The 123,204-nt window shown below is 44.3% G+C and overlaps 1 protein-coding gene across 1 annotated transcript; it reads left to right on the forward strand.

Moving 5' to 3' along the window:
- Window positions 1-27,718: 27,718 nt before the first annotated feature.
- On the forward strand, window positions 27,719-121,693 carry PHACTR2 (phosphatase and actin regulator 2). The gene is made up of 13 exons (XM_056852645.1): window positions 27,719-27,780; window positions 64,656-64,823; window positions 81,197-81,277; window positions 81,909-82,064; window positions 87,470-87,700; window positions 90,792-91,320; window positions 93,618-93,817; window positions 102,685-102,841; window positions 104,340-104,395; window positions 107,836-107,897; window positions 108,453-108,590; window positions 117,959-118,035; window positions 121,511-121,693. The coding sequence occupies exons 1-13, from the start codon at window positions 27,738-27,740 to the stop codon at window positions 121,524-121,526; spliced, it is 1,914 nt and encodes a 637-aa protein (XP_056708623.1). The 5' UTR covers window positions 27,719-27,737; the 3' UTR covers window positions 121,527-121,693.
- The last annotated feature ends 1,511 nt before the right edge of the window (window positions 121,694-123,204 follow it).

Raw genomic sequence — 123,204 nt, forward strand, 5'->3', positions numbered from 1 at the left:
GTAGTCATCATTGAAGCAAGTTGTGTTATCTGAGTTGACATCTGTTCAAACTGCTTGGTCGTCGCTTCTGACTGTTTGGTTAGCATTTCTTGCACTTTTTTCTCCATGTTAGAATCCTGTGAGGTTTCTTTCGCTTTTAAATATGCAGGACTATGTAAAGAGCCTGAGCGAGGACGAGTTCCAGACATTTACATTTGGGTTTGAAAATAATAGTCTTTCGGCAGGGTGCCCCTATATAGGTTTTAAAGAGAATAGTGTGCTGATCAATAATATATTTTTCCGGCATTTAAAAGTTCTTTTTTGGCTCGGAAATCACTTTTTAAAAATTTACAATACCAAGGAGTTGCTCGGAACTCTCTAGGTCGGCAGAACCAGGAAGTAAACCGGAAGTCACTTGGCTCGGACCTTCTATCGTCTCTTCTCTATGGTTGTTTCCTACCGGAACGTTTTCAATGTAACACGAGTGAGATGTTCATCGGTCCTACAGTCTCTTCCTTCCTTAAGCCGAGCAGTAAAGGGAGGGAATGAGTGTCTTCCGATGCCAGGACTCCATTCCCTTACAACGTGGCAGGAAGACTCCTTTTAAACCGGAAAGGAGTCCCGATTGTTGAGAGTTCCCTCCCCTCCAGAAATGCCGCATCTGATTGGTAAGTCCCTTGCCAGTCTACTTCGACTCGTTTGTTTATTTTTAGTCTGATCAGCTTGATAGGGCTCCTGCCGCTTTATCTGGTGGAGCTTAGATCTCAAACCAATTCAGTAATGTTCAGCGGGAGTTAGGGGTTCTAGGAAGGTAGGCATTGACCCCTTTTAATTATTTACTTCAGAGTAGAAGATGGTAGAATGCTGGTGACTTACTTGGGTTTTAAGAGGTGAAGTTTTGAGCTTGATGTTATTGCTTGATAAATCTTTTATGGGGAAGGGTTGAGCCTAATGCCAAGGCAGCGTTCTGGCGATTTCTTTTCCCTTCTTGCCTGCGGGACTGGCATCTAAACCTCCGGGGGACTTAAAGAAGCTCCCTCGGAGAATTCAGGAGGTCAGACCGCGTTGGTGGCTGCAGGAAATTTCCTGCTCCCCTAGTCCACTCTTTAGGACCAGGTTTGGGTGCAAAATTGTGCCCCAAATTCAGCACTGCCTGGATTTTCTCGGAGAAACGTGGCGCTCAGCCCAGCTGCCCACACCGGAAGTCTCTTTCTTATCCATTTTTAAATCCCATGTAAACACTAAAATAAGGTCCTAATGTCTAAACTGCTCAGCTTGACTGGAAACAAATGTTGCTACTATTGCTTTAAAACAGTGATTGACACCAGAGGCATGAAACTTTGTGTGTGAGGGTGAAGTTTGCTGCTAATATTAATCTAGGGAGCAATAGTTCAACATTCGTAAAGAGTGATGAAAGTCAGCAGCCCTGTATTGGTCTGCATTGGTCAATGGTTTCACCTCCACCCTGTTGATCACCTGTGCATGGCTGGAGCAGAAAGTTCCCAAAGCCAACGTGTTAGCTATGTTCAAAAGATAGCAATGTCATAGCTGCTTGGCATACATATTCAGGAGTGGCTCCTTGAATTCCACAAAAGCCTTGAACACCATACTGCAGTAGCACTTTCTGCTGTGGTACTCCTCACCATGAGAAAGCTCAGGTGCAAGAATATCAACATGAGTGGTATGTATGGAGACCCTGTGTAGGCAACCCCAAGTTCAGGAAGTCCACCATCCAGTCCTTCTCATGGATAGCCCCACTTTATTCACAGATGCCATAAATGCTCATTAATGAACTGTACTGCTTCCTGAAGATTTCATAGATGGTGGTGGTCCCTATGCTGAACTGGTGGTCAGCTCCAGGTATGAGGCAGTTTGCAAAGAGTGATAGCAAGTTTCTTCTTCCAATACATAAATACAAATCCAATACATAAATACATAAATACAAATGTGCATAAAAGCACATTAAACATATAGAGCATTCACTGCAAATAGATACTGATAAAAAACATTCTCAGGCTAGGAGCAGGCCATAAAATATATTTAAAAGAGGGAATCCCTTAGTTCAGTTCAGTTTCAGTCACCTTTATTGGCATGATATTAGTAATAATAGTAACAGAAATACATAAAACTTCATACTCGCTGAAAAGAGTCTCACGTACAACAATATAGCCAAGAAAGAGAACTTTAGAAGAATGACTTGAAGTAGCCAGAGGCAGTGGAGTGTGTGCTGCTACTCTTGGGATGATGGTATCCAATGACATCTTACTCAACTGAGGAAGGCATGGTCTTGAGGAAAAGCAAAGCACTGCAAATGCTGGGTGCTTGCAAAGTGGTACATTGCTACTTGGCAGTTTACAGTCACAGCAGTGCGTGGTACTCACTGCCAGCTTGTATCGGATGATATAAGCCAAAAAAAAAAACCCTTTGCTCTACAATATCAGGAGTTTGTTCCTAGTAGAATCGCCTCCTATACATTCTTGTCTTTCAGTCACCAGACTTGAAGAACTAGGGGTAGGGCCGCCGTGGGAAGGGCAGCCAGGACACAGATCATCCTCTCAGAGACATTCGTCAGACTAACACCATCTTCTCTTGATGTTCTTTGAATGTATGATCTGATGATCCAGTGGCCCCAACAAACTTATGAGCAGATGAGAAATTTGTATAGGAACAAAAATCGGTGTACTTTAAAACTGCGTTTATGTATCGTAATTACTTTTTATTTGATTTTAGCCAGTGTAGCAGGACTTTAGGATTGCATAGTAGAGCCATACTGATTTGCTTTGAAATGTGTAGGACTAAAATGCCATCCCCTGTGTAGCGCTTGTGTTAGGCAGAATTCTACAGCTGCTCTATGCTTGCTTGTTCTCAACTACCCACCTGAGGTGACGTTGTGCTGTATAATAGTTATATTATAATGAGCGATAAACAGCTATATTTTCCCCATGTTGAATTTCAGTCAGAAAGAAAAGGAAGAAAAATGAAAAACAGTTGTCATGAAAAGTCCTTGGATAATAATGAAACCACTTGATTTTTTGGAGACAATTCACTTATTACCTACCATGGTACTGTCCTGTTGTTCTCAAAAGGTCAATACTAGAGTAAGTGGTTACCAAATGTTTCCTTCTGTCTCTTGGACCCTCAGAATAACACATTTCTAAGCTGATGCAGCTTGTAGGCGCTTTATCCATTATGCGTTTCAGTTCCACATATACATTGCTTTTCATAACATTACAAATCAGTGTTCTGCAACTTCATCATTAACATTTCCTCCTGCAGTGCAAATAGAAACACACACATAAATAGAGCAGCGGTTCTTAATCTAGTAGAAGGGACAATAAAACAGAAAGGAACCAAAAGCACTGGGTACAGAAGAGGCGTTTTACAAAGGAAAAGCAAGTTTTTGGAAGGGGGAGGCAATATTTTATTGAACATAAAATACCACAGTACAACAGCTGAGTTGTTGTTCAGTAGGCATTGCACACTGTCTACAGATCATTATGCATTAAACACTCTGAATATATTTTAAAAATATATACCTAGAATCATCTTTAAAATGCAAATTGCTCAGCTTCCTCCTCAGGTACATGGGTGATTTCATTTTATACACATGGAAAGAAGGAAAATATGGGTAAAGGGAAATAAAATTAAGGAAATAAAGTGAATTGGATGTTTTTAAGACTTTGGAAACACCTGTTGGATGGGGCATCTAGCTCATTACTGTTCTCTCTTTACAATATATTATTGCATGTGTGATGTGTCTTAATGTATGGAGCAGATGTGTCATGCTGTGTGAAGGATCCTACCTTAGAACCAGGGTGTGGACTCATGTTTGTACAGTAAAAAGATACAATGGTAAAAAGATACAATCGGTAGGACCACTGATTGTTAAAAGAAATTAAATTAATACTACATTTTCTGTATTTAAAACCTGGTGATTTATTTTCCCCTGTGATGAATTTTGTTTGTTTTAGGATAGTGGTATGATTTGAGTGGCAATCTTTGATCAGTTTTGATGTGTGTGTGTGTGTGTGCGCACGCGCACACGTGCTTGTGTTTTTTCTTGCCTGATGATGAATCAGTCTAAATATATTTACAAGTCTTTTCCCTGATTATTAAAACTGGAAAATTGTCTGGACCTTGCGGTATATTATTTCTGAATGTTCAGTCCTACTAAGCCATTTTAGTGATAGCTGCACAAGGAGTTGCTTGAACTGTTCTAGAAACTATGGTATCGAATCCCTGCTAGGAATACTTTTCTTAAAAATCTTATGGACCCGTGCCTCACAAACCTGCCTTATCTTGAATCAGACCCTTTGTCCATCACAGTTAGTATGCCTATGTCAGGAGCAGGCCATGAGGATGGTATGCGGTAGTGCTGGTGTGCTGCTTCCAGGTGCTGTTGTGCTATTCTGTCCAAGGCCAGTCTATGCCCCGTGTTTAGTCTTCATAGATTCCCATAGTGTGGGAATCGCCGCTCTTTCCTGCCTGTTGGAGGGGGGTGTTGCCTGGGTAACCGGTTATCTCCTTTGCTCTCCCATATATGTGCCTTGCCTTGCCTTTGACCCTTACTAGTATCCTTTTGAATATGGCTTCTGAAACCTGTCGATTCTTCCCAATAAAACTGATTTCGTGGATTTGCTGTCTGCTGAAGTCTGTTTATGGGTTTGCCGCAGGGCTAGAGCTTACATTAGGATACTAGTCTATCCTTACTCGCTAACCTTGGCTGGAACCCTGGAGGGTTCGCCTGGATACCCGTCTCCTCGGCTTGGAGCGCAAGACGAGCTCCCCAAGGACCCCAACCTTCTGCGTGCTGTCTTGGAGGAGGCGCAGCGGACTTACGCGGAGTCCACCCAGCTGGTTGGGCTGGTGATTAGTCAGTGGCATTGCCTGGCAGCGGCGACCCCCTGGAGGACTCAGGTCGCTGATCTACGTGCCCACAACGACCTTTTGGGACTGGATACTTTGCTGGAGGAGGCCCTGTTGGCACAAGAGGACTTTGCTCGCCTAATTCGGTTATTGGCTGAGCTTGCGCTCCGCGGGGCGCAACAGGAGTCGGCGGCCCCAATCCAGGGGCCCGAGTTCCATTTCCCGATGGCGGGGGCTCAGGGGGGAGACGTCCTGCAAACTGTTCCGGATCCCACCCTATGCCGCCGGGAAGCACAGAACGCTGCCGCCAGGACAGTCTTGGTTCTTATGGACTTTGTGCCAACCATGGCAACGGTGACCAACAGCGAGAAGGTACTAACTCCTGAATACGGTCCTTCCTCTATGGATCTTGCTCAGCAGATCCAACCGCTGTTGGGCCAGCACAAGGAAATACAAATGCTCTTGGAACAAGCGGCCGAACCAGTTGTGGTGGCTGCCGCGGTCGCCAAACTTGAGGCTGACCGAGCGCTCACTGACCGGAGGCGGGCAGAGGAGCAACTGTTGGTGGATGTGGCCGCTGGCAGGAACTGGAGCGCAGTTGAAATTTAGCGGGGGACTGGACTGGTCTTTCCCCTCGTTTTCTTTGGGCTCCCCGGAACCTGGCCTGCCCCAGGAGGTAGCGCTCCGGCAACGGCTCACCTTTGCTCCTGATGTGCAAGAATATCCAGAGGAGATGGACTTGTATGCAGAGGAGGGTGACTGGAATACGAACTACCGCGTCAGCCAAGCCCGACGGACTGGGGGGGCTGAGGAGGAGATCCATGCCTTGAGGTTTCAAAACCGAGAGCTGTTGGATCGTATGGCCCATAGGCAGGACCAAATGGACGTGTTGATATGTGAGTACGGTCGCCTACAGCGAGCTCAAGTGGCGCCTGCGCCGGCACCGATCCCAGGCCAACAACCCCCCGGCCAGCAGTATTTGATTTTAAAGTTTTTGGGTACCCTGTTAAGGCTGAAGCCTGTTTATGGGTTTGCTGAAGGGCTGGAGCTTACAGTCTAGTATGATGAGGCAAGGTCGCATAGTGGTGGTGAGGATTCCTCCATTGTTCTGAACTTTGGTTTGTGTCAAGAAGCTGAGGTCCCTCAGTTTCTTGGGGTTCATGATTTCCTTGGTTCAGGCCTGGAGGCCTATGATTTTGTGATATTGTGAACAGAAAAATAGTTTCCTTTTGAAAACTGCTTTTGTGGAGGGAGTAAGGTAAGCCCCAGCTGGTGCTTGTTAAAGCCTTCTCTCTCCTTTCTGGAATGCAAGGCCGTGCATTGCCATAGTAACTAATCAGTCAGCCATCATGATAATGTCCAGGTGCAGGTAGTTCTGTAGGCTTCCTCACCTGAAAACATCTCTTAGTGAGTCAGCATTCTGACCAAGCGATTAATTAACAGCTAATTGCTTTCGTTTTCTCAATTGGCCTCTATGAGCTCATGCCACTGAGAAAACGAATATAAGGACAGACCAGCCCTGAGCCTAACTATGCACGCTTTGGGGTACAGCAGGAGAGCTGTGCTGGCGGCATCAGAACCCATTTGATTTTGGCCCTTGAGGGGGAAACTCTGGTCTAGCTGACCTTTTGGAGAAACCTTTGGACAACCTTTTGAAACTTTTGAATGCTGGAAGCATCTTTGGAAGTTGGTAACTATAAATCTGATGCAAGAAACCTTTGCCAATTGTTTTGAACCAAAAAGGCTTTTGAATGTATTAGTTAGCTATGCTAAATGGTTTATTATTTTATTGCCTATCACTTCATGAAACCCTTTTTCTTTCTTGTAAACCGGCATAAATTTTATAAATAAATTGTTAGCCTTTAAATGGATTGTGTCTTTTGATTTTGGGATTCCAAGCCTAAATTCTAAGTGCCTTGTGTGAGTGTAAAAACCACCTACCAAAAACATAAGACATTTTTTGGAATGTAATCTTTTCCCCAGCAAGGCCTCTACCTTGCAGGGTAAGTGTTGCACTTAACTTTTGAAGTGAGTTGGGAGGGGATTGCCCTTATCCTTTCCCTGGAGCTCAACCTTTAGTAAAGGGCTGGTGGCAGCTACTCCTTGGACTTGGGGCGAAAGCCTGGAGTTCAAGGTTTTGTCTTTTTGGGAAACTTTTGACCAAACCATAGCAGCCTCCAACTGGTGGAGACTGGTTGGAGCTCTTTGACAGCTTGTTCCTTACTTTATTATACGTCCTGGTGTGTTCGGCTGGGTTTCCTGCCCCTGGCTCTCTTGGTCTGCTTCATGGTGTTTCTTGTCACCATGAAGTCAAGATTCTGATGGCTCTTCCTGTCACCTGTATCCAATGTGACATGACTCGGATATTACATGGTTACAGTTCACAGATGCCTGCAAGTGCTGGGTCTGTAGAGGTTAAAGATATCTGCTGTCCTGTTTTCCCTTTCTTGTAGAGGATGAAAGGTCAGTAGGATGCTGTGCAGAAAAAAGGGGGGGTGACAGCACCAGAGCATGAAAAACACACAACCAGTGAGCCTGAGACTGGTAATGAGTTTGTTTCTTTATTCTTGGAAAGTGCAGTGTAGTAACACTGGCTATGTAGCTAGAGCCCACAAGGTGGCAAGGGCCCACAACTAGAAGTCCTCTGGAGATGAAAGCCTCACATCCAATGCTGTATAATCATTTACTGATGCTCAGCACATACGATCAAGACATTAAATGTGTAAATATTATTCAGCTCATTATTGCTGTTCTTGTGTCAAAATGCCTTTAGTGGTATTGATTCTCTCCTATTCTGTTCTTTTTTTTTATTCCATTCTCTGCCTCTTCCCTGTTTTTTAAATATATTTTCTACCTGCTGTCACATGTGGCTCTCAAGTCCAGTGAGTGAGCTTCCATAGTCAAGTAGCGATTCAAACCCTGGCCCCTTCAGGCCTGACTGTTACACCACACTGTCTCTCAGTGTCTTGTTCACAAAAACATTTTATTACAAAGTAGGGCATTGGCTAGCTCCATATACGTCACTCACACAGCATGAGCAACCGTTCATAATCTAGGTGAAAGCTTCTTAGCTTTGGTAATAAGAGCAAATATTTTTTTGGCGAACAGTCCACCATAATGTTTATACTGCAGTTTAAGGTAAAAGGTAAAGGCAGTCCCCTGTGCAAGTACCAGGTCATTACTGACCCATGGGGTGACAGCAGATCTCAATATTTACTAGGCAAACTATATTTATGGGGCGGTTTGCATTTCATTCCCCAGTTGTCTACACTTTACTCCCAGCAAGCTGGGGACCCATTTTACTGACCTTGGAAGGATGGAAGTCAACCTTGAGCCGGCTACCTGAAACCAACTTCTGTTGGGAATCGAATTCAGGTTGTTAGCAGAGCTTTGACTGCAGTACTGCAGCTTACCACTCTGTGCCATGGGACTCCTTAAGTAAGAGCAAATATTTTGGGAGAACAGTCCACCATTATGTTTATATTGCAAGCTAACTGACACAAAATGACGTAAAACAGAAACTTTGAAATAACATTAGGCATTTGGTCCTGAGTATATGATACCATACTTCAATTATTCTACAAAGTCTTAGTTTAAGGTCAGATGGGACTTTTAAATAACCTGGCTTTTGTCAATTGAATTACATACTGCTTTAAATAGTCAGGGCTCTTCCTTTCTTTAACTTTAAACATGGCTGCTCACTTATTGCTTAATAAGGCAGAATGAATTGATTTGTATGATGACATTCTAAACACTACAATACTGAAGAAAGATATATCGATATTAAAAATGCATTGGAAAAACTCCCTAAAAATAACAGCATGATGCCTTATAACACTGATCTCAAAAAAAAAAAAAAAGATAGCCACTATTAGAGTATCCCATTCTAGACATGCTTACTAAAATTCACTTCTAAATTATTTTAGTACTGTTCCTATTATCCTTGCATGGTTGTTTAAAATAAGCGGGAAAACTAAGCAGCACAACAGTGAGTAATGCATTGACTCCAATTGCTACACATAAGAGCTTACAGATACTGACAAATTAAATAGCACAGATGTAAATAGAATCTCTTAAATCCAGCATCTCAATATGAAATAAAAGTGGTGAGGCATTCTTAACATGGTACAGGTTGAGTATCCCTTATCTGGACATCTGATATCCGGATTGATCTGAAAACCAGATGTTTTGAGCCAGCATGCAGGCGTTACTCACAGGCCTCAGCAGCACCATTGGCGGTTCATTGTAGACAGAATTATAAAAATATTGTTTAAAATTACATTCAGGCTATGTGCATAAAGTATATATAAAACATATATAAAACATAAATGAATTTCATTTTTAGACATGGGTCCCATCCCCAAGATGTACATTATGTACATGCAAAAAATCCAAAATATTCAAAATATGGAAAGATCCAAAATACAGACCACTTCTGGTCCTAAGCAGTCTGTTGTTTTTAAAATTCTGGCCTAGCAAAATCTCTGATGTGTGCTGTTTATAAATTCAAATAGCTCTACCCATATTCAGATTCAAAAACAATAACTTGGTTGCCATAAAAGTGAATGACGTTTTGAAAAAACTTTTATTTTTGATTAAAGCTTCAGCTACTTATAATACCAGTTTGATATTTTCAGAAGACCTTACTTGGAATTCTAACCTGTAAGTGTAGACTTCCTTTGTATTTAGAATTTTGTTTCCAGTGAGTTTATTGCTCAGCAAAACAGCAGACTTTGGTTGGAGGAAAATATGTGCTTGAATTTACCTTGCACCTAAATTTTGTATTGATTTCAAAAAAGTCTACAAAGCAATTGCACTTACGGTACTTCTAAAGCAAGTATGCTTAAACTTGAAACCCAAATGCAATAGGAATTATAATCTAGAGTATGTAGAGCCTGTTGTCTAGGCTGAATTTATAAATATATATATATAAAAAAATTGTATTCAGTCCTTTGCATCTATGGTTTTTTTCTATGGAGAGATGTTGTGAAAAATTGCAGTAGTTGTAGAATGGTTATTCATTTAAAACAGCACCTTCAAAACATCTGCAGATTGTAATATGAGAGCAATTTTAATGTGGACTACTGTATGGTCCTCTCAACTGCAGCAGCTATAGATAGACATTAATATTTCCATATATGTAACACCTTCTGAGCCTATACAAATATAGCTTTTCTTGCAAGCAGTTCACAGAAATTAGTGTTCCTGTGTGACTTCATAGCAGTCTTATACAATGATTTCTGCTAAAACTACTTGTTCCTACAGGGTTACTATAACTTCGTGAAAAAATATGGGGAGGGAAGGTAGAGGCTGAATATTTCTATTCTGTAATTTTCTCTACAGGTAAACTTTGAAACTACAGCAAAAGATTCTTAGCCTCTTGACAAAAAAGAATAGTACCATTTTTATGTTAATTGTTTTGAATTGAAATTTGGGAAGTTGAATTCATGCAGAGATGTATGGACACACTCTTTGTGTGTGCTTTTTAAAGAATATATTTTTTGTAAAAAAAGATACTCTTTGGCTATCAGAAATTGAGAGGCACTTTACCTTGCCTCATTTCTACTGCATGAAACTCAGCCACTGTTGTACAGAATGTGCCACAATAATTTGACCCCTGGGAAAGTATATTTTCCTTGAAACAGGAACACTGAAGGAAAACTTCTGGATCTCATACAACAAGTGCATCATTGATTTAAAATACACTTAAGGGCAGTGTAGCTGTGGATTGAGCTATAGGATTTCTTCTTCCTAAGAGCTTCAGAAAGAAGCTAAGCTTCCACTGTACCTGCTTGTACATTTTTGGAAACAAGATAAATATTACAAAGACACATCCCAGGTCTCACTGGAGCTATCTTATTCAAAGGAAATTAAACCTTGTGGCCATGACCCTTGGGGCTTCTCACCATTCAGAAGAGAAAACAAAAATGTTGTATGTACCTAAGCAGAAATTATCCAACTTTTTTTTAAAAACTAGGACTGGTTCTCATGCCATGCCATTAAGGAGAGCTGTACACACTCGTAATTTTTCTCAAATGTAGTATGTACACACTGCTTGTTTCAGCATTCATTTTCAACAGCATTTGCAATGTACTTTCAGAATAGCTGATAAAATAACAGTAATGTGCTCTTTTGTTCTTTTTATTGATTATACTGGGATTTTAAAAACCATTTTCCTAGTTATTCTTATATACTGTCAGTATGGATTAGTACAAGTTTTTTCCTCAACAATGAATGTTTTCATAGATCACGGATTTTTAAAAAGCCCCAGAAAGCCAACGTGCTCGAATGTAGTAATGGGTTCTGTGGTCTTATTAACTTCTATGTGGCTGTGACAGACGTGGTTTTGGCCCAGTGATACTTATTCAGTGGCTTGGGAGTCACATGTGGCTCTTTGACATGGCACCTGAGCACCATTCCCCAGTGTGGCGCCCCACCCCATGTTCCAGGGCAAGGCCATTGCCTGACAGGGCTTCTGGCTGTGAAACACCGCAGGTATCGGAAGACGGGTCAGAAACGAGCCTCTCTGAACTGTGGGCCAGAGGTGGAGGTAAAAGGCCCGTCCTCTTCAACAACACCCCTCCCCACATTCTCCATAGCCTTCACATTCGCATCTCAGTACACAGGCAGCTGTCTGGAAGACAGCAAGCTGGCCACAGGGAAAAGAGAGTAAAACCACTACCACTGCAGCCACGCAGGGGGGAAAAGGAAGCTGGCCATAATGGTGTGGTTTTACTCCCTTTCTCCTGAGCCAGCCTGCTTTCCTCTGGGTACCTGGGCATACTCTCACTTGAGTTGCTGTGCCTATGAGGAGAGAATGAGATGGCAAAGATAGAAGCCCTTCTCCTAACTCCAGATACAGGAGGGCTGGCTAAGGTTCAACAGTGGCAGAGAGAGACAACCCTACATGCTCAGAGGTACTCTGGTAATTAAAAAGGTTATAGTTATATATTTAATATTAATAATTATATCTTATATTATTGTGTGTATGTGTGTTTGGTGGCGTGGCACACAGGGTGTACCATAGTCACGTGGCTATTTGGGATGATGATAAATTTGTCTGGCTCTCTGCAAGTAGTGTGAGATTAATAACTGATGATTAGTGGACTGGCAGAAAATTGATTAAATAAAAGTAAAATACACAGGTGCAAAAAAGAAAAAAAGAAAGAAAGAAAGAAAGAAAGAAAGAAATCAGAAAGCCTGAATGGGTTATATGCTTAGAAAAACCTGACTTTATTAGAGCCCATATTGTGCCAAAGGGATTTTAATTTTCTTTTCTTATTCCCTCTTAGTGAAGACCTTTTTTTTTCTTTGTTGGCACAAGACATACAATGCTTTGTCTCCTGCTTGCTTTTGCAATTGAAAACAAAAAGGAATCTTGTGGAACCCAAAAGCACTAATGGGTTTATTATATCTCTTATATATGCGGGGTAATGCACAAGACCGAAGACGGAGCGCCAACACAACTGTTTATTAACACACTAGAAGGCTCTGACCTGCAACTGTATAGAACTAACTCAAACTGAACTATAAGGGCTCAACTCCCTGGCTTACATGCTCAACCCAACCACCCGGAGCCACACACCCCAAGTCTGCAATTGGCCAGTACCGTGTTTTCCCGAAAATAAGACACTGTGTTATATTTATTTTTCCTCAAGAAGACACACTATGGCTTATTTTCAGGAGATGTCTTATTCCGAGGGAATCAGAACTGCCTCCCTCTCGGCTCCCATTCTCTCCTTACCACCCCCTTCCGGTCCCGCCCCCAGAGGCCCAGGCGCGCTGGTTGCCGGGCCTTTGAAGTGGCCGCGGGAGACTGCATCTGCTCAGCTGGGCTCCTCCTGTCTTCCCCGCCCCCAGAGACCCGGGCACGCTGGTTGCAGAGCCTTTGAAGCGGCTGCGGGAGACCGCCTCTGCTGAGCTGGGCTCCTCCTAATCTTTTCCACCCCAGCCCCGGGCGCGCTGGTTGCCGGGCCTTTGAAGCAGCCGCGGGAGACTGCATCTGCTCAGCTGGGCTCCTCCTGGTCTTCTCCACACCAGCCCCGGGGTGCCTTATTTTCGGGGTATGGCTTATATTAAGCAAATGCTTAGAAATGCTGCTACGGCTTATTTTATGGGTATGTCTTATTTTCGGGGAAACACGGTAGTAGTCCATTGTCCAATGGGAACTCAGGATCAAGCCAGGTCCGTGATTGGGTGACTTTAGACCACTGCCCAATAGGAACACACAGGTGAAGGAGCCTGGAGCAGACTTCTAGCTCAACATGAGCCTTGCTTTCTGCTGCATACATAACAATATCTGTTAGTCTTTAAGGTGACACAAGACCACTTTCTGTTTTTGCTGCAACAGAGTAATATGGCTATCCCACTGGAAGGTATAAATGGAAGAAAATATAGAAAAATACTCCTGAGGAATATTGATCATATTGATGTTCAGGAAGATTACCCCTACAAAGACAGCAAAAGAGTTTCATATAATAGACTCTAAAATTGTTTCCCTTCTTGGTTGAATCTGTATGGACATGTTAAAAAGAAGCCTCACTCTAGTCAAACTCATTACATTTGATATAGTACCTGTACTAGCAGCTATTGTCAGCTGACTTTGAGTCTGTATCTTATATACACTACTATCATGTTTGAAAAGGCGTTTCCCCCCCTCCAAATGAATACATTTGAGGGCCTCTAGTTGCAACTACAAATTGCTCCATAATCACCATACAATTGCAGTTTATAGGTCATGCAGAAAACCAGTTGTATACTTTTAAATTTATTCAGGCTACATATGTACATCTTTGCAAATACATGAATAAGTTACGGGAGTCCTTTCATATCTAAGGAAATCACCCCTAGATTCAGAGGTGAAGACGGTCCCTAACAAAATAAGTTAAAAAGCCACATTTCTTCTCCTCATGAAATACTCCACAACTGTATGAACTGTTGGGAACTGAGGGGAAGGAGACTTTCCAGAAGAAGAGGCTGTAGCACGGTGGGGAAGCAGATTATTTGCACGCAGAAGGCCCCTTGTCACCTCCAGTACAAGCATGGCCAAATAGTTTAATTCATTTATACCCCGCCTTTCTCCCCAATGCGGACCCAAAGCGTCTCACATCGTTCTCCTTTCCTCCATTTTATCCTCACAACAACCCTGTGAAGTAGGGTTGCCAGGTCCCCCCTGGCCACTGATGGGGAGGGGAGGGTTACCGGCTCCAGGTTGGGATTGGGGGATGGAGCCTGGGGAGGAAAGGGACCTCAGTGGGGTATAATGCCATAGAGTCCACCCTCCAAAGCAGCCATTTTATCCAGGGGAATTGATGAACTGTAATTCCAGGGGATCCCCAGGTCTCACCTGGAGGCTGGCATACCTACTGTGAGGAAAGTTAGGCTGAGAGAGTATGGTCACTCAGTGAGCTTCCATGGCATGAGTGGAGATTCGAACCTAAGTCTCACAGATCCTAGTCCAACACTCTTAACCACTGTGCCACACTGGCTCTCCCTCTGCGCCCCCCCCCCCCACTGTTTCAGGTCAGGAAAATGGTGGGAGAGGAGGCTGAAGCATTGTAGTCACTATTGGAATCTGGTGTTACATGCTAGGGTTGCCAGCTCCAGGTTGGGAAACTCCTGGAGATTCGGGATGGAGGATGGGGAGGACAGGGACCTTGGTGGGGTACAATGGCATAGAGTCCACCCTCCAAGCATCCATTTTCTTCAGGGGAACTGATCTCTGTAGTCTGGAGATGACCTGTGATTCCAGGGGATCCCCAGGTCCCTCCTGGCGGCTGGCATCCCTACTACATGCAGAGGAATTGAAAAGAGCCTGCAAGCCATGTGTGACTATGAACACTGGGGACCCCAGACTAAACTTGTATATTCCGTAATGTGTGAATTGGTGAATTCATTAAGTAGCAGGAAAGGCCTTGCTCTGCCTCAGACACTGGACAGCCGCTGCCTGTCAGAGTAGGCAATACTGGACTAGATGAATCAACAATCTGACTCACTGTAAAACACTCCTGTGGCCATGAATATTGTTTTTAGAAAATATGAAATGTAAAAAAAGACAAAGTATAAAGTTGTCTTTGTTAATGCATTTTTAAGGTTAATTCATTCTTTTAAAAATATTCTGGCCCAGTAGCATAGCGGTTGGTGTCTAAGGGTGCCAGCTCCAGATTGGGAAATACCTGAAGATTTTGGAGGTGGAGTCTAAGGAGGGCGGGGTTCAGAGAGGGGAGGGACTTCAATGCCACAGAGTCTAATTTAAACTTAAACTTAAAAAACCTTTAATGGCATAAGTAATATTACAATTGTTACAGAAGGTTCATAAAATATGCAGTTATTAAGATAAAAACATAGGCCAATAAATTCCAATGGTCAAAATTACAAACTTTGGGCTTTTTGAACTTTCATCACATCCACTAGAAAATTGGCAACATCTACAGTAACCTCCGGATCGGAATCATTCAATAAAAATTGACGTTTTACTTGGGTAGGTAGGTGATATTTGGAAAGAAGCCAATTTTTTAACCATTTCCCACGGGGTGTTTCGTATAGAGGGCAGACAAACAGAATATGATCAATTGAGTCCAGGGAATAGGTATCACAGGGACAAATCTTTTCCTGGATTGGTATTTGTTGATACCTTCCATATAGCATCCTTGAAGGAAAGGCATTAACCCTAGCGAGAGAAGAAGGCTCTGTGGAGGGATGGGATGTCCAGAGTATGAAAATAATGAGGAATATTGTCGGTTATATTCTTGAGACCCAACATTGCAGACCGAGGGTTGAATGGGGAGTAACTTCTGACGCTCCATATCCAAGAAACGCTGTTTAACAATTTTAAAAATATGGGCCTCAGTAGTTAAAGCAAGGTCTTCCACAGAGACGCCAGATGATCTTATTTTGGGCAAAATTATACAATCCCAGGAGGTATTATGAAGTTCTTTTAACAGCAGTGACATCAGAGAACCATGCTCTGTTCTAAAAAAACAGTTTAAGCTAATAACGAATGGTTAGCAGCCATGCCTTGGTTTCACACAAGCTTTGACCAGGTTCAGAGGTAATAGCATAACAAGAGACACAGCGAGGGAGACCAAGAATTTTTCTATAAAAGTTAGCTTGAATGGATTCTAAGTTCTGATTGAACGCATTTTACCCAGATAGGTACACCATACAGAATCTGGGGTAAGATTTTGGAGTTGAATACCTTAACTGCGGCGGGGACATACTGGTTACCCTTATAAAGAAAGAAGGACATCAGTTGATTCGAAGAGATTGCTGACCCAGGGCTAATTGGGAGGGAATGCCGACGTGCTAACAAAGTTATAAGACATTTCTCTTAAATAACATTTTTATTACAACATAACTTTATTAAACATCAACTTTAATAATTAATTTTAAAGATTGGAATGAAAGTTGGATTAAATTAGGCCACAACTTGGAATTGGCAACAGCTGCAACCCCCGTAGCACAGCATGTACGATGTGTCGGTAACAGGGCTGGCCCGCAATGCGGCCCTGTGTAACCACCAGCCCGCAGCGAGCCTGCTGCGAGCAACCGGGGCGACGAACCAGCAAAGACACCAGGACGAACGCCACTGGGTGTTTTGCCTGTCACTTGGGAAGAGGCAGACAACCTACCCTACCTTTATGGCATGTCCTTGAGTCCTCTCCCAAAAAAACCCTTATTGGGATTCCCATAGCTGAGAAAGCGACCCCTCCCGGCCGCTTTCCCCCAAACTGACACATCTCCATGTCTATCCGCCCAAGTTGTGACTTGTGGCTAGCTCCATTGATGACCCATCTCTCTAGGGTGGGTGGGTGGTTCAAAAGAAATGACGGAGTGGGCTGGAGGCGGGACCTCCTCCCCGTTTTATACCTCCGGGGGAGGGCCCGCCCCGCCCTCCTTGAGCTCCCGCTCAAGGCCCCCATTGGTTCAATGCCCCTGGGTCCCAGCAATGGGAAAGCAGTTGCAGGGCAGACAGGAGCTGGCACGAGCCTCCGAGCACGAGCAAATGCACGTGTTGGCTGGCCGTTGCTCCTGCCTCCCCGAGCTCTGCGCTCCGGCTTCCCTCCAGCCGCAGGCAGCAAACATGGCTCCCGTTGAGGCGGGAACCAGAGCTTGCTGACCCAGGGCTAATTGGGAGGGAATGCCGATGTGCTAACAAAGTTATAAGACATTTCTCTTAAATAACATTTTTATTACAACATAACTTTATTAAACATCAACTTTAATAATTAATTGTAAAGATTGGAATTAAAGTTGGATTAAATTAGGCCACAACTTGGAATTGGCAACAGCTGTGACCCCCGTGGTGCAGCATGTACGATGTGTCAGGTAACAGGGCCGGCCCCCAATGCGGCCCTGTGTAACCACCAGCCCGCAGCGAGCTCGCAGCGAGCAACCGGGGCGACGAACCAGCAAAGACACCAGGACGAACGCCACTGGGTGTTTTGTCCGTCGCTTGGGAAGAGGCAGACAACCTACCCTACCTTTATGGCATGTCCTTGAATCCTCTCCCAAACCCCCCCTTATTGGGATTCCCATAGCTGAGAAAGCGACCCCTCCTGGCTGCTTTCCCCCAAACTGACACATCTCCATGCCTATCCGCCAAAAAGCTGCATTGGGCCCATTTCCCACACGGACCAGAGCAGCTTCTGCCACATCTCACAGCTGAAGCCAATTCCTCAGGCCCCACAAATGTTCTGAAGCCATAAATCCATGGCCCCAGCTGGAGAGGTGCATCCGCCCAACGGTAAATGCTGCCATACAGAAGGAAATGTCCCCTTGACGTATTACCGTTCCTCCCAATCTGCCCACAGTTGTGCCAACTGTGTTGGTGACTTTCCTCCGCGCCACCTTTATGCGCTTGACGTTGCGGGCACCTTTCCAAGGCCGCCTTTCCAGCAAAACCGACCAGCAGTTTACCATGCCCGGGCATGCCGCTGCCAAAGCCGCCAAGCCCTGGCAGGCTTCCTGTGCTGCAAAGGTCATCCTCCCCAACTGGAGAACCAAAGCGTGAAGGGCCCCATGCTCCTTTACCAGCTGCAGCCACACCGGCATTAACGAATGCCACCGCATGCCCCATTGACCCCGACAGTAACTCCAGACTGCACGTTCCAGGCCACGCATGCCCCGTTGACCGGCCAATAACTCCGGCCTGCACATTCCAGGCCATGTACGCCCCGTTGGCCCAGCCAATAATTCCGGACTGCATGTTCCAGGCCAACCTGCTGTCCCCATCTAGCTGGCATACCGTCCATTCAAAACAATGTTGTGGCCAACGAGCCACACCTTCCGACAGTATTCTGAAACTGATAAAACACAATTAAAAGAACCTGGTCAGGCCGAACATACTTATTTGGACGCCGCTGACCGCCAGCGACCACTGGTTTAAAACCATTGACAACATGGCATACGGACCGTTCCCACAAACCATGCTGCGTCTCACGATCCACCACGTCCGGCCATGTCCTGAAACTCATAAATGTAATTAAAAGAGAACCCCGTCAGGCCGGACAGAATCTTCGTATGCTGATGAATGACAAGGCCAAAGGCTTATATGCATTCTGTTGACAGACCGGTCCCAGCAGCCCAACGATCCATACCGTCCAGCAGTGTCCTTAAGTCATAACACCATTAAAAGGGGACCCCGGTCAGGCCGGATGTAATCCTTGCATGCCACTGAATGCTGATGCCCAATGGCTTGTAAGCGTCCTGTTGACAGGCCGTCCCACATCATTCGGCAGTGTCCTGAAACTAAAAACCCAATAAAAGAGAACCCAGTCAGGCCAGACGCAATAATTGTACACCAGGGGTGGGGAACCTTTTTCCTGCCAAGGGCCATTTGCATATTTATAACATCAATCGGGGGCCATACCGGACATTGATCTCCCCGCGGGGGGGGGGGCGGGGGGGCTAGGGTTGCCAAGTTCCTCTTTGCCATGATTGGGAGGTTTTTTGGGTGGCGCCTGAGGAGGACGGGGTTTGGGGAGGGACTTCAGTGCCATAGAGTCCAATTACCAAAGTGGCCATTTTATCCAGGGGAACTGACCTCTGTTGGCTGGAGATCACTTGTAATAGCAGATCTCCAGCTAGTACCTGGAGATTGGCAACCCTAGTTCCTTACTCTACATATCAAGACAAATGGAAAGGTGTTTGGAGGGTGACTGGTGGGCAGTTTAAAGGTGGAATAGGACTGCACGCTCCTCCACCCGAGGGTGCTGGAGAAGCCACTGGAAAGAGGGAAAGAAGGGAGAGAGGGAGAGAAAGAAATGGAGCAAGGGAGAAAAAGAGAAAAGTGGGGAAAGAAAAGGACGGAGGGAGACAGAAAGAGGCTGGGAGGGGGCAACTGTCAGCGGGGCAGGACGCCGAGCCTCCGCGGGAAGGGAAGGGTCTCCCCGCGCCCTTGCGCTGTGGGCTGTTTTGCGCCCCCCCACTACTCTGCTGAGGGGGGAGGAGGCGGGGGGCCGTGTGTGTGTGTGTTTGGAAAAAGTGGGAAGGCTTTTTCTGTCTCTGGCCATTCATGCACGGGAGGTTTTGCCTTGGATTTGCCACTCTTCAGATGCACATTCCCCCCCCCCCTCCAAATTCTCAGAACTCTGCATGGGGGCTTATTTTTGAGTTTTGAGCATTTGGATGGGGGAAACGTGCATCTGGAGAGCGGCAAATCCAAGGCAAAACCTCCCGTGCATCAGTGGCCAGAGACAGAAAAAGCCTTCCTGCTTTTTCCAAACACACACACACACAGCCCCCCGCCTCCTCCCCCCTCAGCAGAGAAGTGGGGGGGCATGCGCAAAACAGCCCGCAGCGAGACTCTTCCCTTCCTGCGGAGGCTCGGCGTCCTGCCCCGCTGACAGCTACCCCCTCCCAGCCGGGCCCACCGCCAGTGAGGGAGGGGGAGGTGCCCAAGCCTCTGCCTGCCCGATTTCCTGCCCCGCGGCTCGCCAGCCCGACCGCTGCACCCTTCACCTGTGGGCTGGGCCGAGCTGGGCCCCGCTGCCTCCCATGTGCCTGGAGCGAACAGCAGGAGGAGGATCCCCCGCCTGGCTGGGCCCCACCGCCACCTGCTCCACCCAACCCTTTCAGAGGAGGCCCGTCTGGTGCGGAGAGAGGGAGCCCAGCCCAGCTCCCCTCTCTGCCTGCCTGCCTGCCTGGCTTGCCCAGGCCCCTAAGCCCCCTGCCCGGGGGGGATCTCCCACCGGCCGGCCTGACCCGAGGGGGGGGCTCCTTTCTACCCACTTGCGAGGGGGGATGTGGCGGTGGGGCCCAGCCAGGCGGGGGATCCTCCTCCTGCTGCTCGCTCCAGGCACATGGGAGGCAGCGGGGCCCAGCCCGGCCCGGCCCACAGGCGAAGGGTGCGGCGGTTGGGCTGGCGAGCCGCGGGGCAGGAAGTCGGGCAGGCGGAGGCTCGGGCACCTCCCGCCCGCCCGCCTCCCCCTCCCCCCTTTCTCACTGGCAGTGGGCCCGGCTGGGAGGGGGCAGCTTCAGGCTTGTGAGAGGTGAGCAGGGTGGGGCAGAGCCTCCTTCGCGCCCACCCGCTAGCCATGCCCCTCCGCTCACACAGGCCCAGAGGGCGCCGGAGAAGCCGCCGGCCATGCCGAGTGTGGCTTCTGTTCCCCACTTGCCCGGCCATCTGCGCCCGCTCCAGCGGCGGCAATGGCGGCGGCTTCTGCAGGAGAGTCCGTGGGTCGCCGCCAATGATGTCGTGGGCCGGATCCGGCCCGCGGGCCGGAGGTTCCCCACCCCTGTTGTATACCGACAAACATCAATGCCCGGGCCCGTGCAGCCAGTTCTTCCACCCTGAGCGCCCAAAGAAGTTGATGGTCCTTGCTGCCTTAAACAAATCGGCCTAGAGAGTGGCCTGCATGCCCTGGGAGACAGGAAATGAACTCGGCCAGCATGGCTGAAGTAACCCGCCCTCTGCTATCTCTGACGGCTGGAGTGTTTCATAGCCAGTCCTTGACGGCCAGCCTTGCCCTGGATGACGTGCAGGCTGGCATGTTTCATAGCCAGCCCCTGGCGGCCTGCCTTGCCCTGAATGACGTGCTCGGGTCAGAGAACCCGTGTGCTCTTGCAAAGAACAATCCGTTCGCCGTGTGACTCTGATGGTCCCAGCGGCGTACCCTGATTCTTTTAGGTAGGATAAATATTGAAGTACATTATTTTTGTGATTGCCCAGTGCTGGCTCCACCGCACGGAACAGAAAGCCCTTGACTTGTGCAGCAGCTCAGTCATGTGACCAGCCCATGGCAAGGGAATTGGAGACCCGTATGCTGGCCATAATGATGTATCCTCGAGCGCACGCAGCGCTACCGACCTCAAAAGTGTGCTGCCAAAGGGCTGTAACCCACTTTTTGTATCTTTCTTAATGATTTTTTGACACTCTGATGCGATGGTGTGGAGCTTTGGCCCCTCTGGCGGAACGGTTTAACTGGGTGCCAAGTGCACTGCCCAAGTGAACTGCCCGGAGCCATGCCCCAGCAGGCAAAATTTAAGTAGGCAATGACGTGCTGCATAACCAATAATATGCATTTAAGTGGGCAATGATGTGCTGCATATACAATAATATGCATTTTGCAAATTACCCCTTTTTGCCAATCTTAATGTGCTCCTGATCGTGACCACGCATGACCAAGAAGTTGTTAAAATTGGAGAGGGCCCCTGTGTCTTTCTGGATGGTAATGGTACTCCCGGCTCCACGGCCACTTGCTCAAAGCGTGGTCAAAAGAGGCGCAACTCACAGTGGTGACCTCAGACAATATCCTATCATTGACGGAAGCCCCTTTCGGATAGGACAGCTGATGTAATCACCTGACTTCCCCAGGGGCCTTCTTTGGCCCGACCCACAATGGGGAAACCTTAACTTGATAGTAGGTGGTCTGGAGAATGGGCCAGCTACCCAGCCCCAATTCCAACTCCTTCTATATTGCAATGGCTACCACTTACAGCAATTCCGTGATCGATTACTGATTGCCTGCCTCACTGTTGGTCGAGGGGCAACTCTCGTTTTCTGTTATTGGAAGGGCCTGACCCCGCCCCTTGAATAACAAGGGGGGGCTGACTAGAATTGCCACGCGGGCAAGACTTGCGTGGGTGTAGGCCAAAGCAGGTGTCGCAGCAATGTTCAAAACCGTATGCCCTGCGTTGGCATTCCCCCAGGCCAAAGTCCCCGCATATGCGCAGCAGTGCTCAAATCTGTATGTCCAGCGCTGGCATTTTCCCCGACTAACGTCCCCACAAATGCTCTAATTGACGTTCCTATGGGGCATGTAGGCCCGGGCGTACCTCCTGTGGGCCCACCTTCATAAGCCAGAGCTCCTCATCTCTGAGGTCCCAGCGGGTTCTCCTGTTCCGAGAGGCCCACTTCCGAAAGGCCTCGTTGTATTCGATGGCGGCTCTATTGCCTGCCAAAGCTCTGGCTCTTAGAAGGTTGCCCAGATGATTGAGAAGGTGCCAACCCCGCTCGGGGTAGGCAGAGGCTACCACCCTCACGAGTCTATTGTAACCTGCTAACCATTTTTGAAAAGACCTGTCACCCATCCCCGGCTTGACTTCCTTTTTGTCCCTTGATGATATCCCAAGTCTGGTACCCTCTTCCAGTTCGGGTTTGGTAAGTGCAAATATGTCTACATAATGACCGTTGAGGAGGTCCCCCCTAATCGGGTCCTCCTCATCCTCAAATGGGGGAGGAAGAAAGTGGCCCCTGTTACTTCGCATGAGTTCACCTGCACCTTTTGCTTCCCCGCAGTCCAGATGACTCCTCCTGCGCCTGAGGGCCCAAGCAGGAAGGGCCGGAACTGAAGCTGCTGACAACCAATAGTCGTCCCCCTTTGCTAAGGCAGATTCCTTAGAGGAAGATGTCTCATCATCTGAGGTTGAGGACACAGGATCTGCCGCTATTCCCTCCCGCCTGGGACAGTGCCCTACTGAACTGGACTCTGATGATGTAGAGGAAGGGTATTCCTTTCTTCCCACTTTGCGATTGGGCTCCCAGCCTCTGGATGTTGCCAGGCCATTAGGGCCAGGAATGGCCTCTCTATCGGGCTGTTGGGCATTCGGCCTGTCAACCGTCTTGGAAAGCTGCTCTACGGCATATGAGATGTCCTGCCGAGTGGCAGCTTGTGGACTGCTCCCGGACCTGGGAAAAAACACCTGGTCGGCATCTGAGATGTCCTGCCAAGTGGGGGCCCATGGACTGTTCCCGAACCCGGGAAAAGACACCTGGTCGGCGGTGGAACCGAATTGCTGCCTCCCACCCCCATGGGCTGATTGGCCGGCTCTAGTTGCGACCGCGTTGGCCGCAATCGCGCGCCACTCCCCATTTATAGGAGCTGCGCCAAGACTGCCAGCGCCGGAGCCAGCGCCAGCTGCCATTGGCCTGCCAGCGGCCCTGACCCGGCTCGGACCGGTGGGACGCCCGGCTGAGGACAGGCTTGCCTGCTAACCCCTGGTTGTGCCTGCTCTCCCCCTATTATGGGGAGCAGCCCCGCCCCTCTTTTGGGTGTCCATGCGTTTTGGAGGCATGGTATGTCCTGTTCACTTTCCCATTATAAGAATCAGGCAGGCTGGGACTGGTGCAAATTGGGACTGGTGTGAAACTTGCTGTGTAAACTCAGTAAGGTTAGCGGTGCAGCAAGGCCTGTAATGTAGTGCAAGCATCCCTGAATAAGGCTTATTGGAGCCTTATTGGTGCCTGTTCAGTCCAAGACTTATTGGTGCCTGCGCAATACAGCCAGCAAGCTGTCCCTATATCGCCTCCAACAGGAGGAGTGGTATGCCGTAATATGCCCTTTGAGGGAGGGTTGGTCTGACCCCCCTCCCAGCTGCGGGGCAGAATATGCCGTATAGCAGAGTATAGGCTGCTGAAACGCGATGGGAATGGCAAGAGCCTGATTGCCCCCCCCCCCCCGTTACTGTGCCCTTGCAAACCGCAAGCCTGTGCAGTGCCCGGTACTGTGGCTCGGGCACAACTGAAAGCTCCTGTGGGGCTGCAAGCTGCGCTCGGGCAGAACTGAAAGCTCCGGTGGGTCTGCAAGCTGTGCCTGAAAGAGCCGCCGGGCAAGGCACGGCCCTGCCCCCGACAGTCAATCAGCCCCCCCTCACTTTTTTAGCGTCTCTCTGTGCTTGTCCGCTCTGTCTGTTTCTCTCTGGCTTGTCCGCTCGCTCTGTCTCTCTGTCTCTCTCGCTTGTCCGCTCCTTTCAATCGCTCTCTCTCTTTTCCAGCTCGCTTCCGTCTTCAAAAGAAAAGATGGAGTGGGCTGGAGGTGGGACCTCCTGCCCCGCCCTCCTTGAGCTCCCGCCCAAGGCCCCCATTGGTTCAATGCCCCTGGGTCCCAGCAATGGGAAAGCTGTTGCGGGGCAGACAGGAGCCCGCACGAGCCTCCGAGCACGAGCAAATGCACGGGTTGGCCGGCCATTGCTCCTGCCTCCCCGAGCTCTGCGCTCCGGCTTCCCTCCAGCCGCGGGCAGCAAACATGGCTCCCGTTAAGGTGGGAACCAGAGCTTCTCCCTAGTTTGGTAATCCTAGTTCTATGACACAGAGTCTAATTGCCAGACTGGCCATTTTCTCCAGGGGAACTGATTTCTATCGCCTGGAGATCAGTTGTAATAGTGGGAGATTTCCAGCCACCAACTGGAGGTTGGCAACCCTATTGATATCACATTAGACCTGAATAGGGTTTGGTCCAAATCTCCATTCATCGAAGCTCACTGGGTGACACAACCTTTCATTATCTCTGAGCCTGTCAGAATAAATCGGAAGAGGAAAGATTCATACCCACCACCAAAGCTCCGTGGAGGAAGGGTCAGATAAATCTGTAAAAAAGAAAAGAAAGAAAACTCCCTCCCAAATATTTCTGACCTTATGAGTTTTTGTTTTAGTGTGAATAGAGACTGTTAAACTGCCCATGAAACCTTAAAAGTCTTCTAGGAAGACCAACAGTAATTTCAATCAGAGTTTTAATGTATCACATACATAAGCATATGAACAATGAAGCTTTTCTTTCTTATATAAGACCTAAAACGCATTGGAGATTTTACATAAACAGAAAGAACATTTATGTTTATCTGCCTCAAAGGTATACATAGTTTGCATTTAGTTGTCTTACAAAATATTTGTAAAAGCATCATTAAGTGTGCAAGAACTCGGGGCAACTATTAGAATATAAGAAAGACCATGCTGGATCAGACCAAGGCCCATCAAGCCAAGCAGTCTGTCCCCACAGTGGCCAACCAGGTGCCTCTAGGAAGCCCCCAAACAAGACGACTGCAGCGGCATTGTCCTGCCTACATTCCAGAGCACCTAATATGATGAGCATGCTCCTCTGATCCTGTAGAGAAAGCATCTGCCCAAGTAAATGGGGATGCAATAAAACATGCGGGCTGTTTTATCTTGTAAACATCCAGGAAACAGGACCAATATGATCAGTCATACCACATGATTGTTGGAGCCTAGATACAGGCTTGTTTTAGACAACAATTCCAGTCTTGCAGTCTGCTGGCATTTATTCAGTTAGGGTATTTGCCTTTTGTTCAGGCAAACCATTCACAAAGTAGATATTGCATGAACACACTGCTTCTACCAAAAATGTTGTGGTCGGCCCCTTTCTCCCTCTGTAATCTCTAGTATAATTTATATGAGCCCTAATACCATCATGTTCCATTTCTCTTCATCTCTCCCCTGCTGATGATGTAGATGGTTGATGACAGAAAAACACTGACTTGTGCTAATAGGTATTGTGGAGAGAAAAGAGGGAATTAGATAAGTGGCTGCTATTTTCACTGGAAGTCATGTACTTGGCATAATATCTAGCTGGTCCTCACATACCAAAAACTGGAAATCATGGGACTGGGTGCAATAATATTTTGCAATGGAAATTAATTTCTAACTAATAATAGTTATAGAATATTTAATAAGGGAGCTCTACAAGTCTTCTGTGGCACTGTAATTTTCTAAAATGAAGGGCATCTCCTATAAAGAAGGGACATATAGCAACTCCAAATACAATCATTTTGGCTATTAAAATTATTTTCAGTAACATGTAAATATGTAGCTGTGGCTTAAAAAGCTTATGGACACTGTACATTTTTAACAACAACATGTTAAAAAAATAACTTGAAGAGGCAGAAACTTTTGTTTGCTCTCTTTGTCAGGAAAAAAATCTATCCTATTTCCTCTCTGACTTGGGTGACAAATTGTACTGGAAACTGTGAACTGATACTTTCCTTTGTTCACAGACCGCTGTCTAGTGGTAGTAAGCAAGGAAGTCCAGAAGTAACCTGTACACAAATAATTATTCACTTTTGATTTTGTTAAGAGACAAAACCCAGTCGGAGGTTGCCATCTGATTTTTCTTGTCTGCATCCCCGAAAATAGCTGCATGCTTAATTTCAGAGTTTGTCTGCTCATTTACTAATTCCTGTGAAAACAGGAATCTATATTCAATAAGGCCTCTCAAACAACATAAATTGGTACAATACAAATAATTAGTTTAGAGTTTTTAGTCTTGAAATCCAGCATTTCTGTCTACCAGCCTGTTAGCCAATTGAGGAAGAGATGTTTACCTCTTCAGGGGAAAGGCTTGGCAGACTTTAGGCTTAAAAATAGAACTGCCCTTTTTGCAAGTGTCTTCAGATGTTTTTTTTGAATAACAGCCATTCATAAAAAGGTGCACGGTCTAAGCAATGAAAATGCCCAAATATGTGGAGAGATTAGCAAGAACAAGTCGTGACGGTAGATGTATGCGGCCCTGTATGCCAGAGAGAGGGGGAAATAACTTCTCTGTGCGGCTGTGGCTAGCACCACCAGAAAAGGAGAGAGCTGAGCCCCTTGAGGTTGGGAAACGACATAAGGATAAGCACCTTAAAGAAAACAGGACCTTGGTTCTTGTAGGTTATCCGGGCTGTGTGACCGTGGTCTTGGTATTTTCTTTCCTGACGTTTCGCCAGCAGCTGTGGCAGGCATCTTCAGAGGAGTAACACTGAAGGACAGGGTCTCTCAGTGTCAAGGGTGTAGGAAGAGTAATATATAGTCAGAAAGGGGTTGGGTTTGAGCTGAGTATTGTCCTGCAAAAGTATTGTCCTGTAAGTATCAAGATAATGTGCTAATGAGGGTATGGTATGTTAATATGGAACCATTGTATCCTGAAGTGATCTGTTAATGTGTGTAATCCAAAGCTAATCTGTATGGCTATTGTTGAATGTTGCCTTTGTTAGTCTGGAGGTTTTTTAGAACAGGAAGCCAAGCCTTATTCATTCTTAAACTCTCCTCTTTTCTGTTAAAGTTGTGCTGATGTTTATGAATTTCAATGGCTTCTCTGTGCAATCTGACAAAATAGTTGGTAGAATTGTCCAGTCTTTCAGTGTCTTGGAATAAGACCCTGTGTCCTGTTTGTGTCAGTCCATGTTCAGCCACTGCTGATTTCTCAGGACCTTGTTCAGTTTAAACGCCACGGCTAAGTGCTTTATTCTTCCTCCTTCGAGCCCTACGGGGTCACTTAACACTGACTGCTTTGTGTGGGAGCGGAGAGGGGCCCCAACGCTACAAGCCGCTACTGTGGGGGGGGGGGGATGAGCGGCAGCTTTGGCGTGGCGGTGCCAGCGGGGGACTCCCTCCCCGTGACCTTTGTCCCCAGAAATCTGCATAGAGGGAGGACGGGGGCGCGCGGCCCAACAGGAACCGTCGGGGTTGGGCGGGGGGAGGAGGGAGGAGGGCTTTGCAACTAGCGCGCCAGAGGCAGAGGCGGAGGCCGGTCTCGCAACGGCAGGCGCGGGGGGAAAAGGTGCCATGAGCCCTCGGAAGCTCCGGCGGGAGAGGAGACGCCGCCGCTGTTGCCGGAGGGCCAGGCGAGCCGCCTGATTGCGGGGTCCGCCCCCCCCCCCGCCCTCGTCCGGGGCAAGGGATGGGCCAGACGTCCGTCTCCACTCTCTCCGAGCACGCGAGCGGTGAGCGGTGGTCCCGGGGATCTGCTTGGGCGACCCCCTGCCCGGAAGGCGTCTTGTGCGCGCGCGGCGGCGGCGGCGGCGGTTTTTGTCGCTTTCCGGGGATCCGCCGGCCTGCGGGTCACACAGAAAGTCTTGTTCCCAGACAGACTCCTCGGTGGGCGCGCGCGGGGCGGGGGGGGGGCCAGATTGGCCGCCAGGGTTATCTGCTGGGCTTTCTTGGTCAGAGAAGGAGCGGCGTCGCCTCCGGGGTGGTAGCGAGAGTTTCTCTGGCAGGAGCGGCTCCTCTCTCTCTCTCTCTCTCTCTCAGGGTGGCCTCCTGTCATTTGGGGCTCCGTTCCTGGTTTCTGAGGAGAGCTGAGGAGGAGCGGGAGCGCCAACGGCTCTTGAGGAGAGGCACAACTGCGCGGTCTTGGTAAAACCAAGGGCCGCTTGAGAAGTGGGAAAAAACCAAAACACCCCCATGCTTTGTTCCTGAGATTTGTTGCCTGTGTAGCGTCGCAGTCTACGCCCAACTTCTCCTTTTACAAGCTCTTATTTTGTTACTGAACACGAGCGTGTTTTCCTCTCCTGTGTTTGCGTTGCTGGTGCAGGCTTACTGAATGCACATCTGCTTTTCCACAAGTCCCCTTCCTCTGACGGCACAAAATGAGGCAGGCAGATTCTGGCTCTGAAATGATTTTGTTGAACGCGTCGCGCCTGTGAATTTTTTTTTTAAATGCCGTTGGTCACTAATAATCCTGCAATGCATTGTTTAACTCTTTCCCTTTCCTCTACAGTCAGGTATTCTAAAATGAAAATGGTAAAAACGAAAGGATTTGTTAGTTTATTTAATTTTGGGAATTTTTAAATAAATTGATTTTTGACATTTTTATTTTATTTAAAATGTATAATTACAATTACTGTACATTGTATGATATTTTGAAATGTTAAAGGTTCTTGTCTTGCATTAACACCAGGTTAGCTAATGCCTACTATGGAAAGTGCATATCCTATCCAAATACTAGAAAATCAAAATATCTATTAAAATCACAGTGCTCATTTTAACTCCTTTGCCCAGAACATATCTAGATAGCCCTTGTATCAACTCGGCCTCAGAGAGGATGATGGTGTGACGGTTAAGAGGGACAGCTATGTGACAGTATCATCCTAAGTAGAGTAAGTCAGCAAAGTCCTTCAGCGTCTGTAAACCTCTAGTGCCATTCTAAACAGTTGGGCTCCTCTGTTAATCTGCCACAACAGGAGTCCAGAAGCACCTTTAAAGTGTAACAAAAGTTACTCCACCATAAACCTTTGCAAGTCAGAGTTTACTTCATCAGATACATGAAATGTCCATCCTTAGCCAGTATATGGTGTATGTGTGTGTGTACTAAGGTATGGATGAACAGGAAGTGTAATACACTTGTGCTTCCTGTTTCCTCTGCTTTTGTCATGTCAAACAACTCCAAATGTTTGATTACACCACTCAAGATTTATATTACTCAATCTAGCTCCATATGCCTAGTGGTTCTTTACTTTTCTTCTTAGAACAGTATGCCCCTGAGCCACATGGCAAACTGCCTTTGAAACTAGGGATTGGTTTGTCTTGTGGCTTGGTTTGGGGAATTGCTATTTTAAACAAAAATTAAAATGCCTTTGGGTGTGCCTAAAGCAGAAGTCTGTTGTAACCACAGAAGACTAGAAACTATAAATAAAACTTTCTTGTGATGATGGGAATTTTGTGATGCTGTGTGGTGTTGGTCATTATACAATGCTTGGGGGCTTGAGGTGTGTTTATACATAATAATTATGTACTGTTTGTAGTTGTGACCAATTTGAGCAGTCTCTATTCCATCACTTTGGGCTTCCTAAGAGCCCCGTGGCGCAAAGTGGTAAACGGCAGTATTGCAGTCCAAAACTCTGCTCACGACCTGAGTTCGATCCCTATGGAAGTTGGTTTCAGGTAAACGGCTCAAGGTTGACTCAGCCTTCCATCCTTCCGAGGTCGGTAAAATGAGTACCCAGCTTGCTGGGGGTAAAGGGAAGATGACTGGGGAAGGCACTGGCAAACCACCCCGTAAACAAAGTCTGCCTAGAAAATATTGAGATGTGACGTCACCCAATGGGTCAAGATTGACCTGGTGCTTGCACAGGGGACCTTTACCTTTTTAAATGGGGAGCAGCAAGGGAATGACAGTAAGACCAGAACAAGAGGAGGATTTCTCCCCGCATTTGCCCACCCTACTGGTCCAACCTATCTGCACACCAGCTTCTCTGGAAGAAAGGTGGAGGGAATAGGATGGATACGCCACAGTGACAGAGATTCCTTCTTGTGCTGTCTGATCAGGATTTCTCTTCCTCCCCAAGTAGCTTCCAAGGAAACTAGGCAGGAAGGAGGGAAACTGGAGTGCTTCAGTGAGATGATGATTAGCAGTATACTCAGCTTTTGATCTTTGGTTCAAGAAACTCAGGGAGCAGGACCGGCAGTTGGCAGGTCGAGATTGAGGAGTACTCCTGAGGGTCTGTAGTTGATTCAGAAAGGCACCAGTTACCTACCTAGACTGCTTCCACCACAACGAAATGATTCTGGGGCTGTTACCGCACTTGTATTCCCAGCGATGTATTAAGAGTTTGAAAATGTTATAAAAAATACTGTTCGCACTTTGTTTGACCCCTTTAGCTGTGAAGACGTCTTCCAACCATTTATAAGCCGTGGTATCCAAAAACCCTTTTAAAGCGATGTTTTTTACAACATTTTCAAACTCTTAATACATCGCTGGGAATACAAAGTGCGGTATCCCCCTGGGTCTTGCAATGAAATATTCACATGGCAGTTTCCTCTGCACTTTCCTTGCCTCAGCCCTCTACAGTTCCCCCCCACACACACAATATGCCAGTTGCTAATTTTTTAAAAAAGCCTTCTAGTCATGGGGGGGAAGGGTGTGTTTAGTGGGTGATTAGGGGGCAATATTGTGTGGATGCTTTTTGAAAGCTTTCTCTTAAAAAAAAGCCTCCTCTGACCAAAACCTTCATGTAGATGTAGCCGTAATTTACAATTTTGCTTTTGTTACGAGCAGTTTCATCCTAAAAAACTAAATTTGGTGAAAATGATCAAGCTAACTGTTTACTTCCCAGCAACTGAAGTCCTAAGTCGAAGCTAATAAGCTTGCAGAAAATGTCTCTTCAAGTGAATTAAAGCTTCCGAAACTCACACCAGAGGAAGATTAGGTGCTAGACACCTTCTAGACTATTCAGATCTAAGGTCCTAAAAACATTCCTTAAGGATGGGTTCAGTTTCTGTTGGGGAAGCATGAATCTCTCTTTTCGAGACTTTCACAAACGTGGCAGATATATGGAAGGTAAAGAGGTGTTTTCAAGCATGTGCAGCGTGGCATCATTGCCCTTTGAAAAGGTGTATATTTTCAATATTCAGGGCCTTGTACTTAATACCTGGCATCCTTAGTTAAGAGAGAGAGACTGAAGACATCTTTTGCAGATTTGGTGGCCCATTGGCCTGCTCCACTTACCTTTCACAGAGTTCTGCCTGCAACCCATGCTGTTCACCCATCTAAAAAGGTACTTGTGACATACTGCTATCTCTCTAGCAAGTATATTTCAAATATTATCTAAATGGCAGCATTCGTTACACCATTAGGCTAACAAATTGTTCTTGGTTAAAGTCTGCTCCAGCAAACTTGAATTTGGTGTTCTAGCTGGCTAAAGTTTTTTGGTGTTTCTGATACCTACTGCAATTTAGATGGCTGAAGTTAACATTTATCTCTTGCAGCTGGGGGAGCAGATTTTTTTTTAAGGTGGAAGTGTCAATATTCGATTAAGATATTTAGAGATGGCCAAGCAAAAACAGCTTTCTGAGTGAACACAGAACTTGCTTGGTGATCCTTTTCCAAACATGCCAGTGGTTGAGGTTCTATAATTAGATCCTCCTGTGAAAATACCTGGGTTTCCGTGCAGAGCCACAAGGATCAGACATATGGGTGTAGAACTGTATTAATTGCAGATTACATTTCAGGGACCTAAGATCTGACTGTGAAGAGGAAACATGTTCATTGTTAAATGCAGTGACAGTTTTTAGGGAGAGGTGGGGCGATAGAGGTTTTTTTTTTTTTAAGGAGGTCTAACTATGGACACGCTAACTATGGACAAGCTCTTGCTTATGTTCACAAAATCTCTGTGAGGTAAGCTAGGCTGAGTAAGTGAGACTACCTGCAGGTCACCCATGACCTTCATGGCTGACTGGAGGTTAGAATGCAAGTCTCCCGGATCCTAGGGTGGCATTCTGTCCATTATGCTACATATATAAATCTGTGAGGATGTGGCTAGTCCAGCCAAATATAACTTTTACAACGCTTTCTTTCCTACGTTTACTCTTGTGTAGTCATACTGGACATACTCTCAACATGCACTCTCTCCTGTTTATGCAATCCCATGTTTTAAGATCATAAAGGGCCAAACTACGCAGCTGGGGGGGGGGGCGTTGATGCGGATTCAGTGCTGTAATCCAACTCCAGGTAAAATGGGGGTGCTGTTGGCTAGTAATGGTGCCAATTGAGGTATTAGCCTGTTCTGGGTAGGATTGTGTTTTCTCTGAAGGAGTAGCATCTTGAGAATCTTCAGATTTGGACACAGATTTCCTTTGTGGTACCAATGCTCTTAATCAGCTGCAGCTCTTTCCTAAGAGTCAGGATTTGGTCATGATTATCCATTTTTTGATCATATCCATATTGGATTGCTGTAATATGCTTTATGTGACATTGACTTTGAAACTGCAGTTGGTCCAGGGCTATGTCAACATTGTTGACTGGTTTCAACTACAGTGATCATGTCTGGCACAACTGCTGCGTTGGCTTCTTGTTTGTGTCCAGACCAAATTCAAAGTCCTTTTGTATCTTTAAAGCCATAATAGTTTGGAGTGATCCTCTTCCGTATAATCATCCCCACCCTTTGAGATCGGCATCTCCTTCCTTTTCCAGAGCGTAGCTAAGGACAGTAGCCTTTTGGTTGTGGTGCCCCAATGTTGGCTTCACCTTGTTCCATATTTGTTGTGTCTCCAGTGTCAGGCAAATGTTTATTCCCACAGGCTTTTGGGTGAGTATATTGTTTCTTATCCTAAGGAATGAAAAAATGAAACACAAAAGTACAAGAACATATATTGCTCCCAGGGAATTCAACTCAATACTTTTGTGTACCCTGTGACTGGGGGATCTTTTGAATTGAGGCATTTTCCCAATTATAGTTCTACTGTGGTCATTTGTATTTTGACCTGCTCATGGCCATGTTTTTTGTATGTGGGCAAAACTGTGCATTCTGATGAAGATTCACTTAAAATGGAGTTTGGCTGGCAATCTGCTTGTCATGTGCATTAACTCCTTTAGCATACTTGATGCGTTATACATTTATAGTCAATTTTCTCTTTTTTTAGTATAGTGAACATTATAATTGTAAGCTTGGTATACATTTTCCTCATATTATGGATTTAGATGTTTGTTTTCAATTTATAGTTTACAACACACCCCTATTTTGGATAGCCCTTCTTGTACTTTAGTATTTTGTTTTTGCAAAGTGATGATTTGAATCTGGATCTCCTCAATTGCAGTCCAATATTTGAACACTACACCATGCTGGTTCTTAAGGCAGGACTTCCCTAAATTCCCATAAAATGTTTAAGACACTGTGGAATTGTGTCTACGCAGCAATGATTTTTCACGTTCCTTATGAAGAGGCACAGTAGCAACAGAGCACTTTTCCTTGTATTTTTCTTGCCCGAGCCTCCTGCAGCTGCCACCCCCCATGGCAAAGGAAAGCTATATTGAGCTTTTAAAAATGAAAACAGACATACCATTAAGCTACATCAATATGTCAGTTATCAAGCTATAAATTTAATTTATAAACTAATTGACATATTGGTAAAGCTTAAAATTGGCAATTGTCATTTTAGAAAAGCCTGGGGAAAGCTCTCTGGTTGTACAGGGGACTGAGCCAAGAAAAATGGCACCAATATGGTTGGGGCTTGCAAAAAATGCGTCCACGCAGCATGCAAAGGCACTTGACTGCAGTGTTTTCCAAAAGTTTGTATCAGACCAGTTTGGGGAAAGCTTGCAGTGAAGCAGGAGAAAATATGGAAAGTGGGTGATTAGGAGCCAACATCGTGTGAATTCTCCAGCTAGATGCACAGCTGAAGCAAAAACATCCATGTCAAAGCAACCTGAATTGCATTTTTGTGTGATTTGGCAATGGTGATTCTCTGTAAGCTCTTTTGAGTTTCCAGTATAACGGGGGATACTAATTCAAGGTAAATCAAAAACAGAAAGCTGACTCGTCACATAACGTTTATTTCTTCTTTTGTCCAGCTGCCAATTACACGTAAAAGCTTTTCTCATTTACTTAGATCCAAAGCACCTTTTGTGGTCACAAAAAGAGCAAAGCTACATAGCAATTGTTGACACAGTAATGTTTGGGTTCATTGGTGTTTGTTATTTGGTAACCAATACTTTCTGTTTTGTTAGGGCATTTTCTAGCGTCAAGAAGATGGAACTAAAAATCTGTTTCCTCTCTGCTGCAGCCAAATGGTTATTACTCCATAGACTCCTGCTGTTTGTTTCATTTGGCAGTCAATGAAGGCATTATCTTAGGTCAAAAGTTAGTTTGCTTCTCAGCCAGTTCAGTTTTAGTTCTCCTAGGGTTGGGGACTTCCTGTTTATGAACACAGCAAAGGCATTTTTCCTATGTGCACACACAGGAAATCGGTCTTGTGCTGACCAGGCAACCGTGTCACTAGCAGCTACTTACAGATAAGCTGCAAAGGTAGCCTGTAAAAGAATAATATTTTTGGAGCAGCTAGAAAGTGTCTATTGAAATGGTTTAAGAATAAGTACCAGTGAACAAGTGGATATCTCATATATGACTTCTGTATGGATAATAGCATATCTTTTAGTGGTTCACAGATAAAAATGGTGACATTTCTGTGCACATCACAGAATGGGGTCAAGGAGAGTGTCTGGCAGCCCAGGAAGATGTCTTAGTGGATGACAGTGACACCCACACCCACACAGGGCACAAAAATCTGGAAAAAACTTGCCCATCAACCACTTCGCCAGAGCGTTCAGCATTGCAGACAAAGAGTGTTATGAGGCAACCTTGCCATAAAAAGTAAACTTGAATACACAAGCTGTGTGGGGTTACAGTCCATATTGCAAATCCTTTTATATTCCACTTCCTCCCAAATTTCAGTCATTCAGGATAGCTAGTAACGAGGATTGTAAAGGCTGGGTCGTAGAGGATTGAATCGGTTTATGGACAAAGGATTACGTGTACTTCTGAGCTGTTGGGACATGGGTCTGGTTCTGGTAAACAGCTCATTGTAACTGAAAACTGCACACTACTTTACCTACAGAAACTATTCCAGTGAAAAATCTTATCTATGTGGTGTTTACAAACCATGGGAGAATCCAGGATAGGTTGTTATCCTAAGAACACTTTCCTGGGAGTAAGTCCCATTGAATAATAGTAGACCTCCTCAGGATGGCTCCCTTTGACAAAGCACTCCAGCAGTTTACAGTACATATAATGACACAGACAGGAGTTTATGCCCATAAACACCACTAATGAACACATGCATAGGGTTGTTTGCTACTGATCTTGAGTCTCAGTGAGAAATGTGGGCTACAAATAAAGTCACTAAATGAATGAACATGAGCTATCTGACTGACCCTGCCACTTTAGCCAAGTCTTATCCTTCATTGGCCTTACTGCTGAGTTTGAAATCTTTCTTACCATTTCCACACAGGTTGTTTGCCCCGGGGGTGATATGTTGGGAAGCATGTTTTTTCTCCTGCTTTCCCATAGCGTCGTGGTACATTTATGCACCTCCCAGGGGTTCCCTGGCTTTTCTGCAAACTTTCCTTAACCTGCTTTGCTGTAAAGTTTTGGGAGAGATCACAGCACTGTTGTGTGAGTGGGGAAGTTAGGATTTTCCTGCGCCCACATACACAGCAGCCATTTTCTTTGCCCAAGTCGTCACAGTGGCCATTTCCTCCCCCTGCCACCAGGGGCTTTTTAAAATGGGCAGTTGATTATTATAACAGTATATGTAACAAGTTCTGTGAATTTCCAGCTTTCATTGAAAGTCCACCCCCTTTTGTTGCAGAGATATAAAGGGAAAGGCATCTTTCTGCAACTAATGGGGCTAGAGACTTTTTTTTTTTCTAAATGAAAGCTGGGAATACAGAGAACCGGATACACAGATTGTTACAATATTATAACAATATTGCCAATTTAACAAAATCTGAAGCAGCAGGGGGCCACTGCTGGGGGACTCGGGCAAGGAAAACTTGGGGAAACCCTGTTGCTGATGCACTTCATCGGCAACTACAGTAGCAACAGGGAGAACTATACACACCTATCCCTGTATGGAAAATTCCTCAGTATATGGAATGTGCCAGTAGTGAGCAACTATTTGCCAGAGTTCAGTTGCTTTGTAGGCTGTATGAACAGGACTCCAGGGTCCAGGCTGAAATGGAGGAGAATGAATACAATATACCCAAAGGCTTGAGATTAAAATGAAAAGGGACAGAGCTTTTGACCAAGCTTAGAAAGGAAAAAATACCAGTGCAAGATTGAATGCAAGGATCTCCTATAGAAGAAGAGGTTGGAGATGGGAAAGAGGTACTTGACTGGCTGGTTTGAATGAAAGGTAGTGTGAAGAAATCTTTGCTATGAAGGTAGCTGTTGCCAGCCTTGTAACTTTGATTACTTCAGTCAAAATATGCAATGTAACAGCCTTGTTGCCTCAGTGAACCAGACAGTTTCACAAGGCTCGGATTCAAGTCATGCCGAGTGGCTAGTTCCCAGCCTCGCATTCCTTTCACCAATCCACCTCTCATTTTTGCCTAGACATTTTTGTCCTGCAGACCATTTTGAGAGGTGAGAGTATGACTATCCCTGTGGTTGGTTAGCTGTTTCTAGACTGGTATAACCTAAGGTTTTTTTTTTTTTTTTACTGTCTCTTTCCTCTGCTTCCACAACCATCAATATTGCTGTGGTGGTGAGACCTGCTGTTTGTGGTTCAGTTCAGAGACATTTTTTATAACACTGGTTGAGAGAAGAGGGGCAGGTCTACTTGACAGCCTTTTAATGTAACATCTCCCAGCCCTTTGGGCCCTTTGGATAAGCAGAGAAACTGTTGGGACCACACGCACTGGCCTCTTCTCAGATAGAGCTACAGTTGGTAGCAAACATGGATATGGGAAGCCCAGCTGCTACTTTTTCCACTGTGACATAGTGAAAGAAGAGGGTTGTTTGCCTCAGAGAAGCAATGGACAGGACAGAAGCCTTAATTCATCTTTGTCCTACTGCTTTCCCCACAACCGAGATACATGTCTTTTCGTGTCAAGTGAGAAGAAGTGACTTAAGGGGATGTTACAGGGGGAAAGTTGCGGTGGAGAAAAGGGTTGAAAAATACCATCAGCAGCCCATTTCCCTTCAATGTGTAGTGGAGAAGCAGCGGCAGGGCTTCCTAGGTACGAGCTTTGTTCTCAGGCAGAACAATCCTGAAGAGGGGTGTGTGTGAAGGTGGTGGGGAGCCAGCATGACCCCTGCGCTGGCTAAGTGAACACTAACACTGGTTCCGGGGAGCAGTGTGAGACTTGGACGCCGGTGCAGGCTCCCCAGCAGTACTTCCCCAGGGTAAGGGCTCATGCTGGCACCAATTGGGGGGGGGGCTCCCTTTTACCTTGGGAACGTTCCCTTTTGCAGGCACCAATTTACACCTGCAAAAAGGGAGCCCCAGCCCTGTGTAACACAACGGGGCTGTTACATGGGGCTTTGGGGGGAAATGCATTTTCCCCTTTGGCTCCAGGCCTCCAAGCTGCTCAGGAGGCGGCACGACGGCACTGTTCCCGAGCCCAATATCTACACACACACCCTTCAGGATAGTCTAGAGCAACATTCTCTAACCTGTGGGTCACAAATTCCTTGCAAGTTGGTCCTAGGCTTTCACAGTTTTCTAGATTTGTACATGCTGTGTTTTTTAAGTGGGTCCCCATACTAAGTAAATGTGGATTTGTGGGTCTCTGTACCAAAAAAGGTGGGGTCACTGGTGTAGAGTTTCAGGTTGCCAATTTATACCCTGTTAAAGGTTTCTCATTATGAAAGGATACTCAAGTTGAGGCTCAAGTTGAGTTATAACATAAAAGACAAATCATGGTTTGCCACTACATGTATTGAGCCTAGGCAATCAAATTCAGTGTTTTGTCTCAGCAGGATTTATATTTTTCCCACTTACCCCATAGCCTGATCTATTAAACTTTACCCTCTGACCCACCAAAATATACTGGATTCCACTCCTTGCCCATACAAAATGGGTTCCACTCCTGACCTGTGAGAAAGATCCACTAATTCTGATCGGTTCTTCCTACTGGTTTTGACTATTCCCACTCACCAGATATTTCAAAGATCATGTGGGCAGCCCTCCTGCTTCTATAATCACTACCTCTTGAGATGGCAGGACTGAACAGGTAGGCATGCAGCCTTTGGCCCTTAAATATGTCCAAAGGGGAAAGGGATTTTTGGCAGTTTTATGGAGTCTCTATTTAAAAAAAAACAAAAACCGCTGTTGTGAATCTCTGAAAAAACATATACTCTTCTTAATGGGATGTGTTTTATTTTGGCTTTATAAAGATGCTAATGATCCCAGCCAAGGGATCAATGCTGGAGCTGCTGAAAACAATATTTTCTTAATGTGGGTGTACATGACTATAGAACAAAATACTCTTTCATGTATAAAGATTGTGCATGTTACTATTTTACTGTGTGTGCGAATATTGAGAACCTGCTGGCTGTCTTGGGTAGTTGAGAACAGGTGTATCTTCACAGATGGAATTTTTTCACCCTGTTTTTTCGTGTATGAAAATATAATGTGTTATAGTCCTATTATAGTACTATTTGTATCATGTAAAAAGCTAAGGGTTCCATCTTGAACTTTCTTTTGCTAATTGGTACCTACAAAACCTAGCACGTGTTCCTGAGTTTTCCCTATTATTCCCAGCAACTACATGTTGGTAATGCTGGCGAAGTTTTTGGTGTCTCTGTTTTAAACTATCCAAAATTCCAAAAAGTTTTCAGCCATGATGCAGACAGAGAAATTCTGTCTGTAATATAGACTCACTTAATTCAGAGGCTAAAAGTGGTTTTACCAGCAGTGCCAAGAACACCTTTTGAACCTTCATGCATCACTCATGAATGAGACAGGCCAAGGAAAAGGGTCCCTCTTCGTGGAGGGAATACTGGCTGGTGACGCACCCAGAGTCAGGATTGCTGCATGTGAGGCAAAACTCTCCTTTCCTTGTCTCAAGTGGGACCGTCCCTGCCATGAGCCCACCAGGACTTTTCCCAGTGGCTATAATGCCCAGTCTGCCCTGTTCTGACCCATGGTTTGTTCTGAAGAATCAGGAAATTATAATGTTCACTTATGAATATGGCTGCTTTAAATCATATTTTGAAACTGTAGTTACCCCTGAGTTTATATGGTTGTTAAAATCTGTAATTATGTAATTTTCAATCTGATTTTTCCTTTATATGTTTTAAATATTTTACTTCCTCTTATGTGTCTGAAAGTCAATGTGCTAAGATAAAAAGGTAAAGGTCGCAAGCACCGGGTCATTCCTGACCCATGGGGTGACGTCACATCCTGACGTTTTCTAGGCAGACTTAGTTTGCGGGGTGGTTTGCCAGTGCCTTCCCCAGTCATCTTCCCTTTACCCCCAGCGAGCTGGGTACTACTTTTACTTACCTCAGAAGGATGGAAGGCTGCGTCAACCTTGAGCCAGTTACCTGAAACCAACTTCCGTTGGGATCGAACTCAGGTTGGGAGCAGAGCTGTGCTAAAGAAATCCTTAAATAAAGAAAATGGCTGTATAGCTGTCTCCCGAACTCTGTATACCATGTTTATAATTGTTTGTGAAGGGAACTAAAAATTGCAGGAATAGGGAGGAGATACAAAATGTTGCTGTATATTTTGGTTTATCAAGTGAACAAATTCTAAAGTATCCTGAAAGATTTATGTGATAGATGCAATTTTTCCATGGTACCGAAGAATTCAGCTGCCAGGAATTCAATATAATTAATCTATAGGAGTTTCTGAAAGCATTTAGCATAAATGGTAACACAATTTAGCATTTCTATTAATGGTCTGTTATGTGTGGGAAGGTAATCCACTAAATGAGAACAAAGAGAATTATAGGTGCCTCTTCTTTTGCATCCATCTAGAAACCTATTAAATGCTTTTGGATTCTGTTAAATCTATCTATTTTATCTCATCAGCATGTAACTTGCCCGCTGAGTACTGGAAATGCTGAAGCAATTAAGCTAACATAGCCTAATAATATTTTAAGGGTCATCCTTATGTAGGACAAAAGGGAGGGCAGACAAGGATTTGTGGGGGAATCTAATTTTTCCTTCCCTGCTATTTCCTTTTTCCCTTTCGTGCAAGCCCCTATAGCAGTGATGGCGAACCTTTTAGAGACCGAGTGCCCAAACTGCAACCCAAAACCCACTTATTTATCGCAAAGTGCCAACACGGAGCAGTTGGGCGGCGGGGAGTCCAGGAAGGGGGGGGCTTTGAACTGCTCCAGCGCGGAGCGGTTCAAAGCCCCCAGAGTCCAGGAAAGGGGGGGCTTTGAACTGCTGCCAAGGGCCCCACAGCAATCCAGGCTCCCTGCAAACGCTGGTCTGAGCGGCTGTGGACCACTGCTGACTGCCCCCTCCCCGTGGGCGCCGGGTGGGGGCCTAAGCGGGTGGGCCTGGCCGAGGGCTTATCTTCACCAGCAGGAAGCAGGGGATGATGGAGCAGCTCCTCTTGAGCTCCTGCTGCCCACCAGCCATGGCCGAAGAGGGGGGAGCTGGCTCTCCACTGGTGTGTGTGGGGGGTGGGGGTCTCCCTGCAGAAGGAGAGTTGGGGAGGGCAGCGGTGTTGGAAAGGGCTCCAGGCCAGGCCAGAAGCACCTGCCAGGCCCACCAGCGTTTGGGGATAGGAGCTTCTACATCAGTGGTTCTCAACCTTTTTCGAGTCGCGACCCCCTTTTACAATTGCCAAGTAACCTGCGACCCTCGTCACATTTGCATAAATTTGCATAAATTTGCATAAATGACATTTTTAATAGGATAAAGAAAACACATTTGTTTTTTTGGCAGTCCAGGGTATAAGTTTAAAACAAACAAGCAAACGGTACTACCACCTGTTGCGCAGTGGCTGTGGCTGTGTGACGCGGCAACCTTTCCTGGCACGGAGGAAAGAGTGCCTCTGAGCATGCACTGCGTTCCTTGTCCTCCCCTCTCTCCCCAAAAACTCTTCCAAGCAAGCCAGGGCTCTCGCGTGGAAGCCCCCTCTCTTGTGACTGGGAAACTGCTTGTGCACAGAACTTCAGTTATCCCTCAAAGTGGAGCTCCGTTTAATCACCTCACGAGAGCAAAGGGCCAGGAAAGAGCCGAGGGCCGCTTATCCCGCTCAGACTTTTCGTGCCTTTTTCTCCCCTCCGCCAGTAACCGCTCCTTCTGCGCCTCACTGAACCTGCGTGCTCGAGGGGGAAATCCTGAATTGCGCATGCACCTCGACTCTCTCCTCCTTGGCCTTGCCAGAGCGGAACTGATGACTTCGCAGAAAAGCGAAGCCACACTACAGACATGCGCACTTGGATTCCAGGCTGAAGCTCCCGCCCCACCCGAGTGCGGCTAAAAGTAAAAACAACGTGGCTGTAGCGGCCTCAAGGGGGACCGCCCTCTTCTCCTCCGAGACCTGAACTGGCTGAGCCAGGGGAGCTTCCTCGGCCTCCCACACATCCTGCCGCATCATCCGCCCAGCGCAGGTGCGACCGCGCCCAGGGCTGGCCTGCCCGCCTCTCAGCTGGGAAGCGGGGCTACAGCTGGTGTGCGGTGGCACGCCGCCGCGTCTCTGCAGCCCGGCTCCTTCTGGCTGTTGGCCAGTTCCTCACCTCTCTGCTTGGGGTCTTCCCTGCCCTCGCGGACGGATCAGGGTTACAGGGTGTCTGGGTTAGTCCTGGACAGCCCGGGATGGGGACTGTCCCAGGACAGTGGCGGCGACCCCCCAGAAAACACTTCGTGACCCCCTTGGGGGTCCCGACCCCTAGGTTGAGAACCACTGTTCTACATGAACACACGAAGCAGCTTGCCACTGAATCAGACCCTTGGTCCATCCAGGTCGGTCTCGTCTCCTCTGACCGGCAGCGGCTCCCCAGGGTCTCCAGCAGGAAAGGGTCTTTCGCGTCCCCTCCTTGCCCGGTGCCTTTCAAGCGGAGATGCTGGCGGGGACTGCCTGCCCCAGGGCCCATCTGCCTGCCCAGCGGAGGCGCCGCCGTTGAGCCGTGCCTGGCCAGCCTGTGCGGTGCTGCTGGGCGCCCGTCTCCTGGCGGGAGGAGGAAGAGGCCCCAAAGCGGCGCCAGCCGGCCGGCCCCTTCTGCCATGCGCTCCTGGCCCCACCGGCTGGGCTCCTGGGGGGAGAGCGCTCCCAAGGCTCAGGGGGGGGCTCTGCCATCGGCCGCCCTGCAGGGAGGGAGGAGCGGGGCTGCCTCCTGCCTCCGCACCCGGGGGGCCCCGCCGGGAGGAGCCAGCAGGGCCACAGAGGCCACTCAGCAGCCGGCGCCAGGCGAGCGCTTCCACCCAGAGGAGGCGGCCTCAGGGGGGGTCCCGACCCCGCCTCTCTGGGCCAGGGCTGTGGCCACCGCCACGGGGCTGTGATTGCCCCCCACCAATTGCCCAGGAAGCCCCCCGCCGCCCCCGCCCGCGGGGGCTCACCTGGGCCGGCCTTCAGGTGCCTCTCTGGCCGGCACGCATCGCAGCCGCCCGCCGGGTCCCCCCTCCCTCCGCAGGAGTGGCCGGCCACTTGGATCCCGTGTGCTTTCCCACCAGGCGCCGGAGCCCGGGGAGAGGGGGGGAGGCGTGCGGGTTCAAAGCCCCCGCTTCCCAGCGGGGAGTCCAGGAAAGGGGGGGCTTTGAACTGCTCAGGCAGCGCGGAGCGGTTTAAAGCCCAGCTGGGCGGTGGCGAGTCCAGGGCGCGTGCCCACAGAGAGGGCTACGCGTGCCAAGTCTGGCACGCGTGCTATAGGTTCGCCAACACGGCCCTATAGCCTCTTCCCTTTTCCTGGTTCCTTCTGCCCTCCCCACCCATGTGCCCCCCCCCCGTCTTCAGCCTTCCCTCCTTCCCTCTCCCTGGCAGCTTATCCCCATGAAGAACTCTGGCTCAATTGCACAGAACCAGCTGCTGGCCACTGATCTGGGAACCCTCAGTGCTCAGTGGGGAACCCTCAAGGACTTCTAGGAGGCACCTCACTTTCCCCTATATACTCCTCCCTACACTATTTCCTCTTTTCCTCCGCCTGGCAGCCCGTATGTCTGTGCCTTTCTCAGCTTCCTTGTCTCCCTCCCACTCACCAATTGACCAACATTTTATCTGCCCCAGTCTTAGGCTGTATTTATAAGTTACTCTTTCATTTTATCCTCACAAGGTTAGGCTGAGAGTGTGTGTGTGGCCCAAGGTTGCCCAGCAAGCTTCCATGGTAGAGAGGACACTCTAACCACTGCACCTCACTGGCTTTTTTGAGGCGGCTACTGATGAACAACATGTGGTAGCAAGCAGTCCTGAAGTTGCTGGCAAGCCTGGCCCCAATGAGTCCTCCCTGAAAAACAAAATAGCCCTGAAAAGGGCTTTCCTCCACCACTTACTAACGGAAATCCAGGCTTGAAGGCTGGTAATACTGCTGTGGTTGCCTAGCAATGGCCACTGAGAGGGCATTCATTATTAAAGGTACAGGCACTGCTTCTGATTATTTTGGAGGGGTTAACCAGTGGTCTATCTAGTCCAGTATCCTCTCACACAGTGGCCAGCCAGTTCCTCTGAAAGCTAACAACAAGGCATAGAGGCCTTCACTTGATGTTGCTTCCTGGCACTGGGATTCAGAGGTTGACTGCCTCTGAACATGGAGGTTCCCTTTAATTCCCATGTCTAGTAGCCACTGATAGGCCTATTCTCCATGAATCTGTCTAATGCTCTTTTAAAGCTGTCTATGCTTGTGGCCATGACTACATTCTCTGAAACTGGTATCATGTCCATTCCTTAGTTGTCTCATTTCTAAAGTGAAAATCCCAAATTCTTCAGCCTTTCCTCATAGGGTAGGTGCTCCAACCTCCTAATCATCTTGGTTGCCCTCTTCTGTACTTTTCCCAGCTCTGCCATGTCCTTTTTGAGATAATGGTGACCAGAATTGTACTCAGTATTCCAAATGAGGCTTCACCATTGATCTATACAGGGGTGTTATAATATTGGTCATTTTATTTTCAGTCCCTTTCCTGATAATCCCAACACCGTGTTTGCCTTTTTCACCACTGCAGCACACTGGATTGACACTCCAGCTCCCCCATCATGGCTCAGGACCTTACAGCATTGGCATATAGACACCTAAATTGTGTTTCTGTCTCCAGCAACCCTCGCCTTTCTTGGTCCCTATGTCACCACACATGGCCCTCCTTTGCCATCCCTCAGTCCCAAATTCTATTATGCACCTATCAATATTACCTTGAGTGTTTACGCAATCATCCCTTTTGACTGACTTGCTCCAAACTGAAGGCTCCCCAGGTACTGTCAGCTTTCCCCCTGGGATTAGTTTAAAAGCTGCTCTGGCACCTTTTTAATATTAATCACCAGCAGCCCTTTTGGTTCAAGTGAAGCCTTTCTTTTTTGTACAGGTTTTGCTTTTCCCAGAAAGTTCCCCAGTGCCTAACAAATCTAAATATGGAGGATGGTGCCGAGTTGTTTTCTGTTGCCCCAAAAGGTCGGACCAGAACCATCGGGTTGAAATTAAATCAAGAGTTTCTGTCTAGATATTAGAAATAATTTTCTAACAGTTAGAGCGGTTCCTCAGTGGAACAGGCTTCCTTGCGAGGTGGGAAGCTCTCCTTCCCTGGAGGTTTTTAAGAAGAGGTTAGATGGCCATCTGTCAGCAATACTGATTCTATGACCTTAAGCAGATGATGAGAGGAAGGGCATCTTGGCCATCTTCTGGGCATGGAGTAGGGGTCACTGGGGGTGTGAGGGGGAGGTAGTTGTGAATTTCCTGCATTTTGCAGGGGGTTGGACTAGATGACCCTGGTGGTCCCTTCCAGCTCTAAGATTCTATGAACCTGCTCCCTGCGATCCAAGAGCTCCATGCATCAAGCACACGCCCACGATTTCCACCCAGTGGGTAGATACCGTATTTTTCGCTCCATAAGATGCACTTTTTTCCTCCTCAAAAGTGAGGGGAAATGTCTGTGCGTCTTATGAAGTGAATGTGCGTCTTATGGACCCTAGCCTGGTCCATTCGGGACTCCCAGAGCCTAGTGGAGGGACCCCCTCCCCTCCCGCCAGCCACTGGGCACGCCGAAACAACGCGAGCCGGCGTTCCCCGCCCCAACGGCCAGCTGGGAGGAGGGCGGGGCGCACAGAGCTGGCTGGGCTCGCTGGAACGACACGAGCTGGCGTTCCCTGCCCTGACGGCCAGCTGGGAGGCGGGCGGGGCGCACAGAGCTGGGTGCGTTGGGACGGCGCGCTGGGAGGCGGGCGGGGCGCACAGAGCTGGGCATGTCGGGAGGGCGTGAGCCGGCGTTCCCCGCCTCGACGGCCAGCTGGAAGGTGGGCGGGCCTGCACAGAGCCCGCTGGGTGCATCGGGACGGCACGAGCCGGTGTTCCCCGATCCGACAGCCAGCTGGGGGGGCGTCTTATGGTCAGGTGCGTCTTATGGAGCAAAAAATACGATAATCATACATGTTGCACTCCTTGCTGAACACTGGATAGCCCCTGCTGGCTTTCTGCCTTCATTACTGGTTAGTTGTTTAAAGGTATTTTAGAGTGAAATAGGGCGTTTACCTGAACTTGTGCAGATTTCCATAGCAGAAAGGATACAGCAACACATCACCCTCCTTACTGATGTGGAGCTTGTCTGTCTTTTCTCAGGAAACTCTGACTAGAGGGGTTCTCTTCTGCTCTCCCTTGACCTCCCACAGTGAACTTCTAACTCCCCTGTTATAAACCCTTTGCAAAGCATGGGTTGCAAGCCCCACAGGGATTCTGCGTGCCTCTTACAGGGTCTGTAATGAGCTCTGCTTTACAGCTGAGAGCTGGGGCTCTATCCTAGGAGTCAGACAATAGTAGGCAGCTGATGAATGGGGTCGGGGGGAGGCTGAAGCCCTTCTCACTGTACACTGTGGTCTCAATGCAAATTGGACCCCTGCATGTTTGGGAATGGAGTTTTGAGCATGAAACTCATAGTACGTGTTTGATTGAAAGTGCTTGTGGTAGATCTGGGGAGGACATGAGGAAACCATGCGCGCAGTTAGACCCTGACATATATAAAAGCATTAATAATTAATATTTCTTAGTTCAGTGAGAGGAAATTTAGTAGAATTTGTGTGTTTTGTTGATAAAGATGGGAGGAGGTGATTGAATTGCCAGTCTTATGCAGGGTAATTATGCATAGGGTGTGTCCCACAGCTACGATTCGAAGTTGATTTTCTTCAAGGCATGATTCAGCCAAAGCTAAACACACACATATCACCACTGAAACCAATGATATTACAAAGTGCTTAATTTGCTTATTGAAATCAGTAAGTGTTTAAAGTACTGTACTTTGGCACCCAAAGAAAAGGAGAGATATTGTTACAGCTTGAATTGTGCTCTTTCAGCAGTTGTAATCTTCACATGGGAGCCAGTGTGGTGTAGTGGTTAAGGTTTGGACTAGCACCTGGGAAACCCAGGTTCAAATCCCTACTTACGCCATGGAACCTTGCTGAGTAACCTTGGGACAGTCACACATGTTCAACCTCGACCCTGGCAAGTATTTGGATGGGCGACCTCCAGGGAATACCAGGGGCATGACATGGAGACAGGCAATGGCAAACCACCTCTGAATGTCTCTTGCCTTGAAACGCTTACAGGGTCGTGGTAAGTCAGTTGTGACTTGACAGGGTGGAGGGGGGAAACCTTCTCTTAATACTGTTCAGTGAGAGTTTTTGTGACTCATAAAAAAATGCACAATTGACTCACAAAAAAAATGCAAAATTTGTGACTCACAAAAAAAAATGCACAGTTTTGTCTGTGTTCCCAGCTTCCATTGCTCTGGTTAAATGGCAAATGTTATACATATTGAACTTAGGCCTGTTTCACAGCCTTACTCCTCCAGTGTGTCTTTAGACACCCCCCCCCAAATCTGACTCCAGATGCTCATGTATCCCAAATTAAACTTAGTGTGTAAAAGATTAATGCCAGAAAGTTACATTTTAATCAAATAAGGCGTGCCGTAGTGCTTGTCTGTCATCCCAGTGCTAAACATTCAGAGAAATGGCCTGCAGTTTTGCTTAGGGGCAGGGCCCTCTTTTTGCTGTGCTCTTTTTGTGTGCCTGAGTCACATAAAGCCAAGCTAGAGGTGCCGGCATCAGATCTGTGTGCTTAAGCCATCCTGAGCTTCCTCAGCCACATAGAAAGAGAATGGAGAGTGTCTGATTTTTGAGAACAATATGACCTTTCAGGTGAGAAGTGCAGCCCTAAGACAAGCAAGCGACAAGGTTAAACTATTGTTAACTAGCGATATTACTATTACCGTATATACCCATGTATAAGCCGACCCACGTATAAGCCGAGGTGCCTAATTTCTCCCCCAAAATGGGGAAAAATTAGGCACTTGCGTATAAGCCAAGGGTCGGCTTATAACCCCTCCCCCCCAGCAGGCTTACCTTCACTCCAGGCCCGGCGAAGGCGGCGGCGGGCCCCCCGCAGGAGACTCCCCCAGGCCGGTCCTGGGCGGAGGGAGCCGGGCGCACCCGGCAGCAGTGGCGGCGCGGCCTTCCGGCGGCCGCAGGAGGCTCCCCCAGGCCCATCCTGGGCGGAGGGAGCCGGGCGTGCCCGGCGGCGCAGCCTTCCCGTGGCTGCAGGAGGCCCCCCCGGCTCCTGGCCGGGGGAAGCCACGCGGGCCCGGCGGTGATGGCGGCGGTAAGTTCCCCCCTCCCTCCTCTCCCTCCTCCCCCCTCCCTCCTCTACCGTATTAACCCGCGTATAAGCCGAGGCCAGCTTTTTCAGCCCTTTTTTTGGGCTGAAAAATTCGGCTTATACGCGAGTATATACGGTATTGTAGTTACTTGTTATGCTTGTAAAGTAACTCAATTTTTGGTTATTGTGATTTTGATTTTAATGTCTTTCAAGCATTTTAAAAATTTAAAGTCACTTCAGTTGTAAATTTTAATAATTTATAATGTTAAAAGTATTTTATCCCATGCACATTGTGCTCAAGACCTCTGGTCAGATAAGCCTGAAATAAAAGGGAAAGGAAAGACAAGCAAGCACCAACCAGGGGAGGATTTCATATTCTTCACACATGTCCCTTTTGTTCTTTAAATATTTATCAAAACATTTATATATTGTCTTTCCTTGTGGTTCAAGGCTGCTTACAATAATAGTTAAAACTATTTTCTGTTAAAAACCAAAAATAAAGTAGCAAATCCCTAATCTCATCCCTCCTTAAAAGATGCCTGCCGTTTAAACCCCGGTTTAGATCACGACCACCACCTTGTTTTCTATGTGATTTGGGCAGATTTATGCTTGAATACATTGTTTTACCATGGCTAGTTTGATCATTTGCTTATCTGAACCACCCTTCATAAGGGAAACACTCTTCATTTATATGCGGCAGAATGGAAAGATAAGTAAGCTGAATTTGCACATTAAAACTCCATAACTTCAAAAATAGTGATATACGTGAAATCCTAATAAAGACAACAAATCTCTTATCTAGCAGTTTCTGCAATGGGGAGAAAGCTGAAAGGGACTGTGATGTGCTGACAGCTGGGGTGGGGGAGGGAAGGGAAGAGAGTTTGTGTAGTTGTTCCTTGGCTACATTCCCAAAAAAAAAATTAAAAGCACATCATATAAAATTAATGACCTTAAATTGGTATAAATTAAACCCTTTTATAATCTTGATTTTTGCAATTGCAGTTTCTGATGTCAGTGCTGGAATTATTGTTTCTATATGGCCCTGTTATTTTTAAGCATTTTAAATTAGGGCAGAATCTCTTTTACAACTTATGATACTGGTTTTTCTCTTTGCGATCAGTCTATGTGTTAGGTAAAGGAGTTAAAAGAAAAAGAAGCACCGAGTAGATTTTTCCCAAACTACTTGTCACTCCCCTTCCTTTGCAGTGGGCAGGAAACAGTAAATGAAACAGTCGTTTGCTCTGAAATGTAGGGCTGTCAATTTGGTTCGGTCCGAACTGAAAATCAACCGAATTTCCCCTGATTCAGTGATTTTCTGTTCGGACGGATCCGAACTCAAAACTGGCGGGCAACCGGGGGGGCCGAATTCAGCGAGTTCGGGAGTTCGCGAATAAATTCCGCAAATTCGGCCCACCTTCAGGGGAGCCCGCTGAAAGGCGCAGGCTGCCCTTTAAACTGATCTGAGCCTCCCAGCTGGGAGGCGCAGGTCAGTTTAAAGGGCAGCCCGCCCCCCTTCAGCGGGCTCCGCTGGAGAGGCGCGGGCTGCCCTTTAAACTGACCTGCGCCTCCCAGCTGGGAGGCTCAGATGAGTTTAAAGGGCAGCCCGAGCCTCTCCAGCGGAGCCCGCTGAAGGGGGGCGGGCTGCCCTTTAAACTCATTTGTGCCTCCCGGCCGGGAGGCACAGATGAGTTTAAATGACAGCCCGCCCTCCTTCAGCAGGCTCCGCTGTAGAGGCGCGGGCTGCCCTTTAAACTGACCTGCGCCTCCCAGCTGGGAGGCTCAGATCAGTTTAAAGGGCCCCCGCGCGCCTTCAGGGAATCCCTCTGAAGGCGCGCTGGGGCCGAATTTTCCCCCGAACTCCGGATCCCCCCGAATTACCGGGGATCCGAAGCGGGGGAGTTCGGACTTCGGCACGTACCGAACCCACAAGGGTCAAATTCGGCCGAATCCGAACTGTACTGAATTTTTTTTTTTTTGACAGCCCTACTGAAATGTGATAATAAAAGCTCTCTGCAACTGGTTTGGTTTTCTGTGCTGTATAGCAAAGAAGCCATCATTTGCTTTGACAAGGTCCCAATTGTTCTTAAACAGAAAACCTGAATGTATTATTCTGTTCATAATCAAATATAGTACAAAATGCAAAACTGGCAAACTAAAATGTATAGACAGGCCGACACATTTCCTATATTTAATAGTTTCAAAGGAGCAGTTATTGTGTTGACTGAGGATACTTACTTGATTGTACCTGTGGTTACACCAGCCCACCTTGCTGAGAACACAGGATCAGGCTGCATAGTGTTGATACAGAAATGGTATGTCTAAAATTAAGTTGCACCTATTTTATGAGGAGGAATCTATAATTGTTGATAATTTGGGATGGTATGAAGGGAATATGCTGCTATCTAACTCAGGTCCCTGATCTTTAAAAACTGTGCCTTTTTGGGAGGGAGTTTATGAATATTCAGCATACATTGACTTGCTTAAAACAATTTGCCACCTACAACTCTCTAAACTCACTTTAATGAAAATATACATGAATCAGAGAGCATTTTAAACATGGTTGCCATTGAAGAGCAAGCAAGGTTGGATTATATGGAGTAATCAAGCTGAATAATGTGTTAAGCTGATTTGAAGAAAAATCTGTGTGGTTTTTGTTCAGCAAACAACAATGTTAAGAAATGAAGCAGAGGTTATTTTAATTAATGCTGCTGTTATGTGACCTTTTTTCTGGATAGGAATGCTTTGGTGTCCCCTGAAATGTGTTATATTCCATAAACTATATGTGTTATATTCCATAAACTAGGCTGAGAATGAAGTAGAGAGTTCAGTGTGTGATATTGCAGACAGATTTGAAGAAGTAGTTCAGTAATCAAAACAAAAGAACATTGTGTATGTATTTATGTTACTAAACTGCCATACTGGATATGTGTTATTTATTAAGCAAGTATAAAGCACACACCAACTTAAGAACATTTATTCATTTACTTATTTTACATTATTTGCCACCTCTACAAAAATGACCAAGGCAGCTTACAAAAGAAATGAAATGTGTACATAAAAATAATATTACAGGTTGGGTATCCCTTAAACGGACATCCAAAAACCAGAATGATCCAAAAACCGGACGTTTTGAGCTGACATGCAGGCATTACCGGCCCTCAGCAGCACGGCAATTTGCTTTCTGATGGTTCAATGTACAAAAATTATTAAAAATATTGTATAAAATTACATTCAGGCGAACGTATAAAGTGTTTATAAAACATATCTAAAACATAAATGAATTTGGTGTTTAGACTTGGGTCCCATCCCGAAGATATCTTATTATGTACGTGCAAATATTCTAAAATACGACAGACCCAAAATACGGAACACTTCTGGTCCCAAGGGATACTCAACCTGTATCGGTAAAGCATCAGCAACAACAAGCTTAAAATAGAAGCAAAGACACAAGGATCAACTACAGCAAAATGTATTAAAACCAAAGTAAAATTAGTTGAGCAGTAAAATAATTTTAGCAAATTAAAAGGGCAATAAGATAGTTGCAGCCCTGAAACGTTTTTGGCAAGGCCACTGAATACCACAAAAGTTAATTTAAAAATTAACAAAATATTTTTGTATGGCATCTGAAGCTTAAAAGAGTAGCCACCAGATGAGTCTCTGTGGGGAGTGTTCCACAGCAGAGGAAATAATGCTTAAGAACAACTTGTCTGTCTGATTGCCTTCTACTTCAGTTCAGAGGGTGGGTAAACACAGAGCTGCATTTGAAGCCAGAGTGTCAGTTGTCTTCATGAGAGTGACTGGGCGCAAGACCCAATATCTATCTTGTACAGGGCTGCCATGGGGTTTAAAATTGCCTGTGGGCAATATCAGGTTGAAGATGTGAGGTTCTCCAGCCTACCTCGGCAATCCCAAAAAGTCACTCGCTCAGACAGGCAGGTCTAAAGCAGGTAAACGTTTATTCAGAAGCCGCAGATACAGCATAAGCAATCCACAGGTTCAAAGCTGCTAATGGCAAACCAAACTACAAAGCATAATATTGTCGAAGGCTTTCACGGTCAGAGTTCATTGGTTCTTGTAGGTTATCCGGGCTGTGTAACCGTGGTCTTGGTATTTTCTTTCCTGACGTTTCGCCAGCAGCTGTGGCAGGCATCTTCAGAGGAGTAACACTGAAGGACACTGTCCTCCAGTAATTCACAGTGGGTAGCCGTGTTAGTCTGTTTGCAGTACTCTTGCCCTTTTTGATACTGTCCTTCAGTGTTACTCCTCTGAAGATGCCTGCCACAGCTGCTGGCGAAACGTCAGGAAAGAAAATACCAAGACCATGGTTACACAGCCCGGATAACCTACAAGAACCTACAAAGCATAACTTTAAGCACAAAGTCATCCCAGGTGCAAAACCAAGCAGCCTGGGAATTAGGAGATAACGGTGCCTGGTAGGAAGTAGGGAGTGAGCAAGCCATAATACTGAAGTTGCCTGCTAGAGACTCAAGGTCAGAGCAGGGGGGAAAGGAAAGGAGTGGGGACAGCTTGAACAGTTCAGAGAAACACAACCAAAGGATAATACTTGAACAGAAATGGGCCTAACTCATGTCAAGAGCCTGCCAGGCCAGCATGACTCCTGACAGCTTGAACACCTCAGAGAAACAACACCACTAGATACACATGAACAGCAATAAGCATGTCTCTTGGCATGACTCTTGATACACATGATCAGCAAAACCAATAAATACACTTGAACAGAAATAAGCATGACTCTTACAGAAGAAGGATTTCAACAGTGGTTAGATACAGACAGGCCATTCGAGGGCATTTGGGGGGTGGAGATTGGGAAAATCGTGCTTTGTGATGTTCTGGGAATTCTCCCAATCGCTATGGTAAAAACATAAGAGATTAGAGGAATTCCTAGAGTGATGCATGATACCATGACATCACTTCTGGGTACTCGGAAGTGACATCATGACATTGTGCAATGGCTCCTGCTGCTCCAGTGAACAAAGGAGGGCAGAGAGGAAGCAGGAAAAAACCCTACATTTCAGCAGCATCGAACCCAGGGCAAATAACCCATGTGGACATGGAGATCTCATTGGTAGCTGGCTGTTAGTGATCTATCCTGTCCAAATATTTGAAAACTAGGAAAGGAGCTTGACTGAACCAGTGCAACTGTTCATTTCTCCATTTAGTGAGATCTGACTCTTTAGAAAGAAAACATAGAAAAATGGCTTTCACGTTCTATGTTTAAAACAAGAGTATAGCTCTATGTGAAAGCTGGACAGTGAAGAAAGGTGATAGGAAGAAAATAGATTCCTTTGAAATGTGGTGTTGGAGGAGAGTGTTACGGATTCTGTGGACTGCCAAAAAAACCAATCAGTGGGTTATAGATCAAATCAGGCCTGAACTGACCCTAGAAGCTAAAATGACTAAACTGAGGCTATCGTATTTTGGTCACGTCATGAGACGACAAGAGTCACTGGAAAAGACAGTCATGCTAGGAAAAGTTGAGGGCAGCAGGAAAAGAGGAAGACCCAACAAGAGAGGGATTGACTCAATAAAGGAAGCCACAGCCTTCAATTTGCAAGATCTGAGCAAGGCTGTCAAAGATAGGACATTTTGGAGGCTCATTCATAAGGGTCACCATGAGTCGGAAGCAACTTGACGGCACTTAACACACACACACATAGCTCTATGCCATTTCTGGATTCTTCCCTCTACTTCTTGAGTAATGTTATGCTGCTAGGAAAATGTATATGAAAAACATGCTGGTGGTGGAATGAAGTATAAATATTTATCCATTATAGATATGCATGGCATATGTATTATCGGTTAACATAGGGTGTTTTTCCTTTCCAAGCAAAAGGATAGGAGCTTAAAAACAATTTGTAAAAGGTGAGGCTGAAAGGAGTTAGACAGAGTACCATTCAACAAATCAAAATCTTCCTCCGCACAATGGGTCCCAACACAATATATATTTGCATAGTAAATGTTCTTTCTGTTCTAAGTACTCAATAGTTACTATTGCAGCTTCTATTCTGGAAAATATTTCTTTCTATAGTTTGAATTTCTACCATTGCAGTCATGAGAATTAAGGTCCGCATGCATTTTTGTTTCTGTTTTCTGTTTGCATTGTTTTTAGTTCTGTACTCCTAGTCCTATTTTATTGTTTACTGGGTATCATGTACTGTCTGGGCAGGGGAAACTTGGTTTTTAAAAAAACGTATTTCACTGTCAAACACTGAAATAATGAGGAGTGTGTGTGCCCTCTCTATCTTTGTCAAAATCTCAAGTAAGGTGAGACTTCTCAAGAGACTTCTCTACTCATTTCTCTGTTTTAAGGCAAAAGTCAGTATTCCTTTGCAAGCACCACTACCTACACTCTTAACCTCTTCTCTAGCAGGCGGTCTAATTAACATTTTGCCACATTGGCAGCCCCATCTGGAAACTACTATTCAACCACCCACGTTAATACCCAAGCTTTTCATTTTCCCTTAATTAAAATGCTGTCAGAACACTTTGCTCATGAAAGAACTTCCTGAAGTTAACGGTTTTATAGCGAGGTGAAGAAAAATGCATGGAAACCAGTTGTTCAGTTCTGCAGGGAAGTGGAGCTTTCTCTCCTTGTCAGTTTTAGTCAGTAGAGCTTAGTTATGGTTGGTGTTTTTTTCTGGTCTAAGAAGGAGAAAAAGTGGGCACAGAAGTGGGAGGTTGTTTTCTAAGAAAGTTTTATATTGGAGCAATTCTAATTTAACTGTTCAATTTGCTCCATTGAGTCTGATAGGGACCAGATACCTAGAGGTAGTTTGCTCCTGAAAATTCATCCCTTTATGTCTATAAATCAGGAAATTTATGTGGCACCCTTCTCCTTGCATACAACAAAAATGAAGATTTCATCTTTCTTCATGTTACCATAAATGCCAGGCTTTTAATAGAGTCAGTGCATGGATTCAGCAGAAGTCATCAAGGGCTAAATCCAGCCCAACTACATGCAGCGGATCTAGGGTTGCCAGGTCCCTCCTCTCCTCCGGCGGGAGGCTGTGGTCCTAAAGCGTGTGTGTGCCGGCGCAGGCTTGTCACTTCCAGTTTAGAACCAGAAGTGCCGCCTTGCAAGGGGCCTTGACCTCTTAGTTTGAGTGGTAAAGCGGCCCTTTACCACTCAAACTAAGAAGAATAAGGCCCCTCGCGTTTGCCCGCCGACCCTCAGGTGGTCGGTGGGCAGAGGGGTAAATTGCCTGGCAACCCTAAGCGGATCCCTATAGGGCATAGCCAAAAAAATTGTTTTCAGCTGTAGGGTTGGCAATTCCTGGTGGAGCCTGAGGAGCTTGGGGTTTGGAGAGGGGACTTAGCACACTATAATGCCCTCTAAAGCAGCAATTTTCTCCAGGGGAACTGATCTCTGGAGGTCAGTTGTAATTCTGGAAGATCTCCAGTCCCCACCTGGGGACCTTAAGCTGATGGGTACTTAGCATGTGTTGGGATATAATAAATTTAGCTTGTTCCCACCCTAACTGAAGTACTGCTAGGGGTGTAAAACCCAAGCTATTTAATTTGTCTTCTATGGCTATCACCTATTTTGACCTAAAGGTGTCACAAAGGATCAGTGGGAGAAGGCCCTTAGGGTTGAAGTTAATTTTTAGCCAGAAATAAATCGAGGACAGGACAGTCCTTGCCTCCACCTTCACCATGCCAGTTTCTAAACGGAAAGCATTTGGAACACATCTTGGCAATTGTAGGGCAGCTCTAAGGAACTTGGATTAGACACACTCAATGGGAGTAAGACAAGAGGGTGGAGAATCAAGTTGTGTTCCATATAGCATTTGTGCTAGGGTTTTCGCCTGATAAAGTTTAAGTGCTGCTGGAATATAATGTGCTCCTTTGGTCCGGAGGAAATTGATTATTAATCGAGCTGATCTTTCCCCCACATTGGCTACATGGGTATTATGGGCCAACTTGGAACCAGATGCCTGGATTGTCGTTCCGAGATATTTATATTGGGTTACCTGTTCCAGCATGTGGCCATTAATGCTCCACCTCCTATATTTAGGACGTCTACCAAAGGCCATGACTTTTGTTTTATTGTAGTTAATCAACAAGCGTTCCTTCTCGCAAAACGTTGCCACTCTCATAAGCGCCCTCCTTAGACCTACTGGGGTTCTTGAAAAAATTACCGCGTCATCGGCGTAGAGCAGTATATGAATATGCCTGTCCGCCAATTTAGGAGGATGCAAATCCAGTGCGTTCAACGAACTAACTAGATTGTTTATATAGTAGGCAAAAGCTGGGGGGCGAGAAGACAACCCTGCCTAACTTCTCTGTAGGTGTTTATGGGGGCAGTAAGATGTCCTCTTCTATTACACCTGACTCTCAGTGCTGTATGTTCGTGTAGGGCTCGCAGTAACATCAGGAGCCTTTTGTCAATGTTTGTGGCTTCAAGCTTGTCCCAAAGTAAAGGTCTGGAGATCGAATCAAATGCTGCCCTGAAATCAATGAATGCCGCATATAAAGAGGATTTCCCCTTATTAGAGTATTTCTCAGCTAGATGTTGAAGGACAAGGCAGTGCTCTATTGTTGCTCTCCCTTCCCTAAAGCCTGCCTGTTCTATTCCAAAATGTCCTCTTGGGTGAGCCAGAGGGTAAATTTGTCTAGCAGGTGTCTTGAGTATAATTTGCTAACAACACTTAAGAGACTAACAGGCCTATAGTTGGACGGGCCCTTTCTACTTCCTTTTTTATAAAATGGGATAACTATTGCCAGCCCCCAATCTTTAGGGATTTTTCCAGTAGAGTCTATGTAGGTAAACAATGCTGATAAAATTCTATATTATCCTTAAGCAGCTCAGGGGATACCTTCATATCCAGGAGCTTTGCCCCGTTTTAGTTGGTTAATAAGGGATTTGACCTCATTTGTCGAGACCAGCAGCCAGGAGGGAGTCTTTGATGGGTCAGGGCTATGGGGGGGCCAGAGGATGCACGTCGTCATAAAGGCTCTGAAAAAATATGACCCACCCATCCGCAGCCACATGAGAATCTAAAGGTGAATTCTCTTTAAAGTTACTTTCAGTAACTAGGCTCCAAAATAGGGATGTATGCTACTTTGATATGTTTGCTTCCACACAGACTTTTGCTTAGGGTTGCCAACCTCCTGCTATTACAACTGATCTCCAGCTGATAGGGATCAGTTCCCCTGGAGAAAGTGGCCGCTTTAGCAGTTGGACTCTATGGCATTGAAATCCCTCCACTCTCCACACCCCAGCCTCATCAGGCCCCGCCCTCAGAATCTCCAGGTATTTCCCAACCTGGAGCTGGCAACCTTAGTTTTGCTCCAGTTTGACATCCATTCCAAACTGCAGCATTTTGTTTTTTTCAGAACAGCCATATAACATTGTCCCTAATCATCTACATTCCAGATATTCCACTGCTTTGATGCAGGCTTTCCCAAACCTGGTTTGATACAGTGTTTTTGGAAAGATGGTAGTTAAAGTGCCTTTGCATGCAGTGTGGGAAGCAAGGGGCAAATTTTGAAGGTCTCTCTCACTTTGGCACCATTTGCCTGACCTCAGCCCCCCCTTCCCCCCCCCCCCCGTGACCACCATACCCCCGGACACTGGAGGGTTTTCTCAGGCTTTTATAATCTTAATGAAATCCAGGGAAATTTGTGGACAACAAAAAGGAACAGATACTTGCTTTTATTTTTAAAAAATTGTCAGGGAAGTCAGAGAAGCTAGTAGACCATGGCAGTAGATTGCTATCATTATTGTGCCGTAGTGATCTAGCAATTGCTGATTGTTCAAAACAAAACAAAAAAGCCCACAGAATCTCTCTGGAGGTGGGGGGTGGGGGATGATGCCCATGGGGGGAGGGGCTGAGGCAGGAAAGTGCAGGGGAAATTGCTATTAGATGCAGTGTTGTCACTTGGAGAGCTATCCAGAGAACTGTCGCTGTATTGAAGCAGCCTGCATTTCTTAACTCCTTTTTGTGCTGCTGCTGCATTAAAATGGCTTGTCAAATACTTAGCACATTAAGAGTTGTATTAACATACGGGACTTCCGGTGGTGCCGCTGGGGGATGAGTGCCACGTTTCCCCAGGCTGTCCTGGGAGAAATCCAAGTTTGCGTTAATCCTGGGATGCTATATGCATCCCAACCCGATCCTTGCAAGTGGGTCAGATAGCAGGAACTCCCTGCAGCCCGCAAAAGCAGTTTGACCTCCCAAATACTCTGAGGGAGCTTCTTTAAGTCCCTCGGAGTTTTGGACGCCGGTCCTGCTAGGGCACCTAGGGAAGAAATCGCCAAAACGCAACTTCGGCATAAGACTCTACCCTCCACCACCTTACAACCACCATAAGGACTACTTTAAGATAAGAACCTCACCTCTAGACGCTCAAGTGAGTACGCAAGAACCCTTCGTCTTTTACTGAAGTTACTGAATAACTGGGGGGTAGATGAAGACATTCCCAGCATCCTTGTCCCTCCCTTAATCGAACTGGATAAGTTTGACCAATAAAATCCATCAGGATTAGAGGCAGGAGCCTTATCAAGTTGATCAGCTTAAACTAAAACAAAGAGCTAGAAAGACGCCTATAAGATGGACTAAAATTTCCACCAGTGAGAAATACTTTTGAGGGAAGGGGAGGGTGAACTTCTTTCTTCCGGTGGAAGAAGAAAAGGAAAAAAAAAGGGGTCCTCCAGCCACGTTTGCAGCAAGGAACTCTTTAATCCGGAAGACCCTCTATATCACCCTCTCTATCATCTGGCTTACAACAACAGGAAGCAACTCGTAGGACCGGATACACGTCGCACTCGAGTAACATAGAAATAGTTCCTGAAGGGAACAACCATCGAGAAGAGGCGGTAGAAGGTCCACGGTGAAATCAACTTCCGGAATACTTCCTGATTGACCCGACCTAGAGCGGCCGGCAAAACTCGCTGGTATTTCAAAACTTTAAAAAGCTGTTTTAAAGTGAAATAGGAGTCTTTTTAAAGCGAAAAAATTATTAAGCTGATCATTGAAACATTTTCTATCAACAACTAATCAGAGGGTCCTGATTGAGGACATGTATTTTACCAGCCTTACTTCAATGTAAATGTCTGCATCCCGACCCCGTTCTGGCTCATTACATAGCCCTCCCTATACAAAACTGAAAGAAGCGACACAAACCTTAACCATGGAAAAGAAATTGCAAGACATGTTAGCCAAGCAAACAGAGGCAACAACTAAACAGTTTGAACAGATGTCTACACAAATGACACAGCTGACTGCTATGATGACAAATCTTGGCCAAGCATCTCAAGCTATTAACCAAATCTAGATGTGGTTGCAGAAGACCTTAAAGTTGTAAAGACCCAAATGAATACTATGAAGACGGACATGCAAGCAATGGATTCATCAGTTAAGAAAGTGATGGAAGAACACAAGGATACAAAGAAAAAATTAGCAAGCCAAGAGAAGCAGATTGAAACAATACAAACTAATCAGACAGCTGTTAAAGATCAGATAGCAATGATGGAGATGAGAGTTAGAGAAACCAACCTTCGTCTGCGCAATTTTCCAGATATGATGGGAGACAGCAAAGGAACTGTAGTCCCAAATCTGGCTTATTTATTTCAAATAGAAGAACAAGAATTGAACCAAGCCATTAACAGAGTTTACAGAATACCATTACCGGTTAGAATGAAAAGATCTAAACCAAGAGATCTCATGATTGTTTTTTATGACACTAGGATCAAGGACAGGATCATGAAGATCCACTATGACAGTCCGGTTTCAGCAGGAGATATTCCTCTAATATTATTAAAGGACATACCAAGACATTTACTCTCACAGAGGAATAATTACAAAGAATTTGTGTCTGTTTTGAAAGCTAATGGTATCAAATATCGTTGGATTATGCCACAAGGCTTGGCTTTCACCTACAAAGAAATGAAAATGACAATCTTATCTCCATCGGATGTGGGAAAATTTCTGAGGAAATACAAGACAGAGCTTAAAGGACTAACCCTGGAACAAAAGGAAGAGGAAGAAGAAGAAGAAGAAGAACCACAGGGAGCAGAAGGAGGCACTGTGTTATAGACTGAATATTTTGCTTCAATAATTACTACATCATGGCAAAAGTAATTTCTTGGAATGTGAATGGTTTGAATGAAAAAACCAAATGGGCTAGAATTTTTAAATATCTACAGAAATACAAATACTCCCTAATTTGTCTGCAAGAGACTCATATAGCAACAAAACACAAAAAATACCTGGATAGGCAAATGCTTGGACAAGCATTTGTCGCATCGGCTAAAACAAAAACAAAGGGAGTTGTGATATATGCTCATTCTAGCCTTAGTCCTGAACTACTGTACAAAGACAATGAAGGCAGAATTGTAATTATCAAGACCAAAATATTGGGGCAAAAGACGATTGTAGTAGGAATATATGCACCTAATGAAGGAAAAGCTAAATTTTATGGACAACTACATGAACTGATTTCTCAGTATGCAAAGGATCAGATTCTTTTGATGGGCGATTTCAATGGTGTTACTCTCCCAATTTTGGATAAAAAAATCAAAAGCAAAAGACGAAAACGAAGGATGTTTACCTAAAACTTTCTTCACCATGGCTTCAGAATTGGAAATACAAGACATCTGGAGAACAATTAATACAACGGCTAAAGAATATACTTTTTATTCAGCGAGACACGACTCACACTCCAGAATAGACATGATATGGGCTAGTAAATCTATTTTCACGCAATTACGTAAAATCCAAATTGTACCAAGAACTTTTTCTGATCATAATCCAGTTACATTTGAATGGAACAACAAACAAGCATTTAGATGGCGACTAAATGATAAACTTTTAAAGGATAACAAGATTCAAAAAGAACTACAAGACTTAATTAAAGATTTTTTTGAAATTAACCTTAATGGGGAAACTTCGCTGAATACAGTTTGGGATGCATTTAAAGCTGTTCTAAGAGGATTTATGATACAGAAACACACGGCCTGGAAGAAAACTCAACTACAATTTACCAATAATATACTTTGGGATCTACAAAATTTGGAGCACAAACTGGTTATGGCCTTACATGAAGAAGAGAAAAATGACATACAAATGAAGATTTCTGTATCTAAACACCAATTAAATTTGATAATAATGGAGGAAATGAACAAAAATTTAAAATCCGCTAAACAAAAATACTTTGAACATGCTAATAAACCTGGAAAATTTTTGGCGACCCAACTGAAAGACTCATTTCAAAAGAAGATTATAACAAAAATTCAATCCGCTAAAGGACCAGTTTATACAACTACGGATATACAAAAAGAATTTGTTTCATTCTATACTAATGTATATCAGAAAGAAAATATTTCAAAAAAGAAAATAGACAAGTTTTTAAATTCAATACAGATGAATGTCCTTTCAAAGCCCCAACAAGAATGGATAGATGCACCAATTACAAAGGATGAAATACAAGAAGCAATAATGAAACAAAAAACGGACAAGACACCAGGACCAGGTGGAATTACTGCACTATTTTATAAAACATTTAGTGACAATTTAGTGAACTTTTTTGTATTACTTTGTAATACAATTTTGGATAAGGGAGCATCCCCAGAGACTTGGTTACATGCATTTATATCGTTGATACCTAAGGAAGGAAGAGATCCAGAAAAAACTTCAAATTATAGACCTATCTCGCTGTTAAATGTGGATTATAAGATTTATGCTTCGGTCTTATCGAATAGGATAAAGCATTTTATTAAGGACCTTATATATGAAGACCAAGCAGGTTTTGTTCCAGGAAGGCAAATTAAAGATAATATAAGAGTTTTATTAGATTCATTGGAATATTATGACCAGAATATTCAACAAACGGCGGCCTTTGTATTTTTGGATGCAGAGAAAGCCTTTGATATGGTCTCATGGGACTTTATGAAAAAGATATTGGAAAAATTAAATTTTGGAGACCGTTTCTTGAGAGGTATATCGGCCATATATACATCCCAACAGGCAAAAATTCTGGTGAATGAATCGATGTCCGACAACTGCGCAATCAAGAAAGGAACCAGACAAGGATGTCCTCTGTCTCCATTATTATTTTTGTTGTTGTTGGAATCACTATGCTGTAAGCTAAGGAGTATGGAGGACATTCGCGGATTAAAAATTAAAAAAACATGAATTCAAATTGAGAGCATTCGCGGATGATCTTCTGTTAATCTTGGAGAATCCAACACAATCAATGAAGATACTGTTGGAAACTTTGGACGATTTTGGAAATGTATCGGGATTTAAAGTTAACCAAGAAAAAACAAAGACAATATTTAAGAATTTATCAGAAACAGAACAACAGGAATTTATATCATACACAGGTTGGGAGAAGGCTAATAAGATCAAATATTTGGGAATCTGGATCTCTGCAAAGAATAAAGACTTGATAACTAATAACTATCTTAAACTATGGGACAAAATAAAAACTGATATGATCATTTGGTCAAATAAAAAATTGTCACTTTTGGGACGTATATCAACAATCCAAATGAACATTTTACCAAGGATGCTTTTCTTATTCCAAAATTTGCCTATAATATCACATGTTAAATACTTTGATACCTGGAAGAAAGACGTATTAAATTTCATCTGGCAAGGGAAAAAACCGAGGATTGCTTATAAACATCTGGTGGACTCTAAAGTTAGAGGAGGTTTAGCACTACCTAACTTTCAACTTTATGCTGAAGCGGCCGCTTTAGTATGGCTAAAGGACTGGATGAACTTATCCAATTTGCGTTTGTTAGATCTTGAAGGTTTTAACAATATAAGTGGATGGCATGGCTATTTATGGTATGGTAAAATTAAGATACAAGCATCATTTCGTAACCATATAATCAGGTCCTCCTTACTTCATATATGGATGAGATATAAACATATTCTTGAACCAGTAACACCGATGTGGATATCACCTCAAGAAATGTTGACATTACGCCCACTTAGATTGGACAAATTTATCACCTACCAAGAGTTAATTAACTGGGAAGGAAAGAAAAGCTCACTAAAAGACTTTCAGTTACTTAAAGACGATTTACAATGGCTTCAATATCATCAAATTAAATCAGTATTTACCCAAGATATGAAGAATGGATTCTCTAAAGAAAAATCATCTTTTCACAGGATGCTATTAGATAATAATACTCAACTGATTTCTAAAATGTATAATCTTCTTTTAACAATTTATTGTGAGCATGAAATAATCAAACCAACAGTGATTAATTGGGCTCAAACTGTGGGACATGATATTGCCCTAAACAAATGGGAAAGACTATGGGCGAAAGACCTGAAAGGAATAAATGCGCAGTCAATTCGAGAAAATATCTATAAAATGATGTATAGATGGCATTTAACGCCTAAGAAGATTGCAAAGATCTACAAAGTGACATCCCCTAAATGTTGGAAATGTAATAAAGAAGTTGGTTCTTTTTATCATATGTGGTGGACCTGTGACAAAGCTAAGGATTTTTGGGATATGATTTATAACGAATTAAGACTAATAGTACAAAAAAACATACCCAAAACACCAGAAATGATGCTATTAAGTATGATACCTGATGATTTGTTAAAACACAGGACTTTTTTGATTTACGCGACTACAGCTGCAAGACTGCTTTATGCAGCAAAATGGAAAGGGGCAGACACTCCTGGGAAAAAAGACTGGACTATGAAAATGTTTGAACTGGTGGAAATGGCAAAACTTACAGCTATTTTAAATCAAAAAGACAATGTTCAATTTATGGGGGAATGGGAGGCGTGGATGAAATATTGTGAATATGAACTAGGACTGGGGAAAATGGATGAATACCTTTTAATCTGATCTAGATGACATTGTTAACATAAAGAAACGTAATTAATTATATTGATAGTATAATGTGATTGAAACCTAATTGAGATATAAGAATAATTAAGATCAGACCATATCACGATGGGATAGAATACTTTATTAAGAGGCGGACGGAGGTGATGGGGAAGTCAATAAATTTTCCTTTATTTTTTATTTTTATTTAGCACTTAAACAATTATAACAACATCACCTATGATTTAGTTTTTAATACTACGTATATTGTTGTTTGTTAACATGGAAAATTTATATTATAAAAACCAATAAAAAAATTTCAAAAAAAAAAAAAAGAGTTGTATTAACATACGATGACACAGAACCAAAGAATGACCCATCCACGAGTTGACCCAGCTTTTTCAATCCTTTGGCAAAACCGGTATCCCGGTTTTTGGCATTAAGTTAGAAAAGTTTGCAGAAAGCTGAACAACCTTGTTTAAAAATAAAGAGCATACAGTAAATACAACAGATGGATTTCTGTATGAAGAGCCTGTGCAGCAATACAACAGGTTTTGTTAGTTTGGTTTTTGGTTCGATAGGATTGTCTGTATGTCAGAGGCTCTTTTAGTGGTTTTAGCAAAGGGAAGAAAGCATTGAACTGAAAGAAAAGAGTTTAAAAACCAATGAGATCTGTAAAGCAAATAGTCTCGCTGATTACAAACAATAGAAACTATAGCAACACTTATTCACTAGCTATTCAATAACAGTGCAAGTAATGAAAATCATTTTAGACTCAGTAGATGCAATTAGGGTTGCCAGTCTCCAGGTGGTGGCTGGAGATCTGGTATTACAACTGGTTTCCAGGTGACAGTGATCAGTTCCCCTGGAGAAATGGCTGCTTTGGAAGCATTATACCCCACTGACATGGGGATGGCAACCCTAGATCAAACAAAGTTCAGGTGTGTTGAATTTTAATCTGAGACCACTATCCTACACATTTGAGTAACATAATTTTTAAGTGTTTTTTCTAACTGGTTTTTCTTGTTTGTACAGTTGATGGGATAGATAAAGCATCAATTGCAAATTCAGATGGGCCAACCTCCGGATCCCGAACTCCTCCTTTCAAGAGGAAGGGCAAACTTTCCACCATTGGTAAAATCTTCAAACCTTGGAAATGGCGGAAGAAAAAGACAAGTGAAACATTTAGAGAAACATCAGCAGGTATGATTATTTAAAATAGCAAATATTACTTGGGGATGCCTAGAAAGTTGGTCTGTTGTTAAGAGAATTGGCCCCAGTCCAGACAACCATACCATTATCTCTTTATGCCACATGTCTCACATGATACTGACTTTTCTCTCTGATTTGAGCCTTTTTAATTTTTTTCTGATTATCTTTTGGGAAGTTGTTGACTTTATCAGGTTTCCCTGAACCTACTCCCCCCCACACACTATTTGCCTGAAATAATGTTTAATAAAAGTAGAGCGATCAATGTGGTAACCATTGAACTAGAAATGAACACATCTTTTCCCAGCTGCTTTCCTCATTCATATCCAATATGAAGGAGCAGTATCAATAGTCAACATTGGCTGGTAGTTGAACCTCATTTCTTATCAAGCAGCCAGCAATCTCTCCTTTTCAGTATTGTGGCTCCATCACTGGGTGACTTATTTCATTGGTCCTTTGTTTATAGGAAAACGAGAAAAATATGCCATATGTTAAAAATAATTAGGTGATTGTTAGGGCCTCACACCTCAGGTTTACAGTTTGTGACATCATGGACAAGTGCAAACCTCTGGATGGACCATTTAGGATTCTCTTAATTGTGGCTACTGTAAAGTACTTTAGACTACGAGTAGTCAGAAAATCTTGTTGATGCTTGGATGCAAGGTATCTTTATATCCAACTTCTGTTTTATTAATATATTTAACATTGTTTAAAACCGCTGATGGGCCTATTGAGGTCTCCATTATTTTCATGTTGAAAACAAGTGTTTACAAATAAACACAAAATCTGGGATGTTTCTGGCTCCCATGAGTTCCATTCTGTAATCCCCCCTGCAATCCTCTGTTCTTCTCCAATCTCTGTTGCCAATTTGCTCTTCAGCAGTTCCTCTGTAGCCTTGCAATCTTTGACCTCTCCACCTCTTCTTCTGTCAACTAACCCCAAAGTCACTGCAGAACTTTTGCAATCTCTTTTATAGTGCACTCCTAATTACACTTTCCTGGAAGTAGGTCCCACTGAGTAGACTTGCTTAGGGTGGCATAATTAGTCTTGTTGTTCTATTACACTGAACATGTGGCTCCTAAGACTTTGATGTAGGATCACGACCAAAATCTTTCCCAACTTTCCCATTAAGGTGTCAAATTAACTGGGATAAGCCTAACGAAACAGATGAATTACTTAAATAGAAGAAGGACTTAGAAATTATTATACAAATTATATGGATTTCAACAAAGAACATTGATTTATGGTTCCTTGTTAAGCATGGATACAGAGAGCAAGTGAAATTTAACCCTCTGACACCCTGTAAAGAAATTTGCACGTATTGTGTTCCGGGGTATATTCATACCTCAAAGCCAAATTCCACTGCATTGGAGTAGAAAGGTTTCCACAAAAATGTTTGTGGTTGCAGAAGCAATTAAGAAAAACATATTTGAATATTAGGCAGAATGTTTCTCTAGTGTAAATACACCACTCCCCTTTTACATATTGCATAACTCACGCAAGTGCGATTGCTTTACTAATTTTTTTTTAAAAAGTAAGTTCCCTCCTTCCTCCCCCCTCCCCTATCCTACCGTATTGACCCGTGTATAAGCCGAGTTCGGCTTTTTCAGCCCTTTTTGGGGGCTGAAAAACTCGGCTTTTACGCGAGTATATACGGTAGGATAAAAGTACCCCAATGGAAAATGCAGATTTCTGGATTTCTTTGGACCCCCAGGTGCTTTATCTGTTTTTATTTTGTGCGACTCTTAGGGCTTTCCTCTCTATCATACATCTAATAGTCAAGTCTGGGCCCAATACTGTTATTGTTTTAATACTTTTAATCGTGAGATAGAGTGTTTTTATCTTTTTATTGTGATTAATCTGTTGTAACCCACCCTGAGCCTTGCCTTGGCTGGGGATTAGAGGGCAGGCTAGAAATCGGCCGGAAAATAAATAAATAAATAAATAAATAAATACTTCAATCCATAGATAAATAAATAAAATACTTCAATCCACACTGACAGCAAACAGTTCTGCACACTTGGGGGACCCCACAGCTTTGCAAAAAAATATGAAAATGTTAAAAATACATTGAGAGGTTAAATCCTCCCCCCCCCCCAAAAAAAGGCATTGTGCATGTACACATACCTCCTACTATGTCAGCACAGTCCATGGTGGCAGAGATGGTTGGGGGGGGGAGAGAGATGTGGTGGGTCTGGTGGTGGAGGCCAGGAGCAGCAGCAGCAACAGGGGAGCCTGATCTGTGGTGGAGATGGGGGGTGGAAGCCATGGTGGGCCCAACAGTGGAGCCTAGGAGCTGCACTGGGCCTAGGGTTGCCATGTCCCTCTTTGCTACCGGTGGGAGGTTTTTGGGACGGAGCCTGAGGAGGGTGGGGTCTGGAGAGGGGAAGGACTTCAATGCCATAGAGTCCAATTGCCAAAGCGCCCATTTTCTCCAAGGGGAACTGATCTCTATCGGCTGGAGATCAGTTGAAATACCAGGAGATCTCCAGCTAATACCTGGAGGTTATGTAAAATCACAGCACAGGCTCAAATTCAAAGGAAGGTATTTTTATGATAATTATTTTTAAACTAAGACTATATACACAATGGAGTATATTATGGATTATATCTTAATCATCTGAGGAACACAAGTAATACAAATAATACAAAGGTTACTTCACCAACAAAATCAAAAAACCGGTTACCGCACCGGAAATGAAAATACCAGACCGTCCCTAGATCAATATAATGCAGAAATTAAAGTCCAAGGTTCAGAATTGTGATATCCAAACGTGGTGTAGAGTAAATAAATACAAATAAATTGCAACAAAGAAACTCTCCAGCAACTTGTCATAAGATAGTTTCGCGCTGGTGGATTGCGTGCGCAGTCTAGGAGGGCAAAATCCAAGTGTTCCAAGTAGAAGAGTTCCAGTCAACAAGGCATTTCAACAACAAAACGACACTTCCGGATCTGTGTTCGTTTCGCGACTAAGCTTCATCAGTTGTAAGTATATTAGCTTCATATAATTTTTTACAGGGTTCAAAGACCTCTAGAAAAAGTCAAAAGTATTCACAAACATTATCCAGAAATATTCAAGAATATTATAGCCCAATAGTAACAGATGCACGTTATTTGCTTAATATAATAAATTATTTACTTAATGTAATAAATATGCACTTACCCAAAAGACCAGCAGACCTAACACGTGTCTTACATACTCTGATGGCTGGTATAGAGAGTACAGAGGGTAAGGCTTAAATTACAATCCCCAAATCATTAGTGCTAGACAGCTGAGATCAATTACCATCACTTAAAGAAAACTAGACATATCAAACTCATTATTTAATCCTACAGGGGATAAAGTTTTAAACAAATATATGTACCTTAATTCCTGTTGGTGGAGAATTTTAATTATATCATCCTGATAGTATGGTCGTTGTTTATACTGCCAAATCCCAAAAAATAGGATGTCATTCTCAGAATGTCCCTGCTCCAGATAATGGTTCGTGAGGGGCGCCTCAAGGACCTTTGCACGTACTCTTGTTCTATGCTCGCTAATCCGGATCCTAAGGGGGCGTGTGTTGACCCAATGTACATTTTTAAACACGGGCAAATTATTGCATAAATAATATTTTTTGAGGAACAGTTGGTGAAACCCTGTAATGTGTATTTAAAATTCGACCCTGAAGCGCTCACCTCTTTAATGGGTAAACTGTAGCGGCATACTGCGCAAGCGCCACACTTGTAGTGTCCCCGAATGTTAACTCCTTGCATACTGGTACTCCTGTCAGTTTTAATTAAAAAATTTCTAAGAGACTTGGTTTTCCTCAGTCCAAAAACGGGTTTATCCGAGCAGCCTGGCACGTTAAACAAAACGTGCCAGTGCTTGTATATGATCCGTTTTATTTCATAGGTCATATGGGTAAATTCCAAGGATGAATGGATACCAGTAGACTTCTGTGTCGGGGATATTTGCGGGCGCAATAAGGTTTCTCTGCCCTTTTGTTCAACTTTGATTCTTGCCGTGTCCAGTACATGATCTTCATAGCCCCTACTCTTAAGGGTTCGAAAAAGATCTTTAGCTGCCGTGTCAAAATCCTGAGGAAAGGTAGCATTCCTCTTAATTCTAAGGAGCTGGCTGAACGGAAGATTCCGTCTCAAATGCAAGGGATGATGGGAACAAAAATGTAATCCTGCACCCACGTCAGTGGGCTTCCGATATGGTTTGACTGCAACCGTGTTCTTATGGGTCCTAAAGACCACCACATCAAGGAATGGGATCTCCTGTTTATTCATGAGGCCGGTAAATTTTAGATGGGGACTTAAAGAATTAAGACACTCCAATATTGACCCATAAGTAGATTCAGAGTCAATAATACAGAACAGATCATCTATAAACCTAAAGTATTTAATTACATGATTGTTGTAAAGCTGATGTTGAGTTAGCAAGTCACACTCAAAGGAAATCATAAAAGTATTTGCTATGGACGGGGCGCATGCCTCGCCCATTGCAACACCCTGTGTCTGTAAATAAAATTGGTCCCGATACCTGAAAAAATTGTTTTCAAAAATAATATCCAAGATGCTTAAGAGAAAATGGGTAGGTATAGATTGATCCTCACGAGAGTCAAATAATTTTTCAATGATCACCCTTGCCTCTTCCAGAGGGATATTGGTATATAAAGATACCACATCAAATGTGGCAAATACTGCATTCTCCGGTATCGATAGATGTTCAATTTTAACAATGAAATCACTAGAATCCCTAATGTAAGAACAAGTGTTTTTACAGAATGGTTGAAGAAAAAAATCAATGAACCTAGACAGGGGTTCAACAATACTACCTACCGCCGATATAATGGGACGTCCCGGCGGATTAATCATAGACTTGTGAATTTTAGGTAAAGAATAGAATATCGGGACTCTAGGATGTTGAACCATCAGAAAATCAGCTACAGATTTATTAATGTAATTCATGGATAAACCTTCATATACTACTGTCTTAACAACATTCATAACTTTACGAGATGGATCTGACAGTAATGGTTTATAGAACCGTTCATCAGATAATTGCCTTAGGTTTTCAGCATCATAAGAAATACTATCCAATATCACCAATGCCCCTCCCTTATCAGCCGGCATACATGTAATAGAAATATCTGAGGAGATCCCCTGTAGGATTTTCCTTTGTTCGGAAGAGAAATTAGTGTGATCTTGTTTCCATCTCCTCCGTTTTTCCAACTTGTCCACATCCCTTAATACTAAAGCCTGAAAAGCATTGACTTGAGAACCGGGATTTTTTGGAATAAAAGTGGATTTAGGTCGAAATGGGCTGTAACTGCTCCTCTCAGGACGTCCACCAAAATATTCCTTTAGCTTAATGTTTCGAAAAAGTTTATACAAATCTATAAGGAGGTTGAAGAAAAAAGGTTGGCAACCCTAGCTGGGCCCTGAGGCAATGGGGGGAACTACAGTGGGCCCAGCAGCAATCATGGGAGAAAGAGAAAGCTAAGAGGAGGAAGGGATCTGTCGGTCCCCACTTGTATATTATAATGCCCAGAAATTAGTTGCACATCATTGTGCACAAGCGGAAACACAATTGAGGATACAATGTTCGACTAAACACAAGTGGCAACTGTGGTCTTTTTGTTGTATTTTCACTTGTGTAAGAGCTCTAGCACAAGTGGAAATATTGCACTGGATCGAACCCATTGTTTATTATTGTACAGATGATACTCTTCCAAGAGGACAAAGTTGTATAGCTTATTCTCTACGCATTCTGCCATCAAAAATGCAATCAGGGTAAGAAAGTTAAATGAGAAATGGATATTGACAAAAAATAAAAACAATCCAACAGTGTGCTAATGTAAAAATATTATACTGTGGCCAAGAACACTTTATTTCTAAGTGGAATTTTTAAATATATGGATCTATCATTTTCCATTATAGATCCCTTGTTCCCAATAATAGTAAAATAAAAATGAATAACTTTTTGAAGCTCTTAAAATAATTCTGCCTACATGGTAAATCATGATGGAAGCATCACAGTTCCTGGAAACATCTCTGCAAAGTAGGCAGGCATTAATTGTTTTGTTTTTTACACTGCTGGTGGTCAATGGCTGTTTCCCTAAAAGTCATTTTCAAAATATGCTTATATGGTGTTTCCCCATAATGTGAAAACTAAATGCCTCTTTTTATAGTAGGTTGCTTTCATACATTGTTCGATTGTAGAAATCACAGGGCAAAAATGTAAATGGAAGACATTCCCAAGAAAATATTTGTAGAAATGTTCAGGATTTTTTCCTTAGCAGAAATGTCTCTAATTGTCTGTGTAAATCCTGTTATACTTCAGGGATCTCAAACTCATAATTCTGGAGATAAGAGCCTGACACAAAGTGTAGGTCTATAGGGCAGGGCTACTTTTATTTAGTTTTTTTCTTCTTGACTGGGGGAAAGTTATTTGAAATGTATTGATATATGATGCTTTACTAGTACTCGGGGTGCCCAGTTAGCTGTTGCATATAGAAGAATCCAAAACCTTTTTATTAAGACCACTTTTTATTAACACTTTTTATTAAGACCAACCAAAATACCAAAAGCTTTCGATTTTTGCCAGCACTCTTCTGACAACCAGTTGTAGAGAATTTGAAAGCTTGCTGGTGGTGTTCTGTTGCTTGAAATCATTCCTTTCTCCACACAGAGAATAGATACACAGCTAGGGATGAGAGTCTGAGTGAGAAAAAAGTTAGGTACCCCCCCCACCCCATGTGCCACTTTTCTTATGCTCATGGAAGGGAGGAGTAGAATATCTGCTTTGCATGCAGATGGACCCAGGTTCAATCCCTGGCATCTCCAGTTAAAAGGCAACAGGCAATCTGAAAGACCTCTGCCTGAGATCCTGGAGAGCTGCTATTGGTCTGAGTAGATAATACTGATGTCGATGGACCGATGGTTTAATTCAGTATAAGGCAGGTTTGTGTGTTCATGTGTCCACACCTGGGATTTTTTTTAAAGTCAAGGGTGAATGTTACATGTATCTGTTTGTAAGTCTAGTTTTGGTCCTTAGATATAAGTCTTGGGAGGGGGGGAAATCTGACACCTTTGTATGTGGCTTGTGGAGCACAGCATGTGCTGAAAAACGTATCATGGAGTCTTGGGTGGAAACCTCTTACATAAAAATAAGTAAATAGCACATTAAAAACAGTTAAAAAGCTGAAGAATTAGATATAGAAATAATTTGTGCTAGTGTGGGAATTATTACCAGAATTTTTCCTTTACGTGTCATATTTTCCATGTAGTAGATCTTGAAATACATGCTTCAAAGTACCCAAGCATTCTAAGCAAGCAAAATTCTCTTCTCCCCTCCCCCAAACTTACAGAACTATCTCAAGCCTTTTCCTATCAGTTTCTGCTTTCAAAAAAGGAATTCCTAGTTTATATCTTGGAATAAAACAGATGCCTCTTCAAAGATCCTTAGAAAGAAACTGTGTGGGATGAGAGGATCAGAAACCATTTCTAGCCCTGATTACGTCAACCGCTGAAATCTCAGGAGAAAAAAACCTATATGAAGATCTTGGGAAGACCAAAGCCAAACTTCTGGAAGCTGTCCAGAATCTCGAATTACCGTTTAAAACAAGAATGGATAATTCACAGAGCTTGAAGTTTAAGCAGCATGGAGCCTAAGTTGGGGACTTTTAAAGGCAAGATGAAGCAGTATTAATGCATTCCATTAAAAAAGCATCACCTCACCTATGGCACCTGCTAGTAAATTGCAAAGAAGCTAAAAATAAAATGGGTATGACCTTTCAATATAATTCTTATCCTTTGGAAAGGCCTGCATTCATGTGAAGGTTTGCAGTGGGCCCTTCTGATTTAAGATTTTCTGATTTTAAGATTTTCACCTAGACACAATTTACCTGTTCTTTTTCCTGTTTCAGGGTGCCTGCCTGCCCCAGACCACCTTGGCGAAACAAATAAACAACAGTCCCACTAGCACTTAATCCCAGTTAAAAAAACATATGCCTATCTAATTCTGAGGGCACACAATATAAACTTTACGATGGACAAAGTAACACATATATAATTGCCAGGCACGATATATAACAGATTAAAATAATGTGAACATCAAGGGAACCTGCTCCATAAAGGCAAAACATCTTCCGTTCAGGTCTGCCGGACTTTCACATTGCCATTTTCCTGTTGTTTCCCAATGTGTTCCCCACAAATTAAAGCTTAACATACTCTAAATGCTATTAAATCTTGCAGAATTCTTCATTGTTAACATGGTATTTACTTACCGTATATACCCGTGTATAAGCCGACCCTCGTATAAGCCGAGGTGCCTAATTTATCCCCAAAAATGGGGAAAAATTAGGCACCCGCATATAAGCCGAGGGTCGGCTTATAACCCCTCCCCCCCCCGCAGGCTTACCTGGGCTCCCGGCAGCAAGCGGCGCGGGCCTGGCGGCGGCGGCGACACAACCGGGCGAGGGCCGGGGCAGCCTCCCTGCAGCTGCAGCAGGCCGCCCCAGGCCGCCCTCACCCGCGAGAAGCGGCGGCGCGGCCGGGCGAGGGCCGGGACAGCCGCCCCAGGCTGCTGCTTCAGGAGGCCGCCCCAGGCCGCTCTTGGCAGCAGGAAGCGGCGTGGGACCGGCGGCGGCGGCAGTAAGTTCCCTCCTCCCTCTTCCCCCCTCCCCTACCCTACTGTATTGACCCGCGTATAAGCCGAGTTCGGCTTTTTCAGCCCTTTTTTGGGGCTGAAAAACTCGGCTTATACGCGAGTATATACGGTAAAATGAGAGATAATGACATTTTCCAATTATAATGATTCCCAAATGCCATTTTAAATCAGATTGTCTCAGACTGTGTTGTTGAAACTTTTGATTTTATGTTCCTTATTCTAAGTTTTAATACCACAATAAAAAAAATTGCTTCATACAAAAATGTGTGTCTCTAGAAGCAAATATACTATATCACGTGTAGCACTTCAGCAGATTTTCAGGCTCTACATTTTTCCAGTAAATGACCTTCTCCAACATATTCTTGTTTCCTCCGTGTTGGATTTAATTTATTTCACATTATCTAGATACAGTAATAAATGTAAACTGCCTGATTTTTAGACAACTTGCTTGATCTTTTTGTTGTTGTTCCTTCTGCATAGGCGGTCCATACAATTTCAAAAAACTTGTGTTCAGTCTGGAGATTTTCTATGGATAGGTGTCTGTATGCATGATAAAACAGGAAGGGGAAAATTAGCTCAGTGCAATCCTCAACTGAGTAAACCTTTCTAAAGTAGTTGATTTCCCTTAGAAGGGGATAACTGTGCTTAGGGTTGGACTGTACATGCAGTATGTATTTTAGTACCTGAAACAGAAAATCAGAATTGCTCCCTTTCTCCTCTCTTTTTGTTCTCTTTCTTTTTCTTTCTTGATGTGAATATATAAATAGAATGGAGGCAGGAAAACAGTACTCCTTAGCTCTTTCTCTCTCAGCGCTCCCTGAATTTGCTTTGAAACCAAGTTTCACATCACTTAATAATAAGGCTGGCCCTAATGCACAAGGATTCTAATATTTTCCACACAGCCCTCTGATGGAATGGATATTACCATTAAAGTTACCTGACGAGCAAATCCTGTTGGGCATATACAGCTATTGGCAGCTGCGGCAATTGGACTTCATAGAATCATAGAATTGGAAGGGACCACCAGGGTCATCTAGTCCAACCCCCCTGCACAATGCAGGAAATTCAAAACTACCTCCCCCATACACACCCAGTGACCCCTACTCCATGCCCAGAAGGTGGCCTCTCATGATCTGCCTACGGTCATAGAATCAGCATTGCTGACAGATGGCCATCTAGCCTCTGCTTAAAAACCTCCAGGGTTTTCCCAAGGAAGCCTGTTCCGCTGAGGAACCACTCTTAACTGTTAGAAAATTCTTCCTAATGTCTAGACGGAAACTCTTTTGATTTAATTTCAACCCGTTGGTTCTGGTCCAACCTTCTGGGGCAACAGAAAACAACTCGGCACCATCCTCTGTATGATAGCCCTTCAAGTACCAGAAGATGGTTATCATATCCCCTCTCAGTCTTCTCCTCTTCAGGCTAAACATACCCAGCTCCTTCAACCTTTCCTCATAGGACTTGGTCCCCAGACCCCTCACCATCTCTGTTGCCCTCCTCTGGACACATTCCAGCTTGTCTACATCCTTCTTAAATTGTGGTGCCCAAAACTGAACACAGTACTCTAGTTGAGGTCTAACCATAGCAAAGTGATACAATCACTTAGCGTGATCTGGACACTACACTTCTGTTGAGCCCAAGATCACATCACACTGCTGACTCATGTTCAGTGTTTGGTCTACTCAGACCCCAAGATCCTTTTTGCACACACTACTGCTAAGACAGGTCTCCCCCATCCTGTAATTATGCATTTGGTTTTTCCTACCTAAATGCAGAACTTTACATTTATCTCTGGTGAAATGCATTTTATTGGTTTTTGCCCAATTCTCCAGCCTCTCAAGATCATCTTGTATCCTGTCTTCTCCCCTATTTGCTACCCCTCCCAATTTAGTATCATCTGCAAATTGAATAAGCATCCCCTCTATTCCTTCATCCAAATCATTTATAAAGATATTGAACAACACAGGGCCCAGGACAGATCCCTGAGGCACTCCACTAGTCACTACTCTCCAAGTGGATGAGGAACCATTAACAAGCACTCTTTGGGTGTGATTTAACCAGTTACAGATCCACGTAACAGTAATAGGATCTAAATCACATTTTCACAAATTGTCAACAAGAATATTATGGGGAACCTTATCAAAAGGCTTACTGAAATCAAGATAAACTATGTCTGCAGCATTCCCCTGCAGTATTCCCCTCCAGCAAGGGTAGTAACTTTCTAAAAAAAGAAGATAAGATGAGTCTGACATGACTTGTTCTTGAGAAACCTGTGCTGGCTCTTAGAAATCAGATCCATCCTTTCTAAATGCTCAAGGACTGACTGTTTGATGATTTGTTCAAAAACGTTTCCCGGTATAGAAGTCAAAATGATGAGTCGATAGTTACCGTACCTGGATCCTCCTTTTCCCCCTTCTTGAAGATGGGGACAACATTTGCCCACTTCCAGTCTTCTGGCACCTAGCAGCTTGTTATGACTAAAAATCCTTCCCTGTTCATGTATATGTTGCACCTTCTCTCTCTTCTTCCCCTTCCCTCAAAATTCACCATTGCTTTCTTTGGGTTAACCCTTTAATAAATATTGTCAAATGTAACAAGGTTGAAATATAAGTACATTAAATTTTCATGCTAGCATTAGTTCTCTCCCACCCCCACTCCTTCCTTCTGTTGCTTTCTTCACTGACAGATTTAGATCCTAGGTTCATTGGGGGCACATTCTTGCTGTTTCTTATGCAATTTTGTAAAGCACTATATACGTTCCTGGCATTGTGTAAATATTAAGACTGAATATGTGCGACAAGGCAAGCCTGTCTCACTTGTGAAGTGTTAATTCATATACTGTGTAAAACAAAACTATTTTAACCTATCATGTCTATTAAAAATAACGTTTTGTGTTAAAGAAGGCGTAATTTGACTGGGTTACTGGTAGGGTTGCCAGCTATAGTTTGGGAAATACCTGGAGATTTTGGGGGTGGAGCCTGAGGAGAACATTGTTTGGAGAGGGGAGGGACTTAAATGGGTTATAATGCCATAGAGTCCACCTTCCAAAGTTGCCATTTTCTCCAGGTGAACTGATCTGTTGCCTAGAGATCAGTTGTAATAGCGGGAGATCTCCAGCCACCACCTGGAGGTTGGTAACCCTAAGTACTGGTTGTCATCATCATAGTACAGTGACTTGTAGAAAAATCCTCAGGAGCAGAACTTAAGATTTTTGGTATCAAAATTTGTAACAGAAATATCTGTCTCCTTCCAAGGAGCTCAGGGAAGCGTAAATTGTTCTGCAGGTTTCTATCTCCACACAAGAAGTAGGGTCAGTTTGTTAACTAGATAATCCCCCTCATTATTGGAATATATTAGGACCATCAAGAATCAGTGTTCAGATTGTTGTTTTTATTCCTGGTCCAAATATCTGAGACATGATAAAAAATTCATTAATACAAAACATGCAAATGAACACATTAAGAAAAAAATAATTTGTTTATTTGTATATTTTGTATTTTTCTTCCCCTTTCTGTTTTGGTTTTACTAAGTTTTTGTGTGCATGTATCTTTGTGATATTTTGACTATGTGCACTGTGATTGTAGTTTTATGTGATTGAGATCTTGTGAATGATGTTCTGCTTCCCTCAGTGATCTCTGGTTCAGGGGCAATAATTTGTAAGTAATGCTTGATAAAAAGTTAAAATAATGGGTGATTCATTATCTAAGCAGACAAGACTGTGCAGGGGGTTGGACTAGATGACCCTGGTGGTCCCTTCCAACTCTATGATTCTATGATTCTAAGACATACAAAGGACAAAGGGGGGGAATGGTTATGTAGGTGAGAAAAAATGTGTACACTTGCTTAGAACAGGGTGGTACATCCTAAGCCCACATTCTGTAAAAGTTAATTGTTACTATTTTGTCTCTTTTTAAAAATAATGCAAAAAAAGAAGAAAAGAAACAGAGAAGGATAATCCAGAGAGAGAGAAAATGTGTTTATAGAAATTTGTAAAGAAGCCAGACTAAACAGGAATGATGAAGAGAAAGTGGTCAAGAACGATAAATGAAATAACAAACAGTACACAGGAGACAGCTGTAACTTCACAAAAAGTGTGCACATTCTCTGAGCCTAATACAAATCTCTTCTGCTTGCTTGTTTGGTCATTTTAAAGTAAAGTATACCCAGCTTATTGGTGTCCTGTAATTCTTCTGCGTGAGGAGGAGACCGGAGACTAAAAGATAAGAAATTGAGAGATTGCATGAGGCACAGTAAAATCTCAGAAATTCTGGTGGGAGAGATGGATCGTTTATGAACATAGATTGGAGATGGAAAAGCAGATTGGAAAGAGACAACATGAAATAAATCCACTTGAGCTTGCTTTGGATAATACTGAAGGAAAGTAAGAAGCTAACCTTCACCAGTAATGAAAGATGAGAATGTGAGAGGATACAAGACTGAATCAAACATTTCATAATTGCATTTAGAATATTAGTTTAGCAATTATATTCTTAAATGCCCAAGCGGGGAGAGATGTCCAGATAGTCAACATGGAGAATCAACAGGCCACAAATTCAACCTTGAATTGACTTGGTGTATTCCAGTCTTAAATAATAAGTTGCAGCAAATGTGAGCATTTTGTGGATCACATTGCTGTAGCCTGTCATTTATTGGTACAGCACATAGCCAAACGCATACAAAAGAGAAATAATCAGCATTTGTCTAAAATCCCATCAACATTAAAACCCGAAATTTAAAATATATAATATAAAATACACTGGAGACTACATAAAATCCTAAGAGGACACTGCTATGTACATAGATAATAGGACAAGTTATCCCAACAATCTTTGCCTATTTTCATTGCTGTAGTCTAATTTATACGTCATGGGTTGGATCCCAAGTAACATGAACAGAGTCATACTCAGAAATTATATTCTTGTGGGTCAGTAGATCCAGAGGGATAGTGTAGGAGCAAGGTGGGAGTCTGCAGGGGGAGGGGAGGATTGGCAAAAATCACCTTCCCTCCTTCACAAATGGAAAAGCTGTTCTGTCAGAAAAGTTGCTGTTGCACCAACAGAACAGCATCATAGGATCCAAGCCCGTAGCGGCTGCTTCCCTGTGGTTGATTCTTCTGCTGCATCAGAACCCTTAGAAGATCCTGATCATCTGGATCTCTTGGGTCACATATGTATTTTGTATACAGATGCCACATATTCCTTGGGACCACTGATACTGGCAGCCAAAGAACCAAGCTGCCTAATAATTGGGATAATTGGTTCGTGTTCCTGCATTTTTTTGTTTGCCTTACGTTGGTTAATAAAGATTTGGGATAAATTTTTGGAAATTAAAACAAGATTACATAGAAAGCTGCATGGTTTACAGCTTTGATGGATCATAGGATAAGAGGGGTTAAGGAAAATCCCCTTGTACAGACATCACTGACTCATAATTAAAAATCAAAGCTCTTGAGGCCCTGAACCACCTTAGTAGAGCTTGAAGACAGCCATTTGTTACAGCCATTAGTCCACATTGTCTATTTGTCATGGCATAGGCCAATGATGGCGAACCTTTTAGAGACCGAGTGCCCAAACTGCAACCCAAAACCCACTTATTTATCGCAAAGTGCCAACACGGCAATTTAACCTGAATACTGAGGTTTTAGTTTGGAAAAAACAACTCATATATTAACATCTTTTGTCTTAAAAGACAAACACAATAACAGAGCTTTCAATGATACAAACAACTTTTCATTGAAAGGTAAAAATTTGCATTTGGCATGCTTTTGAATAATTAATGTGATTTTTGCTGTTGTGTGTCTTATCTCTCCCCCCTCCCGTGCAGAAGTCCCCTTTAGCCTTAGGACCGTACCCTATCTCTGCAGAGACTCGCTTGAGTGTTTCTAAACTAGCAGCATGAATTTTGACATGCAGCAATTCAATAAATACAGGAATATTTCATTTTGAAAAATATACTTGCTTATTCGGCATTGTCAGTATTGTCTACTCAGACCGGCAGTGGCTCTCCAGGGTCTCAGGCAGGGGTCTTTCAAATTGCCTCCTTGCCCAGTCCCTTTAACTGGAGATGCCGGGGATTGAACCTGGGACCTTCTGCTTTCCAAGCAGAGGCTCTACCCAAGCATTGCCTCAGTACCCCTAGGCCAGGCCTTTGCCTATTTTCCCTCTCTCTCTTCCTGCTGCCCTAGAGGCATCGGCTCTCAACACCAAGTAGGAAACTGCCCAAGCTGCTATAGAGAAAGGGGGAAGGCAGGAGGGCCGGAGGGAGAAACTGGGGGGGGGCAGCTAGAAAGTGCCCATGGGCATCTGGAAGCTGATGGGGAGAAGGAAAAGAGGGGAGGAGTACATCGGGGGGAAGGGAACAGGGGAGGCCAGGCGGGTCAGGAGCATGTGCAGATGAGAGCGCATCTTGGGAGACCCAGATGTGGGGGGAGGGAGCGAGGAGGCAGGCAGGAAAGGAGGGAAGGGGCGAGGAGGAAAATGGATGGCAGAGGGGCCCGGAGGAGCAGAGAGGGAGGGGAGAGGAGCAGCGAGACAGAGAAAGGCGGTGGGGGAGGGGAGGGGGAGGGGGTCGAGAGCCTGAATCGTAGAATGAATGGAGGCAGGGGATGCAAAGGGTGGAGGGGGGGAAGAGAGATACAGAGAAACGCAGGCTGCGGGCTGAACGTGTGTGTGCATGCATGCATGGGGGGGCGAGAATCGGGCAAGGAGATGGGGGGAGATTGGGCAAGGAGATCTTGGCAGGCGGGGGAGGGGTGCGGGCATCCGCCAGGAATGGCGCAGGGAGGGAGGAAGAAAGAAAAAATGAATGAATGGGAGGTTGGGGGGGAGGAGGGAAAGAAAGGAGAATCGGGTCGACCCAGCCGTGAAGGACGCGGGCGGCCGCAGCGGGTCCGCAAGGTGGCCGGGGGAAGGGAAGGGAGCGGCAGGGAAAGGGAGGAGCCAGACGCCCCGGCAACACAGCACAGGAGCGGCAGAGCCCGAGAGACGACGACGGCAGGAACCATGCTGCGGCAAGGCGCTCGGCCACAGCCTCACCCGTCCACGGGCGGACAGAGCCGGAGAGACAAGCAGGAGCCGACAAACAGCTGAGCTGCTCAGCTGAGAGAGAGGGAGGGGCCCAGACGCCGACTGGGGAGGCCTTTTGGAGCCCCGGAAGTGCAGGACGGGAGGCTCGGGAGGGGGCAGGGCCACTCCAAGGCGGACCTGCGCGTGCCCACAGAGAGGGCTCCGCGTGTCAACAGCGACACGCGTGCCATAGGTTCACCAACACGGGCATAGGCCGTGTTAGAACTCTCAGATGACTTGGTCACAAGCTCATACCTACTCAGGCTTTCAGGCTACAGAGAATGTATCCCTGCCATACAAAAAACACGGACTACTGGTGTCTAAGCAGGGAGGATGTGAATCAACCATCACAAGTTTCCTTAATAATAGTTTTATCCTCTGTAGGCTCAGAAACATTAATAACAGGATTTATCTTATTTATTTATTTATTGGATTTCTGCCCTGCCCTTTCCCGATCAGGAATTTCAAGAAAATATCAAAGAGTATTGTTGTTCTATGGGATGCCTCATTTCTCTTTAGTTAAGAATTTGTTTGAAAGAAACTTTTACCATACACAGGAATACTTTGTATAGCCTTTTTCTCTGGATTTTTTAATGAAATGTATGTCTTTTCTCTTACCATTTTCTTTTTTACCCTTCAGTGTTGGAAAGAAAGATATCAACCAGGCAAAGCAGAGAGGAGCTGATAAGAAGGGGTGTCCTGAAGGAAATAACTGAGCAAGGTGATGGCAAGTCATAACTCTTACACGTGGTATAAGCAGTTGCCCTCCAGCTTGGATTCATACTTGCTTGCAGTAAAAGAGTCACCTGAGAGAACCATTAGCAGCACAAATCAGTTTGCTGCTATTTAGATTGGGGGGCCGGACTGTGATGTGTTCTCATGAAAGAGCATCACATGACCATCTTGTGAGAACGTTCTGGGGTCAGACTGTTGGGTTGGATGTGTGTGGGGGGGAGTGTGCCACGCTGTGGTGTGTTCAGCAATATTTAGGGTGAGCTGTGGGAACAGGGGCATCAGACATACTGCTCTTGGCCTTTGGCACTGAAAAATAGTCCTCCTTAAAAAGTACCTCTGAGTTCACTTTATCTGTTTTCTAAGTTTACTGTAGAGGCACTAATCTAGCAAATCCAGTATTTATGTGAATGTGTCCTTATAATGGGTCCTTATATCCCTCAAACATTAGATTTAAAATTACGCTGCCCAAGATCAATGGATCAAGGAGCTTCTAGGGGATAAAAGGGAAAAAGGAAAGGAAATGATGCTAGTTAAATGTTATATATTTTGAAAGCACACTTTGGGGGGGGAAAGCTAGCCCATGTGAAAAGGTCTTAAATGCATTGTTTTTATTTCAGGTGGGGACGTAACTGTAAACTATGAAATCTCAAATGGACACACAATAGTCATTGGTGAAGAAGCCATACAGGAAGAAAGCATAAAGACTGCCGAAGACAATAGTTCCAAATCAACAAAGCCACCCACTCCTGAAGAGAAAAAAGAGAACAAAAAAGGTACTTAAAATGCATCTTGCCTGGATTGGTTTCCGTTTACAAAACCAGAATAGAATCTGACACAAGTGCATATTATCAAGTCACTTCTGTCTCTAACAAGGAACCCAAATGTAATGGTGGCTTGGGGGGTGGGGGAAAATAACAGTAAGAAAAGTGATTTCCTCCAACAGAATTAGGATTTTAAAATGAAACGTAGAATAAAAAGAGGGCCAGACTCTTGCAAGAGTGTGTGTTGGAGAATGCAGTGGTAAGGAATAAGAGAACACTTTAAATTATTCTGTCTGCTGTGCATGGATTCTGACCTGTGATCCAAGACCAAAATTCTCCATTGTCTTATTGCAGTCAGTAACTGTTCCCTTACATGCATGTGAGACTTGACTGTTCTATGATTAGTGATAGGAACCCTGTGCATGCCAACACCAAGCTGTGACTCCCTATCTCTGGAAGAAATAAGAAGAGCTGTTCTGGATTAGGTCAAACATACATCTAGTCCAGCATCCTGTTTCCCACAGTGGCCAACCAAATGCTTCTGGAAAACCTATAAACAGCATGAAGACAGTCCCCCCCCCCCCCCCGCAAGTAGTTGCGATTAAGGAACTGGTATTCGGAGGTATAGCCTTAACCTGGATAGCCCAATCTTGTCAGATCTTGGAAGCTAAGGAAGGTCGACCCTGGTTAGTATTTGGATGACAGATGACAGGGTTGCTACACAGAGGCAGGCAATGGCAAACAACTTTTGAATGTCTCTTGCCTTGAAAACCCTGCGTGGTTGCCATAAGTCAGCTGGCCTGGGTGGCAAAAAAATTAATTAATTCAGAGGTACAGTACCTGTGGAGGTTCCATGTCTTTATCGTGGCTTATGGGCCTTTTTTCCATGTGGCTTTAGACAAGTGTGTGTATATAATGTTCCACATTACTGTAGAATAATGGCACATATCTAACAGACTTGTAGGGCAAGTAAATTCACCTGCAAAAGGAAATGAAATTGCTAACGTTCTGCTTGAGGACAAAAATGCTAGCCATTAGTCATTGCTTCTTTTAATTATGTACAAACTTATAATGACTGTTTAACATCTTGAATACTGCTTTTGCAAGGTTTTTTTTTTTTGTAAAAAAATATACTTATTTTGCAAAACAGGATTACCTCTAGTAGTAACACAGTGTGATCAAACATAACAATTGCTTGAATGGTGTTTTGTGTCCTAGTATAAAACTATACTGATGTCTTTAAAGGTTGTGATGCCTCATTTGTTACTTAGTACCCTGTTTTTCAACAGATCTAAAATGATAGTGATCCCATCATTATTTATTCCGTCTTTATAGTCTGGCTCTTGAAAAGAGTACCATTAGCACTGCAAGATTTAGTGATGATCACTAGCTTGTTTTTTAAAAAGGAGCAGAGAAATTAATTCAAAAGGATATGACTATCAATGACTATTGTCCGTGATACCTAATGGAACCTACGTTGCATGGATGATGTGTACCGCTAAATGTCAAATGCTGGGAACAATCAATAGGAGAGAGCCATCGTCTTCATGCTTTTCTTGTGGGCTTCCCAGAAACATTTGGCTGTAAGAAAATGACTGCTGCATATGATGGAATTATTGGTCTGATTCAGCAAGAAGGTTTTTATGTTTTTAACAATAGATGTCTAGGCGTTGTGACCGATCTCTCTATTAGTAGCAGTGTCTTAAAGGTAACTAAATAGGTTATACTTTAATACCCCTAACCTGCCATCAGAGTTATTCACATGGGGGAAAGGGTGTTATGATTTATTTATGCAAATGTATAGGAGAAATTGATATTGTAATCTGTACAAGTGGGTAATCCAGAATCGCAGGCAGTGAAAATCCCCAGTTACTTTCTCCCACTGTGCCATCAGTTTTGCATTTCTTCTTCAGCAGAAGCCCCAAGGCCCCTGCTAGGCAGCACACTGAACCATGAAGAGAGTGGTTGTGAAAGGAGCCCTGCTCTTTCCTCTGCCTGCCTTTTGCCACTCAGAAGAAATTCATCCATGCTTCTTCTTGGGAAGGGAATGCGTGAGGAACTTCACTCCCATCCCCCAATATCGAAAGAGAAGCCATTTGTAAGCTGCTTACTTCCCTTCAGTTTCATGGCCAAGAGGCAGAGACAGGGCGTGTACATTTCTTCTGCTCTCACAGTACCAGGACTCTATAGCAGAATGAAATGGCATGCGTGCACAGTCCCCTTTCTGGGGAGCCGCCCTATGGGAAGGTCATACTTTTCTGAATGCCGGGTAGGCCAATCCCCCTCTTTTTCTTGGGCTCCATTTGTTCTGCTTTCATTAGAGGGTACAGTTTAAAGGCTTATGAAGAAATGCAATAGGGGAGGGAAACCCACATCCCAAAATCTTCCCCCACCAGGATTCTACTGACACACAGGAGTTTGGACAGACTGATTTCTCCTTCCTGTGTTTTTCCCCCCTTACTGGCCATACAATCAATCCCTTCTTGGGCATATTCAGTCTTCAGACCGTTTTCTTTCTTTTTCTTTTGATTAATTGACAAAGACATTTTTTTTTGCATATCTGCTGAGTGACTACTTTGTTCCTAGGTGTGCATAGGGACTCACCAGCTTACTATTAGATGATTGGTAGTTATTAATGCAGGATCAGAGGTTATTGGCAATTCCGGAATATCGAAGCACAAGTGTGTGTGATTCCACATATGTAGTATTTATAAGTTACCTATATTGCTATTCTAAAGTCTCCTTTTTATCGCTATGATATCAATATGAAGGAGCGTCTTGAAAACCCCTTTGCATTAAAGTGTGTCTAGAAAGTTAATGGCTGCTTTCTGTAATAATGAAAGTTGAGTGCTGTTTCATTCTGTGAGTAATTAACTAGAGGAATTCACTTTCATAGGATGTAGCGATGGCCACTAACTTGGATAGCTTTAAAAGGGAATTAGATCTGTTAACGAATGCCAGGATCATCAAAGGCTTGTTCAAAGTCAGAAAACCTCTTAATGTAAGTGTTAAAGACAACAGGGGAAAGGCCTTGGCCTCCATTGCCTGGTCATAGACTTTCCAAGGGGCATATGGGTTAGCCATTATGTGAAACAGGATACTGGACTAAAAGATCTGATCCAGCATGGCTGTTCTAATTTTTTTCAAATGTGCTTGGTAAAAAAATGAGACCCTTACAATAAACCTGCCGGAATGATCCAGAGTTTGTCTCTGGCCATATAAAGCTGCCACAGCGAACAGAAATATGCATATCTTCTCTAGGAGAGATGCTGCTAGCTACTGATGAGGTATATCGTTCCTCTGAAAAGACATTAAAGACAGATGAGCTATGATGTGGTGTACACATGAAGATGGACTTTCACTTAAGTCTGCGACGGTTAGGTTTGTGTGCTCTTTACTGTTATGAATTTTAGGGTTCAGGTTTTTAACGTTTTATCTCTAAATATAAAGGGCTAAAACAGAGCACTTGAACTACAATCCTAAACTTAGTTGTTTGCATATAAATGTGTTGCATATTGATCTCAGTGGGACTTAAATGCACATAACTGGATTTATACCAGATTTTTGTGTATCTGATTCCTTTTCTTGTGTACAAATAGCAATAAAGCAAACAAACCTAATAATGAAAACCTGAATGCTTTAGTGATTAGACCTCAGAGTGCTAGTACAGTCAGCAAAGAATGAGTTAAGTGTTTTTAAAATATTGAAATTCTAGGGTGTATGCAGTTAAACAATGCTAGAAACTTTAAATCCATCTGATGTTTGTTATCTTTCAGATGCTTTTATATTTTGTAACTGTTGCTGTTAGTAATAATGATGGTGTGTCAGCCATCCAACAAGCATGTTTGAAAGGAAGTTCTTTTCTTCTACCAGTATAATGAAAACCTGCTGATAGGTTTTCATATGCTTGTATTTTGGATAAATGATTATTATTGAGTGCATGCTGCATAAGAGATCTTGCCCTAGATTGTGTATAAATCTGTTGTCAGCTTTGTAAAACTGCATGTTCTCTAAAAGAAAAAAACCTGTATTACCCAGCATGCATTAAGGAACATCGTGAGTATAAATTATTGCCATCCCACATTAAGATAGGCCTTTTATGCATTCTCAGTTTCCTCGGGTCTAACTTCCTGTTTTTTTCAGGGGCGGGGGTTCTTCCGTTACACATGCATTTTGCTCCCTTTGATGGTCAATGCGACATCACATAGCTTTAAATGAAGCATTTCTCCCTGTAGTTTAAATCATCAGTTTTTTGTGCTTCATAAAAACTGGTGTTATATCGAATTGACCACTGGAGGGAGCAAAACACATGCATAACTGAGCCCCCCCACACACACACACAAAGAAACAGGAAGTTAGACATGAGGAAACTGAGATTGCATAAAAGGCCATAGTAAATAGGGGTAGGCTATAGCAAAGACTTAGTATGGTCCTGAACACTTAACAAAAAAAGGCAACTGATTGTTAACCCCAAAATCGAAGAAGGGGAGATCTCTTCATGTTCAAACTGTCAAAATGGTGTGTTTGCATGACACCTCTACTAACCAGGTATGTCTGGTCTTATATTGCCTAACATGCTGCTTTTCATCTGCTAATTGTTACTAATGAATATGCTGCTTATCTCTTAAGAGTGTGTCAGAGAGATAACAAAGGAGTGAGGACTGGAGAAATTCAGATAGGATTTCTTGAGAGATGTCTCTGATGAAGTTATAATCACACGAGCCTTTAGCGGCAATTCTCCTCCTTTGATGAAGCTAACAATTATTTGAAAAATAACTTTATATCTTTTAAAAATTATATTGAGAGCTATTCTGGCCCTCTTGTTAGGTGTGGATCTGGGAGGTGTACTGCAAGATCCAGTATCCTATTAAATTTTTAATCCAACTCCTTCGCCAAAGGATCTGTGTACATCCCCACTCACAGTTTTATCCTCCCAACAAACGAATGGGTTGAAGATAGTGACTGGCCCAAGGGTACCCAGCGTCCTCGTCTAATCACTACACAGCCCTGTCTCTCTATTAGGGATGCCAGGCCTGTGGCCAGCATTCCTGAGAGCTTTAGGGGTGGGGCAAGGGGCCTTATGTACCGTGGAGTTTTGGGAGACGGCCAGAGCGTCTCCCAGTGTGTTTACTTCACATCCGTGGCTTCAGGCGGATGTGACACCACACATCATTACCACCCATGGACGTTTCTCCCACTGGTCCAGGGAGCAGGGGTGGGAGGGTGGCCTGGCAGTGGGAGCCCTCCCACCAGGAGCAGGCGATTGGTGACCTATTCTCTATGGCTTGGAAGCAATTTTAACAAACCAACGTAAAGCACATTCTCAAGAGGTAGAGCAGCACCAGAAAAACTGTCTCTGTGTTGCCTGTTATCATCTGTTTGTGTCAGTTGCTTTCTGTTCACTTTGTCATTTGTAGAGAAACCTCTTCCTAAAGATCCTGAAACGTCGACACCCCGTGCTCCACCACCACCTAAATCTAAGCCTAAAGCTAAAAAAGCAACCATACCTCCAAAAAATGCCGCTGCTGCTACCACTAGCCATAAGACTAATGAAGTGCCACATGCCAAAAAAAAGGGCAAGGCGCCTGCTAAGCAGGCCTCTGCCCCACCTTCCAAGCCAACAAGCCGCAATGTGAATCGAGAAGCTGGTGAGTACCACATGGGTCATTCCAAAACGCATGGTATATGGTATTCACATTAGGTTGTGTGGCTTTGGATTCATGGTGCCTGCTATTTGCATTAAACATTGAAAACACTGAAGCAACATGTCTGAACAGTTACTAACTCTCCATTGGCTTTGTGCTGTGCTTTGGAAAACACTATCTAAAGCCAAGTTCCCATCTAATAGATGCCATTCCCTATGCTTCCCAGCCCATTCTGATCCATAGATCATGATACTAAGTATTACAGCCTGATTGTCAACAGCAGTCATGGTTCTGATTGAGAATTGGGCTACATAAAAGGAGACAGATATCACTTATTTTCTGTGCATGTGATAATATTAAGGCCGCTGTATTTTCCGCTGCCTTCATAATGCATGGGTGGGCAGCATATGGCCAATGGCGCACAATCAGAGCATGTTTTTGTGGTTATCAAGCTCTTACTAGAATTCTGAAAAATGCTGGTTAAAATAATGTTCATTTATTGCCTTCGTAGTCATGGAGATCTCTTTGAAAACACAACAGCAAAAAACAACAAAAGGGTAATTTTTCTGTTTGTCCAATGTAGATTGTGGAAGGGCATTGCTGGCATGTGATGGCATAAATCACATTAGAAGATGAGCAGGAATAGTCACCATGGATGTGGAGTGCCAGCAATGCCCTTCCACAATCTACATTGGACAAACAGGTCAGTCTCTTAGACAAAGATTAAATGGACATAAGTCTGACATCAGAAACCACAATATTCAAAAAACCAGTGGGTGAACATTTCAACCTTCCAGGACATTCTGTTGCAGATTTAAGAGTAGCAGTTCTCTTACAAAGGAATTTTAAAGGGAGATTGGAAAGAGAAACTGCTGAATTACAGTTGATATTCAAACTAAAGTCAATGCATTTACCTGAATAAAGACCTTGCATTCATGGCCCATTACCAATGCTGATTTCTCCACACCCATCTCTCCCTTGGACATCACAGACTCTTCTGCATATCACACCTAATCCAATCAAGCCTGCTATTCACATTTACATACTGTTCCTCTACTTAAAGACCGATGGATTCACATTCTAGCTGTATCTGAAGAAGTGAGCTGTGGCTCACGAAAGCTCATACCCTACCAGAAAATATTTTTGTTAATCTTTAAGGTGCTACTGGACTCTTGCCCTTTTTGACTACTGCAAACAGACTAACACGGCTACCCACTGTGAATTATCAAATATATTATAAGAGCAAGAGATGTGATTCATTCATATCTGACTGCATAATATATATCTAATAACAATATGTGGTCTCACCATCTGGATTTAATAATCCACAAACGGGGCCGTTCTGAGCTATGGTGTAGGTTTCTGCAAACCAGGGGGAAACCCCAAATCTTTAGAAAAATATAAAATATGACTAAAATTGTTTTTTTTAAACCCCAAAATAATTCTTTGCTTTTGCACAGACATAACAAAAAAAGAATTTGATTGGCATTTTGGGTTGCCATAGAAACCCCAAATGGCAGCCAATACTAAAGCAGTGGTCTGGACACCAGGGAGGAGTGGGGGACAGGACATAATAGAACCATGAAAGTATACAGTACAGAAGCAGCAGTAGGGAAGGGGCAAGCAGCCTGAAGGAACAGGAGGGATAGAAATTTATAGCTGAGAGGAAAGATAGGAAAGGGCCAAGTGGCAGCTGGTAGATTGGGGGGGGGGGAGAATAGAGATAGCAGGAAAGGGCTGGGGAAATCAAGCAAAGGGGAATTAGGAAGGCAGGCGGGAACGAGGAAACCATCAGCAGGAGAGAATGGGGTTTTCCCTCCCCCGTGAGTCCTCACAGGTCTCCCACCTGTCATTTTCAGAAACAGAACATGCCAAAATATGGTTTGTGAATACATTAGGCTTAAGCAAACAACACCTTGTTCAGAAATTGTTGCGCTTAACTATGGGAGAATGTGATTTAGCATCTGTACAATCTTTAAATATAGACTTAGAAAACGTGACCTGGGCAATAATACTTGCTTCCTTGTTTCTGGTTTATCCCCAGCAGTCCACTTTCAAAATCTCTTAGGAATAATGAGGGTGGCAATCCTATTCCTTCACTATAGGCGAAAACGCACGGTCGCTTTAGCCTCCTTTATTCCCTGTTTCAGCCAGGATTCAGCCAGGATCGAATGCACGTTTGGCGAAACGTATGCGTTCGATCCTGGCTGAATCCTTTCTGAAACAGGGAATAAAGGAGGCTAAAGCGACCGTGCGTTTTCGCCCTAAGAGTTCAGGGATCTCAGGTTTTCATTTAACGAATCTTTAACGAATCAGCGAACCTCAGATATACCAAGGTGCCCATACTTTCTTAGAGGCACAGTAATAGCCAGCATATATTAGCATTTTGTCTCCCATTTTAGCAATTTAAAGTAATTGAGGTGCCAGCAGCCTCGTGGGAGTGTAGCGCTTTGTGCATCAGATTCAAAAGGTATTTTTTAACTTTATTTTTATCTTTAAACAACCAGATGTCTAAAAATAGTGCTGGGAACATTTTTGTTCCCAAACTGTGGGAAATGAAACTCTCCAGCTCTGTGCCTTTCTTGATAAGCTGGGGCTGCACACATCATTCCCAATTTCTTAATTGTGGTTAAGCAACTGGAAATTAACTGAGGGGTCACATTCTCTTCTTTCCCCTTACTGGTCTTTAACAAAGTTAAAAGGTACATCTGCACCATTATTAATCTTAAACAGGGTTTGCTAACCAGCTTAAAGTCCTGGGTTCGCAAGAACCCTGGTTATCCTTAACCATGGCCAGAATTAGTACTAATACTGAAGGAAGGACAGAGGGCAATTCATACTCTAGAGAGAAAGCCCATGATCTTGTGTTCTGTTTTCTGTTGTTAATCATGATTAAACACAGGTGTGCCCTCTCGGAGATATTTATATCCTTACTACACATAAGTGTGGTGAATTCTGTTTATTTATCTTTCCATTTTGGTGTCAATACAGAAAGTTACATTTGAAAATTGTAGATGAACAATATGTTAACACTCAACACAGTGTTTTAAAAAAATCTCTGAGATGAAGAAGTGTACATGTTGTCTTGTTTCAGCTATTTTGTCCCATGGGAAAAAAGTGCAAGCCTCCAAGTCTTCTTCATCTCCTTCATCAACATCATCTCGCCCTAAGACCTCAAAGGAGCCATCATCAACCAAAACAGGCAAAGGAACTCCTAGGGATAAGAAAAAGGTCGGAAAACAGGTGACTACACGAACACCTGCAGATGGGGACATACCTTCTGCTTCAAAATCAACAACGGACAACTCAGAAACAAAGGCCTCTAATCCAGAAGAGACTTTCTGCATTGTTCTTGAAACTGAAGATTCAAACCAGCCTAGCACAGTTACTGTTCCTCCCCCTGCATATCCACCTCCTCTTCCTCCATCCATCCCACCTCCAGGCTCTCAGGGCACTGGTTTCTCAGACACACAAGATGTGCCAGTTAGCAATGAACTAGGCCTGTCTGTTCCTGGCACGGATTCTAATGTTCGTCATATGAAAACTGAAGTAGACAGTGAAAGCTACTCAAGTCGCGCTGTTTTAGACAATAGCCTGGAAGCTGGGGGAGAAGACACAGAATGGTAAGGCTTTGTGCTTTATTGGTTCTGATAATTTGGGACACAATATAGTAAGATTTGGATGGGGTAGTTGAAGAGTTATTGTTTTAAAGTATAAGCATTAACTTAAATCTTTCAAAATAATTTAAGCTGTCTTGACTTTCAAATCTGTGTCAGGTTTCAAAATAACAATTCAAGGCCATACAGATATTTGGTGATACCTTTCTTCTATGACCTGGGCATCAATAAAAGCTGGAAACTTTTCCAAAGGTGAAAGCTGAGTGAAGGGGTCATAGATCTATTTTAAAACAAGATGTTTGGTCTGGTAGCATCCTGAATTGTCAGGATGTACTTGATTATCTGACAGTTTTTTAAAAAATGTTTACCCCAACTTTCAATCAGATGATCCTCAAGGCAGCTTGCCAACAATAGATCAAATACAATACAACTCCTTCTTTACCCAACAACCCTTAAACTTCAAGATAGTAGCAGAGACCAGAGTGTCCTTCCACTCATGTATACAGTCCTTGGACAAGTGGCTACTGAGCTCATCTTTCTAACAGGGCAGTAGGAGGCAAGATCCCTGCAGCTGTTCTTTCTCTGGCCAATGGCTGGAGCATTTCCTGAAGATGATGTTCCTTCTATCAGGGAGGGAGTGAAGCCACCTAGAGACCCTTGGATCTTCGGCCAGTGGCAGTGAACAAAGGGTCAGAGGACTCTGGGCAATGTGTCCTCAGTGGTCCATTTGAAAGAAGTGGGCAGCAGAGGTTTGCTGAAACAAGCTATGAGTCAGCAAGTGAAGTCATCAAAAGGCAATGAGAAGTCAAAGGGATTTCTGGGGGGGGGGGGTTTCCACCAGGGCCTCTTACTTCTCTTTACTTTTAGATGGGAACATGATTTTGTGTTTTTCCTGTGCTCTTTAATGCTGCTGGGGCTGTGGTTTAGTCATAGAGCATTTGCTGTGTGTGCAGAAAGTCCTGAGTTCAATAATGGTATGTCCAATTAAAAGCAAGTGGTGGAAAGACCTCTCTGCCTGTGACCCTGGAGTGTTGCTATCAGTCACAGTAGACAATACTGATCTTGATAGACTAATGGTATGACTAATGGTATGACTGAGTATATGGCACCTTCATATGTGCATGGGTATGAGATAGGAACGTAAGTGCGATCAAGTAGAAGTGAACGTTCCTTTTGGGTTAGGCCTGCTGCATTTTTTTGCTAATCAGAAGCTCACTATGTATTCTGTGCTCAAAAATCTTTCCATGTTCTATAGACAGAAAACTTGCATTGTTTGTTTAATTCCATGGTTGACAACACAAGTCTAGCCAGCTGTTTCTGACTTCTCAAGGATTTCTTCCAGAGTTTCTCTAGAATGACTATGTAAGGTTATATGGACTGGGGAAAAGCCTCAGTGGGATGGATATGGCTAAAAGCATCATGTTGACTGAACATAATGTAGGTCAGTAAAAAGTTATGCCCATGTTGTCACCTTGGATAAGTTCATTCATATGCATACTATATATTGGATTCAGTATCTGAATTATTGGTTTACTTTTGTACCATTCCGTGGGGATTGTATGCTAAATGATGGCAGGCAGTAAGATACAGGAAAATGGTTGTTATCAGAATCCATGTGATCAGATCTGATACTTGTGTGAGGGACAGTCGTTTTAATGTCAAAGCCTCCTGTAGGTTGTATTCAAATACTTTAAAGCTCTGTAACAAGCTCTGTGAGAAATTTTGCACATGGAATTGTAAAATGTAAATAACCTTGCCTATAGTTCTGTTGTTAGCATATGGGAGAACATATGCTGAAGAAGTGTTATGCTAGTCCTCAACTGGTTTACGGCTTGGGGAAAAACCATAATTTCTCAATTAAGTAAGCATTAATTACAACTCTTCTCATCCATGACCAAATCTAGCATAATTATAAAAGAAAAAGGTTGGGGAAATACAGGAAAAGGGAGCATAAATAGACGTTACGTAGCTACATGGCCTACACAAATCAGTACGTTTACCCAACACAGAAATATGGTTTATAAAGATATCAAAATATTATCGATTTTAGCCTTCTAACATCAATTATTTTATATTTTTCTAACATCTTTTTTTCTTTCTGTTTTCTCTGTACAAGTGACTGGTTTTCTAGTGTTTGCTTTAAATTTACTATTTTAAGTACTAATTGCTACTAAGGTAGCCTGACAAAGTGCCTCTCATCTGCACACTTGGTTATCATATGTAAACAGCCTCTGCCATTTTTCTGTAGAGTTTGCATTGATGCTACAGTTTGGGGTTTGTTTGTTTTTTAAATGGGTCTACAGTTCTGTTACCAGTGAAGACCAGGAAAAAGAGAGCCCCAGCCTAGAAAGTCCTGGACTAACAGATGAATCTTCTGGAGCCTTGAACACTCCGGAAAGTGAAAACAGCAAGGAGAATCACACCAGTGATTCAGATTCAGATGGGCCAATACTCTACACAGATGATGACGATGAAGAAGAAGAAGATGATGCAAGTACTGAAAGTAAGTTGCTGTTAGTCCCTTTTGCAGTGGAAAAGAACAACTTGTAGTATGAGCAGAAAATGTTACTGCTTTGTCAAAGGGGGGGAACCTTTGTTTTGGGACCCTCCAGCTAGTCTTTGACAATCTGATAGATCTTTAAGTATGATAGCTAAACCTCATAACCTTGTAAGATTTTTTTAATGTATTCATACTTATTTCTGATTGATTTAGAATGTGCCCTGGAGTCACTGGTGTACTCTATTTAGAAGATTTATATGAAGAAAAATTACAGCCTTGTTTGTTTGGCTTGTAGAGCATTTCAATTGTTTTTGAAACATAGCTAATGTTTCCTTTAAAGGATACTGTATATCTCAAGATAAACAATGCATCTCTTTGGCTTGTAGCTGCCATACAACAAATTGATAGGAATTTATTTATGTCACTATTAGCCAGCCTTTTTCCAATGGACCCCAAGTGGCTTACGTTGATACCTTGAAAATATATTTTGGTATAGATTAAAACCAAGCCAAACCACAAACCAGAATCAGTGACAGTACCAAGTGAGGGGACCAACACAGCCACCACCACCCCCCCCATGATTTGGGGGATCAGGTTTATTTTGGACTGTAAACCTTCCCCTCCGTTACATGATTCTTTTAGGGTAACAAGTATAAAAGCTTTGGGTTCGCTGCCGTGAGGTAAGTTTTGTAGTGAGCAGGAAGAACGCAGAGATCACTGAGGCAGAAGTCATATGTAAATAACAAAGAAGATTTATTTATTTACAAGGTTGATTTTAAAGAACAGATCAGCAGCATAGGTCTCCAGACAGTCAAAGGATAAACCTGGCTGAGACATATACATTTAAGCTAGTTATGGCTTCAGAGTATGGTGTGGTTTCTATTTAATGCTTGCAGGTAGAAACAGGCTTTCACCGACTAGCCACCAGGTTGGACCCTTTCTAATACACAGGATTCCACCCAGACCAGCCTGCCCTTTCCCAAAAGTCACTAAATGGTACAAAGTCTGCACATCACCAGAGACAGGCCTAAAAACTGAGTACCTCCCAGTAGTTAAAGGTGCCATTCTTGGTTATGGCCGTGAGTACTGTGAAGGGGTTGAGGTGATTCAGGGCTATGAGGCTTGAGAGGTAGGTGAATGAGAGAGACCTCTGGTTCAGCAGCAGGTTCTGGAGTGGAGGATTCAGGGTCCAAGTCCGAATCAGAAAGTAGGGCTATATTCCAGGGGAGCAGGCTGACTCAGAGTCATGGGGCTCTTCCTTCACATCAAGGGAGGCTCCTGGAGGTGTCTCACCTGCCTCCTTCTGCAATGGTGTTATCTGCCCAGCTGCCTCCTGTTCTGCATTTTCAGCCTCTTCACTTGATGAGGAGGAGTCTGTACTCTAGTCCTTGACAGTCTGAGGGATGCTTGTTGAACTATTTTTTGTACTTGGGAATCTGATGCCCAAGTAAAACACACACCTTTTGTGCATGGATGTACATTTCATGGCTTTTCCCTTTTAAAATAATGTCTACAAAGAACTTTAGTCTTTTTCTGGTTAAGAGTATTTTGAAAGGAAAAGGCTGTAAAATGTACACAGGTGTATCCTTTGTGGCTGATATAAGATACATGTATGTTATAATCTGGTATTGGAAGCCAAGTCTAAAATGTATCTTAAGCAGACCTGAGAGACTGCCTGTGTTACAAAAGTAAGTAAGGCTATTATCCTTTCATTGAGCATTACTTGTGTGTCTGTATTGGAAAACAAGGAGTTGTGTACTTTCCTGGCCTCCATGTTCTAGGACTGGCATAGAAGAAAAGGACTAACTGGTCTGGTATTCTCTAACATTGCCATTTGTAATTGAATTTTCCCACAAGTATTTCTGATACAGGAAATCAGATTGCTACCAGAAGAAATGTACATTTATAGCTAGGGAATGCTAGGTTACTGTTCATTGGTATCGAAAGGCTGATGTATAGTACAAGTTGCAATCGTTTATGTACACCACTGCCATTACTGCTCCAATAGAAAGAGCCTTGGTTACTCACTGTGAAGGCTTCTTCTGCTCTGGGATATGGAGGCCATCTTAAGAGTGGGTGTTTCCTCTTCCTCTTGTTCCGGGAGGCAGGACCTAAAATTTTAACTGCCTATCCCTGGAGGGAACGCCCCCGCCCTTTTCAGTCAAAAAACTTTCCGAGCAAGGAGTGTTAACAGTATATAAAGATGCAAGGTAAGAACAGTATATAAAAGGCATAACATGTTAAATATAAAATAAACTGTAACTTGTAAATTGACAATGCTAATAAAGAACTTTAGGCAAACTCAACTTGAGGCAATGTATTTAAAAAACTCATTCAAATTTAGGCTAGTAGAGCATCCTCCTCAATTACTTAAACGTCTGGGTGGGCAAGATGGCCTCCGTACCCCAGAGCAGAAGAAGCCTTCACGGTGAGTAACCAAGGCTCTTTCTCGCTCTGGGAAAGGAGGCCATCTTAAGAGTGGGACTTAAAAGAGCTGTCCCTGCCCGGGTGGGATCTGACGTCGGGGAGGATGCTCTGAAGAACCCACCTACCAAAGGCGGCATCCCCTGAGGCATAGAGATTAAGTTTGTAATGCCTTACAAAAGTAGAGATCGAGGACCATGTAGCGGCCCTACAAATCTCCTCTACAGGAGCTCTACGGTCAAAGGCCACTGAGGTGGCCGCACTCCTAACTGAGTGGGCTGTTAGGCCTGAAGGTACTGGGGGTTTTGCCGCTTTATGCCTGAGTAATGCACTGAGTAATCGTGCGGCTAATGGATACGCGGGACATGGATTTACCCTTGTTTGATGGTGCTAAATTAATGAAGAGGGCGTCAGACGTCCTCGCGTGTTTTGTGCGGTCAATGTACCAATGGAGGGCCCTTCTGAGGTCTAAAGTGTGCCAAATTTTCTCTTTTGGAGCCTTAGGATTTGGGCAGAAGGAAGGAAGGACTATGTCCTGATCCCTGTGAAAATGGGGATTAACTTTGGGAATAAAGGACGGGTCGGGAGTTAGAACCACCTTGTCTTTGTGAAAGGTGCAAAGCCCCGGTCTAACTGATAGGGCCCCTATCTCTGAGACTCTCCTAGCTGATGTCACCGCTGTCAGGAACAGAGTCTTCATCATCAACCAGCTTAGTGTGATGTGCTGTAGAGGCTCAAAAGGAGGTTGTGTCAGGGCTGTAAGGACAGTATGCAGACTCCAGGTAGGGAATCTGTGCATCACAGGAGGAGAAGTCAAGGCAAGCACCTTTAGAAAGGCTTTAATATGCGGGTGTCTAGTTAGAGGATGACCTGCTACCTTTGGTACAATGGTTGCAATAGCTGCTAATTGCCGGCGTAGTGTCGCTGGAGATAGATTTTGTTTTCTTCCATCTTGCAAGAAGGACAGTAATTCAGAGATGTGTGGTTTGACAGGATTGAAGTGTTTCCTATGGCACCATCTAACAAAGGCCTTCCATGTAGAGTTATAAATTCTTTTTGTAGAAGGTCTCCGAGAGGCTAGAATGGTCTCAGTTATCTCTGTGTCATATCCTAGTTTTAGGAGGCGACTCCTTTCAATACCCAGGCAGTCAGCCTGTACCAACCTGGATCTGGGTGACAGATTGGACTCTGGAGTAACAGATCTAGTCGATGTGGAAGCGTCCATGGTTCTTTGATGGATATTTCTATCAGAGTGGGAAACCAGGGGCGACGTGGCCAGTAAGGAGCAACTAGGATGACCGTGGCTTGAAGAAGATTGATCCGTCGGAGAACTCTGGGGAGGAGTGGGAATGGTGGAAAGGCATATAGAAGGCCCGAGGGCCATGGTGCCGTGAGAGCATCCGTCTGCTCCGCTCCCACCTGGATGAATCTGGTGTAGTATCTTGGTAGGAGATTATTTTTGTTCGATGCGAAGAGGTCTACTAAAGGTGTGCCGCACTGAAGTGTCAGAAGATGGAAGACTTCTTGATTTAGGGACCACTCTGCTTCGTTGAGGCTTTGTCTGCTTGACCAATCTGTTTAGGACTCCCTGGATGTGCTCTGCTGTGATAAGAGGATAGATTGGCCTCTGCCCATGATAGAACCTTTAGTGCTTCTTTGTGTAGCGCAGAGGATCGGGAGCCCCCCTGCTTGTTCAGGTGTGCTTTTGCTGCTACATTGTCTGTTCTGACCAGTAGGTCTGATCCCAACAGTTGACAATTGAAGTGTAGCAGGGCATAATAAATTGCACGGATCTCCAACGCATTGATGTTCATTGTCTTTTCTTGACTCGACCAGATTCCCTGTGCTGGTTGGTTCCTCAAGGTGGCTCCCCAGCCTGTGAGGGATGCGTCTGTGAATAACTGCAGTGGAGCCTGTCGTATGTAAGGGACACCCCTCCGAAGGTTTGCTGGGATGGTCCACCACTTGAGACTGCGTCGTGTCGTCACAGAAAGTAATAGGGTTCTGTTTTTCTTTATCAAGATGTCCTGTTGATAAACCTTCAGAAACCACTGCAGGGGTCTTGAGTGTAATCGAGCCCATTGCACCGCCGGAATACAGGAAATCATCAGACCCTGTAGCTTGGCAAGAGCCATAAGATGGACTGTAGTAGCTTTCATGGTTGACTTCGCAAGAGTGCAGATGTTGCTGATCTTGTCTTGTGGTAGAGAGAAGGAGTTGTTGAGAGTGTCGATGTGCACTCCTAGATGACGATTAGGGTCAAGATGGCTTTTCTTCCTGTGGACTAGAAAGCCGTGGTTGTGTAATAACTCCAGAACAATGTTTGTGTGATGGACGCTTTGTGGTGCCGACGACGCACAGATTAGGATGTCGTCGAGGTAAGGGTGGATTCTGACGCCCTGCTGTCACGCTAGGGCCACTAAGGTCACCAGGACCTTGGTGAAGACATGAGGAGATGACCCTAGACCGAAAGGGAGAGCCTTGAACTGGTAGTGGTGCCCCTGATGAAGAAACCTCAGGAATCTCCTGTGGTCCGGATGTATGGAGATGTGGAGGTAGGCCTTGGTCAAATCCACTGATGTTAGAAAGTCTCCTGGTCTTAAGGCTTCTGCTATAGAGTGGAGAGTCTCCATTCTGAATCGTCGGTATGTTACAAATTTGTTCAGGTATTTCAGATCGAGGATGGCCCGCCATCCTCCGTTTTGTTTTTTGTTACTGTAAAGAACACGGAATATATGCCCGATTATTGTTCCGATGGGACCACATATTCTATGGCCTTGATCTCTAACAGGTGTTGGATGGCCGCTAGTGTTCTTAGCCTTTTGTCTGAGTTGCGGGACACAGGAGACATCACCAGGCGGTCTGTTGGTGTCCTGGTAAATTGAATTTGATAACCGTGAGTGACAATTTGCAATACCCAATGGTCTGGGTGGGAGGCTGACCATTGGTTGTGAAACAGGCATAGCCTGCCTCCTACAGGTTGGCAATTGGCGTCACTGTCTTGGTTGGCGAAAGGACTTGTCCGTTCTGTCACTTTGAAAGTTGTTAGGCTTGGAGTTCCTAGAGAAGCGTCCACCTCTGCGAAAGGAACCCCTCCCATAGATCCATTGACCTCTCCTCTGTTCTGGCCTGTATCTTGAGTAAGGATGGTAGGGACAAAAGGGCGTAGGATTTGAGAAGCCTTTGGCGTCCTTAAGTAGACTTCTGGGGAGGTACTTCTTTTTATCTTTTGATTCTACTAAGATCTCCTCCAATTTATCTCCGAATAATTTCTTCTCCTGGTAGGGGTATCCCATAAGGAATGCCTTGGATCTATGTTCTGTTTGCCAGGGGCGCAACCAGAGAGCCCGTCTGGCTGCAGGTATGGTGGCCAATGCCCTTGCCGAGAAGCACGTGGTGTCAAGGCTGGAGTCAGCCAGAAGGATACTGCCTTGAGTATTCTAGAAACTCCTTTGATAGCACTTCTATCTTCCTCTGGAATAAGTTTTGCTAACTTTCTAGTCCAGACTATAGCTGCCCTAGACACTAAGGCAGATGTGATTGAAGAGCTAATGGCCAAAGCTGAGGCTTCATATGCCTTTTTACAGGCCAGCTCAGTCTTTCTGTCTACAGGATCTTTTATAGAAACTAAGCCTTCTTCTGTAACTGTGTCAGAAGAGTGTAGTGCAGTAATTTGACTTTCCACCAGAGGGAGCTTGAGTAACTCTGATGCACAATTTGCCACATTATATAGTTTTCTAGTGGCTGGGGGGAACTGTTTTCCCGCCATAGGCCTATCCCATTCCCCTTTTGGCAGAGACAAAAAGTAATCTGGCACAGGAACCACTCTATCAGCAATGTTATGCATGTGAAAGAACTCTTCTGCTCCTTTCTTTTTCTCTTGAGAAGGGGCTGAGTCTAATGCAGCTAAGGCTTTAACCAAAAAGGGCTGGAATTCTTCCACCTCAAATAGTCTAGTTTGTTTGGTAGGCTGGGGTGAAGGATCTTCTCCTTCAGAAGAAAACTCGCCCTCCTCTCTGTCAGAATCTTCCTGATCAGATGAGAAAGGTGATGGACCGTGGCCAGATTGTTGGGGTTGGGAAGATGTACTCGCCTTTAAGGCTGCTTTTGTGGGCCAACCGCTGCCACTCTGTGACGTGCACGGTTCAGTCTGTTCCCCGCCGCCTGACTGACTGTTTCCCCGAAGACCGCGAAGGTCTCGAGTAGGGGCTTGCATGCCGCTAACTGAGGGAGTCGGGGAAGGGAGTTGGGCTGCTCTTAGTCCCTCTGAAAATGCATCGTTGATTAAAGACGCGAGCTCCACTCTCAGGAGAGCAATTTTGCTAGCGGCAGACTGGGAGGGCAAGGGGGAGGAGTACGTTACCAGCCTCAGACGCGGTCCGACTGGGATTTTCTGATGGCGAGACGCCTACAGCCTGATGTGCGGATTGCCCGCTTGTAGAGGGAATAACGGCCGAAACTGCTGTGTTTCCCTGGCTGTTCCCGGTTCCGGAGGACTTATCTTTGCCTTTGGCAAGTTTAGCCACAGCAGCAACTGACGCGCTGGCCCGAGCGACAGAGAGGAGGCGTTTTGCGCTTCCGTTATGAGAGGAGCCTCTCTTGCGCTTACTGCCCGCTTTCTTTAATTTGCCCTTTAAAACACCGGAATGACTGTCAGATGGCAGATCCAGGGCGTCCGGCATTGCCTGGAGTAACCCCGGGACCAAGTCCCCCTCAGAAATAAAAGTATTGGAGCGATCGGTCGCCATTTTGTTTTGGCAGGAAGGAAAAAAACTGTCCTGTATCCCGCCTCAGAGGGTAGAGAAGATAGATCAAGTAAAGGATTTATAGATAGATCAAGTAAAGGATAGATAGATAGATAGATAGATAGATAGATAGATAGATAGATAGATAGATAGATAGATAGATAGATAGATAGATAGATAGAAGAATAAGAAAATAGGTTTAGATAGGTTCTAGTATAGCTCGAGGAAGAGAGCTGTGATTACACTGCTCTTCCCGGACGAGGCAGGAACAAGACTGAAAAGGGTGGGGGCGTTCCCTCCAGGGATAGGCAGTTAAAATTTAGGTTCTGCCTCCCAGAACAAGAGGAAGAGGAAACACCCACTCTTAAGATGGCCTTCTCTCCCAGAGCGAGAATCGCACTGTTAGCAAAGTTACACCAGTATATCAAATATATTTATTAAGAGTGGTAGAACAGGAAAATAACTACAACTGTATACATATAACATCTCCTTAACTAACAAAGCCTTCCTTCCATTTCCACAGTGTGCCCTCTGTTGTGGAAGTGGTGCTGTGATGCAAAGTACATTCCTCCCTCATTAACTGCATTGTGTTCAGCATCTTGCATTGAGTACAAAGTGCTTAACACCAGAGGAACTGTGGAAACAAGGGGGAAAGGTTTAGGATCCAAGCCAAAATGTGTCTCACCATCATCATCATCATTATTATTATGGCTGGTGTTTGTATGAACTGTGGGTCTGGATATTATAAGTTCCTATGGAGTGCAATGCATCTCATTAAGCTCTTACTCTCCAGCACTGGAATTATTGCTGGGGAAGACGTGACCACCCAATGCCAAGAGTAGCAAGCAGGGTTTGCTCTCATAAGTCTCTCCAAATAAGCATTTTGCTTTTCTAGAGGTGTTAATGACAAGCATTTATTTAGATGGGAGAAGTTAAAAAGGAGATTTGAGAAACATAATTGAGTTGCAGGTTGAGCCACTGGGCATCAAATCACCATACACCACTTCAGCTATTGAGAATCAAACTTCTCCTGTCTATGTAGCCCTGCCTCTTCTTCTTCACAGGCCCAGCTGGATTCGTTCGCACATATAAAGTTCCCTGCTCTTAAGAGGAAAAGATTTGGATGTTGAAATGTCATGATGCTTGTTGACTATGTTTTAGAGAACAAGTTGTTTGTGATCTGGACCCTCTACCAAATATACTAATACCTTCTTGATCTCCCTTGCCCCCTTCTCCCCTATTCCTGCCCCAGGCTCTTTAGCAAGTAAAAAACTTTTTTTTAACTAGAAAAAATATACTAATACTTTTAAATTATGAAAGGCATTAAGAAACGAGGATAGAAAATTAAATATGATGTAAAACATACTCATGTCACATACTAAAGCAGGGGTTATACACCAAATTGTTTCATTTGGCATCAGGAAAGCTTGTGATTTTTCTGGCTGTAACCAGCAGGTTGTTCTTTTCTAAGTTATTCCAACTCTCTTGTTGGCATAAAATAGGCTGGAACTATTCCACTTCTGATATTAATTAAAATTCCTCTGTTGAAAGGGTCAAAAAAGTAGAAGGTGTACATGTGTTGCATTTAAAGGCCCTTGCTGGGAATTGGAATGTGAAACCTGAATATAAAAGAATAAAATCTCCCCTTTTCACAAACCTTCTTGATCTTCATTGCCTTCTTCTCCCCTATTCCTGCCCCAGGCTCTTTAGCAAGTAAAATCCGTCGTAGGGATACTCTTGCAATCAAACTTGGCAACCGACCATCGAAAAAAGAACTGGAAGACAAAAACATCTTGCCGAGAACATCTGAAGAGGAGAGGCAGGAAATCAGACATCAGATCGGCACAAAGCTAGTGAGGTATCTAAGTGTAATCTGAGCAAGTTTGGGAAGTGGGTAAAGAATGAAATGAAGGCGTGGGATCTGGCATGAGGTGTTGCTTCCCAGTTTTTTGAGTTGAAGGTGCCTCCTAACAGCACGACAGGAAAACCACCTACAGTGTTAGAGTTGGATCTGGCTGACTTTGCTTTTAATAGAATGGAAGGAACTCACTGATTCTTTTGATTTTAACTATTAGACTACTGTTCATCAACAAAGGTCGCTTTCCAATCCCTCATGCCTTTCCTGGTAGAGCTAGAGCAAATATGTGCTTTTCTCAGATTTTGAAGATGAATCATTTTAACTGCATAAAATTTGACTCCAGTAGCACCTAAGAGGCCACCAAAATTTTCAAGGTATAAGCTTTTGTGAGCCAAAGCTCATTTCCTTTTAACTGCAGGGTTTTAAAATGTTATTCTGTTACATGAAAAGTACTGGTTCACTAAAAAAAGTCTGAGCTCCAGATATACCACTGAATAATTTCTTTGGTTAAATCAATACTTGCATTGACTTGCTCAACCTTTATGTTATTTCTGGAGTCACTTGAGAATTAAAGAGCATTTTGCCTTGAGTATATGGTTTGTCTGGTCTTACAGCAGAAATCTGGCTTTTAAATATTATGTACTTCCTAAATAGGTCCCCCTCACTGCATTTACTGAGCCACTGATTAGTGAGTTTTCTACTGCTAATGAATGGATTACTCATTTTATTTCAGTTAAGTCAGTTGCTGATGTGTTCTTTTTGTTTTCTTTTTTTAAGTTTGCACAGTTGCTTTTATATTTGAAGTTATGAAAAGATAATAGTTTCCTCAGTTCAGCACCTAAGTTAGTATGCACAAGTGTTAACTGAAAATAGGCATTTGAAAGTCTTCTGTGTGAGTCTCCTCCCACCCTGGAGTGGTCTTCCTTCCCTTCACCATCCCAGTTGAGGTCAGGAGTACTCCCACACAGGCCTCAGAATGGGAAGGACAGGGGGTTCTGCCCCCTTGGTCCTCTTCCTTCCCAGGACTTGGGTGCCACTGGAACTCAGTCCTCTTTCCTCCCTGGCCTAGTCAGGGAGTTTTAAATAACCCCTGGGCCCACCCCTCTGGTCCTGGGCCCAGTCCTGCCCAGTTTTTATCCCTTCCCAAGGAGATTAAAGGTGGAGGAGCCAGATCCCACCTCCTCTGGGGCCAGCCATCCCCTTCCCACTCCCTTACTCTTCCTGGCCCCTTCTCCACAGAGACCACCTCCTGCCTCCTTGAGGTTGGTGCTCTGACAATAGGCCAGCCAGGAGTTGCGCCCAGGACTGCCACTGTTTCCTTGCCCTGCTCCTCCCAGTAAGCACTGCCCAGGGCCCAGGTGGCTGCATCTTGCTGGGAGTGGGCAGGGGTGAGTCCGGGCCAGACCCTGGCTCCAGACCCTTTGAAAATCGGGCCCCTCTTGAATAGATGAAATCTTGTGGTTCTATGCCCTAATGGCTTTTGTTTGTTTTTTTGCAGGAGGCTTAGCCAGAGGCCTACATCTGAAGAATTAGAACAAAGAAACATCTTGAAGCGTAAGCATTTTAATTTGTAACTGAGAAAAATATAAGCATTTGTAATAAGGCAAGTAATAACAAGTTAACATTATGAGAGTAATAACACTTGAGTAGTTCAATACACTTATATCTTTTAATGTTCACTGTTCATAAAGCAAAGGTGCACTAGGCCAAATTATTTCCTCTTACTTTACTGGGTCTGAATCAACATCCCCTTGAATGCAGTCAAGTTTTCATTGTTTCTTGGATGCTTGGTTCTTTCATGCAAGGCTATTTTAACAAACATACAAGAAGTATTTTTTGTTTTGTGGTGTTTAACTGGAAACACTTGGATAGTGCAGGATCACACACCAGCACCTTGAAGCTTGGGCCAAGGAATTTTGGCTACTTTGGAGAATTCTCTAGAATTCTGAAGTACACCAGATGAAAGTGGGCAGTTTACAGTAGCATCCTGCTTAGTGACTTGAATCAAGCATCATGTTTTGTGACCACAGCATGATTCTCATGCAGGGATTTTATAGGGTTGCATTATAATAAGGTGGTTAATCCTTTACAGGGAGTTCAGTTAACAGTCATTATACATTTAGAAGAATACAGCTGTGTAGTCTTAGTGTCTGTGGAGTTGACCCTCATGCCAAAACCGGCTTTTTTAGAAACTTTGGTGAAACATCATGTACCAGCTGAGAAATATTAATGATTATCTTTGTATGTAAAACAAGCAAACTTTCAACAACATTCCAGTATCCTAGAGCTCTGTTCATCTTTCCTTTTTCATTTCCGTAGCAAGCATACAAAGTAATCTAAACATAACTAATCCCCACAGGGACATGATGGAAAATTTATCTTTACACTCCTTGATTATACTAGACTGCAACACTGCATAGTCTTTACAAGACAAATGGACAGATTGAAATCCTTTCGATTCAAATGAATTGGAAGGTACCTTTGTATCAAATGCCATAATTATTTTTATACTTCAGAGCCATTGTATGAAAAGGCTACAAGTCATAAGGCCCCGTGGTGCAGAGTGGTAAGCTGCTGCACTGCAGTCCAAGCTCTGCTCACAACCTGAGTTAGATCCCAATGGAAGTTAGTTTCAGGTGGCCGGCTCAGGCTTCCATCCTTCCAGGGCGATAAAATGAGTACCCAGCTTGCTGGGGGTAAAGGGAAGATGACTGGGGAAGGCACTGGCAAACCACCCCGCAAAACAAAGTCTGCCTAGTTAACGTTAGGATGTGATGTCACCCCATGGGTCAGGAATGACCCAGTGCTTGCACAGGGGACCTTTACTTTTTTACATAAGGCCAAACTCTCATGGAGGGTGAGTGGGTTCACAGCATCTGGATTTAAGTGTTCTCACGGGCAGTGGCTGTGAGTATAACTTGCATCTCAGTCTGCAGCTGCTACATCACATCACCCAACCTGTTTTCAGCATCTTTGTGGTAGACTGAATTGCAGCTGTTGGTTGTGGCGAAGACCATTCAACCCAGATGGATTCACTTTCACATTGTCAATAGACATTCATTCATTCATTCATAGACCTTTATTGGCATAAAAATTATTACAATTGTTACAAAAAGGGATCATAAAACATAAAATCAGTGAAATAAAACAAAGAACAATATAATCAAATATCAGACTATATTGATCATAGGAAGTATCCTCCGACGTATCACCTGCCTCCATCCAGAACCAGGATGAGATGTAATTATTTTAGCCAACCAATAATATCAAATTTAAAAGGTGCACGGGGCACACCGTGGATAATCAAAACAGTTCACATCATGAATATTGAAAGTTGGTAGTAACTGGGAATTATTAATGCTGGATTACTGGTATAAAGATATTTTTACAAACATGAAATAGCTGCATCAGTTGAGATCCTAAATTAACCAGCCTTCTATGAGAAAGGCTAGGATGGGTTTTAGATAGTTTTACAAAGTTTATATTAATTTTTGTTGTTGTTCTTGTTGCTTGTGTTTTGGGATTGCTGGCTACTGTTTTTGTTTTATCAGTTGTAATTTGATGTTACAAATCTACTCAGAAACACTTTTGTTGGTATGATTTTAAACACACAGATAAATTGGGACACCGTTTAAGAGGCAGCAAATCTTAGATACATGTCTGGAAAGTTCCACCTTTTGTATCTGGGTGGTAGCAACACAAGGAAGAAGGAGATTTATTTTACTCTTCTAGCATTCAAGAAGGAGGTTTGAGTTGTAGTGGCTTCCAGAGAGCAGACATCCCAGTGATATTTAATGACAAACCACAACTTGTTAGGAAAAGATCTGGAGAATCCTCTGACTTACATGTCTCCTTTCTCCACCCTTCATGTGTGCCTCAATAATGAAAGAGTTCCATGTTTGCTGGAAACCATATTTTGTGATTTCCACTGAAACACAAATGATTATTTTTCCCTCTTCCCTACAAACATGGTTTGGAATCCTGATTTGTAGGGAAGAGAAGAAACTATAATTTTTAGCCCAGATGTAACCACAAACCAGGAAGTAAGCAAGCCTCGTGGTCCTGTAATGACCATCCATGATTCGTCATTACATGTGAACTGTGCTGTTGTGTCCAACCCCTCTCCCCTCCTCAGATGCCTGACAAGAGCCTTCCCTGCTCCTTCTGCTGCCAATGTGACCAAAGAAGGGAAGAGTTGTTGTTGTACCTGTGTAGCAGTATCTAGTACAGTCACGGACCAGTTGAACTGGAGGCTGTTGCTTAGGTGATACAGTGCAGCCTAGCCCCCCTCCTTGGTTGTCAGTCTCTGGTAAGAGAAACCCTCCTCCCTCCATCTGGTTCCTACCTAGTTTGTCCAGGCCAACATCAGATTCAGCTGATGATGTGACTGACTTGAAACTGCTTGCCTCGGTCTGTTGCTCCTCCTAGCTGCATTGCCCCAGTTATTATGCTTTATGATAATAAGCACAATTTCCAGGCTAAGCCCATACAAGGCCCTATCCTCTTGCCTGATCAACTGATCTAAGACAGGAGAGCTTCTTCTGAATATGTAGCTTTCTTGCCTCACCCAAGTGGTGTGAAAGCGAGCACAGTGCCTGTCAAAAACCACACCACAGCATTCAGCTAGAAGCATTCCATGTAGCCCGAGGCAGCATGGGAGTCGGAAGGTAAGATGGAATAAAGGAACTATCAGAAAGATACTGTTCCCCCAGACTCAACGGTTAGATTGCAAATGCACATCTTTGGGCCTGCAGTTTTGAGGCTTGGAAATGAACGTGAGCATCCCATCCCTGTTCTGAGTGTGTTAGGATGACTGAGGAATACTGCAGGGATTAAGAGGAAGAATGGAGGATGGAATTCAAAAAGCATTAACTAGAGTCAGCTAGAAATACACAAACATAGACTGTTTGTATTTCTGTTGTATTGACCACATACATACGTCAGACATATAATTAACATACCTTTAAATGTACTCTTTTCCCATCTAACAATAGAGAAGAATGAAGAAGAGGAGCAAGAAGCTAAAAGAGAACTAAAGCGCAGTCTCAGCAGAAAGGTACATAACATGTCTTGTATTTGCGCCCAATACAGACAGAAACTGGACTTTTTATCACTGCAAGCTGGCTTTTTGAAACTTCATTGCATTGGAGGTTGCAGAATCTCCTTGGCAAAACCCCGGCCCACAGTGGATTGAAGAGCTTGACAACTTGATTCAGTTTCAGCCCTATAGGTATCCATAATAATTCTAGCATATAAAAACCATGGTTAGCTAGCAATTGCTGCAAAGGGAAATGAATCGCAGTGTATGCAGGGGAGGGGACTATATAAGCTAGTGGCCTGCTCATGTGATGCCAAATAGGTGCTACATGTGAACCAAGCCAAAGTCTTTGCTGTAAAGCATTAAGTGTATAGATGTTATTTTATTCATGGTTGGTTTTTGTAATCTAGACAGAAATCAGATTGAGCTATATTCTATTTTTGGGTTGATACTCCCAAATTGATTTCTTTTTTAGACATTTACAAGTGACTTTCTTTAAAATTGTGTTCAAGGTAACTGCTTGGCCCACGTTTTTCTTTGGTTTAGTACATTTATACTTACCCTCTTTTATAGCTAAGTCTGAGACCAACAGTGGCTGAACTTCAAGCAAGGAGAATCTTACGTTTTCATGAGTATGTGGAAGTGACAGATTCTCCAGATTATGACCGTCGTGCCGACAAGCCCTGGGCAAGGTTAACACCTGCAGACAAGGCAAGAGACAAATATTTGTTATTAGAGAAACTTTATATCTCTAAACTTCCTTCTTATTTGTAGCAGAAACTCCTGCTAGTGCACGCAACAGTTGTCCCTCTCAGCCATGATGGAGCATATTCATTTGCAAAGGAATATACACTTAATCTGGCTTTTGATCATTGACTGCTTCCTTAGCAATCTGAGGCCATTTATGCATGGGAGGTTTTGCCTTGGATTTGCTGCGCTCTAGATGCACATTTTTCCCATACAAATGCTCAAAACTCACAAATAAGCCCCCATGCAGAGTTTTGAGAATTTGGATGGGGAAAAGGTGCATCTAGAGAGTGGAAAATCCAAGGCAAAACCTCCCGTGCATAAATGGACCTTCTCTCGTGTCATTTCATTCAAATTGGAGTACCACAGGCATTTGTCTGTTGGACAAAGATTAGACAATGAAGTACAAGGTCTGAACACTACTATGGCACTATTTACAGTCACAGGCTGCTGTTTGATCTCCAGTTCCTACCCACAGATAGGGTTGTGTTTGGAAGAAGGGAGTTATAACCATCCAGTAAGATCTCACAGACACTTCAGTATCACTCTGCTTTTCGTCTGCCTGCCCTCTGATAGTTTAGAACAGAGGTCCTCAGCCTTTTGTATCTAATGTCTCACCAATCACTCTTCCAAAGAACCTGGGTTCTACTGTCATAAAAACAAAAGGCCCACTTTTCCCAAGAAGGATGCTTATATATTTACAGGCATTCTGTTATTGTATTTATCATTATCATGTTTTAAGGACATAAAGACTTGCAGAAGCTCAGTAGATAATTCCTGGCTCATACGGTCAGCAGGAAGCCGCATATCAGAAACACTTGCTAGTGGGCAGGGAAGATGGGGGATTAGGAGAAACACCAAGTGTCCAAAATGACTACTATACCAAAAGGTCACGGATGGATAATCCGCAGCAGGTAGGGTCAGCATGACACAGTATGTCACTCTTGCAAGTGGACATGTGGATTGAGGGACAGGGAATTCTTAGTAACTGGTATGAAAACACTGCATCCTACTAGTAGCAAGTGTACTACTAGTTGAGAACCACAGCTTTAGAAGACCTAGGAAGATGAGACTCTTCTTCATTGGGGAGGAGAAGGTTTGTCTCAGCTAGTTTGTTCTGGTTCTGAATTTTGTATAGCTGAGAACATAACTAGACATTATGGCTGACATGTAGTACCTCCTAAAATAGTAGTTCATCTGCGTGGCTTCTATGCAGTCCCACATTGGGACTGCGCAGGCCAGCCACGGATAAGATTTGTCAGCTTCTAGCAAAAACTAAGAGAGTGCTCCCCCTCCCCTTGGGGCATGCAATCTTCCCGCCCCTCGGTCACATGACCCAAGGGGGAGGGATCACTCTTCCCTCCAGTTCTCTTTCTGCCGCCACGGAGAGAGAACGTGTTAGCTTTGTCTCTAGCCATGGAGTCCAAGAAAGCTCCACTTTTCAAAAAATGTACCTCTTGTGGTACCAAGATGGCGAAGACTGATCCTCACCTTGAATGCCTCCTTTGCTTGGGGGAAGGCCATATTCCTGCAACTTGTAGAAGTTGCTCCAAACTCACCAACAAGGCCTTGAGGGTTCGGTCGACTGGCCTGCTCTCTCATCTTTACAAGGAGTCTCTTCGTCCACGAGGTCAATCTGCTGAGCCTGGTCCTTCGACTGGTAAGCCACAATCCGAAGCGGGTCCCCCAACAAAAAGATCCAAACGGGGTGGCCCTTCTAAGAAGCCCTCGTTGGTCGTTGTTCGTCTGGCAAAGTTTATTGCCCCGGATTCACAAAATGGACGCGGCCGCGGCTCTTCGCACCATGCATCCCACTCCAGATCGCCTCGGCGCCGATCACCTTTGCGTTCACCAAAGTCTCTTCGACGCCGATCACCCTCGGCATCTCCTCGACGCCGATCTCAAACCAAAGTGTCTCACCCATCGGCATCGGTCACCTCCGAAGCAGCTGCACAGCAGCCCATTACCATTGAGGATTTGCCTCCTCATTCCCTGGCTACCCCCTCGGTTCCGTGTCCGAGCAGGGCCCAGGAAGACTCGGCTGAGTTCAAGCAGCACCTCCTTCATCTCTACAAGGATGTGCCTCTGGTGCATACAAAGTCCCCACGGCTTGATGATAAAGGGCCTCGGGCAGAACCTGCAGAGCTCCAGGTCGGTGCCGCTCAACCACCCCCTCCTGTGAGCGCTCAACAAGACTCCCAGCAGCCAGTCGAAAAGGCCCAAGTGGAGTCGCCGAAGGGTTCGTCCCATCTCGAACCTGGCCAATGGCCTCGGCGTCGATCGACTTCTCGACGCCACTCTCGAAGTCCAGCTTCGTCCAGATCCATCGGTCTACTTCGCGCCATCGCCGCCCTACCCGTCGGAGCCGATCGTCTTCTCGACGTCGATCCGCTTGTCGGAGTCGATCCGCTTCCCGCAGACGTCGGTCATCCTCTCGTTGGAGCCGATCTACCCGTCGCAGCCGTTCTCGTCGGAGCCAATCCCATCATCGGAGCCGTTCCTGTCTTCGGAGCCGTTCGTCCCATCGGAGCCGATCCTATCATCGGAGCTGATCCCGTCGGCGCCGATCTACCTCTCGCCGCTCCCAATCTCATTGGTCTTCATCCAGACAGTCTTCTTCCGGACATAGCCGTTCACTCCGCTCATGTACTCCAGCCGTTCAACAACGCCGTTCATCATCTAAACAGTCAATCACCAGACAGCCGTTCACTTCGCTCACATGGTCCAGTTGTTCAACCTCGTCGTTCATCATCCAAACAGCCAACCACTGGACATAGCCATTCACTTTGTTCACGCAGTCCAGCCATTCAGAGGCGCCGTTACTCCTCTAGGAGCTGGTCTCCCTCCCGTCGGCGCCGAGATGTTTCTCGACGCCGATATCCTACTCCTTCAGTTTACTTGGGCTCTTCGGTCAACCGTCGTCGTCACCGTCGCTCCCGTTCACGTTCGCCTTCTGGCGGCTCTTGTCGGTGTTGACACACGCCGTCTCGCCATCCTGATGATCATTCCAAGGATTCCGTCTGTCCAAGGCAAGCGTCGCTTCGCAAGCCTCATCTATCCAGGTCTCCTTCTATGTCAAGGGACACTGATCCATCCGAGTATGACACCTCCTTCTCTCCTGATGAGGGTGAGGAATCCCGCGCTTCAGTTCCCTCACCCGAGGACACTGTCGGGGACTCTAAACCAGTTTCCCCTACGGGGGATGTTCACTTATACACGGAACAATTAATCCGCATGGCGAAAGCTCTTAAAATTGATTTTAAACCGGAGGATTCCGGTCCTATCGATGATATAATGGATATTCTCCATAACCCTGATGTAGGCCCTGTGGCCCTCCCTATGATAAAAAGCATTCTTGAAGTGGTCCATACCAACTGGGCTAAGCCTGCCTCAGTCCCCTCGTCCATCAAAAGAGTAGAGAATCTATATAAGATTCGCAGAGAAGGTGGAGAATTCCTCTACCAGCATCCCCCTCCTAATTCCGTTATAGTGGAGGCTTTGCCTGGTAAATATAGGTCAGGAGCACATGCCTCTCCACAGGATAGAGAGGGTCGCAAACTAGATATCCTTGCTAAAAAAAATTATACCTCTAGTGCGGTAGGCCTCCGCATTTCCAACTTCCTTGCGGTCATGGCCAGATATCAGTACTCCCTTTGGGATCGTGTATCCCCTCAAATTTCCATCCTTCCTGACAACCGGCGCCCTTCGGCGGTAGCCATTCAGTCCAAGCGTGTCTGCGGATGACTATGGCGGAAGCAATGGCTTTACTGGATGAGTCCGCCACATGGCGTGCTGCCGTGAGCTGCTCCCTTGCTAAAGACATGCCGTCTTTAGCAAGGCAGCAGCTGACGGCAGCACGCCATGTGGCGGACTCATCCAGTAAAGCCATTGCTTCCGCCATAGTCATCCGCAGACATTCTTGGCTACGTCAGTCTGTGCTCCCCTATGATACTACGGCACATATCGAAGACCTTCCGTTTGAAGGGACGTCCTTATTTAGCAACCAAACAGATACCTTCCTGGATCGCTTGAAAAAGAATAAGACAAATGCAAAGTCTCTAGGGATTGCCCCTCAGGCGCCTGATTTCAAGCGCCGTTATTTTGGCCGACAAGCCAACCAACCTTCCCGCCCATACCATTTCAAGGGTCTTTCACACAACCTTCATTCCGCCCTTCCTTTCCTCGCCCTTAGCACGAAAGGAAGTTCCAAAACAAACCTAGGGTCCGCAAAGGTCCTAGAGGGTCTCCGGGCCATTTCAACAAACCGAAACAGGCATGACTAGACGTGTCCGTTGGTTTTCGTGATCGCCTGTCTGATTTCTTCCATGCTTGGTTTGCAATTACCAGTGATGTCTGGGTTCTGAAAATAATAAATGTCTGTTACTTCATAGAGTTTCTTATGTTACCTCCACATAGGCCCTTGGCCCGCTCTCTGTCACCGGCCCCTGACCTACTTGTACAAGAGGTTGACAGTCTCCTTTCTAAGGGGGCTATTTCAGAGGTTCCATCTGCCGACCAGAACCACGGGTTTTACTCCCGCTTTTTTCTTGTGGATAAAAAGGGGGGAAGCGCCCTATCCTGGATCTCCAGGACCTTAATATCTTTATTAAGACCAGAAAATTTCGTATGCTCTCGCTCCCAGAAGTACTTCCCCTCCTGGACAGGCACATGTGGTTTGCGGTGCTAGATCTCCGCGATGCTTACTTCTACATCGCGATTCACACAGTGTCACCAATACCTGAGGTTTGAATGTAACGGAAAATGTTACCAGTACAATGTGTTACCCTTTGGGTTATCTATGGCCCCCAGGACCTTTACAAAGTGCATTGCAGTTGTGGTAGCTCACCTTGCCCTGAAGGGTTGTGTAATATTTCCCTACCTCAACGATTGGTTAATCGTGGGTCTTTCTCAATCACAGTTGGCCACACAAGTGGATTTAGTCCTTGCAGTCCTTAATAATCTGGGTCTTTTAGTTAATTTTTCCAAGTCCAAACTTGTCCCTGCACAGGTACAGACCTTCATTGGAGCGCGTTTGGATGCCGAACAAGCCAGGGCCTTCCTCCCTGTTCAAAGAGGTCGCGCCATCCAAAAATTGGTGGCCAAGTTCACTAAGAAACGCTTTCAGACAGCCTACCATATACAGCAGTTGTTAAGCCTCATGGCCTCCACCACGGCTGTGGTGGAGTTTGCACGACTTCGTATGCGCCCGCTCCAAAACTGGTTCCTTCAGGCGTTCAGGCTCAATGTCGACTCCCAGTACAAACGCCTAACCATCCCCAGATATGTCATTGCTTCCCTGCAGTGGTGGGCGTATGACATCAACATCCTCTCAGGCGTCCCTTTTCATTGTCCTTCCCCTGAGAGGTACCTGTTCACAGATGCTTCCCTTTCTGGATGGGGTGCTCATTGTGGTAACCTTATGTCATGGGGTACATGGTCACATTTAGAATCCCGGTTGCACATAAATTTATTAGAGCTTCGTGCCATCCATCTCATTCTGTCTTCATTTGCAGGGCACCTGGACGGACATCACATTCAGATCGCTACGGACAGCTCCACTGCCCAGTATTATATAAACAAGCAGGGCGGCACAGGGTCCGTTTCACTCTCCAAAGAGGCCAGCATTTGGGAATGGGCCACAGCTCATCACTCTACTCTTGTAGCAATTCACATCGCAGGCAAGAGCAACACGTTAGCAGATGCTCTGAGTCGCCTTCCCAATCAAACGCATGAGTTCACCTTAAGCGTCAACTGTCTCCACCAAATATTCCAACAGTGGGGTTACCCGCAAGTAGACCTTTTTGCAACACACCTCAACTTCGTGTGTTGCAGGTTTTATTCGAGGGCGGGAGCCAGCCCGGGCTCATTGGGGGATGCCTTTCAGACGATTTGGAACGGGGCTCTCTTTTATCTCTTTCCCCCATTCCCTCTACTTCACAAGGTCCTAGCCAAGTTGAACCACGACAAGACAGATGCCATGATTGTCACTCCATTTTGGCCCAGGAGGTTGTGGTTCGCAGTGCTCATGTCACTTGCGCAAGGGAACTACATCCTTCTCCCAAAGGACCCCTCTCACTCCCCCCCAGACCTACAACTCGCTGCCTGGAGGGTGCAGTCCCAGGGCAGTGGTCTGACAGGGTAGTTAAGGTTTTATTGCACTCCTTAAAGTCCTCCACGAGATGATCTTATGACGCAAAATGGAGACATTTTTCTGATTGGGCTAAGGTCAAAGATGTTTTGCCAATTACTTGTCCACTGTCTGTTGTGTTTGATTATCTGCTAACCCTCAAAGATGATGGTTTATCTAATTCATCCATTAAAGTTTATTTAGCCGCAATTTCGGTTTTTCACCCAGATATCGACTCCTATTCAGTCTTTTCTCATCCCCTTTCCAAAAAGTTTTTGAGAGGTCTCACTAATTTGTATCCTCCCGTCACTCCGCCCGTTCCTCAGTGGAGTCTCTCCTTAGTACTTTCTCAACTCATGAGACCCCCCTTTGAGCCATTGGCCACTTGTGAAATGGCTCTACTGTCGTTTAAAGCGGCCTTTTTGGTCGCAGTTACCTCAGCAAGGAGGGTAAGCAACTTATCAGCACCCTCACACTCCCCTCCTTATACTAAGTTCCAGTCAGATAGGGAGGTACTGAAGCCAAAGATCTCTTTTTTACCCAAGGTAGTCTCAGCCTTCCACCTTACCCAGGACATTGTCCTCCTATTTTTTTTCCCTCACCCATCCTCAGATGCTGATAGGGAATTACATTCCCTCCGAAGAGCCCTCCTTTTTTACATTAAGAGGTCTCAGAATTTTCATAAGGACGATAACCTTTTTGTTTGCTTCGGGGGAAACCATAAAGGTCGTCGTGCTTCTCCTCAGACTCTCTCAAGGTGGATCACGTCTTCCATCAAATTGGCCTACAATTTGCTCATCAAGAATGCCCTCCTATGATTAAGGCACACTCTACCAGAGCGTATGCAGCTTCCATCGCCTTTTCTTCAAAGATAGATCTCCGGGACATCTGTAAAGCTGCCACCTGGTCCACGCCCTCCACGTTTATGAAACACTACGCTGTGGATGTGGACTCTGCGAGAGATGCAGCCATGGGACGTGCCGTACTGCAGTCTTTATTTCAGTGACTGTCCCACACCCACCGTCCTGGTAAGTGAGCTCGCTACTCTCCCAATGTGGGACTGCATAGAAGCCACGCAGATGAATCACTTACCTGTAACTGTTGTTCATCTGGTGGATCTTCTATGCAGGCACACATCCCTCCCTCCTTCCCCACTGTGGGACCTCTCCGCTAGACAGTGGTTGGTTCCGTGGCGGCAGGTTGGACAACTGGAGGGAAGAGTGCTCCCTCCCCCTTGGGTCATGTGACCGAGGGGCGGGAAGATTGCATGCCCAAGGGGAGGGGGAGCACTCTCTTAGATTTTGCTAGAAGCTGACAAATCTTATCCGTGGCTGGCCTGCGCCTGCACAGTCCCAATGTGTGCCTGCATAGAAGATCCACCAGATGAACAACAGTTACAGGTAAGTGAAACTCTGTTTTTGTTTTCTTTCCCCCGCAGCATGTATGTAAAGCAAACTGCATGGCGTTTATTTCGATATTTATTCCCTATTTTTCTCCCAAATGGGGATCCAAGATGACTTACAACATTGTTCTTCTCTCCTCCATTTTATCTTCACAACAACAAACCTGTAAAGTAGTTTAGGCTGAAAGAGAGTGACTAGTCCCAAGGGCACACAGCAAGCTTCCATGGCAGAACTGGGCTTCAAACCCAGGTCTCCCAGATCAGTCCAACACTCAAGCCAGTATACCATTCTGGCTCCCTCCACTTCATTGTCAGCTTCTTGCAGGATATAAGGAAACCTTTCGAACAGCGAAAAGTGTAATAGTGTCTTGTGTTCTGCATTGCTAAATATTACCATGAGAAAGAGGAGATGTACTTCTGGTACTTTTGGATGCAAACATGTTCCAGTAGAACAGGAGAATGGCTGCATGAAGCCATAACTCTTTTCTCTGCTGTTGCTGAAACCCCATACTTCGAGATCACCCCAAGAATTAAGCAAAAGAATCAACTGCTGCAAGAGAAGGCTATGATCTGAGATGTCATTGTAGCAACATTGCATAATGTTTGTGTTATGCTATCATTCTGCCCTGCATTGAAAGATGTGTGCTTCTAATGAGATCCTTTTTATAATGAATTATTGAGAGAGATTTGTGGTTTTTTTTAAAAAATCTAAAAGCAGCTAAAAGCAGTGATTATTTTATGCTAAGAGTATTTGTGCTAATACCTTTGAGTATGTGTAGACAGCCTTTTAAAGAAATTACTGTAGAATAAATTAAAAGAGTGCAAATTGACCACTGTGTATCTCCACTTTCAGTGTTCTTTACCCATGCAGAGTACTCTAAATGACTGCTGTGCTTTAATATCTGCCACCTGACAACACTGGCCTAGAATGTCAAAACATTTTGTCTATTCTTACAAAAAACTAATATTAGATTAGAATAGTTCATTTTGTATAGCTAAAGGTTTGTCCTCTGGCAGGAGAGGCAGGAATGAATCCTGCAGCTTGTCCAATTGCTATGTTTGAAGCTTTGGTCATCCACCCCTCCTTGCCTGTAGGCTGTAATAATCTCCTTTGCCGATGTACATTAAACAGGTGGCTGCTTTGAGTGGAAAAAAAATTCTGCCACTGCCCTTCCCAGCTTTCCTCACTACTGCCATTTTCTATGCTTGTGTTCTTTGTTTCAGTTATTTATAATGCTGCTTAAATAAAGGGCCTGGGAAAAATAATTTGTTCTCTTAGCATGAGGGAAAGAAAATGAACTCTGAAAGAAAGAGATGACAAGGGTTATTGTTAATAGTAACTTACAGAAGGCTACTCTACATTTAGTTAAGAAGATATTGGGGTGGGGGTTGTGTGCTGTGTCCTTTGTTTTATCAAAGCAGAAACCATGCACCTGTTTTGAGGATACAGGTCAGTGGAGATTTGAGGTCACCTCTGTGGTGGCCACTCCTTTTCCGGATGAAGTTACCGTATGTATCATCCTGTATTATGAGAGGATTGACAAAAGAGCAGCATCAGGGAGTACTTATGTCTTGAATAAGCACACGTGAAATAACCCCACATTTCCAGTATTCAGTTACTGCAAAGGAAATTTAGATTAAAACCCCAAAGCAACTTGTAAGAGGTCTTACAGTAAAATCCATAAAAATTAGAACACAATACGTAAAATATACTCGGTTCATAGCACCTACTTTGTGAGGAAAAGCTATACTATTATTCCTTTTAAGAGCTGTCTAATCTTAATGCTGTTTGGTTTAAATTAGGCAGCAATACGGAAAGAATTAAATGAATTTAAAAGCACAGAAATGGAAGTACATGAAGAGAGCCGACATTTTACAAGGTATGGAAATAAAGCTTTATATTTATAGACAACAGCATTCTTCTCGCATGTCTAGGGACTTCTAGAATTAGATCTTGTTTAAGTAGGTGAATTATTTAAACAAATAGGACTCCTAAACTAATCACTGATAATTAGTTTTCCAACTGATGAAGATCAGAATATACAGGAATTTGAGAACTCAATGAACATATAAAACTTCCTTATACCATATCACCCCATTGGCCCATCTGTTTTAGCATTGTCTACTCTGATTTGTAGAATTGGATTCACCTACCTGCACACAGCCCACCGGCAACCAATTATGGCCTGCCAAGTAATTGATAACACTCCCCTACCTTATTTTAAAGTCCCAGTCAGGCAGCCAAACCTGGATGCTAATGGAGTTCCAGGGGGGCTACGTTGAATGGCTGATGGGCTGTTCTGGGGCAGGGGATGGCACAGGCATGCCAGACAGCCTTAGATTAAAATAACAATCTGTATAGGCATTACACAGTTCTTGCCTTGCGTTATTAAATTTCTTCAAGCGTCATCTAAATGTAGTGTACCCATCAAGTTCCTTTATTTTTATTAGGGGATCAAACTAAATTACAAGGTCTTAAACCATTTAAAAATTCAATCAACTGCTCATATTTCATTTTTTAATCCCTGTATTCATTCAGACCACTATTCCAGATCCAACAATACATGGAGACCAAAGAAGCAATTATACATTTTCTCAGTCATTCAGGCTTTAAACGTGCTTGAAATACATCTTCAAGCCATCTATGAAGAAGATAATTTAAGATTAATTACTCAATACTATTCCCATTTACACTAGCTAAAAGAAATCTCATTTTTAAATCATCATCGCCATTTACTTACTTACTGCAAAAAGGCTCCAATGCTGTTTGCACTGCCACCAAAACTAGTGATTTGCTTATGTCCTGCTCACCATTTTTCAGATTTTAAGCAGGGGAGAGCAGTGGGTGAATAATAGGGTTGTTGAATTAAAAAAAATTCGGTATTGTTCGGATTCGGCTGAATTCGGCACGTTTAGATTCAGGATATGCCGAAGTCCGAACTCCCCCACTTCGGGTCCGTGCAATCCGGCGGGAATTCAAAGTTCGGGGGAAAAATTCGGCTGAATAAAGCCATTAAAAACACAACCGCGCCTTTCCGCGGCTCTGGGGGGCATTTTTGGGGGTAGAGGTCCCAAACTTTCAGCGGAGCTTCAAAGGACCCTTCTTGCCAGACCCCCCAAGTTTTGTAAAGATTGGGTCGGGGGGGCTGAGATATGGGCCCCGAAAGGGGTCCCCCCCACCCTTAATGTGCATCTCTGAGCAGAGCTTGCCACCCACGCACAAAGCTCCCAGCCCCGACAAACAGCTGATGAGAGCAAGGGCGGGGCAGGTGCAAAGAAGTTTGCAAAGCAACACAACTGCAAAGCAACACCTTTGCAAACATGCAAAGGGCAGGGCAGGTGCTAAGAAGTTTGCAAAGCAACAACTGCAAAGCAACACAACTGCAAAGCAACACCTTTGCAAACATGCAAAGAGTGGGGCAGGTGCTAAGAAGTTTGCAAAGCAACACAATTGCAAAGCAACACCTTTGCAAACATGCAAAGCAACACCTGACACCTGGGAGTTTGCAAACCATGGAAAGGGACAGAGGCAGCTAGCTATGCATAATGAGCAGGAGGGGTGGAATTTCCCCTTTTGCATGGGACTCGGGACCAGGCAAATGCATTCTTTAAGTCACCATTTGAAAACCAGTTTTAGCAAGCATCAAAATAGACCTAACCGTCGTATGAATGAGGGAAAACCTGAGGACATACAACTGAAGCCCCCTCTCAAACCAGGGAGAGAAAGACTCGAGGGGGCACCCCCCCCAGGCAGAAGGGCGAAAGCCCCCTTGGGCTCCCCCCCCACTCACAGAAACTGCTCCCTCCCCACACACACACAGACTCTGCTTTCCCCCACACACACACACACAGGAGAAAAAGTATAGATTAAAGCCCCCAAAAGGGTCTTACTGTGGCTGTCTTTTGTTCCATCAAGAGGGGCTGGGAGGAGGACTGGGTAATCCAAGACGATTCCATTTAAGCACGGGACGTTTTGCTCTGGAGATGCATGGTGATCGGGTGATCCATTCATCCCAATAGGGAAAAGGGGAAAGCCCATATCTCGGGGGGGCCTGACCCAATGTTTACAAAACTTGGGGGGTCTCTTAAGAAGGCTTGTCTGAAGCTCCGCTGAAAGTTTGGGGTCTGTACCCCCAAAAATGCACCCCCTGCAGCCATGGAAAGAGAAAAGGGGGGAGCCGATATTTCTGCCCCCACTGAAACCATCTTTACAAAACTTGGGGGGTCTCTTAAGAAGGCTCGTCTGAAGATATCCTGAAGGTTTGGGGGCTGCACCCCCAAAAAAGCACCCCCTGCAGCCATGGAAATGGAAAAGGGGAGGGAAAAGGGGTGGAGCCCATATCTCGGGACCCCCTGACCCAAAGTCTACAAAACTTGGGGGGTCTCTTAACAAGGCTCGCCTAAAGCTCCGCTGAAAGTTTGGGGTCTGTACCCCCAAAAATGCACCCCCTGCAGCCATGGAAAGAGAAAAGGGGGGAGCCCATATCTTGGGACCCCCTGACCCAATGTTTACAAAACTTGGGGGGTCTCTTAAGAAGGCTTGTCTGAAGCTCCACTGAAAGTTTGGGGTCTGTACCCCCAAAAATGCGCCCCCTGCAGCCGCGGAAAGGAGCGAATGTGCACAAGCACCCACACACACACATAGGAGGATTTCTCTCACACTCTCTCTCTCCCCGGCCCAGCCGCACATCAGCTGATTCCTCCAGTACTCAATCCTGACTGATTGGCCAGAAGAAGAGCCAGCTTAGCCACCGATTGGCCCGGGGAGGAGAATGCTGCTTACTGACGGCCCCAAATTTGCCGGATTTATTCGTGAACTCCCGAACTCGCTGAATTCGGCTCCCCCGGTTTCCCGCCATTTTTGAGTTTGGTTCGTCCCAAACTAAAATCCGCCGAATCAGGAAATTCGGCTGTTTTTCGGTTCGGGCCGAACCAAATCGACAGCCCTAGTGAATAATTCTAAAACCCAATGTGAAATCTTATTATTTTAGTTAAATGCCACTTTTCCATATTTCAAGCTGTTTACAAAGCTGCTTACACACAACCCCCCCCCCCAGCAAATTCTGATTAATAATAATAAATCAAATAACCTGGCTCAATGAAAGGGGAGGAGGGGGTGGCCCAGGGTCCTGGGGAAACTTAATGATAAGAGACAGGATTATAGAACAAGGTATAGAATATGTTGGGTGTGGTCTTGTTCTGATCAGTGAAGTGGGACTTTGGGCAGTTCACATAGCAAGTCTCAGGTGAGAAAACCTTTCTTTGGAAAATGCTAATGGAACGTGTTCTGATTTTGGCAACAGTGGAAGAAGAGACATATACAAATAAATATACTTATGATTTACTCAACTGCAGGTTTCACCGTCCATAATTTTTTGAAAATAATCTGTAGTCTAGACATGAAGATCTTTCCTGGGGAAAGCAGAGCATCCTGAAGAACTGAGAGTGCATGGGACCTGGAATGTCTGCCTGAAATCACTGAAGAATGTGGCCCTCACATTTAATAAGCAATGACCTGGAAGTAATACTGGGGAGAAATGTGGGTGTGGCAACAATAATAAAAGAAGAAGTAGCCTAGCAGCCCTCTTATTTAGAGCCACTTGTTCCAAATCTCTTCTCATTAGCTGTTTGCCAGAAAAGAAAAGCAGAAGATAATTATTGTCAGTTAATACTAATAATTCACTTTCAAATTGGGGTGGGGGGGACAGAATGAACAAATGAACAAAATTACTAGCATTCTTCATGGAAGCCGTTTCATGCTATATTTAGATTTTGGAACTTTTTGACTTCTTGAAAATGCAAATTCATGAATATGAGCAATTCTATCTGTGTCTGTCCTAGAATCCTCAGCTTGTCATATCCATGTGGAAAGCCACCAAGACCTCTTTTCATTAACCAAATTTACAGAGCTGGAATTTAGCATAGAATCTGTGAATTTGCCAGTACTTAGTCTAAGAATAATTCATAGGTGTATTTCCAATTATCCTACTTTTCAAAAGTACATTGAGTTTGCATTCTTGATCACAGGCTTATGTAAGTGCTAGAGGTATGTCAGTAGAACTTTCAAGCAGGTAACTGTGCTGTGTTGCAACACAAATATATTTATATACAAACTTATTTTAAAGGAAAACCTCAGGTCCCCCTCTCATAATCATGTATCAGTTTGGGTACTATGTTTAGGAAAGATCCAGGCTTTGAAATGTTTTAAAAACTCTTCAAGTCACAACCAACACAATAACTTAATCTTGCTTAGGCAGATAGTACTGACAATCAAAATTTAAAGCAAAATCATAAATGAAAGCGAGTGAAACAGATTATCAAATAGTTTTGGACTGTTGCTAGTAATGGCTTAGTTCAGACATAAAGCCATGGCTTACTAAGGTTAGTTATGGAACCAGGGCTATCACTCAAATACAGGCATACATCGTTTTATTGCGCACCACAGATATTGTGTTTTTTACAAATTGAAGGTTTGTGGCAACCCTGCATCAAGCAAGTTTATCAGTGCCATTTTTCCAACAGCATGTGCTCACTTTGTGTCTCTGTGTCACATTTTGGTAATTCTTGCAATATTTCAAACGTTTTCATCATTATTATTTTATCTGTTATGGTGATTTTTTTTAGCAATAAAGTATTTTTAATTAAGGTATGTACATTTTTTAAAGATATATTGCTATTGCACACTTAATAGACTACAGTATAGAGATAACTTTTATATGCACTGGGAAACCAAAAAATTTGTGTGACTCGCATTATTGGAACCGAACCCTCATAATCTCCGAGGTATGCCTGTACTGGTTTGCCTTGACAAGTGCTGGTTTCATTTCCTTCTCTATAGCCTGAAAGGGCATCACTGAAGAACAAGCCAACACATTAAACTAGATGTAAGCCAGAATGTCTGTATTCGTACATCACTCAAACCATAGTTAAGAACGGTGGTTACTAAACCAATGAGATCCTTGTTTGACAGACCATAACAAACCATAGTTACTGGAGTGGTCTGCATTTATGCAACTAATCATAGTTGCTTAAAACCATTGTTTTCTGTG

Source organism: Euleptes europaea, chromosome 7 (genome assembly GCF_029931775.1).
Source record: "Euleptes europaea isolate rEulEur1 chromosome 7, rEulEur1.hap1, whole genome shotgun sequence".
Lineage (NCBI taxonomy): Eukaryota > Metazoa > Chordata > Lepidosauria > Squamata > Sphaerodactylidae > Euleptes > Euleptes europaea.

Excerpts from the sequence above, each read along its gene's own strand:
- PHACTR2 (XM_056852645.1), top strand. The coding sequence starts at position 27,738 with ATGGGCCAGACGTCCGTCTCCACTCTCTCCGAGCACGCGAGCG. Across the intron at positions 87,701-90,791 it reads CAATGTGAATCGAGAAGCTG|CTATTTTGTCCCATGGGAAA; the intron begins GTGAGTACCACA and ends GTCTTGTTTCAG. Across the intron at positions 108,591-117,958 it reads GGTTAACACCTGCAGACAAG|GCAGCAATACGGAAAGAATT; the intron begins GCAAGAGACAAA and ends GGTTTAAATTAG.